The 137,573-nt window shown below is 38.1% G+C and overlaps 2 protein-coding genes and 4 pseudogenes across 2 annotated transcripts; 2 read left to right on the forward strand and 4 right to left on the reverse strand.

Annotated features, from left to right (window-relative positions):
* Window positions 1-38,887: 38,887 nt before the first annotated feature.
* Nr0b1 (nuclear receptor subfamily 0 group B member 1) lies at window positions 38,888-51,417 on the forward strand. The gene is made up of 4 exons (XM_021262609.2): window positions 38,888-42,639; window positions 44,429-44,584; window positions 46,305-47,642; window positions 51,027-51,417. The coding sequence occupies exons 3-4, from the start codon at window positions 46,463-46,465 to the stop codon at window positions 51,269-51,271; spliced, it is 1,425 nt and encodes a 474-aa protein (XP_021118268.1). The 5' UTR covers window positions 38,888-42,639; window positions 44,429-44,584; window positions 46,305-46,462; the 3' UTR covers window positions 51,272-51,417.
* On the reverse strand, window positions 39,185-39,346 carry LOC147824364 (U2 spliceosomal RNA; annotated as a pseudogene).
* Window positions 51,418-57,110: 5,693 nt separating the features above from the next.
* On the reverse strand, window positions 57,111-102,061 carry LOC147824365 (ras-related protein Rab-15 pseudogene; annotated as a pseudogene).
* A 2,243-nt stretch (window positions 102,062-104,304) lies between these two features.
* On the reverse strand, window positions 104,305-104,538 carry LOC101705701 (prefoldin subunit 4 pseudogene; annotated as a pseudogene).
* Window positions 104,539-107,319: 2,781 nt separating this feature from the next.
* On the reverse strand, window positions 107,320-121,505 carry LOC101705328 (melanoma-associated antigen B1). The gene is made up of 3 exons (XM_004875475.3): window positions 121,407-121,505; window positions 119,542-119,659; window positions 107,320-108,877 (listed from the first exon to the last, which is right to left on the reverse strand). Exon 3 carries the CDS (start codon window positions 108,814-108,816, stop codon window positions 107,824-107,826), a length of 993 nt encoding a protein of 330 aa, XP_004875532.1. The 5' UTR covers window positions 108,817-108,877; window positions 119,542-119,659; window positions 121,407-121,505; the 3' UTR covers window positions 107,320-107,823.
* Window positions 121,506-130,812: 9,307 nt separating this feature from the next.
* LOC101706527 (rho-related GTP-binding protein RhoQ-like) lies at window positions 130,813-131,519 on the forward strand (annotated as a pseudogene).
* Window positions 131,520-137,573: the final 6,054 nt, after the last annotated feature.

The following is a 137,573-nucleotide window of genomic DNA, read 5'->3' on the forward strand; positions in this document are numbered from 1 at the left end:
TGTGTGACTTACTGACATTAGGTGAATTAGCTATTGTTCACCTGCCCTGGGTTGAGTTTATTTTATGATTTTTATGGTTAAAAATATCTGTTATGAGTTTCTTTTCAGAGAAAAACTGAAAACAATTTGATAAAAATTATGATGTTGTTCCTCTGTCAGAGTTCCTGATGGTTTTCAAAAGTTTGAATAAGTTACTTTTTCCTGAGCTCAAGGAAAGTTTTATTTCTCACTTGGAAAAATATCCATCACTTTTTAGGCTTATAACATAAGAATCTGAATGAGTCATATTGGAGAACCAATGTTTTAAAAATTAGTTTTGTATCTTTTGATTTACTTTTACACTTATTTGCGTAGATCTCTTTGTTATATGAATTCTGTAATTTTGACTAAAAAAGTACAACAAATTACAGTCCTGTTCTTCACTGCAAGGACAAGACTCAACTGAACAGCTAACTCTTAAATAATTAAAGAGAAAAGTAGGTCAATGCCATGTATTAAATGACTAGCTCCAAAAGTAGCTATATCAGCTATTGTGATTTTAGAGATGCCTCTCAAAGATGTAGTTATTAAGCTGCCCCTCTCAAAGATGTAAGGTTATTAAGCTGCCTTCGGAGCTGGTCTTTTGCTTCATTTAAATGTAAGGAATTGACCTCAAAGATTATCCTCATATTGAATGAAATATTAACTTGGATCTGCTGCATCATTTAATACATGACATTTATATTTCAAGATAGAAAATAACTTTTATTGATTTAAAAACTCAAATTACAATAGAGTTCCCTAACAATGTGTCCTTGGAACATGGTAATTATCCAGACGCTCTTATCAACTATATGCTATATTACATTTGGACCCACTTAAAAGTCATCCAGTTAAAGTCATACCACTCTTAGTTCAAACCTCTTATGAAAGAGAAGAAGCATGAAAGAGTTATTCTCCACATAGTCATCTCCTACTTTCAGACTTATTCCCTCTACTTTGAAAGGTTTCTATCAAGGTCACTAATAACTGCATAATACCAAGCCCTATGTTCAATTTTCAGTCCCTACTTTCGTGACCTCTCAGCAACTTTAGGACGAGTTGATAATTCTCTCTCTGAAATCATTTTTTATTTGGGATTCCAGATTTTCCTGCTACCTCCCTGGTTGCTTCTTCTCAGTTTTCTTTGCTAACCTTCCTTTTCTTCTTGACTTAAATTATAGAGTGGCCCAGATCAATTTTTGTGTCTTTTTAAAAATGCATACTTTATCTCTTGGTGATCTCACAAGTCCTGGGACTTTTAAATACTATCTAGATGATGACAACTTCAAAATTTACATCTGCCCTGATTGAGTTCCTGAAGACGAGATTGATATGAAACCACTTAATAATACTTCTCAAATTAAAAACATAAATTTAAATTCCTCTTCCAAATCTGCTGATTCCTCAGTGTTCCCACTTTATTATGTACTGACTTGAATTATTCATTTACTTAAACTCAAAATCTGGGAGTCAGTTTTAATTCTATCCCTTCCCTTTCACCGGCTTTCCAATCTATTAGAAAGTCATGCCGCTTTTTTCAAAATATATCTACACACCTACCATTTCTGATTGCTTCTACTCCATTACTATACAGTGCTGGGCACAGAGCTTGGAAAATAGATCTTTTATCTCAGACTCTTTATCTCATTTTTCAGCAAATCCTGTCAACCTTATTTCACAATATATTCAGAATCTCATTGCTTCAAACAACGACACAGCTACCACGCTAGCTCAAGTCATTGTTATCTCCAGCCTGGAAAATAGTCGTAATTTCCTAATTGCATAGCTTCATTTTCATGTTTTCCTTCCTATAGTTCAGTGTTATATTTCAAGAATATGAATCAAATGAATTTCTTTTCTACTTAGAACTCTTCATTGGTTTTCTAATTCTATATATTAAATTAGATTTAAACACCATTTTATTTTTTTATTTTTTTTTTAGTTTATTTTTTTAATTTTTTTTTATTTTTTGTATTAAATTCTTTTATTGGTACATTGTAGGTATACAATACAATTACATTTCTCATTGGAAATTGTACCTTTACATAATGCATCTTGGTTCTTATTTTTTCCCCATACTAGCCCTCCCTTCACGCCCTCCACCCTTCCCTATTTACAAAGACTTTATTTCCATTTTTTCCATTTCTCATCATTTTTTCCTTTCCCTTCTTTCCTTTTCCCTGCCCCTCCCACTACCTCTACCCCTTTGGACCTTTTCTTCCTATTTTACATTATCGATTATTCATTCTAATCATTGGTACATTTTAGGTATACAATATAATGACATTCATCATTGGAAATTTGCACCTTTACATATTCTCTTTTGGTTCTTATTTTTCACCCTTGCCCAGCCCTCCCTTCAACCCCTCCAGTCCTCCCTATTTACAAAGATTTTGTTCCTATTTTTCCATTTTCTCATATTAATCCCATTCCCTTCTATCCTTTCCCCTAGCCCTCCCACTTCCTTCCCCTTTGCCCCTTTTCTTCCTATTTCACATTACCTATTATACATTTGGTCCTTATTTACACTTTCAGTTTCTCATACTAGAGAAACTATTCGGTATTTACACATGTGTGTCCTATTTATTTCACTTAAGAGTATTGCCTCAATGTGCATCCACTTAGCTATAAGTGTCTCTAATTTCTCATTTTTTATGGCTGAGTAGTACTCCATTTTATAAAAAAACCACATTTTCTTTATCCAGTCTCCAGTTGATGGGCATTTGGGCTGTTTCCAAGTTTTAGCTATTACAAACTGTGCTGCTATGAACATGGGCGCACATATATCACTGTGGTATGATTCTTTTAATTCTTTGAGGAAGATCCCCAGCAGTGGAATAGCAGGGTCAAATGGGACTTCCAGTCCTAGTTCTTTGAGGTATCTCCATACTGATTTCCACAGTGCTTGCACCAGTCTACACTCCCACCAGCAGTGGAGCAGGGTTCCTCTTTCCCCACAGCCCTGCCAGCATTTGTTATTGGTTGATTTCATGATAGCAGCCATTCTTTCTGGAGTGAAGTGGAATCTCAGCATTGTTTTCATTTGCATCTCTCGAATGACCAGTGATGTTGAACATTTTTTCATGTATTTATTTGCTATTTCTAGTTCTTTGTCTGAGAAATGTCTGCTCATTTCAGATGCCCATTTTTGGATTGGGTCTTTAAATTTGGGAGGTCTGATCTTTTGAAGTTCTTTATAGATTCGAGATAGTAGACCTTTGTCTGAGGAAGAGCAGGTGAAGATATTTTCCCACATTGTGGTTTGTCTCTTCACACTGCTCGTGGTTTCTCTTGCTGTGCAGAAGCTTTTTAATAAGAAGAGATCCCATTTGTTGATTGTTTGTGCTAGTTCACGGGCAACTGAGGTTTTGTTCATAAAATCTTTTCCTACACCGATGTCTTCAAAGGTTCTACCTAACCTCTGTTCCAACTGGTTCAGAGTTTCTATTTTAATATTTAGATCTTTAATCCATTTTGATTTTAGTTTAGTGCATGGTGAGAGATACAGGTCTAGTTTTAATCTTTGGCAAGTTGAAGCCCAATTTTTCCAGCACCATTTATTAAAGAGGCTATCTTTCCTCCAGTGAGGGTGTTTGGCTCCTTTGTCGAAGATGAGATGGCTGAGTGTGTCTGGCGTTGTTTCTGCATCTTCTAATCTATTCCACTGGTCCTCAGGTCTGTTTCTTTGCCAGTACCATGCTGTTTTTTATCACAGTAGCTTTGTAGTATAGTTGCAGGTTGGGAATTGTGATACCCCCTGCCATGTCTCTGTTACCTAGAATTGCTTTTGCTATTCTGGGTCTCTTCTTGTTCCAAATGAATTTTGGATTGTTTTCTTGAGGTCTATGAAGTGTGCTGCTGGGATCTCAATTGGAATTGCTTTAAATCTATATAGCAGTTTTGGAAGTATGGCCATTTTGACTATATTAATCCTTCCTACCCAGGAGCAGGGGATGTCTGTCCATTTTCTGATATCATCTTCAATCTCTCTTTTCAGAATGCCATAGTTTTCAGAGAAGAGGTCTTTGATTTCTTTCATTAGGATGATTCCTAGGTATTTCAGCTTTTTGGATGCTATGGTGAAAGGAATTATTTGCCCTATTTCTCTCTCAGTGAGTCTGTCATTGGTGTAGAGGAAAGCTATTGATTTTTGTGTGTTAACCTTGTAACCAGCTACTTGACTGAATTTGGTTATTAAGTCTAGAAGACTTTTGTTGGAGTTCTTGGAGTCTTCTATATAGAGTATCATGTCATCTGCAAATAATGACAATTTGACTTCTTCATTACCTATCTTTATTCCTTTTATTTCTTTCTCTTGTCTAATTGCTATAGCTAATGTTTCCAGAATTATATTATAGTGGACATCTTTGTCTTGTTCCTGATTTTAGTGTGAAGGATTTCATTTTTTGACCATTTAGTATGATATTGGCTGTTGGTTTTTCACAGATGGCTTTTATCAGTTTGAGGTGGAGACCATCTATTCCAATTTTTTGCAGGGTTTTTATCATAAATGCATGTTGGATTTTGTCAAATGCTTTTTCTGCACCTATGGAGATAATCATATGGTTTTTGTCCTTGGTTCTATTGATATAGTGTATTACATTGATTGATTTTCATATATTGAACCATCCCTGCATCCCTAGGATGAATCCCACTTGATCAGGGTATATGATCTTCTTGATGATCTTCTGCATTCTGTTTGCCAGTATGTTATTAAGGATTTTAGCATCTATGTTCATTAGTGAGATTGGCCTATAGTTCTCTTTTTCAGTTGGGTCTTTCTCTGCTTTGGGGATCAAGGTGATGCTTGCTTCCAGGAATGAATTTGGGAGTTGCTTCCCTTTCAATTTCATTGAAGAGTTTAAGCAGTAGTGGCAGCAGTTCCTCTCTAAATGTCTTGTAGAATTCAGCAGTGAAGCCATCAGGGCCCGGGCTTTTCTTAGTTGATAAGTTTTTAATTACATTTTCAATTTCATTGGTTGATATTGGGTTGTTCAGAGTTTGTAGGTCTTCGTTCAACTTTGGTGATTCATATGTATCTAGGAATCTGACCATTTCTTCCATGTTGTCCATCTTATTGGCGTATAGGTTCTGGAAGTAGGTATTGATGATCCTCTGGATTTCTGCTGGGTCTGTTGTAATTTCACCCTTTTCATTCCTAATTGCATGGATTTGGACCTTTTCTTTCCTTTTTCTGACAAGGTTGGCTAAAGGTTTGTCAATTTTGTTGATTCTTTTGAAGAACCAACTCTTGGCTTCATTGATTTTTTGTATCGTTCTCTTAGTCTCCACTGCATTGATTTCTCCTCTGATCTTTTTAATTTCCTCCCTTGTATGAGCTTTGGGGTTATCCTGCTCTCCTTTTTCTAGAAGCTTGAGGTTCAACATCAGGTTGTTTAATTGGGCTCCTTCTGTTTTCCTAATATGTGTATGCACTGCTATGAATTTCCCTCTCAAGACTGCTTTCATTGTGTCCCATAGATTCCGATATGTTGTATTGTCATTGTCATTTAATTGAAGGAACTGTCTGATTTCTTCTTTAATTTCCTCTGTGACCCATTGGTTATTCAGAAGTGTGTTGTTCAATTTCCACATGTTTATGAAGTTTTTTGAGTTTCTTTTGCTATGGATTTCCAATTTCATCCCACTACAGTCTGATAATATAGAAGGGATAACTTCAATTCCTTTGCACTTACTTAAACATGTTCTATGTGTGAGTATGTGTTCTATTTTGGAGAATGACCCCTGTGCAGCTGAGAAGAATGTGTATTCTGATTTAGTGGGGTGGAAGACTCTGTAAACATGTGTTAAGTTCATTTGTTCAAGAGTTCGATTGAGTTCTAGTATTTCATTACTTATTTTTAGTCTAGTTGATCTATCTATTTGTGACAGTGGGGTGTTGAGGTCCCCCACTACAATTGTATTAGTGCATATATGACTTTTCATGTCTGTTAGTATTTGTTTTATATAGTTGGGTGCACTAGTGTTTGGTGCATGGAAATTTATGATTGTCATCTCTTCCTCTTGGATTCTTCCCTTTACAAGGATGTAATGTCCTTCTTCATCTCTCTTAATCAGTGTTGGTTTGAAATCTACTTGATCTGCCAAGAGGATAGCTACTCCTGCTTTTTTTCGGGTTCCTGTTGCATGGAGTATTGTTTTCTACCCTTTAACTTTCAGTCTATGAGTTTCCTTTTGAATTAAGTATGTTTCTTGTATGCAGCATATTGTTGGATTTTGCTTCTTGACCCATTCTGCCAGTCTATTTCTTTTGATTGGTGAATTGAGACCATTAACATTGATGGTTATAACTGAAATGTATTGACTTGTCATTGCCATGACTTTTTCTTTTTGTTGGGTTCTCCCCCTTTACATTTAATTTCTTGTCTTGCCAGATGGGTACATTCTGCTTTGCTTCCTGGGGTTGTGATCCTCAATGTCTGTTCCTAGGATATTGTGTAAAATTCTTTGGAGTGCTGGTTTGGTATTCACAATGTTCCTAAGGTGCTCTTTGTCATGAAAGTATCTTATTTCTCCGTCCATTTTGAAAGATAGTTTTGCAGGGTACATCAATCTGGGTTGGAGGCTGTTTTCTTTTAGTTCTTTCAATATGTCAGTCCAAGCTCTTCTTGCCTTGATGGTTTGTGTTGAGAAGTCTGCTGTGATTCTGATGGGCTTTCCTTTGTATGTGATTTGTTTCTTTTCTCTGACTGCTTGGAGAACTTTGTTCTTCTGTTGTGTTTCTGGAATCTTAACAATTATATGCTTATGTGTAGATTTTTTTTGATCAAGGCTATTTGGAGTCCTATATGCCTCACTTATCTGTATGTCAAGCTCTTTTCCCCTGCTTGGGAAGTTTTCTGCCATTATTTCTGTGAAGAGTTTTTTTATGTCATCTCCACTCTCTCCTGTTTCTTCATTGAGCCCAATCAGTCTTATGTTATTCTTTTTTGCATTATCTAGCAGCTGCTGGATTGATTTCTCATGTTCCCTTATAATTTTGAAGCAATTTTTCTTTTCCTGGTCACTAATTGCAATCTTATCTTCTATATCTGAAATTCTGTCCTCACATTGGCTCATTGTGCTGTGTAGATTTTCAATGGAGTTTTTCATGTCCTGGAAATCTATTTGCATCTGTTTTATGGATTCCATTTGTTTCTTATGTTGGGATTCCATCATATTCCTCAGCTGCTCTCTAGATTTATTAATCATGTCTTGCAGTAGGGGCACAATTTCTCCTGTTATATGAGAAATTATTTCTGATTTCATTTTTTCCAGATCCCCTTTTGTTGCCAGTTCAGTGGGTCCAGGTGTAAACACCCTTTTATGATGTGAGAAGTCTGCATGTTCTGAGGATTCCTACTTCTCTGAGTGCTTATTGTGCCACTTTTCCTTTCATTTTTCTACCTCAGCCACACTATCCTCGCTGCACTGTGAACACACAAATCTGATCTTGCTTCAAATGCTGGATTTCATGTTTCCTGTACTCTTGTTACTGAAATTCATGATTCGCTTCCTCCTTTCATGTAGGTTGTAATATTAACTCCTCAGAGAGTTCCTCCCAGCCTAACCTATCTCAGAACTCATAGGCTTCACCACAAATGAGAGAGGTGATTTGATGCACACCCATCTAATGGAAGGCTGGAGAGCCTTATAGTTAAAGCTCAACCTTTGCGTCACGATAGCATAGATTCAACCCTTTGGACAATCATCCAGTAGTAAGGGTAAACCAAATGATTTACCCATAAATAGGGTAACCAAATGATTTAGCATCCAAATTCAGTTACTTTAAATTTTCTGCATTTTACTTTAAGTTTATTGTAAAAGTTCTTAAAAATAAGAGATGACAGGAAAGCATAAAGGAGATGATTAGAAAAGATGGACGTGATCATGGGAAGAGGAGAGTGAAATGGGGAGTGAAAATAACCAAAGTGTGTTATATGCATGTACAAATAGGCAAAAATGAAACCCACTATTTGTGTAACTAAGATACACTAATAAATTTGAAAAATAATAGGGGAAACCAATAAAAAGTTAAACTTTTTTTGGTAAAAAAGACTACGATTTTTAACTTAAGCATGTATTAATTTTTAACCTGTTCATAGATGTGTCTTACTAACATCACAAACAGTACAAAAAACACTCCTGTAACCCGTCCTGTGCTATGCCTTTATAGTCAGAATGTCCCCACGCCTACTCCTGGCAACTGCTGTTCTGTTCTCCATCACCGCTATTTTAATTTGTTTGGAATATCATGTACATGGAATCATATAGTATATAACCTTGATAATGACTTTTTACAATGTGGACAAATCCCTTGCCATACATTCAAGTTCTTGTGTCTATCATCACTTAGTTCTTCTATTGCTCAGTAATATACCATTGAATGAATATACCACAGGTTGTTTATCCATTTGCCTGTTGAAGGACATTTAGATTGTTTCCAGTGTCTAGCAATTATGAATAAAGCTGCTGTGAACAGCCATGTTCAAGCTTTTCTGTGCACATAAGCTTTCATTTTTTTAAAGCAAGGATCAGCAAACTACATAAAGTGCTCAGGCCAAATGTGGCCTTTCACCTGTTTTTATAGAGAATGTTTTGTTGCAGGGCTGGGGATTTAGCTCAGTGGTGCTGCCGCCTGCCTTGCAAGTGCAAGGTCCTGAGTTCAATTCCCAGTATCCCCCAAAAAGAATGTTTTATTGCAATACAGCCACACTTGTTCATTTACTTATTATCCATGGATGCTTTTGCTCTATAATAGTATAATTGAATAGTTGTGATAAAGACCATATGGCCCAGAAAAGTTAAAAATTTTTTAAGTTTATTGGTACATTTTAGGTATACAATACAGTTACATTCATCATTGGGATCTTGTACCTTTACATGATGTATCTTGGTTCTTATTTTTTCCCCATTCCTCTGCCCTCCCTTCACCCCCTCCACCCTTCCCTATTTACAAAGACTTTGTTTCCATTTATTCCTTTTCTCATGTTTTTTTTTCTTTTCCCCTACCCATCCCACTTCCCTTACTTCTTTAGATTTTTTCTTCCTATTTTAATTAAAAATTATACATTTCAATCTTTATTTACACTTTTAGTGGAAAACTTAAAATATTGACTATTGACCTCTTAAGAGAGAAATGATTGCCAATCACTGCTCTGGTGTAAATACTCAGGTATGGAATTTCTGGCTTGTATGATAAATGCACGTTTACTTTTAAAAATAATTTGTTAAATCATTTTCCATGCCCACTGGAAATGTATGAGAGTGCTCATTGCTTTATATCCTCACCACCACTTGATGTTGCCAGTATTTTTTATTTTGGTCATTCTAGTAGTTGTGCAGTCTCATTGTAGTTGTAATTTTCAAAAGATTAATGACATTGTACATTGTATCATAATAACAAAGCAACTTAAGGAAAGCTACTATATTCCTGTGAATAAAAGCCCACAAAACATCAAGGATGATCAATTCAAATTTGTATTGCACATGTGATTGGTGATGTTTGAATGAATAACAAAATAAATACATAAATCTTTCATAAGTCACTACATATTTATTTAAAAATGAGTTCCTTTCCTTTTATTTCAGTAAAATGAATAATTTTGTTATTATAGTTGAGATTTTCACTTAGTATATCTACTGATAGAAGTGATTAAATAAGTGCTGTCTAATAGAAATATGAGCCACCCTTATGAGTTCAAATGTTCTTGTAGCCACATTAAAAAGTAAACTGAAACAAATGGAACCAGTTTTAATAATCTATTTTATTTAAAAACTAATATATCAAAGAGAGCATTCTCAACATGCACTTAATAACACTATTAATGCATTATTCAATATTCTTTTTTGATATTGTGTTCAAAATCCAATGTGTATCTTACACCTACAGCACATTTCAATTTAGAATGACCACATGACGAGTGCTCAATACACTTGTATGGCTGGTGGCTACCACATTGGGAAGCATAGACCTAAGAGATTAATAAATATACTTATGCTTAAGATACTATTTTTGTATGTATTTTTATCAAAATATAAATAAAATAAATATGAAACCAAATTTTAAATAGTGTTTTACATGTTTTAAAAAAGTTTTTTTCTTCAACATATTCAGAATTATCTTTTAAGATCAAAAGATAAGCATAGGTTACAATTAGTGTCAACATTTTAAGTTAAACTTACTTAAATAAAACTGACATTTTATGTAGTTTTGGAAATTTCAATTAAATCTTATAAAATATCTTCATAAAAACAAAACTATTTCTACAATTTGAAACATGTTACATCTTTATCTACATATATAGAAATCTGGGAATAACATGAATTAATATTAAAAATAGTTCCTCTAGGGCTATGTACTAATTTGTACCACCAGATCCACAAATGGAATAAAAATAAAAGCGAGGGTTGGGGCTGTGGGAAAAAGTAATCCTTCTCCACTGTTGGTGGGAGTGTAGACTGGTCCAACCATTGTGGAAATCAGTATGGAGATTCCTCAAAAAAACTAAAACTAGAGGTTCCATTTGACTCAGCTGTCTCCCTTTGGGTATATTCCCAAAAGAATTTAAAACGTCATACCACAGTGATATATGTGGACCCATGTTTATAGTGGAACAGTTTGTAATAGCTAAATCTTGGAAACAGCCCAAAGGCTTATCAAGTGGTGATTGGATAAAGAAAATGTGGTCTTTTAAAAATATAAAACGGAGTACTACTCAACTATAAAGAAAGATAAACTAGAAACATTTATAGCTAAATAGATGCACTTTGAGGTCATATTCTTACGTGAAATAAATAGGACCCACATGTGTTAATACCAAATTGTTTCTCTGGTGTGAGAAATTGAAAGTGTAAATGAGGACCAAAATGCATAATAGATATTGTGAAATAGGAAGAAAATGTTGAAAGGGGAAAGGGAACTAGGGAGGTAGGGTGGGGGAAAGGAAAGAAGGGAAAGAAAAAACTGAAAAAAGGAAAATAAAAGTGAGGAGTAAAACAATAGGCACTAATGGGAAATGATATAACACAATAATATATTTCATGTTGAGAGAAAGGATAGAATAAGTTAATTACTTTTTCATGTCTAAGTTCTTGTATCTCTCCAGTTTTCTCTAATGTCTTAAGCAGCACACAACTCCATCTCCAATGGTAGCAGTTGGATAACCCATAATAGCATTCAGTGATCATAAAGCAAGTGATGTTGAGAGATATGTCTCAGTACTTGGATGATTTCAGTCATGAAAATAGAGATTTTTTAATACATGTTGAGGCCGTACCAGGACTATTGAGTACTTTATCTCCAGTGACCAGTGACAGAGGCCCATATATTCTTTAGCAGAGAAACAGAGACAGTGACAGAGAAAGACAGAGGCACAGTTCAAGATAAACAACCTCTGCTGCTTGAGTCTGAGAACAGAACACAGACTGATTATCAGGAAATTGGGTAACATACTTTAACATACCTCTTATCTTTGCCTTCATTCTCTGCCTCATTACCCCCTTCTCTAACTCTTGATTCTTGAGATTGCATATCTCAACAAATTATTAGCAATAAGCCTTTGCCCTAGGATTTATTTTCTACACAACCCAGACTGAGTTGTTACTCCTCAAAGGTAATTAGGAAGAGTTTCATGATCATGTTGGCAGATTTTTTTTTCAGCTCCCTGAGAAGAATTTATTTGGACCCAAAGACTAAAACAAATTTAAATGCCTACTCCCAGAGTTCATTTATTGAAAATCAAGCCAACTCTCATATTGTCACTGCCCAGTTCTTGTTGTCAGTGTCTCAGTTTTTCAATTAACATTTACTGAGGACTTACTATGTCATCATCAAAAGAACTTTGCTTGCATTATCTCCTTTAGTTCAGATAATAATTCTATGATATACATTATTATATTTATTTTATAGATGATGCTATTTAGGCTTTGCTAGATCAAGTAATTTGCCCCAGGGTGGTTGTATAAATTCATATAGTTGATAAGCAACAGAAGTGTGAATTGAGTTCCACTTGTGAATCCAGTCTGCATTCTTAATCACTGTGCCAAACTACTTCTCCGTGGCAGAACAATTTATCACTTGGAATAACTCCTTGTTCAAGATTGAATACTCAGTTTCCTACTCTCTTTTACCTTTATCCCATCCATGTACCTACCAAATGCATATTTTCCTTTATCACTGGGACCCAATCATATATGATAGAATGAGTTCTGCCTTTAAGTAGATCATAAATAAATAGGAAACCACATTTGGTTTTCATCCTAGTCTTCTGTTAATAGTTGTGACTCAGTGTGTTTCACAAAAACATGCAGATTAAAGGGAGTGGTTTTGTCATTACCCTTGGTTCAAAGTGTTTCGACTTACAAGGAAGTCTGAATAGAGATTCTATATCCCTTCATCATGTGTTATGCCAGTATTATTTCTTAACAAAATATCTTGAAACATAACTTTCTTTCCAAGGCACATCCTTGTTCTTTACTGTGGCAGCAGGAAGATTCTCTCAGTTGGTGGTACCCAAAAGTTAACTGCACCAGAAGAACAGAGAGGAATAACTATACATAAGGAGAAAGGAAGAAGGAGGAGAAGGAGAAGGAGAAAGGAAGAAGGAGAAGGAGAAGGAGAAGAAGAAGAAAGAAGAGGAGAATATTCAGAGAAGAATAACATGATATAGGAGAATAAAAAAGCCTGGAGGTCAAAAATATGCCATAAAGAAGGGATGTCAAGTGAATTTCTAACCAGGATACTATTAGAGAGCTTTTCTGAGAGATTCAGTGGAGTGGTAGAGGTGACAATGGCTTGGAAAGTTGTAGGTGAGTTTGAGATGTTTATGATTCATGCAGAAGAAGGTTGAAAATACAAGTCTAAAATTTAGATATATGATCTATGTGGGATTTAAAGGTCTTGGAATCAACAGTATGCAAAAATTACCTGATGGAGAATATATAAAAATGAAAAGAGTGCCAAGATTTTTACTGTAGTGAAAACTACAAGAATGGAGAAAGTTAAACCTATAATGGAGACAGATACACATCGTGTCAGGAGAAACAAGAATGATGTCAGTTCACATCATACTGGAGAAACAATTTCAAAGACAGAATAAGTGAATTCGTTACATGTTGTAGGGAGGACAAATTCAACAATTAGGAAAACATTTATTTAGTTTTAGCTACTGGAATTTCATTGGAGGTCTCTGCAATGACAATTTTAGGAGGAATTGTTATAAGCCAGACTGTAGTATGTTGAAGAAGGGAATTAATTGAGCATAAACTACTCTTTGAAGTCTTTGAAAAAGGTGAATGGAAAAATATAATGTTGTCATGAAGAAAATATAGGACTGATGGAGAGATTATTGTTTGCTTGCTTTAAAGATGGAGGATGCAATAACTTTTTAGATATCTTACTAATAGAAAGGGGAATTTGAATTAATGAAGCAAGATCACTAAGGAAGGGGACAACATGAAGTTTATAGTACAAGTGCTTAGAATAGAAACATCTCATACATTGAGACTGAGATTGGAGGGAAGAAGATAGAAGGCATATATATATGATATATATCATAAATACATATATCATAGAAGATATGGATATGTTTGTTGAGGAAGAAGGAGCAGAAAGGTGTGAGAGATTGTATATCTTTTGAGTGTGATATCTTCTGTGTTAGAACAGACTGGAAAAGAGAGCTTTCTTGTCAACTCAGTGATAATTCTTGGTAGCAAATGCTCCACAAATTTTAATTTCACAGTTCCAAAAATCTAAAGTAAAGCTTTACTTCACTATTTCAGAAAAGAGAAACATAATGGGTTCTTACAACATAATATGAAGAAATATACTAGTTTATGAAGAGAAACAAGTCTTACTTTAGCTTTGAACTTTGGAGGAATCGTAGCTACATTAGGTTTCATTAAAGAGTATTCCTTGGCTAGGGATTGAACGGAGTAGCACTGTGAGGAAGACAATCAGGCTGGCAAGCTATTGGGGTCAGAGATATCTGCCAACAAGGCTTTAACCTTGGGACTAAACTTCAGATATTGTTCAAGGCTGGAGAAAGTTGGCAAAAATAGAAGATCTGGGTGTTGGGGAAGTTACTATTGTCACATGATACAGTCACCACCATGGTTGAGTAAGAAAAATAATTGTTTCTGGGGAAAAGCAAAAACCCAGTTATCAAGAAAAAGCCAGATTTAACATTGGTGCATTGATGTTGAGTATTACGATGTAAGTTATTATATACTTTATGAATATAACACAATAGTCTAAATTATGACTATACATTGGGATCACTTGGGGAACTTTAAAACCACTAAAGCCTGGGTGCCAGTCTAGAGTCTCATTTAATTGTTTTGGGAAAGGCTCTGGACATTGGATATTTACAAGCTGTCTCAGGTGATTCTAGTGGGTAGCCAAAATTGAGATCCATGAATTAAACTAGAATCTGTCCCAGAGATGGAAATGAAATAGAGAAAATCAGGTAGATCTTAATGTCTCTGAATTCTGGACTTTGGATGAAATCTGATTTCATCATTTCTCTGAAAACTCCTCCCCAAGCTCCAAGGTCTCTGGCTTTCTAAGAATGTCCTAATTTGATCTTAGAATCAAAACATTTTGTTGTTTACTACTAACAGAAGTTTTCTAACTTCCTATTCTCAGACTTCTTCTTAACTCACTATCCCCCAAATTAAGATCTGACTTATTTTTTTGAAACCATTTCCAGAATGTCTTCCCCCCACTCTCATTGCGATCCACTATACTCATAATGCAAATATTTAAAAACACGATTGCATAAATTGTATAAATTGTCCCACATCTGGTCACCCTGATTTCTAGTGTTTATCCTTCAATATTTTCGAAGATACATTAGGAAGGTGGTGCCTTTCATGTATCTTCCTAATACTCCAGTCTTCATAATATTTCTCAGCTACTGTTGGAATTTCTCTTGAAAGAACTCCATCATCTACTGAAAAATTCTCAGCTTGACACAAAGGACTTTTGTAAAACACTCCATGCACTCTCATCCATGTGAGTTCACCTGATGTGCAGTTGTAGACAGTTTCCAGTCTGTTGTCAGATATTCATCTCAAGCATATGTTTCTCCACCTTCATCTGAGGGATTTCTCCAGCGGTCTCAGAGCTTTGCCAGAGTGCCTCAGTTCCAACCCAGAGATGTGGTGGGGTAGCAACCCTTATTCTGTAAGCCTCAACCAGTGGGGTTGTTCTTGACCAATAAACGCCTCAACATCTTCATCCTCTAACAGGAAAATTCTGCACTGTGTTGCATATGGGTTGCCAGAATTTATCCTAGAGATACTTCATATGAACTGGGTCCCAGTTGCTCATAGAGGTGACTTGCTCATTAAGGAACCCTCCTTACACACTTTTCTCCCCTCATTTTCTCATTCCCTCATTTACACTTCCTGAGATTAATTCCCAAGGAAACTACCTGCACCCAAGTCCTTATTTTAGGGTCAACTTTGAGGCAACCCCAAATTAAAATTAAGTTTGCTATATCTTACCTCTATTAATCTTAAAACCCACTCTGGGCTAAATGGAATGACTTGAAATTCCCAGAGGATTTTCTCTTCTCCCTCCATTATTCCTATCATCCTTTTCCTTAGGAAACCCTTTTTGCCTTTTAAAAGAATATCACCTTCCTCAGTATCCAGTTCATACGCAGCCTCCATTAAATCATATCTAGTGTCCCTTGACCGAGGAGATCTCTGAGTTGTTTGAATTCTCACAGCTCTCCTGTATACTTTTCTTAGCGGATATACAATTGGGAAACTGTCTAATATCATACCAGCAACACGCACGCACACATACACACACACACACACACACACACACACACAGGACACTCTCTTAAAAATATATATATATACATTCTTTTCAAATTTTAGATGCAAAGTTTTTCTCACTCTTTAAACAGGTTTAAAGACAAATAGAACTTTTTAAATAAAACAAAGCCAATACAAACTCTTATGTTATGTTCTGTATATCATAAAGCAGAAGAACGCAATGGTTATCATTATCACTAACAGATTTGGTTGTTTTCAAGCTTCTGCTTCAGGAAACTTACGTTTCTTTTTTACTGAATACTGTTTAATTAAATAGAGAAAAATGCTACAATCCAAACTTTCCCTTCAAAGTAAAATGTACATGCTTTCCTAGGCAGCCTCATCACTAGATCTAAACTACTTGAAGAAGGAAGGTTTTCAAGTTACCTATGATGAACTTCTATACTTACATGTCTATTTTGCTACTAGTGTAGTACTCATTTAGTATTTGGAAATACTAGAGTTAATCATGTGAATTTCAATTTTTTTCAGTATTGTCAAAACCATAATAACTTGACATTTTTTAATTAAATTTTTAAATGAGTACAAGTTTGCAGTACATAATGATCACATGCATCATGGGGACTTTGTACACATACACAACACATTTTAATTCCTTTATTGTTCCCTTCCTCTCTCCTCTCTCCAACCCTTCTTCCACTCCCCATTTGCAAAAGTTTTATTTCCAGTTTTTTTCTTCAATTCTTTAAATCCCTTTCCCTTCTTTCCTTACCTCCCACATCTCTTGCTCCCATTCTCATTTGAATAAGCTCTTCCTACTTCCTAATATCTAACCTCTATTTGAGTTTCCATTTTGTAGAACAAATTTGGAGAAATACAGTCAATAATGCATGATTCAATATAACAATTTGTGCCAAAAAGATGCAAATCAGGTATATTTCTTCCTTCAAATTAAACACAAACACATCCAATCTAGACTTAAGTATTTATCAACTTATTATTATATTTTTACTTTATGTTCTGGATTTTCCACTAACTAGAGACTGTTTTAATTGAAATGCAGTGGTGAAAGTAGAAGGTAATAGTCTTAAAATCAATTGTTATGCTATTATTAGTGATTCTATCTCAGACTAAGGAGAACCAAAAATTAATCAGAAGCAGAGTCCATGAAAGAGGATTGTTTGGGAGTATACTGGGATACCCCCATACTGGATAGGCACATGACCATCATTCAGCACTGCCCACAATATTGTTACAAATAAGCAAAGATTAAACCACCCCTTTGACCCAGTTTACAGAGTGAGGGCTTTGAGGGACTTTTATCACATTTTGCATGCACAAGATCAGGCTGCCATTGAATCTACTGTCAGAGTCAAGTAAAGGGTTGGATGAAAAATCTGCTTATATACTATATGAATACTGCCACAGAAGAGACTCACGTCTGGCCTTTTGTGTCTCCAAAAGCTAACACCAATACAGAGGTGACATTTCCTTTACCAGGGTACAAATGAGTTCCTTATTTTTCAAAACAAATTATCAACTGTGCAAGGAAATTCATGTTCCTATAATAAATACTAAGTTATAGGCTGAGTCTAAGTATTATAAATATAATTATTAACATTCTAAGTGATAATGATGACTAATGTGATTATAATTCTACAGCTTGGTAGATAATTTTGTGTTCAATAAATTTTGGGTAGATTGGTAGAAAAATAAGATATAGCTAAGATATAATTTAAAAGCCTTCAATAAATTCACTAACTTCATGTGGAAACTCACTTTTCTTTTGAAGCGAAGAACAGGGTTTTGTCTCTTGAGATTGATTATCCTCTAGCTGTTGGGAAAGCATTAAAATGACATATATACTTCCAGGTACAGTTAAGATCAACATTTTTCTCTTTCGTGTCTTAGAATATACTCAATCTTTTATATAGTTCTCTCAAAGTTCTTTTTCAAATAGGATTCTATTCAACAAATGTTTATCAAGACTCATGTATACAAGGCCTTGTGCCAAGCTGTGAGGGGTACAAATGTGAATAAAATAAGATCCTTGCCCTCAAGGAATTTGCAGATATCCCAGGCCAATTTATTTATCACCATTCTTTGCATTAAACTACCTCTTTAATAGTGTGAAGAATTTAAAAAATACATGGCAGAGCTTTTGGAGGCAAAGTTTGATTAACCTTAATGTTTTATGTCTCCTAAGAGTGATCATGACAGAGAAAAGGAAATCCTAGAAACTTTTACAACTTAGTCATTTTTTTTTTTTTTTTGGTACCGGAGATCGAACTCGGGACCTTGCGCTTGCGAGGCAGGCGCCGGAACCACTGAGCTAAATCCCCGGCCCAACATCTTAGTCATTTTTTAAAAGAGAATTTAAATTTTTAAAAAATATTATTTTATTGGTACATTTTAGGTTTACAATATAATGAGATTCATCATTGGAAATTTGCACCTTTACATAATCTCTCTAGGTTCTTATTCTTCCCCCTTCCCCTGCCCTCCCTTCAACCCCTCCACCCCTCCCTATTTAAAAAGACTTTGTTTCCATTTTTTCATTTTCTCATATTAATTCCATTCCCTTCTTTCTTTCCCCTACCCCTCCCACTTCCCCTTCCCCTTCGCCCCTTTTCTTCCTAGTTCACATTATCTATTATATCGTTTAGTCCTTATTTACACTTTCAGTTTCTCACACTAGAGAAACTATTTGGTATTTACATGTGTGTCCTATTTATTTCACTTAAGAGTGTTGCCTCAGTGTGGATCCATTTAGCAATAAATGTCTCTAATTTCTCATTTTTGATGGCTGAGTAATACTTCATTTTATAGAAAAAACCACATTTTTTTAATCCAGTCTCTAGTTGATGGGCATTTGGGCTGTTTCCAAGTTTTAGCTATTACAAATTGTGCTGCTATGAACATGGGTGCACATATATCACTGTGGTATGATTCTTTTAATTCTTTGGGGAAGATACCCAGCAGGGGAAGAGCTGGGTCAAATGGAACTTCCAGTCCTAGTTCTTTGAGGTATCTCCATACTGATTTCCACAGTGGTTGCACCAGTCTACACTCCCACCAGCAGTGGAGCAGGGTTCCTCTTTCCCCGTGAACTAGCACAAACAATCAACACGTGGGATCTCTTCTTATTAAAAAGCTTCTGGAGAGCAAAAGAAATCACCAGCAGTGTGAAGAGACAACCTACAATGTTGGAAAAAACTTCACCTGCTGTTCCTCAGTAAAGGTCTACTATCTAGAATCTATAAAGAACTTAAAAAAAATCAGACCTCCCAAATTTAAAGATCCAATCCAAAAATGGGCATCTGAAATGAACAGACATTTCTCAGACAAAGAAGTAGAAATAGCAAATAAACATATGAAAAACTGTTCAATATCACTGGTCATTCGTGAGATGCAAATGAAAACAACGCTGAGATTCCACCTCATTCCAGAAAGAATGGCTGCTATCATGAAATCAACCAATAACAAAGAGAATTTAAATTTAACTAAAAGAGTCAAAATTGCTTTGTGATTTCACGTTTATACTAAGGAATACTTTTGAAGATTTAATGCCATTTAAAACAACAAATAATTAATTATGTATGACATTCAACAGATGGCTAGAATATATACACTGAAATAGTACAAACCTGTGTGAGACTGGAAAAAATGTGTCTTGGACAGAACCAGAGCAAAGCAACTCTGTTGTTAATCATGCAGGGAGGACAGACAGACATTTTAATTGCAAAATTAAAACTATTGGTTCTTCCAAAGGTGTGTAGCAGTTTTTAAATGTCATAATAACCATCTTCCCCATTTCCTGTTCCAATTTGAGTGTTTACTGCTGGCTTATTAATGATGAAACAAGGTACACTTCATCAGTCTTAGCTATTATTGGGAGTACCCAATTGCTAAGCCACCCTTGCCTCATGACAATGGTCAACTGTTAATCCTTACCTAATCATTCCCGCATCTTCTGATCCCAACTCAGAAACACTAACAAGACTGAAATTGATCCCCAATTCCCCGAGACCCTGCAGAGAACTTTTCAGCAGGAACCCAAACCTTACAAAAGATGCTTTCATCCTTCTTCATGCTGACAGCAGCAAACCAGAGTCCTTCTGGGTTGTGCCTCTCTCACTTCTTTGAGAGAATAAGTATGATTCTGGCAGACTACAGGCTTGTGTCTGGTAAATCTTTGGCTCATTAGGCTTCAATAGCATATATGTCTGAATAGAATAACAAGTGCTTAAAGACTAATACCAACGACACACCTCAACACACTTCTCATAGTTGGCTGGGGCAGGTAAAACACTTATTTTAATTATTAGAAAACTTCATGTAATTTGGAAACTTCATGTAAGAAACTTTATGTAATTCAGAGATAATGGTTCTCTCCCTCCCTCTGCCTCCCTCCCTCCCTCCCTCCCTCCCTCCCTCCCTCCCTCCCTCCCTTCCTTCCTTCCTTCCTATAGGTTTTGGTGATAAATACATTGATGGAGGATCTAAAATTTAGAAATAACCAAATATTACTCAGAAACATTGATGTGCAATCCCCATTCCATCCTTGTAGATATTTGTTAGAACTTCTGGGTTTGTTACAGACAGAAAAATCTTGATGTACAGTTTTAAATATAATGGATCCATTAACCCTTCATATATACTGGTTACCGTTGTTTTGGTATAAGCATACAACAGATTGGTATAGAATTTCCCTCTGTTATAAAGTATTATATGTGTCCTGTGCACAGTTACCCATGTATTTTCCTATCTGCAAACATTTTCTCCTAATGTTCCAAATAGAAAATGACAATTTTAAATATTTACGTACTTTTACTTTATATGACATCTTTTCTTTAAAAAAAAAGTATCTGAGATGACTACTTTTAACTTAAACCATCCAGTCACCAAGACTGAGGTCAAAGGGATATTTTAAAACTCCTCTACACTTTCCTAACTATGCTATAGAAATCTTCTGTGTTCTATTCAAATCATACTTCCTCAAATTTTCAAGCTACTTAGAGTCAACAGAACCAAAAGTTGGTTCCTTTGAAAGATCGTAGTTTTTTTGAATCTGGTTGGATTGACCAAGAACAACAGGTAGAAGATTCAAATTACTAATTTAGTAGCAGTGGAGACATTACTATCAACCTTACAGAAATAAAAGTAATTATAAGAGAATACTATAAACAATTGTATAGCAACAAATTAGGTTACCTAGAAAAAATAGAAAAAATTCTAGAAGCACTCAAACCACGAAACCTGACTCAATAAAAATATAAGAGCTGAAGAATCCAATGATAAGCAAGAAGTTTGAATTTTTAATCAAATTCCAACAAATTTACCAGCACACATGGCTATGTGAAGTGAGGACATGTCTTTACAACTATGTTCTGTTCAATGATATGTAAAGAAAAAGATTCGTGTTACCCTGCTAGTTACCCTGTTTAAAGAGACATTTTGCCACTTAATTAGTGTGTCATTCCTCTCTCTGCTGGCTGCAATGCACATTTGACAGCTGGAGACAAAGCTGTTATCTTGACTGGAAAATGATTGGCTGGTAGTGATGATGCAGAAGGAAGATTGAAGGATATTCATTGTTTTAATCAGCTTTTCTGTTGCTGGGAGACAATACCTGACAGTCACAACTCTACATTGTTCATGGGAATGTAAACTAATTCAACTACTATGGAAATCAGTGTGGTGATTCCTCAAAAAACTTATCATAGAAATTCCATTTAACCCAGCTATGTCCTTCTAGGTATCTTTCTGAAAGAGTTAAAGATATCAAATTACAGTGGTACATGCATGCCCATGTTTATAAGCAGCACAATTCATAATAGCTAAATCTTAGAAATGACCTATATGTCCATCAACAGATGAATGGAAAAAGAAAATGTGGTTTTTGCCCACCATGGAACTCTATATAAATAAGGATAAACTTGAGTCATTTTTAGGAAAATGGATGTACCTTGACTGTATAATGTTAAATGAAATAAATCAGATACACAAGCTTAAAAATTATATGGTTTCTCTTATATGAGAAGCCCAAAGTGTAAATAAATCAAAGAGCAAAATAAAAGATAAACAATAGTAAATAGGGAGACAGGTTTTTGGCAAGTAGAAAGGAATGTGGAGGGAGAGGGGATGGGGAGGGTAAAGGGATGTGAAAAGAATTAAGATGTGTTATGTACATGTGCCAAATACAATGAATGTAGTCACGATGTACATGTACTAATAAATAATCTCAAATGATGCAAAGTGAGGTCCTAATTAGACATAATTTCTCCTCACAAGGGACCTGGTAAAATCTCTTAAATGAAAATAGATAATAAAATACACCTCGTGTAGGTCTGGCCTGGATTTGTCATCTTATATTACTTTATTTCTGTTGATGGTCTTCGTGTATATCCCCCTGTAATACCATTTGGAAGGTCATGTTGTCATAATGTCAGAACACTGATTACTTAGGCTTTGCTACCTTACTCAATGTTCAAGTTTCAAATAAACAAAATTTTCAAGCAAAAAAAGAAGAGAGGGTCAATTTAGCCATTTAATTCAGAGTTTCATAGCATTCAGTACATAGTTGGCAGATTGCAAGGCAAGAACATAATGGCAGAAGAGCATGATGGAGCGAAGATGCTTAGTTCATTGTGTTCAGGAAGCAGAGCAGGGGAACAGTGAGAGAGAAGAAGGGGCCAGGGACCAGATACAGTACCTAAGATCACACTTCCATGATTCACCCAGATACATACAGAAGTGTGCTTTACTTATCTACTAGGCAACTCCCAAGGCAATCACATTGGCACAATGAAGCCTAACCTTCACATCTAAAGATGTTCTGAATGTCTATGGAGATGTCTTGTGAGACCTGGAGTGTCCATCAAGGCTAATTATAGCTAAGATAGAAATGAGCTTCTATATTATTCAAGGTACCATTATTTTGGATTGAATGATTGATTGCCATGAACAAACTTAACCTTGTCTATATAGGGCTTTAACAAGAGACAAGGGAGGGAGATTGAAATGATCTAAACATTCCAAAAATTTTAAAAATGAAAAGAAATACATGTTTCAGAGAAGGTATACTTAAGGAAGTAACATTATACAAGGCTCTGATAGATATTCAGTGATTCCCATGGGAAGGAAGGGGAACATATTAAACATAAGACACTATTTGATTGCTTTGTTAAGCACACATTTTCAGTGAAGTTATTGAGAATTCCAAACTTTATCAAGCACCATTGTGATAGTAATAAATTCCAACAGACAGTGATTAGGTTTGTTGTCTTTCAAAATGTGTGTGGAAATATTTTCAAAATATAGAATATCTCAAACTACCATGATAGCAATATTAAGGTGAAGTATATGAAAAACAACACTCCATCTAAAATCATATGCCTAAAAACAGCCTCAGACTGATTGATAGAAATGTGAAAAATGTAGCTCATTCCATAATTCTATTCCGCGAGGTTGTTTATTTCAGAATATTCAACACTATATCTATATCTATATCTATATCTATATCTATGTATATATATATATATATATATATCTGTGTAGATAGGGAAGGGTGGAGGGGGTGAAGGGTGCACAGGTAATGGGAGAAAAAATAAAAACTAAGATGAATATATATATATATATATATATATATATATATACACAAACATAAAGGAAAAAGAGGTTAGAGATTTTTCGTTAAGTTTATTGGTACATTTTAGGTATACAAGACAGTTACAGTCATCATTGGGATCTTGTACCTTTACATGATGTATCTTGGTTCTTAGTTTTTCCCCATTCCCCTGCCCTCCCTTCACCCCCCCTCCACCCTTCCCTATTTACAAAGACTTTGTTTCCATTTTTTTCCTTGTCTCATATTTTTTCTTTTCCCTTCTTTTCTTTCCCCTACCCCTCCCACAGACCCTTCTCCTTTAGACCTTTTCTTCCTATTTCACAATGTCAATTATACACTTTGATTCTTATTTACACTTTTAGTTTTTCACACCAGAGAAACTATTTGGTATTTACACATGTGGGTCCTATTTATTTCACTTAAGAGTATGGCCTCAATGTGCATCCACTTAGCTATAAATGTCTCTAGTTTCTTGTTCTTTATGGCTGAGTAGTACTCCATTTTATAGAAAAACCACATCTTCTTTGTCCATTCTCCAGTTGATGGGCACCACCTACAATGTGGGAAAATTTTTTTTACCAGGGGTTAGATTTTTAAAAATAAATACAAACTGACACTCATAAATCAGATACAGAAAATGTGAATTAGCTCAACATCTTTATAAATGGTATTTTTAACTGTCTCCACTTGCCTCTCCCATTCATCACAGTGACATTTATCCCTTTTCAGTTCCTTGAACCTACCAAGATTTTTTTACCCTGCGGGCTTTGGCCCAGCTTACCTTCCATGGAAAAGGCTACCCTTGTCCCAGGTAAATCTCATGTACCTGTTATGGTATGATTTAAGAATGACTTTCAGTGGAAATGTTTCCTAAGATTCCTAAATTGAATGGAATAATCTGCAGAAAATGCTTAGCACAATTGCGGGAATATAGCACTTGCTCAAGTCTCATCCTTTTCTACCACCATTTCTGCTAATCCTATAAACTGAAGAGTATAAATGTGATGATCAGACAAAATATTTCCATTAATTAGTTGTCGTGGTTGTTTTCATTTGTAATTTTGGAGGATTTCTTTATCACAAGATTTAACTACTTCATATTATTATTACACAATAAAGATGATTCTGAGTTTTCTTTTCTTTCCTTTTTTTAATTAATACGTGTTTGCAGTATGTAATGATTATATGCCTTGTGGGAAGTTGGTACATGTGCATAACACACATTAATTCTTTTTTCATCCCCGTTTTTTCTACTCTTTCCCCCTTCCATCCATCTCTTGGTTCTTTTTCCTCTTTTCCTGTTATCTAAGTTTTATTTTGCTCTTTATTTAAGCTGTCTGTTTGATTTATTTCACTAGCATTAAAATCTTAAGGTGCATCCATTTTTCTACAAATGATTTGAGTTTGTCCTTCTTTATGACAGAGTAATATTCCTTTATGTTTAAATGCCACACTATCTTTATCCATTCATCTACTGATGGATATATATGCCACTTCTTAGATTTACCCATTATGAGTGGTAATGCTATAATGATGAGTATATATGTATCACTGTAATATAATGTCTAACTTCTTCAGCAAAATACCTAGAAGACAAATAGCTAGATTGAATGCAATTTCTATTTTTTATTATTTGAAGAATCTCCACACTAATTTATATACTGATTTCACTGGTGAACTTTCCGACCAACAATGTAGAAGGGCACCTTTTCTCCTGCAGCCTTGCCAACATTTTTTATTATATAATTTCTTGATGATGGCCATTCTTTCTGGAGAAAGATGAAGTTTAGTGTTGTTTTAATTTGCATTTCTCTAATGGTAAGAGATATTGAACTTTTTAATGTATTTATTAGTCATTTATACTTCTTCTGAGAAGTGTCTTCATTTCGGTTGTCCATTTTTGAATTGTGTCTTTTATTTTGAGTGTTCTAAGTTTTTTAGTTCTTTGTATATTCTAGATATTGGCTCTCTATCCAGGGGATAGTTGGTGAAAATTTTCCCTATTCTGTAGATTGACTCTTCACCATATTATTTCGTTTGCTGTGTAGAAGCTTTTTAATTTGATATGATTCCACTTGTTGATTCTCAATATTATTTCTTATGTAATTGGTGTTGGGTTCAGCTTGCTTACACTTATGACTTCAAGAGCTTTACCATTTTATCTTTCAGCAGATTAAGTGTTTCTGTTTTAACATTTAGATCATTGATCAGAGTTTAATACATAGTGAGAGATGTAAGTATAGATTCAATCTTCTGCATGTAGTTAGCCAGCTTTGTCAGCACCATTTGTTAAATAGGCTATCTTTCCTACAGTGGTTTTGGCCCCTTCATCAAAAATCAGCTGAATGTGCCTGGGGTTGTTTCTCCATCTTCTGATTTGTCTATTGACCCACATATGTGCTTTTGTTCCAGTACCATGCTGTTTTTATCACTGTAGCTTTGTAAAATAACTTGATCTGCAAGAATGTGATGCCTCCTGCTTTGTTCTTGTTGCCCATTGATTATTTGTATTGGTCTGTTAGTCTCCATTTCATTGATTTCTGCTCTCATCTTTATAATTTCTTTCCTTGAACTAGTTTTGGATTTGGATTCTTTTAATTTTTCTAGGATCTTGAGGTGCATCATTAGGATATTTCTTTGGACTCATTTCATTTTTCTGGCGTGACTATAGATAATGATAAACTTCCCTATTAGGACTTCTTTCATTGTGTCCTATAGGTTTTTTTTTCATTAAGTTTATTGGTACATTTTAGGTATACAAAACAGTTACAGTCATCATTGGGATTTTGTACCTTTACATGATGTATCTTGCTTCTTATTTTTTCCCCATTCCCCTGCCTTCCCTTAACCCTCTCCACCCTTCCCTATTTACAAAGACTTTGTTGCCATTTTTTCCTTTTCTCATATTTTTTCTTTTCCCTTCTTTTCCTTTCCCTACACCTCCCATTTCCCCTACCACTCCCAATTCCCCTACTCCTTTAGACCTTTTCTTCCTATTTCACAGTATCAAGTATACATTTTGATCCTTATTTACACTTTCAGTTTTGCACAGAGAAACTATTCGGTATTTACACTTGTGGGTCCTATTTATTTTACTTAAGAACATAACCTCAATGTGCATCCACTTAGCTAAAAATGTCTCCAGTTTCTCATTCTTTATGGCTGAGTAGTACTCCATTTTATAGAAAAACCACATCTTCTTTATCCATTCTCCACTTGATGGGCATTTGGGCTGTTTCCAAGTTTTAGCTATCACAAACTGTGCCGCTATAAACATGGGTGAGCATATGTCACTGTGGTATGATTCTTTTAATTCTTTTGGGAAGATACCCAGCAAGGGAATAGCTGGGTCTAATGGGATTTCTAATCCTAGTTGTTTGATTTATCTCCATATTGATTTTCAGTGGTTGCACCAGTCTGCACTCCCACCAACAGTGGAGAAGGGTTCCTTTCTCTCCACACCCCCGGCAGCATTTGTTATTGGTTAATTTCTTGATAGCAGCCATTCTTCCTGGGGTGAGGTGGAATCTCAGCGTTGTTTGCATCTGTATCTCTCCAATGACCAGTGATGTTGAAACTTTTTTGCATACGTTTATTTGCTGCTTTTATATTTTTGTCTGAGAAATGTCTGTTCATTTCAGATGCCTGTTTTTGAATTGGATATTTGAATTTGGGGGGGGTTCTGATTTTTTTTTTTAGTTCTTTATATATTCTAGATAGTAGACCTTTGTCTGAGGAACATTTGGTAAAAGATATTTTCCAACATTGTAGGTTGTCTCTTAGCTCTGTTGGTGATTTTTCTTGCAGTGCAGAAGCTTTTTAATAAGATGAAATCCCAGTTGTTGATTCTTTGTGCTAGTTCCCGTGATACTGAGGATTTGTTCATAAAGTCTTTTCCTATGCCAGTGTCTTCAAGAGTTATACCTAACTTATCTTCCAGCAAGTTTAGTGCTTCTGTTTTAATATTTAGATCTTTAATCCAGTTCGATTTTAGTTTAGTGCAGGGTGAAAGATAGGGGTCTAATTTTAATCTTTGGCAAGTTGAAATCCAGTTTTTCCAACACCATTTATTAAAGAGGCTACCTTTCCTCCAGTGAGGATTGTTGGCTCCTTTGTCAAAGATGAGGTAGCTGAATATGTCTGGAGTTGTTTCTGTATCTTCTATTCTATTCCACTGAACCTTGGGTCTGTTTTTTTGCCAGTACCATGATATTTTTAGCACAGTAGCTCTGTAGTATAGTTTCAAGTTGGGGATTGTGATACCCCCTGCCGTGTCTTTGTTGCCTAGAATTGCTTTTGCTATTCTAGGTCTCTTCTGGTTCCAAAAGAATTTTTGAATTGTTTTTTCTAGTTCTGTGAAATATATTGTTGGGATTTCTGTCTGGATTGCATTGAATCTTTATAGCAGCTTTGGAAGTATGGCCATTTTCACTATATTGATTCTTCCTACCCAGGAGCAGGAGATGTTTTTCCATTTTCTTATATCCTCTTTGATCTCTTTTTTCAGAGTGTTTTCATTCTCAATGTAGAGGTTTTTTGCTTCCTTCATTAGATTGATTGCTAGATATTTCATTTTTTGGATGCTATTGTGAAAGGGATTGTTTCCTTAATTTCTCTCTCAATAAGACTGTTATTTATATACAAGAAGGCTATTGATCCTTGAGTGTTTACCTTGTATCCAGCTACTGTACTGTATCTGTCAATTAAGTCTAGAAGTCCTTTGGTGGAGTTTTTTGGGTCTTCAATGTAGAGTATCATATCATCAGCAAATAATGACAGTTTAACTTCTTCCCTTCCAATCTTTATTTCTTTTATTTCTTTATCTTGCCTAATTGTTGTGACTAATATTTCCAAAACTATATTGAACAGGAGTGGTGATAGTGGACATTCTTGTCTTGTTCCTGATTTTAATGTGAAGGCTTTCAGTTTTTGACCATTTAGTATGATGTTGGCTGTTGGTTATTCATAGATAACCTTTTCAATTTGAGATAAAGACCTTCTATTCCATTTTTCTTCAGGGTTTTTAAAATCATGAATGGGTGTTGAATTTTATCAAATGCTTTTTCTGCATCTATTGAGATGATATATGGTTTTTGTCCTTGGCTTTATTGATATAGTGTATTACATTGATTGATTTGTATATGTTGAACCATCCCTGCATCCCTGGGATGAATCCCACTTGGTCAGAGTGTATGATTTTCTTGATGACCCTCTGTATTCTGTTTGCCAGTATCTTATTGAGGATTTTTGCATCTATGTACATTAAGGAGATTGGACTGTAGTTCTCTTTTTTGATTGGGTCTTTCCATGGTTTTGGAATCAAAGTAACACTTCCTTCCAGGAATGAATTTGAAAGTATTGTTTCCCTTTCAACTTCATTGAAAAGTTTAAAGAGTAGTGGCAATAGTTCTTCTCTAAATGTCTTGTAGAATTCAGCAGTGAAGCCATCAGGAACTGGGGTTTTATTTTTTGGTAAATTTTAAATTACATTTTCAATTTCATTGATTATAATTGGGGTGTTTAGAATTTTTATATCTTCTTTGTTCAACTTTGGTAATTCATATGTATCTAGAAATCTGTCCATTTCTTCTGTTTTCCATTGTATTAGAGTACAGGTTCTTGAAGTAGGTATTGATGGTCCTCTGGATTTCTGCTGGATCTGTTGTGACTTCACCTTTTTTATTCCTAATTGCATGGATTTGAGCCTTTTCTTTCCTTTTTTTGATAAGGTTGGCTAAGGATTTATCAATTTTATTTATTCTTTAAAAAAGCCAATTCTTTAATTTGTTGACTTTTTTTTGTATCGTTCTCTTAGTCTCCATTGCATTGATTTCTGCTCTGATCTTTATAATTTCCTCCCTTGTATGTGCTTTGTGTTTGTCTTACTCTTCTTTTTCTATGAGTTTAAGATTCAGCATTAGGTTGTTTATTTGACTTCATTCTGTTTTCCTAGTTTGGGCATTCACTGCCATGAATTTTCCTCCTAGAACTGCTTTCATTGTGTCCCATAGATTCCTGTGTGTTGTACTGGCATTATCATTTAATTCCAAAAACTGTCTAATTTCTTCTTTAATTTCCTATGTGACCCATTGGTTGTTCAGAAGAGTGTTATTCAATTTCCTTGTGTTTGTGAAGTTCTTGTGGTTTCTTATGCCATCGATCTCCAGTTTAATTAGACTATGGTCTGATAATATACACAGGATAACTTCAGTTCCTTTGCATTTACTTACACATGTTCTGTGAACTAGTATGTAGTCTATTTTAGAGAATGACCCATGTGCAGCTGAAAAGAATGTATATGCTGATTTTGTGGGGTGGAATACTCTGTAGACATCTATGAAGTCCATTTGTTCAAAAGCTTGGTTCAGTTCTAGTATTTCGCTGCTGATTTTTGTCTAGATGATCTGTCTATTTGTGACAGTGGCATATTGAGGTCCCCCACTACAATTTTATTAGTGCTTATTTGGTTTTTCATGTCCCTTAATATTTGTTTTGTATAGTTTGGGGCATTAGTATGGTGCATATATATTTATGGTAGTCATCTCTTCCTCTTGGATTGTTCCCTTTACAAGGATGTAGTGACCGTCTTTGTCTCTCTTAATTAGTTTTGGTTTGAAATTTACTTTGTAAATAAGATAGCTACCCCTGCTTATTTCAAGGTTCCTGTTGCATGCAAAACTGTTTTCCATCCTTTTACTTTCAGTCTATGAATTTCTTTTTTAACTAAGTGCGTTTCTTGTATACAGCATAATTTTGGATTTTGCTTCTTATCGATTCTGCCAGTCTGTTTCTTTTGATTGGTGAGTTGAGACCATTAACTTTGATGGTTATAACTGATATGTATTGACTCATTATTGTCACATTATTTTCCTGTTGTTGGCTCATTTTTATTTTTTCTCCCTCTCCTTTTAATTTCTTGTCTTGCCTGATGGATTTGCTCTGTTGGGCCTCATGGAGTTGTGACCTTCATTGTCTTTTTCTAGGATATTTTTTAGAGATGTTTGGAGTCCTGGTTTGGTATTCATGAAGTTTCTCAGGTGTTCTTTGTCATGGAAGTATCTTATTTCCCCATCAATTTTGAAAGATAGTTTTACAGGATACATCAGTCTAGGTTGGAGGTTTTCTTTTAGGCCTTGACCCAGACTTGCCTTGATTTGAGGGTTTGTGTTGTGTGTCCTATATGTTTTGATATGTTGCACTGATATTATTTGATTCTATAATCTGTTCTATTTCTTCCTCATTTTCTCCTGTGACCCATTGATTAGTCAAGGGTGTAATTCTCTTCAATGTGTTTGCATAATTTCTGTTGTTTCCTTTGTTATTGATTTCTAGTTTCATTGAACTATGATCTGCTAATAAACTTGAGATAATTTTAATTCTTTTACACTTACTGAAGCATGCTTTATGGGAAAGTATGTAGTCCATCTTGGAGAAAGTTGCATGTGTTGTTGAGAATGTGTTTTTTTGTTGTTGGGTTGAACTCATTGTTAATGTCTACTAAATGCATTTGTTCAAACGTTTGGTTCAACTCTGATATATTTGTCTAGTCAATTTGTCTATTTATGTGGGGTATCCCCTACTATAATTGTTTTTGTGTTTTTTCTGATATTGTATTCCAATGGTGTTTGTTTTATAAGGTTGGGTGCACTGGTGTTTGGTGCATATATGTTTGTAATTGTTATCTCTTCTTGTTAGATTGTTCCCTTAATTAATATTTGGTGATCTTTTTTTGACTATTCTGAATTTTTTTGGCTTGAAGTCCACTTTGTCTGAAAATAAGATAGCTACTACTACTTTTTTTCTTTCTGAGTTCCCACTGCATGGAATATTGTTTTCCATCAATTTTTTTCGTCTTTTGATTTCTTTTTGGGTGAATTGTGTTATAGACAGCATACCAGTGAATTTTGTTTCTTGATCAATTCTGTCAATCTTTATCTTTTGATTGGGGAATTGTGACCCATTTACATTGAGAGTTATTAATGAAAAGTATTGATTTATTCCTGTCATTGCATTATTTTCCTGTTGTTGATTCCTTTTTTGTTCCTTTGCCTCTCTGCTCACCCTGCCTGTTTTATTTATTCTATTAAACTTTTTGGCATTTTGGGCTTCAATGTCTCTTTTTAGGATATTCTTGAGAATTTTTCAGAATGCTGGTTTAATAGTCATGAATTTCCTAAGGTGCTCTTTGTCATGGAAATGTTATTTCTTCATTAATTTTGTTTTGTTTCCCATTAAGTTTATTGGTACATTTTAGGTATAAAATACAGATACATTCATCATTGGGATCTTGTACCATTACATGAGTATCTTGGTTCTTATTTTTTTTCCCCTTCCCTTGCCTTCCCTTCACCCCCTCCACCCTTCCCTATTTGCAAAGACTTTGTTTCCATTTTTTCCTTTTCTCATATTTTTCTTCTCCCTTTTTTCCTTTCTCCTACCCCTCCCACTTCCCCTGCTCCTTTAGACCTTTTCTTAGTGTTGCACAATATCAATTATACATTTTTTAAATTACAGTATCAAGATCTAGGATACATTACCACAGATTTTACAGAATTTAAAAGGATATAGAAAGCATATTACAAAAATCTGTTTTGAAATAAATTTGACAACTTCTAAGAAGTACTTTGGAAGACAAATTAATGAAACTAACTCTGGAGGAAATATAAAATTTGAATAGCACCTATTAAAGAAAGTATATTCCTAGCTTGAAAACCTACCTATATGACAACAGCAGGCTCATATACATTTTAATTGATAAATTATATCAAACAATTAAAGCAGTAAAAAGAAGGAACCCTTCTCCCCTCATTTTAGGAACTCAACATTGTGCTAATCCTAAAACTGGATAAAGATAATAGAAGAAAAAAGTATGAACATAGATAGAAATTTGTTTAACAAAACAAACTCTTAGAAGTCAGATCTGGCAGGATGTAGAAAGTGGTTTTGTTATAGGGATGGCAGTGTTGGTTCAGCACTGGAAGATCCACCCCCAAAAGTCATCATTTTAACAGAGGAAAGGAAAAAGCCATATGATCCTGTCACTAGTTGGAGAAAAAGTATTGGACCAAATTCTACAGCTGTTCATGGCAAAAGCTGTCAGGAGACTAGAAGTAGAACAGAACCTTCTCAATGGATTAAAGACATGTACTCCATACTTTCAGCGAGAACACCTTATATGAATGGAGAAGATACAATGCTTTCTCCTTAAGGTGGGGAACAAGGGCAGATATGCTTACTCTTTATCTGTCCATTAAACTTTGAAACCTAGGCCCCACCAAAATAGTCTGGCAATAAAATGACACAATTAGGATAGGATTTTCAAGGTAGAAGTAAAATCTATATATGTAGACAAAATGATCATCTACAGAGACAATACTAAGAAATCTCTAGGAGCCCCTAAAACTTGTATTTGAATTTAGCAGGATTAGAAAACACAAGGTAAATATAAAAATTCAGGTCTGTGTATACATGCTATAAATGAATTTGATATTGAAATTTAAGAGTTATGTAGGAGTACAAAGGACCTAGAAAAGTAAAAAAAAAAAGAAAGACAAAAAACAGTTTTGGAAGACATGTAGTACCTAATTTTAAGACTTCTTCTAAAGCTACAGTAATCACGGCAGTGTTGGTGTAAGGAAAGACATATAGATCATTTGAATAAAACAGAGAATCTAGAAATAGAACCACACATATATGGCCCACTGAATTTTGAAAGATTATTTAACATTAGCATTTTATAGAATATAAACTCAATTCAAGAGCCAAGGAAGAGATAGTGTTTTCAGTAAATGGCACTAGAACACCTGGTATCCATATATAAAAAATTAACCTCAACCCTTTATTTCCATACATGAAAATAACTTGAAGGGTCTGTAAACCTAAATAAGAAAGCCTGAATGTATAAAACTTTAAGAAGAAATTATAAGGGAAAATGTTTATGAATTCAGGGTAGGCAAGAACTACCTAGGATACAAAAGACATGATGTATAAAAGAAAAAATTGATAAATGAGATTCCATCAAAATTTAGAACTTTAAATGACATCATTAAAACAAAAAGTAGTCCTTAAACAGACCATATTTACAATGGATATAACTTATGACCAGAATATATAAAGAACTCTTACAGCTCATTAATAGACAACCCAATTAAAAAGTAGACATAAGAAGATGATAAATAGCCAGTACAGTACAAGGAAAGGTGTGCAATTCTAGAATCAGAAAAATACTAATCAGTACAATAACAAGATTGAATTACACACTCATTAGGGAGATGAAGTTAAAAGTTTTAAAAGCCTTGTCATGACTTTTTCTTTTTGTTGGATTCTCCCCCTTTGCATTTAGTTTGTCATGCCCAGTGGATTCATTCTGCTGGGTCTCCTGGGGTTGTGATCCTCATTGTCTTTTCCTAGGGTATTGTCTAAAATTTTTTGGAGTGCCGGTTTGGTATTCACGAAGTTCCTGAGGTGCTCTTTATCATGAAAGTATCTTATTTCTCCATCAATTTTGAAAGATAGTTTTGCAGGGTACATCAGTCTGGGTTGGAGGCTGTTTTCCTTTAGGGCTTGAAATACATCACGCCAAGCTCTTCTTGCCTTGAGGGTTTGCACTGAGAAGTCTGCTGTGATTCTGATGGGCTTTCCTTTGTAGGTGATTTGTTTCTCTTCTCTCACTGCTTGTAGAATTTTGTTCTTCTGTTGGATTTCTGGAATCCTAACTATTATATGCCTATGTGTACATTTTTTTTGATCAAGGCTATTTGGAGTCCTGTATGCCTCACTTATCTGTATGTCAAGTTCTTTTCCCCTCCTTGGGAAGTTTTCTGCCATCACTTCTGTGAACAGTTTTTTTTATGTCATCTGCACTCTCTCCTGTTTCTTCATTGACTCCAATCAGTCTTATGTTATTCTTCTTTGCATCGTCTAGTAGCTGCTGGATTGATTTCTCATGTTCCTTTTCAATTTTAAAGCAATTTTTCTTTTCCTGGTCACTAATTGCAATCTTTTCTTCTATATCTGAAATTCTATCCTCACATTGGTTCATTTTGCTGCACAGACTTTCGAAGGAGTTTTTATTCTCCTGGAAATCTGTTTGCATCTGTTTTATGGATTCCATTTGTTTCCTATGTTGGGATTCCATCATGTTCCTCAGATCCTCTATTTTTTTTTATCTTTGTCCTCTCTAGATTTATTAATCATGTCTTGCAGCATGAGCAAAATCTTTGCTGTTATCTGAGTAATTATTTCTGATTTCATTTTTCCCAGATCCTCTTTTGTTGCCAGTTCAAGAGAGTCCAGGTGGTTGAGTATCAGATTGTTCCATCTCGTTTCCCTTTGTGGTTGCTGTAGGTGATCCAGAAGTCTGTTTTTGAGGCCTGTTTATGTGTCTTCTCATTTCCACGGCGGGGAGGGGTGCTGCTGGCATCCACACAGCTCACCTTCTGTGCCCTAGGATCTTGGGATGGCAGTGGGGGAGCTTCCTTCTAGGTACTGGGACTGGCTCACCTTCTCTGCCCTAGGAGTTTGGGATGGCAGTGGGGGAGCTCTTTTCCATTAATTTTGAAAAATTGTTTTGCAGAACATATCAATCTTGGTTTGAAGTTGTTTTCTTTTAGGCTTTGATAACACTTCACTCTAAGCTTTCCTTGCCATGAAGGGCTATGTGAAGAAATCTGTTTTAATTCTAATGGCTTTGCCTTTTTAAGTGATTTGTTCCTTTTCTCTAACAGCTGTCATTATGTTGTGCTTCTGGTATTTTGGCTATGATGCATCTTGGGGAGTTTCTTTTCTGATTGTGGCTATTTGTGTGTTAAATTTTTCCCCATATTTGGAAAATTTTCTGCTACTGGTTGTTGACATCAGCCCTATAATATAGTTCTGGCACTCTGTCCTCATATTGGTCACTTGCTACCCATACTTGTAATAGAATTTTTAATCTCCTGGATTTCTATTGGTACCTTTTTATGGACTCTAAGTCTTTGCTAAACTGGTTATTCATTTTTAGCATCATTTAGTTTAGCTCAGTTCAGTTTATATTAGTGTATTCTGTAAACCTGTTGATCATTTTTTATTAAGTCCATTATCTTTATATCTTTTTTGAGCTCACCAAGCACCTTATTGATATGTTTTTTTAATCTCCTCTTTTATCATCTCACATTATTCATCTGTGTGGTTTTTGATTCCCTCCCTCTCAATGTCCTGTGGATCAGCTTTGGGGGTGTTGGGAGCTTTTGGAGGCAGTTTGTTTCCTGTCTTCTCTTCTCATATTTGTAGTCTGTGTGCTGAAGTTTGCACATTAATTATTGAGGAAAGATTTATTGCTAGGATGGAGACCTCTTAAGTTAGTATCTACTTATTTATAGTGATACACTCTGGGCATTGCTAACTATAGAGTTTTGCCTCTGTTCTACCATCCAATTAGGGTATAATCTTTACCCATGGAAAAGAGACCAATAATTATAGTATAAACATTAAGACAAATCACATTTTGACCTATAGTAAATATCTACAATATGCAACAACTATACTTCTACTGACAATAGAAAAGAATTCAACGGTAATAGCATAGTGTTAACTAATTATCTGAAGATTAATAAAGCTTACTGGTTGTATTTGTAAAGACAGAAGGATGAGGAATGGGAGAAAGAAAAATCTAAAATTGGAAAATTAACCAATGGAAGATTAGAAGGAGAAGAAAAAAATGAGATAACTATTAAGGAGTAAAAGGAAATTAATATCATTACATAAACATAACAGAAAAGAACAAACAAAAAGAAGAAAGAACAGAGAGCAAAATAAAGAAAAAAGTAAGATGAAAAGGAAAAAGAAAAGTGAAAAAGAAAAAAGAAAAATCCAGACCCCCAAAACCTAATTAAGAAAAGAAAAAAGTGAATTCAAAAAGTATGCCTCTGTATTTTTGAATGAGTGGTTTCTTTCCAAGAGCTGCAGTCTTGAAATACAGCAAGTCATGTTTTTTTTTTTTTTTTCATCTAGCTTTATAGCTTGAGTTTTTGTGAATTGCCGTCTCCCATTCCATAGGATTCCCTGTATGTGTATCTCAGGCCATGAGAAGTGTCAAAGCTAAGACATGCCTTTTCTTATGTTGGTAGATTGGAAAAGCAAGCAGACCACTGGTCTCTGTCCTGGGTGTAGGCAGTGGGATGAGGATTCAAACAGACCACTGGACTTAATGCCAGTACTTTCATATCTAGTTGCCTCTGAAAATCACACATGCTGGTCCTGGCTTACCAAGGGCCCCCTGCCCTTCCTGGCCTGAGTTTAAACTTCTCAGGTGGTTTATGTCTAGCTGCTCACACCCTCTCTATGATTGTCTCTTGTGGCTTTTTCTTACCCAGTCACTGTGATAAAGTAACACTGGGAACAGTGAAATGAAGTCATTCTGTGGTTCAATCTTAAAGAATTAACCCTTTCCCAAAATGGCTCCTGATTATACTTTCTCAAATATGGTGGGTGTTTTTCTGGATTTCTTTCTCAACTCTAGCATGTCATACTGAAGGAATCACTTTCAGATAAAATCCCACACTGTTTTTACAGTTTACAATAGCCATGGGCTTTTCTTGGGGCTAGCACTGCTGGCCCCGTTCATTAATTCTCTCTGGAGATGCTGACCCTCCAAGCTTACCTTCCCTCCTTGGGCATTGGCCTCATCCATGATCAGGTCAGTCAGTTAGTCAGTCAGCACCTCTGCTGCATTATGCCAAGTGGAAACAAAATGCAGAGAGGGCTCCGAGTTGGCTGGTGTAACCAACAAAGAGGCAGACTCAGACCTACTGAAGCAGTGTCCTCTTAGCTGGAGAGACACTAACCCAAATTCTCTTTGTATCTCTGTCACGTTGGTTTTACTTTCAATATCTATGATTCTTAAGCATAGCTTTTTATTAGAATTAACTGGGTAATTTATCAAATTCTCTATCCCCAGGTTATATCTCATACTAATTAAACCAGTGCCTCAGTAATTTTTAAAGTAATCAGATGAAACTAAAATGTAGCCATATTTGAGATGCAGAGATTTATAGAGTGATTCTCAAGATTTCATGGGAATGTTACACAAATACAGATTACAAGCCCACAGATGTGGCCTGAGACATCAGCTTCTGTATTCCTAACAAGTCCCAGGTAATGTTGCCGGTCATAGGACCAAACTGTGGGTAGCCAGGACTTAGTGCACTATTAGTATCTCTGTTATGAAACAATTTTAGTATATTTTGAATTGATCCATAATAATTGTGCATATTTATGAGATGAGTGTGATGTTTCTGTACATGTGTGCAATGTGTACTGATAATATCAGAATAATTAGCATTTTCACTTCTTAAACATTTATTATTTCTTTGTTTTGGGAACCTTGAAACTCCTTGCTTCTAGAATTTTATAAAATGTATAAGTTGTTGTCATTCTATCATTCCATTGAACATTAGAACTTAATACTTTTTTGTAACTGTACTTTGATTCCTGGTATCCAACCTCCCTCAATTCCTCCTCCTTGCTGCCCTTCCTAACCTCTAGTGATCACTAGTATAGTCTCTAGTTCTATGATGTCAACTTTTTTATAGCTTCTACATATAAGTGAGAACATGATGTATTTGCCTTTCTGTACCTCGCTTATTTCACTTTCCATAGTGTTCTTCATTTCAATCCATATCACCACAAAGGATGAAATCAATAGTATTCCATTGTTTATACAACTGGATATCTTGGTTGATTACATACATTACCTATTTTGAATACTACTTCAATAAACACCTGTGTAGGTATCTCTTTGATAGATTGATTTTATTTCTGTGGATAAATACCCACTACTGGTATTGTTGGAGCATTTGATAGGTCTATTTTTAATATTTTGAAAAATCTTGAATACTATTTCCCACAATGGCCATGCTAATTTACATTCTTACTAACATATAAAAGTTCCCCTTTCTCTGCAGGGTATATTTTAAATGAAATAATTTGTGACTGTCAAGGAATATTATGTTTGTGACTGTCAAGGAATATTACATTCTTTGCTTCCAGTGCTACATTAAGAATTCTGCCTAAGTATAAATCCATTGATTGACCATCCCTTTTACATTATAAGTAATTGATTTAGTGCTAATGAAAAGCCAAATATGCTTTACTTTAATAGAGTACAGCTGAGATTTTCACATAGAGAAACAATGCATTATACAATTTACCCTTTTAATAGGACTTAATGGCCTTGAAATGTGAAAGGCTATGCTCTACTAACCCTTAATAAAAGAACTTTAAAAGGGTGCCTAGAGAAATCAATGTGAAATCATAATAAAAATGCTCAATGAACTTTTAACGGATGCTAAACAAGGTAAACCCATTTAAAATGACCTTTTGTGTCTGAAAAGAAGGTATTTTTTAAGAGATTAAAGTTTAAATGCAGAATCAAAGGATTACAATAACACATGTTACTTCTTTCTCACGTGTAATTCTAGATGCACGATAAATACCAAACTGAACTTTATTTACATTGCTTTCAGCTTTGGTGGATTTTAACAGCTTTGTTGTGAAAAGTTTCATTTCTTATCTGTATGTGTCCTTTCTTGTATGTGGAATGCCCTCTTTGAATGCTGTTGAATGGCAATTGAATCAGCTTTAGGGTCTGGACCTAGTGATACCTTTTACTTCCATCCACCAGAATTTCAATTGTAAGGAAGTCACATACTGTAAGATTGTAATAACTGGAGGATAAAAAGCCATATTTTCCTAGGTATGATGGAAAGATATTGGAAGCTTTGTAATAGTGGACAATTACAGTCCCATTGAAGTATCACTCTTTGTGTGCAGATTTAGCTATAAGCAGAGAAAAAATGGAGAAGACCAAGAAGGACGTTATTTGAGATACTACACTCGATCTTAGCCAAAAGGCCGAGAAGCAATTAGAAGGAGGTTATTTTAGGAGTTGAGGTTACACAAGACAGTGATTTATTTGGTAAGGTTGTAGTAATGGTGGTAATGGTAAATTATTGGATTTGACATACATTTTGAAGGTAGAGTTGATAAAATTTGCTACTATTTTGGTTAGGTAACTTGCAGGATATGTATAAGGATAACTCACATTGCAATTAGAGGTCAGAAGGCTTTAAGAATCATGTCTTGGTAATGTAATTTGAGTACCGCCATGCCTAATGGCATTGGAGGCTTTTGTAAAGTTTTTGGTTTTGTGTAAACTCCTTTAAACAAATTGCAAAAATTTCAAAACCGGTGAATAATGGCAAAATGTTTAAAAAGGCACAAGTCATACAAGGAATGTCACAGATCTCATTTTTGTACAAGTCATGGCTACCTTGTGAAATTGCAGTATTTTTACTGGTAAACAGTGTGTTTTTTCTTTGTGGTCTGTAGGGCAGTGGCTAGTAATACTGCCTGGCTGAATAAAAAATCCATTAGGAAAAGTTATTTTCTAATGCTGGCTAAATGTTCTCACCTGCTTCCTCCACTCAGATCTTATTTATCTAAAGAATTGGACATCTTAGAATATAATGGTATAGTGCTTTTCAAAGACAATCAAGTTCAGCAAAGGAAACTTGAGGTGGTTATTGTGTCACTTCTATCAACTCTTCCATATCAAATGGATTGACCTCATGGCAGTAAGTTAAGGGTGATGGAACATGAGCTACTTTCTCAGATGGCTCTGATTTCCTGTCTCTTATCTACTCTCCAATACTTGACTCTTAGTACACATAGAATGGACAATTCCATCATGCAAGTGTGACTTTTTCATATTGATTACTTTGCAATATCACAAGCATCAGAGGAAACATGGTGAAAGCTTTTAACCTTGGGAGATGGAAAGTAATGGATAAATACTGCTGCTCCCTCTTTGGGGTGGACAATTCTTGGAGGCATTCTCTATATGTCTGGAGATCTTGGTAGAATTGACTCCTATTTCTTACAGAAGTGATTACAGTCATGCACCTTAATATTGGTTTTGCTCATTTCCAATTTCACTTTTCTTGCTCCTTCCCACTGCTTCCAGAATCAAGTAAGTGCACATAATCCTTACCTCATTCCTGGCTTCCATGAACTCAAGCTAAGGCAGCTTCTTTTTATAACCCAGACACACCTATCACGGCAAAAACATCAGTTTAGAAATAAAGGTTCTGATTTTCATCATCACCAGCATTTTGTTGTACTGAAAGGAAATTCATCTATGTCTATTTACAGATTTTACTCTTTACATGTTTGTCATTGTGCGCTGAGAGAAAGGAACTAGGTTGATGGCACTACTAATGATAAATGTGTTTAACACTAGACTGAATGGTTTACTGATTGTGGTGATCCTTATTTCAAATGTATTTGTCATGTATATGTACAGAGACTTTTGGGTGCGCAAATTTGATATAAGTGTGAAATATATCCCTTCACAAATCCTGATATTGCTGACTCAAAGAAACTGTGACCTAGCTCTAATAACTTTTGTGAAGAACCATTAATATTTTTTAAATGATATATAATGTCATTTAATACATTCAACAACTCTACTCACATGATAGAGATTATTAAACTAGAAATCAGAGTGCTCCAGACATGTAGTTAGTATTTGGCAGAAGGGAGAGCTGGCAAAATTGGTAAAGCCCACACAACTAGAGGAAAGCAGTGAAAGCTGAGCAACCTAGTGAAGATAAAAGAGAACTAAATGTGGAAGAAGTTTTTCACTGCTTCATAAGCAGGTGTTTGTTGAGTGCCTTCAATATGCTCTTCAATGTACACTGTAGCCACAATGACTGTGAGAAGTTAGCTGCTAAGAAAAGTTTGGAGGAAAAAGAAAACAATTTTCTAAGTAAGGAACTATTAAAATAGTCCCAGACCCCAATATGGCAGCTTCCATCATTAAAATTACCATTAACTTTAAGGGACAAGTTATGTGGGTCAATGGAATAACCATTTTCAAACTAACCAGTAAAATCAATGGGGCAATAATTTTTAAACCTGCCAGTCCATTGAAATTATTAATTAGACAATTCGATTAGCATCTGATATTACTATGGATTCAAAATTGGGAGATTCAGTAAGATAAGTTGGTTTGATGAACGTTTTTACTTCAATGGAGTGGTTTGATTTGGAAAGTTGATTTTGGAGTATTTCAGGATTATAATGAGTATGAGTCATAATTTCATAATTCCAGCTCAGCAGCTATATAAACCCTAAGGCAGCTGATTACCTTCTCTGTAGCTCATCTGAAGGAAATAATGATGATTTTATCTTCTTTAGGGATTTAATGAATCAGCAACTAAAACCTGTTGATTCTCCCATAAATATAGCTTTAAACATTCTGAGTCTTGGAAAGGGAAATCAGGGAGGCTATCTCCTAGGGTTTCTTCAGCTACTGTTCATCTACAACAGTGTTTACCCAACATTTACCTTGAAAAATAAGGAAAACACTGTTGTTACTCCCTGTTGCCTGTTGCTGAAGGAACTGAATACTAAGGCATTTCCGTTCTTTTAAGCTCAAATTGAAAATTCGTATCATGTTTCAAATCATCATGCCTTCACGTCATGCCTTCCCTGGTCAAAAGCATCGTACTGGCAAAGGTCATTTTTACAATTTTACCTAGCTTTATTCCCACCTGGACTTCACTCCTACATCTTTTAGTGAAAACTGCATTACTTTGAAGTTGAAGGTTGCATTCAGGCAGGCAGAGCGCCCTTACTCCCACCCTGAGTTGGAACAGATAATAGATTCTACAGAGCAGGTGTCCAGCTGGCCAAGGTCATCACATAATGAGTCAGTGTAAATATCCAAATTGCAGTAGTGGACAATCCCAGCAAATGACAGGTTCAGTTGATGAGTGTCCTTTTGTCTAGCTGTCACAGTGGTCTGAGAACATAGAACAAATCAGATGGAAAAGGCTGTGCCTGCCTTGGAAGGTTATGCCTTTGCTAATCCTACAGCACCTAGCAGGCTGCCATTACTTGGTGCAAATGTCTTGCACTGGTGTATTTGGATGATTTTGTTTTTCAGAAGCTATTTGTTGAGGAAAAAAAAAGAAAGTGGAAGGATGAAGTCAGTTTTCTCTTGACGTTTCCGAGGATGAATACTTGTGAAGGACAAGCAGGCGATCTCTCCTTAGAAACACTCAGTCCAAAGAGTCTAGAAAGTCCTTCAGAGTTGCAAATAGATCATATCACAACTTCAAGGAAAATAAGAAAATCAGAAGACCCTGCCACTGGTAAATAATAAGAAACAATAACCAATATATTATAAATTCAGGTTTCTTTATTTTTTTTCTTAAATTCTTTTATTGGTACATTTTAGGTATACAATACATTTACTTTTATCATTGGGTGCTTGTACCTGTACATGATGTATCTTGGTTCTTATTTTTTCCCCATTACCTGTGCGCCCTTCACCCATACAACCTTCCCTATTTACATATTTCGTTTCCATTTTTTTCTCATAATTTTTCCTTTCCATTCTTTCCTTTCCCCTTCATGTTTCTTAACACTGCAGTTAAGTTTCAATTTCAGACAATGCCTGAAGTTCAAAGGCATCAAATATGTATAAGGTGTGAATGATTAAAGTCACACAAAATGGGTTTAAGTTTCTAGGATATTTAAAAATATAGTTGAAGAGTTGAAAGCGTCTGACCAAAACCCTTGAAGGGTATAAGGCTAAAGTGCACATATTAAAACTAGTTCATAGTAGCGTTTTGCGATTTTATAGATGAAAAGGCAAATGTAATGTTAAATGCTACTTTGTTCAATGTTACATCATTAAGAAGTAAATGAATGTAAAGGTAAGTTACTTCATGTCTCAATGTAGTAGAAGGGGCAGAAAACATTTCTGTAAATGGTCATATTGAGAGAAAAATATAATAACTTTTTAGGTGCTTAGAACAAGGTATACATATTAATATTGGTTTATAGAATTTTGTCCCCATTTCACAAATAAGAAGACTGAAGTTAGATGACTTGTTTAATGTTACATATGTAGAGTGGAAGAGCCAAAATTCAAGGCCAGGTTCCTTGACACAGTTCTTTTGTTACATTGGTAAAGTGTGTATAGCATCCTGAGTATCAAAACTGTCCTCCAGAGAAGTCTAAATCTATAAGGCCTGCTAACTTTTTCCTCCCTCTAGAGTCAGTGCAGCAATAACTGCGTGGGAATTCATAGTCTCTGTGTTGAGTGTAAGATCTATCATCTAATCCTCTCTTCCAAATGGTACAGTTGGCCAACAAATACATTTTTGAGTATCTACTATGTCTCAAACAGTGCTGGATACAGATTTACAGATTTCTCACCCTTAAGAGACTTCTATGGCAGTGTGTGTGTGTGTGTGTGTGTGTGTGTGTGTGTGTGTGTGGATAACCAGCAAGCATCCTATAACTAAAGAAATCATCAGGCGTTGGAAGAAAATAAAATCCTAAATTAGCACTGGCAATTTAAGGTGGGGATTCAGGTAGACTGGTTCTTTCAGCTCAACTTGGTGAGTTCATTAAGCATGAAGATTATTAAGCAACAATAACAATGCCCCAAAGAGTAGCCTGAGAATTGGAAATGGCGAATAATGAAAGAGACAATGAGTTAATATCACTAGCTAATATATCTTATTATTGTGACCAGGTGACTCATTCAGTATTTTGAGTCTGGTTCAAGAAATGTGGACATGCAGAAAAAGTGGGACAAAAGGTGATGGGTGGAAGGTGAGGGCTAGCCTCCCTAGGAAAGGTGGAATTATAGTCGTGGTGGTGCAGTATCACCTCCTAACCCTAAGTTTAATCCATGTTTACTTTTAAAAAGTAAAAAAATAATAAGTATCATGTATCAAATATTCTAAACATTTTACATGAATAAATTCATATATTAGGATTACCTCACAGATACTTTTGCTTACTTTTATATATGGAGAAATTGAGGTATAGATGTCTTAAGTAACTTTTCTATGATAGGCTGAAGAGTGTTCCCCCCCGAAAGATGTCCATATCCTAATCATTAGACCCTGTGGATTTATTTTACAGAGTAAGAAGGACTTTGAAGATGTGATTAAGAATTTTGAGATGGTAATACAGGATTACCTGGATGGGCCTGATATGATAACAAAGATCCATAAAAGAGTCATAGAAGAAGATGGAAGCAGAAGTCAGAATGATATGGTCAGGAGCCAAGGAATGCAGGTAACTTCAAAATGTTACAAAAGGCAAGGAAATAAATTCTTCCCTACAACTTCCAGAAAGTAATATCATTTTGATTTTAGCCCAGTAAAACTATTTCAGATTTCTAGCCTCCAAAACTGTAAAGGAAAAATGTTCATGTTTTCCTAAGCCACTAAATTCCTGGTAAGCTTTTATAGCAGAAATAGGCCAGTAATACATTTCTTGAGGCCATGGAGCTACAAAATGAACAGTGCCAGGATTAAATCTGAGGCAACCTGGTGCCAGTAGGAGAGATTTAACTATCGTGTCATACAGCCTCTCAAAGACAGAATAAAACTTTAGGTTGAAAGTAAAATGAGGATCTTCCTGGTTTTCCTCTTTTGCTCATAATTCCAGATTTCAGAGAATCCAAAGAAAGCCAAAAATAAAAATAAAAAAAAGTTGACCATGGCACATGTCTGTAATCCCAGCACTGATGTAGGTGAATCACAAGTTTGAGTTCTGCCTAGGCAAACAAGTGAGAACTTGCCTCAAAATAAAAAATAGAAAAAGAGGGCCGGGGATTTAGCTCAGTGGTTCTACGACCTGCCTCGAAAGTGCAAGGACCCAAGTTCGATTCCCGGTACCAAAAACAAACAAACAAAACAAAACAAAACAAAAACAAAAAAAGGGCTGGGGATGCAGTGCAGCGGTAGAGTGCTCCTAGGTTTGACTCCAGCCTAGCAAAAATAAATAAAATAAGACTTAAAATAAAAAGGAAAGAGAGTCTAAACCAGCTGGATTATGTCAATCCCCTTCCCTGCTTCACATCCTCGGGCCTGGGCCTGGACACAAGACATTACTAACCATAATTATTTTGTTTTTGAGAGATGAGGCTCAAAGGGCTAAGGTATTGAAGTTATAGAGCTGCTTGGTGAAATAATCAGCTAGTTGCTGAGGGCGCACCTGGTGGTTTGGGGAGTCTCACTGATCTCCGTGCCGGTGTGGAAGGAGGCTGTGTAACAAACGAACATCAGGATTTATGCTCACCCCGTGCTTGTATTTATCATTGGCTTAGGAAGGACAAGATAGAAATGTTAATTACACACCTACCAGTGTAATTCTCTACAAGGATCAAAAGTTCTCTCATTTACAACCTTGTCATTATTAGAATCCCAAGTTTTAGTCACCTTTACATCCAGGCTGTTGTCCCCCAGCTCTTTAACACAGCATCTAGGATACAGGGGCTGCTTATAACTACTAATTGAATGAAACCGAACATTGATAGCATTCTTTGACCAGAGCTCTTCAAACATTAAGGCTATGCGACTCCCCTGGGAACTTCATTAGAATTCAGATTTGGAGTTAGAATGTCTGAGTGGGTTTTGAGATTGGACATTTTCACCAATTCCTAACAGCTGATATTGCTGGCATACAGTCTATTTTCAAGGTCTCAGAAAATAAGAACTCTTTATCGGTGTAAAAAAATATAACTAACACAATGTGATCATTTAATGAAAGTTTCCACAAATGGCACAGAACTAGATTTTTTTCCTCCTTTAGGCGCTTTGCCCTCTCAATAGAGGGACCAAATCCGACCTTGGAGCAGTACCCCAACTCCGTGCTCCAGGCACTCTGCTCAGTCCTTTCCGAGAGAGGCAGGGGAGAGGGGAAAGGAAAGGATGAAGCGCCCAGGACCTTCTATGCTGACATTCTTCCATTTTCAGCTTCTAAGGACTATTTGCCCCCTTGAACCTCCCAGGTCATGGCCGAACTCATTGAAGCACTCAGCCGCGCCCCCGCGCTGCGCCCTTGCCGGCGGAGGAGTAGGAGGAGGAGGAGGCGCCTGCGTGCGCGCTCAGCATAAATAAGTCCCAGGAGGCGGCCACTGGGCAGAACGGGCTGCGGACGCCACGGGCCATGGCTGGCGAGGACCACCAGTGGCAGGGCAGCATCCTCTATAATATGCTTATGAGCGCAAAGCAACCGCTCGCTGCTCCCGAGGCTCCTGAGGCGCCAGGTGCGCGGCTGGGAGTTCCGTGTTGGGGCTGCTCTTGCGGTGCTGAGCCCCCGGTGGGCAGAGAGGGACTGGTAGGAGGGCGAGCTGTGACGCTTCTATACCGCTGCTGCTTTTGCGGTGAAGACCACCCACGGCAGGGCAGCATCCTCTACAACATGCTCACGAATGCGAAGCTAATGCACGCGGCTCCTGAGGCGCCCAAGGCACGGCTCCGGGCTCCGTGCTGGGGCTGCTCATGCGGTGCTGAGCCCCGGGTGGGTGAAGAGGGGCCGTCGGGCGGGCGGGCTGTGGCGCTTCTGTACCGCTGTTGCTTTTGTGGCGAAGACCACCCTAGGCAGGGGAGCATCTTATACAGCTTGCTCACGAGTGCAAAGCAAACGCAAGTGGCTCCGGAAGCGTCCGAGGCACAGCCTGGAGGCTCCTGGTGGGAGCTCTCCTACTACGCACAGAGGCTCAGGGGTAGAGAGAGGCTGCCGAGCGGGCCGACCGTGGCGCTCCTGCACCGCAGCTACTTTTGCGGTGAAGACCACCCGCAGTGGGGCGGCATCCCCTACGGCACGACCGGGAGTGCAAACCAAACACACGCGGTTCCAGATGAACAGCTGGAGGCCCCCTGGTGGGCCACCTGGTGTGGCGCACAGCGGTCGGTAGCCCTCAAAAGCCCACAGGTGGTCTGTGAGGCAGCCTCGGCAGGCTTGTTGAAGACGTTGCGTTTCGTCAAGTATTTGCCTTGCTTCCAAGTGCTGCCTCTGGATCAGCAGCTGGTGCTGGTGCGCAGCTGTTGGGCGCCCCTGCTCCTGCTGGAGCTCGCCCAGGACCGCTTGCACTTGGAGACGGTGGAGACCTCAGAGCCAAGCATGCTGCAAAGGATCCTCACCACCAGGCGGCGGGAGACCAAGGGCCACCAGCCACAGCTCCGCTCTACCTTGCAGCCGGAATTGGCATCGCCGCCAGGGCCTGGGCAGTTTCCCTCGGCCGCCGCGGTTGAAGCCATCAAGAGCTTCCTTGCCAAGTGTTGGAGTCTGGAAATCAGTACCAAGGAGTACGCCTACCTCAAGGGGACCGTGCTCTTTAACCCGGGTAAGAGAGCCCTTGTGTTAGGCACTGCCTACCTCTAGGCGCAGGCACTAAGGAGTTTTCAGGGGTGGTAGGGGTGTTGGAGCACAAGCGGAGAATCGCGACTAACTCGGCAGATTTGGGGGTGCAGGCTCCAGAAACCACTCCTGATAGGTGAGCTGCTGCCCGAAGCTCAGCCCAGAGGAGAGGGGGTGGTTCTTGAGGTTTGTACTTGGCTCTCTACATATTTTTGTTACTACGGAAAAGTTCGTGCCTTCATGAGACATAGCTGTTTCTTTTCTTTCTTTCTTTTTTTTATCCCGTAGTGTAGCTTTAAAAAAATTTTTGCTCACTGCAAATCCTGTAACGTTTTCTGAAACCTCGTTCTTAAACTTGCTAGAACCTTTTAGCTAGCGGAATCTATTAAGTCTGGGCAGAAAGGAAACATGTGAAGGACCCCCATAGACTCTACCCTGGGGTCACTATCAGAGAGGAGAATGGACTAAGCATTTCACGGATCTGCCTCAGAATGGTCGTTTGTGTGGCCCCCAAGCATCTGGACCCTGCTTTGCTTCTTGTCTCTGTGAATATCAGGTTAGCAAAGGATCAGGAGAAAGATACAGTAGGGACAGAGTAGGGACACTGTGCTTTTAAAGCTTTAAGAGACCTCGGAGTCCTCCTAGTCACCCTTGCCGCCTTGCACCCTTCCCTCACCATCCAAGTCTCTAGTGAATTTACTCTCTAGGAAAAGGCTGATTTTGGCATCTAGATTTCCTGTCTTCTGAGCCCTAAGGATTGTCAACTGTACAGTAGTTTCCGGGTTTCTGTTGGGTGCTGGACGCTGCCCCACACAATGCAACCAAATCATTGGAGGACATGCGATACTTTGTTTGGGTTTGTCCTACTAGGAGAATCATCTTCAAGCAGCGCTTTTCCAAGCTGCCTCTGTAGGAAGTTTCCAGGCAACTTGAGTTGGGATAATTTTTTATACTGTTCCTTCTATGTCTTTACTCCTAGAGCAGTATTTGGTGGAATATTAATAATACACTCAGACTTTATATTTCACGACCTAGAGACCTCAGCTCATCCCAGTGACTAGTGGAGGTCAACCTTTTGCTTATGCCATTGTTTTCCCAACTTGCCTAGGCAAAAAAGGTGTGTGTGTGTGTGTGTGTGTGTGTGTGTGTGTGTGAGAGAGGGGGGGGGAGGGAGATGGGAGCAGGGAGTTTAAGTGTCTTTCAAGGCTTCTCCCCTAGGATTCTGATTCAGTAGCCTAAATCCAGCCTCTGAGCTCTGCATTCCTAGTAAGTGCCCAGGTGATTCTTGAGGTCATTTGGAAAACAGTTTTCTCACTCCTTTTGGGATACAGAGGTCAGAAGGGGGCTCAGCTTCATAAATTTACATTTCAAAATTTCCCCTTTCTTTGACTCTGTTTTACATACTTTTGTTTTACATAGTTTTTACATTTTTTTTTGTTTTACATATACACACACACATATATCCACCCCTATGTCCCTTATTCTTAAACGTTTTTCTGAATCTTCTCTTGACAAGAGTTTAACCAGCTAAACTGGATATGTATGAAGCACACCTACATTTGGGGGAAAGTAATGCCTATTAAGTGTATGAACTTTCTTTGCTGTTTATCCTTTTGTATTTCCTCATCTGTATGTTTTAATGTAATTTATATATAATTAAACATAGAAGTAGGTTTAAACACACATATGTATATAAACACACATATATGAGTTTAAACACAAGGAGATAAGTAACATATATTATATATAAGATATATATATTCATATATAAAACAGTGGCATCTACCTTTCCTCTTTTCTGACTACTTTGAAAACATTTGTTTTGTTTGTTTGGAAAAGCTATTTTGGATAAGGAATATGGGGGGCTGTGGTATGAAAATAGAAAAAAGTAATGTGGAGTTTACAAAATGAAGTTTTCAGTAGCCATGCATGTAGGCCTAGAGGTGCTTCTCAATGGCATCCATGCATAATAAAACAGGATGTAAACTGGGTATTGAGCTACAGGTAGTAGGGGATGATAATGTGTGGACTGAGGTAATCAGAATTGGAATATGGGTTAGAAGTGTGACTTTAGATTGTTCTTACTTCCTTCATCACATTTGATATTTGTCTATAATAGGAGTACCTCTTGTCTGTCAGCATTATTATTTTTTAAAGAACACTGATTCTGCTACTTGTGATGATTTCCACAATACTTAAAAATTATTTTTCTGGGACGGGGATTTAGCTCAGTGGTTTCATGGCCTGCTGCACAAGCACAAGGAACCGAGTTCGATCCCCAGTACCAAAAAAAAAAAAATTATTTGTCTGATGAATTTTGTAGAAAAAGTAAAGAAAACATTTGTGTTTATCAATGACATCATTTAAACAAAACAGGAAACTATAAATTACTTGAATATAAAGTACTTTGCAAGAATATTATTATAATGGAAGATCAAAAGATTTTTCATTAATACAAAAGATTATTTAAAGCAGCCTCCTCTTATCATGTTCCTTATAAAACTTATGTGCACTTAATCTTTTCTATGTTGCGTTTCATTCATTTTTACTTAAATATCACACTGCACCACAAGAATGTCATGCACTTTCTGTTTTTAAAAAGTTACTTTTGAATCATGTTGCTTGCAATCCATGGTGTTTTCATGTTTATATTTTTACCTTTTGATGGCTGTAAGAAAATCCTGTTAAAAACCTTTCCTTTTAATGTACTTTAGAGAGTCTTTTAGAACACTCATTAGAATCACAAAATTTAACTTGCCCCAATTCAGAAATCATGGTGCAATGTGTTAAGTGGTCAGCATTTGTTTTCAAATTATTATGGGCTTAGCATAATATTAACCTGCTGGCAAATAATTAAAATGAAACATGTGAGTCATATTTTGTTGCTGTGAAGTTCTCCACCATTGGCTGGACAATCGGTATAATGATGGGAAATTTCGGGGAAGAATGGCAAAATATTTATTGTCTGGCAAAACTTCTTGCCATGTTGCTCTGTTTCTCAGAGCGCTCTTTTCTTGAAATAGTGTTAATTTTTTTCATTGCATAAAAAGTTAATTGGAGCAGAGACTAAACTATATTCTCCTGCTAAATTAAGTGTGCCTTTGTTGGCTCACAGCCAGTGTTTTTTATCTGTGTGTATACAGACCCAGAGAATATTAAATAAAAATAATTACTTGATGTTGCATTTTTAGAATTGTTTCTGAAAATTTCCAACTAATTTGGCATTTTATCCTTGCTCTAGAAAACCCCTTAACCAGAATGCTTGAGCACTTACTTCATGGGGAAGTGACAGAAATTCATGTGTTCTAATTGATGTAGCAAAGATCTCTGTGGTGAGCTGTTTATAACAAAGAGATTTTTCTCCTTCCAGACCTGCCAGGCCTGCAGTGTGTGAAGTACATTCAGGGACTTCAGTGGGGAACGCAGCAGATCCTCAATGAACACATTAGGATGACGCACAGAGGTTACCAGACCAGATTTGCCGAACTGAACAGTGCCCTCTTCCTGCTGAGATTCATCAATGCCAATGTCATTGCTGAATTGTTCTTCAGGCCCATCATTGGCACAGTCAGTATGGATGATATGATGCTGGAAATGCTCTGTGCGAACTTATGAAGGCATGTGGGCTACTCAAGTGCAGTTTACCATAGAGGAAAGATAAAACGATGTTGGCAGAAGAGTATCAAATGTAAAAATAAACTTTCTTGTTATTTTCACATGCAGAGTGTTTTGTATTCAATTAAAGAAATACTTAAGCTACAGACAGTGTAAAAATCCTCTGTTCATACTGTTTCATTGTGAAGGAAAATGTTTTCCAACAGGTAACATACCTCAGAATATTTTCAAGGAAAGAGCAGGGTATTATGCTATAGCAGGGTACTAAGTTGTTTTCACAAATGGAGCCGCTCTCTCCATTGAACCTGTTCAAATCAAATTTGAAATATTAAATTTTAAAGTGTTAACCATTAAAATGTTTAAAAATTTTTCATCAGGGTTTACATAAGTGTTCAAAACCAATTAAAACCTAACCAACATAAGTAACAAGTATATTCATAAGTAATCTCATGACATTTAATGTTATAGTGTCCCACTGTAAATGAGAGATGACTATATCATCAGAGCCACTTCCATCATAGAAGACTGGAATAAAGAGGCAATTTGTAATCAGAAAGCTACCTGAAGGTGAAATAGATTTTCACATTTTTGTTTTGGGAGTTTTCTGTACACAATTATAGATTTGAACTAAAGTTCCACAAGAAACATATATTCTATAAAGAAGGGTTATAGTTTCACAAAGCTCAACATTATAAAATCCTAATTTTACCTCACCTTTCAGAAATGTGACTGTCACATTGAACAAGAATCATATGAAATTATAAAGTGACTTCACCGTTGAAACCTGCTGCTCTCCCCACCTTGTTTCTTGCTTTCTTTCTTCTTTTTTTTTTTTTTTTTGGTATTGGGGATTGAACTCAGGACCTTGCACTTGCAAGGCAGGCGTGCTGCCACTGAACTAAATCCCTGGCCCTCCACCTTGTTTCTTGTGGTGCTGGAGATTGAAGCTAGGACATTCGCACTGAGCTATAGCCCCCAGCCCTCTTTAAATTTTTATTTTGAGACAGGGCCTAGCTAAGTTTCTGAGGCTGGGCTTGAACTTGCAATTCTTCTGCCTCAGGCTCCCAGAGTACTGGGGTGACAGGTGTGTGCCACCACACCCAGCTTCCTGCTGTCTCTACTTTCTTTTGTGCAGATCTGTTTGGCAGTCTGGTGAATCCTGTGGACATCTCACGATGAGGTTCTCAGAGTAATGTAGCAAATAAAGTAGTTAGGATTATGTTAAAGAAAAACATGAAAGGAATTATGTTAAGGGAAAACATTAAATAATTGAAATATTTTATAGGTGGTATAATAATGTATGTGCTTCTTTATAATCACAAAACTTCAAGAGAGAAATTACCTGGTGGCAGATCTAATATTTACCTTAAGTTCAAAGCAGTGATAAATGTAGTTGAAATTTCCAGACATCTGCAACATCTACAGTGTGATAAGAAAATATCTGATATTTACAGTGGTGACTGTGTTGGAGAACCTCCAGATTACCATCCCATTTGGAGATGTTGTAGAACTCAGCATTCAGCATATAATTGTGTTCAGGGATAAGAAAGGAGTGATAGAGTGAGAGGATACGGCTGCATCATAAAGGGAAAGGACACATGCCGAGTCTGGAATAATCCATGTGCAAACCTCCTTAGGTCCTTTCCATCCCATAAGAGGGGTCATATAGGGCACACTTTTCTCCTAGCAATGAAAGCTCAGCAACATGCCATGTCTATAATACTCTCTGGGTATGTCTGCCCATATAAACTCTTTGAGATTCAGAGTTTATTGTTTTCATCAGGACTGCTCACTTTTTTCTAACCTGTACCTAGCATGTATCAAAATTCCAAGCACACAGAAAGTATGTGTTCATCCTGAACCACACTGTTTGCACAGTTTAGGGTCAGTGAGTTAAGGAACGATTAGAACGCTTCCTAAATCCAAGTCCTCAAATACCAGTTGAGAGGCAACCTTGTAAGAGGACTATTCAAAGGACAGTAGACTCAGACCTGCTTGTTAATTCTTTTCTGCACAATCTACACTTTGGGACCCTGGCCAATGTGTCTTTACAGGAGAATTATCAGTAGAGCCCACACAGGAAGGTGAGACCAACCAGCAGTATTGATCTGTTATTTAGGGGTCCTGAAACATATCCCATTAGCAATAAAAAACTACCTTAGGCAGCCAGGTGGCTGCCTTCCTGTTAATCTTTCCAGCAGAGCTTTGGCCAGTAAGTTAAAGATGGCCTAAGTATTTTCCAGGACTGGAGGCAGTTTTGTGATAGTCGGGGCAAATACAGGAGAAGTACAATCCCTGAGGGCTCCTTGTGCTTCCCTGGAGACCAAGAGCTGACAATGTTAGGGGCACCCTGAGCCGATTTGCTGTTTGTCAGTTGGACTCCGCTGTGACCTCCTAGTGTGATGATTCTCATGCCAGGGTGCTCAGTCCAGTGTAACTCAGTTCAGTTCATGGTTCTAGAGGGGCTCCCTGAGGCCCCAAGCCTCTGTGTGTGATACTAGTCCATCTGTCTGACTGGTATGGATGGCATCCAGAGGTGTCCTGAGAGACTTACAGGAGCTGGCCCAGAGTTGTGCTGTCTCAGAATTGTGCCATCACATGCCATTTAGGTTCAGTCATGGATCTTAATCCAAAAATGCTCAAAACAGCACCACAGAGTTTTTCTTCAGAAAAAGGAGAAAGCTTCCAGAAGTTCTTTTTCAAAGTCATTAATGCCCTACTCCCTCCTTTAAGCCTCCCTCTGGGTTGTTTTGTTTTCTTGATTGTTACAAGAATCAAGATTCTTGATTCTCATTCAATAATCCTAACTTTCCAATTTTTCCTAATAATTTCTCTTTATTGACCCAGACATTTCATCTGGAAGAATTGTTTGCAAAAGGGACAAAAGCATTTTTCACTGAATAACATTTGAATATAACAGAACCAGTAAGACACGCCATGGCCAAGAAATCTTCTTCGGGGTGAATTCCTGATTTGTTGATATTTTTTCGAAATGGATCTACACATCTTCTCTTCAGGCCTTTCATCCTGATCATTTATCCAGTGAGCAATTTAAGCAAGATTAATTCCTTTCTGGGGAAATCTGAATTTTATGATCAAGTTGCCTTACTACAGTGTGTGCAGCAGGAGAAAGACTCAGTCTGTTGTTGCAAACTGCAGTGGATCTGGAAAGTGGAACAACATGAGTTAATAGCAGTGAGACATCTTGTCCATGTATCAGGGGACACACTTCCTGTGATGTGCCCTGCTCCCAACTGCAGGTTTCACTAGAAATCACAAGTTAAGAATGTAATCGGCTCTTATATCAGGAATATAGAATTGATCAGCAGCTACATTTCAAACAGTCCTGTTAGAAAACAAGCCATTAGGGCATCCACAAGTGACCCAAATGGTCCAGCCAGCACCCACAATGCTTTATAGCTTAAAGACAGATGTGTCTTCAGTTTCTAAAAGTCCAAAGCTGGAGTCCAAAGCCTGTTTATTGAATCTGCACCTGCTTCTGGTTCAGGTTCAGCATAATTGGTCATTGAAATCGAACCAGTCCTTAGCAGTATAAAGTTTCATTTTAGGGACAGGTCCAGGAAATTAGGATCTATGAATTAACTGTTCCAAAAAAGCAAGGGATGTTTCTTCAGCAGCAGCAGAGCTGAGGCTGTAGGGGCAGACACCCATGTGCCAAATTCAAGTAACAAGCTAAATTTTCACAAGCAGTTTATCTTCTTGGGCCAGATTGTTCAAATTAGCCCTCATAAAAATATGCACATCTTACCAGAAAATCATTACCATATCTTACCAGAAAATCATTTCTGATTTTCAGAAGGGTCAGGAATCTGATGTCACAAGAGCTCATTAGCAAAAGCAAAACAAAAACAAAATAGCTCCAAAACCTCCACTTTTTCAAACTTCAAAAAGTGTTTCTCTATCTGGAGATTGGCTCCCTTTTTCTAGGGGCTCCAACAAATAAAATTATAGGAAAAAAATCACTAGTTATAGGGCCTCGTTTCCAATACTAACAGTTTCAATTCCAATCTGTCCACCTGTGGGAAGAAGCAAGGGAGCTCTCTCCCATGAACACATGTTTTTCTTTGTAGCTTTCCCTGATTGAGATGATCCATGTGGCATTTATGATACTATAAGCAGAAACATTTTACATTAAACCTTATCATTCACCCAGATGCAATAGCCATAAATGCAAAGCTGTGCTTTAAAATTCCCTTTCTTTTCTCATTACAAGTTTACTCAAATACCTAGTACTGCATTTGTCACTCACGAGGTTCACATCACAGCTGCCAGGAGAACCCAGCTGGAATGGAAGGATGGGGAAGTGGGGAGGTGCAGGAGGAGCTAGGCTGAAGAGATAGTGAGAGTGTTGTTTTTCCCCTGCTTCCTTTTTTGCTTCTGCTTTATCCAATGCTTTGCTCCAGGTCTGGAAACAAATTTAACCTTTGTTTTCCTACATGGAGAAAAGAGCGACTACAGATTAAGTTTTATAGCATTTGATACATCCAAAGCCCATTGTGAAGAATGTTTCAGTCCTTTGTCTTGTGGCTTTGAAGAGAGAGAGACAGCGAGAGAGAGAGAGAGAGAGAGAGAGAGAGAGAGAGAGAGAGAGAGAGAGAGAGAGAATCTTCACCTGGCTATGCTACTTTTCCCTCACTTCAGCAGAATCAACCACCTCTACATGGCCAAAAACATCTGGGGCAATCCAGAAATCCAACTCTTCTGGAGGTGGATCTATACTCTTCAAATTCCACAGGTAACTCCGACCACAAACAAGCTGTTATTTCATATTATGTTTAACTGCATAGCAGCCTACATACCAAGCTTTCCTCATCTCCTGCCCACCTTTCTGTCTTCCTCCCTCAAATACTGTAACTATATTTTAGTGAGTTGGGGTCATTTTAACAAACCTTGCTACTGCTACCATTGTGCCAGTTGTCCCCCAAATCACCCTCACATTCAGATATTTGCTTATAGGTTTTACAGCATTTCCCACATAGTTGTACTCATGGCTAAGATTTATTATAGAGATGTAGTAAGAATACATTGCTGGATCATATGGGAAAACCTGAAAGAATCCATGTGCACCCTCCTTACGCTTTCTGACTTGCAGGAAGGGTCACGAAGGGTACACACTTCTCCCAACAATGAAAGCTCAGCAACATTGTGTAATATTTCTGCCTGGAGAAGCCTTTTGAGATTTGGCATTTATTGATTTTTGTTGAAGCTGGTCACATAGGCATCTTCTGCCTAGCATGAATCAAAATTCCGCAAACACAGAAAGCAAGCAGGTGCTCAGTGTGAACCACTTTGTATGCCCAGTTTAGGCACAGTGAGTCATTCTCATGAATTAGGGAAGAGAGAGAAAATTTCTACACTAGAAATGCCCAGATGTCAGCTAAAGGCCAACCTTGCCATTAGGCCATTCTGGGGATGGCAGGCTCAGATCTGCTATGTTAACTCTTCTATGCACAGGTACTGTCAGTACCACTGTGTTTCATTACTTACATTCATAATTGAAGAAGATGCTATATTGCAGTTAAAGGCTAATGAATATAACTATGCAATTTTTTTTTGCCTTTTCAAGTTCTGAGTACACTGTGGAGTCACAGCAGGCCTGTGGCTGGGGAAACAGGCTGAAGGATGCCACTCCAGGGGAGAAGGGCCGGGGATAGAGGCTGCTCAGATATGACAGCAGAGCTGCTCTTGGGGCCAGGCAGAGGAGAGTACCAGTTACAGATTCAACAGGTCCTCAAAGGAGAGGGTGGCAGCAGCCAAAGCTCAGGCTCCCCTGTGTGCCCACAGGCCTCCGGAGTGAAGGGGGTTTGTGTGGGGTACCTCATGCAGGTCCCTCAGCACAGCAGGTTTTACAAGAGTTTGCTGGGACCTCAACTTTGCTTTCCTCGTCTTTCAGCTCTGCCAAGGCCAGCTCAAGGCTGCCACGTACCTGGAGTCCATCCAGCTCCTTCCTGTGGGCCTGCAGCACCAGCTTGGTTGAACATGTGAAAGACTCCTTAATGTTGAGGTTGGTGCAGGCACTTGTTTCACAGAAGTCCAAGGTACTCCTTAGCCAGCTGCTGCCCTTGTTCTCTTCCCACTGGCCATTTCCACTTTTTGTCAGTCAGCTTTATTCCCTGTAAGGATCTTCTGGACACCATCAGTGACCCACTTCATGCTGTGTCCTTAAGAGCACTAGCTGCTGATGTAGACTAAAAATATTCCCTGGGCCTGGTGACAGGTCTAAAAAGTCCCCTCCATTCTCTACCTCTCATGTAGAATGTACATAACTTCTCTCAGCCTGGGCTCCTGAATTAAGATAGGTACCAAGGCCTGAGGATACAGAGGGGAAAAGAGAGCCCTGGGGCCGTTGACATTATCAATCCAACTACACACTGAAGAAAGAGGAGGGCTTGGAAGTGAAAGACTAGCTCCTAGATGTCAGCCAGACCAAGGGACAGCATTTTGCAAAGCAGAGGGGATGTGGCAGCAGCAAGGCCTCCTGCTCCCCACTTCCTTGGTTGTGTAAGAATTTTTCCCCAGAATCCCTGGCAGAGGTAAGAGGTGACATAACCACATCACTCTTTTACTGAACCCAGTCTTCAGCAATCAAGGTTTTCCTGGGGCCCAGCATTTGTGGGAGAAGGGCAAAGACTTCACGGAAAGAGAGAGAGATGGCCCTGGTGCTGTCCTCTTCAGCCTGAAGACAAGTGCTTACCTTGCCCTCCTGCTCCTTGTAGGCTTGCCTGCCAACTGCACTGTGGCTATCAGGGCAGGGAGGAGGACTCCTTCCTTCTGAGTTTTATGTTCAGGAAGTTTCTTTAATCCCTGAAGCCCAAGAGGAGCATGAAGGAGTCTTTCTAAAGGCTCATGTCAGTTACCAGCCCTGCTTGGGTTCCTCCTCACCTTCCCAAGGTGGGAAAAGCCTGGAGAAGAGGATCATTCTTCAGCTGCACTGCATGGCTGGGTCTGGAGCCAAAGCAAAGAGCTAGGCACTGAGCATTCCCCACCCAAGGACCCACATCAGGGCGCCACTCCCTTATTCCTCCTAAGAAAGGAGTTAAGATAAAATCACTGGATATTTCCTCCTGGCTCTTACCAAACCAGAGGAGAGCTGGCAAGAAAAGATGGCTCAGGATTTAGGATGGGGAATAGGTGAGCATGGTAGAAGAAAAAGAGCAGGAATAGAAATAAATCTTTGGCCAATGAGAGACTTAGAGAGGATACATTAGGATGAAGCCATGAGTGGCTGCGGCTGCTTCCCTGAGGACTGACTTGTGCAGCCTTGTGCTGGAGGTGAGCAGGGTGGTGATGCCAATCCTCAGTCTACCTCAGCTGGGAGCTTGAGAAAGGAAAAGTTATATTAGGCACTGGCTCCTACTTGTGGCCCAGTGTCCTCGCTTTCCCTGGAGATCAGGCAGAGCACCGCTGTCTTTCTCTCTTAGCCCACTCAGGAAAGAAAGACTCTATTTTTATTGTACCCTAAGAGTTCTGGAAGGGAAAACATGGACCAATGAGCTCTCTCCATGAGGGCCACAGCTAGCAACAGGTATAGGAGCAAAAAGAGGGCTAGGATTTTAGGGTGCAGCTTCATTCACCAGGAACCAGAGTTGACCTCTCACCTCTACTCTCCAGTCCCGGAACTGGCCTGGGCTGTGACATTAGGCTTAGACTGTTAACCAGGCTTTCCAGGCCCATTTTCTTGTCCCAGCCTCTTCCCCACTCAGCACAGCCCCCGGACACCACCTGCTCCTGAGCCCCACCGTCTCCCTGTGACAGGTGAACTTTGTGTACTGTGTCTTCGGTCCGTTATATGAATCGTGAGCAGGGGTCATCTATTTTAAACCCAAAAGTTTAGAAAATAAAGAATACTTCAAACCAAAGAAAAATCATGTAAATTTCATGGTTCCTGCATTGCGATTTTGAACCTCACTTGGCATCTTGTTTTCTTTTTGCCTCAGCAGACACTTGCAATGGAATCCTATTGTGACACCAGGTTACTAGTGTAAGTTGTTTCTAAATATTTAACCTAAGATCAGCATGTGAATCTAATGCAAATGAGGGTCTTTATTATATATGTATATATGAAGCCATTTAAAAGTTAAGCATTATCACACTAGTCAATAAGTTATGTATGCGAATTAAAGAAGCTGTCATTTACTGTTTAAGTAATATCTGAGAATTAGGAAGATGTTTATTCATTTCATTTATAGACATCTTATATATCAATAATACCAAATTAGACTCAAAAAGAATCTAGTCAAGAGCTTCTTTATAAGTGGTGAGAAATAACCCAAAAGGTGATGGTTTAGGTCAAAAATTTTCTCATCAAATCATGTGCTCAATTTTAGAACACAAGACAAAAGTTCTGACAGATATATGACACTTTATAGTGATTAGAGAAAGATACAATGTTGCCTAGAGAAAACAAAATATAAAATTAAATAAAACAGAAAAAAAGGGAGCAAATAATGGAGTGAGAGGACAAAACAAGCAGAAGAAGCTGGACATGGTTGTGCATTCCTATAATACCAGCACTCTGGGGGGCCTGAGGCAAGAAAATAGCAAATTCAAGCACAGTTTGGGTAACTTAGTGAATTAGTCAGACCCTTTCTCAAAGTAAAACATAAAAAAACTGGCTGGGGATATAGTTCAGTACAAAGCCCCTCACCCGCACTGTTACAACAAAAAAAGCAGGAAAAATAAAACGTTTTTATTTTTTGTTGTAACATAAAATAAATATCAAATTTATCTAGTCCTTTTTGCTATCTTTTTGTGTCATTTCTACTACTTAGATACAGGAAACTGTAGTGTGTTTCAAGCAAAAAATATATCAAGGCTCAGCAACTGGGTATTTCCCAAGACTGTCATGACTCCATCAGTAGCATGAGGCATGTCTAGAATTTCAGAGAACAGTAGTCAAGTAAGATAACTGTCTCTGAGTTCCTATGATAGCACAGTATCTTTCTTTTTTTTTCCATTAAGTTTATAGGTACATTTTAGGTATAAAATACAGTTACATTCATCATTGGGATCTTGTACCATTACATGAGTATCTTGGTTCTTATTTTTTTCCCTTCCCTTGCCCTCCCTTCACCCCCTCCACCCTTCCCTATTTGCAAAGACTTTGTTTCCATTTTTTTCCTTTTCTCATATTTTTTCTTTTCCCTTTTTTCCTTTCCCCTACCCCTCCCAATTCCCATGCTCCTTTAGACCTTTTCTTCCTGTTACACAATACCAATTATACATTTTTAAAATTACAATATCAAGATCTAGGAGACATCACCACAGATTTTACAGAATTTAAAAGGATATAGAAAGCATATTACAAAAATCTTTTTTGAAATAAATTTGACAACTTTTAAGAAGTACCTTGGAAAACAAATAAATGAAACTAACTCTGGAGGAAATATAAAGTTTGAATAGTACCTATTAAAGAAAATATAGTCCTAGCTTGAAAACTTACCTATATGACAACAGCAGGCTCATATACATTTTAATTGATAAATTATATCAAACAATTAAAGCAGTAAAAAGAAGGAACACTTCTCCCCTCCTTTTAGGAACTCAACATTGTGCTAATCCTAAAACTGGATAAAGATAATAGAAGAAAAAAGTATGAACATAGATAGAAATTTGTTTAACAAAACAAACTCTTAGAAGTCAGATCTGGCAGGATGTAGAAAGTGGTTTTGTTATAGGGATGGCAGTGTTGGTTCAGCACTGGAAGATCCACCCCCCAAAGTCATCATTTTAACAGAGGAAAGGAAAAAGCCATATGATCCTGTCACTAGTTGGAGAAAAAGTATTGGACTAAATTCTACAGCTGTTCATGGTAAAAGTTATCAGGGGATGAGAAGTAGAACAGAACCTTCTCAACAGATTAAAGACATGTACTCCATACTTCCAGCAAGAATGCCTTATATGAATGGAGAAGATACAATGCTTCCTCGTTAAGGTGGGGAACAAGGGCAGATATGCTTACTCTTTATCTGTCCATTAAACTTTGAAACCTAGGCCCCACCAAAATAATCTGGCAATAAAATGACACAATTAGGATAGGATTGGCAAGGCAGAAACAAAATCTTTATATGTAGATGAAATGATCATCTACAGAGAAAATACTAAGAAATCTCTAGGAGCCCCTAGAACTTGTATTTGAATTTAGCAGGATTAGAAAACACAAGATATATAAAAATTCAGGTCTGTGTATACTTGCTATAAATGAAGATTTGGATATTGAAATTTAAAAGTTATGTAGGAGTACAAAGGACCGAGAAAAGTAAAAAAAAAGACAAAAAACAGTGTTGGAAGACATTTATTACCTAATTTTAAGACTTCTTCTAAAGCTACAGTAAACAAGGCAGTGTTGGTGTAAGGAAAGACAAATAGATCATTTGAATAAAACAGAGAATCTGGAAATAGAACCACACATATATGGCCCACTGAGTTTTGAAAGATTATTTAACATTAGCATTTTATAGAATATAAACTCAATTCAAGAGCTGAGGCACAGATAGTGTTTTCAGCAAACGCCACTAGAACACCTGGTATCTGTATATAAAAAATTAACCTCAGCCCTTAATTTCCATACATGAAAATAACTTGAAGGGATCTATGAACCTAAATATGAAAGCCTAAAAGTATAAAACTTTAAGAAGAAATTATAAGGGAAAATGTTTATGAATTCAGGGTAGGCAAGAACTGTCTAGGATACAAAAAACATGATGTATAAAAGAAAAAAATTGATAAATGAGATTCCATCAAAATTTAGAACTTTAAAGGACATCATTAAAACGAAAAGAAGTCCTTAAACAGACCATATTTACAATGGATATAACTTATGACCAGAATGTATAAAGAACTCTTACAGCTCATTAATAGACAACCCATTTAAAAAGTAGACATAAGAAGATGATAAATAGCCAATACAGCACAAGGAAAGGTGTGCAACTCTAGAATCAGAAAAATACTAATCAGTACAATAACAAGATTGAATTATACACTCATTAGGGAGATGAAGTTAAAAGTTTTAAAAGCCTTGTCATGACTTTTTCTTTTTGTTGGATTCTCCCCCTTTGCATTTAATTTGTCATACCCAGTGGATTCATTCTGCTGGGTCTCCTGGGGTTGTGATCCTCATTGTCTTTTCCTAGGTATTGTCTAAAATTTTTTGGAGTGCCGGTTTGATATTCATGAAGTTCCTGAGGTGCTCTTTATCATGAAAGTATCTTATTTCTCCATCAATTTTGAAAGATAGTTTTGTAGGGTACATCAGTCTGGGTTGGAGGCTGTTTTCCTTTAGGGCTTGAAATACATCACTCCAAGCTCTTCTTGCCTTGAGGGTTTGCATTGAGAAGTCTGCTGTGATTCTGATGGGCTTTCCTTTGTATGCAATTTGTTTCTTTTCTCTCACTGCTTGTAGAATTTTGTTCTTCTGTTGGATTTCTGGAATCCTAACTATTATATGCCTATGTGTACATTTTTTTTGATCAAGGCTATTTGGAGTCCTATATGCCTCACTTATCTGTATGTTAAGATCTTTTCCCCTCCTTGGGAAGTTTTCTGCCATCACTTCTGTGAACAGTTTTTTTGTGTCATCTGCACTCTCTCCTCTTTCTTCATTGACTCCAATCAGTCTTATGTTATTCTTCTTTGCATCATCTAGCAGCTGCTGGATTGATTTCTCATGTTCCTTTTCAATTTTAAAGCAATTTTTCTTTTCCTGGTCACTAATTGCAATCTTTTCTTCTATATCTGAAATTCTATCCTCACATTGGTTCATTCTGCTGTGCAGACTTTTGATGGAGTTTTTAATCTCCTGGAAATCTGTTTTCATCTGTTTTATGGATTCCATTTGTTTCCTATGTTGGGATTCCATCATGTTCCTCAGATCCTCTATTTTTTTTTATCTGTGTCCTCTCTAGATTTATTAATCATGTCTTGCACCATGAACAAAATCTTTGCTGTTATCTGAGTAGTTATTTCCGATTTCATTTTTCCCAGATCCTCTTTTGTTGCCAGTTCAAGAGAGTCCAGGTGGTTGAGTATCAGATTGTTCCATCTTGTTTCCCTTTGGGGTTGCTGTAGGTGATCCAGAAGTCTGTTTTTGAGGCTTGTTTACGTGTCTTCTCATTTCCAACGGGGGAGGGTGCTTCTGGCACCCACACGGTTCACCTTCTCTGCCCTAGGAGCTTGGGATGGCGGCGGGGGAGCTTCCTTCCGGGTTCTGGGACTGCCTCAGCTTCTCTGCCCTAGGAGCGTGTGATGGCAGAGGGGGAACTTCCTTCCGGGTGCTAGGACTGGCTCAGCTTCTCTACCACAGTGTCTTTCAATTGAGCTAAAAGGAGGAAATATATTTGTTATAGTTTATAGCATACATCAAACACACCTCCTTTTAAAATAAAACTACCTAAAACTACTTTTTGTTTTTGAGTATGGGTAAATCTGACATTGCTGCTGCAAAGTCGAAACAAACATATTGTTCCAATCAGAAATTGTAAAGATTTCCAAGAGAGTTTAATATTTGTACCTGTGATATATGAAAAATCTTACAAATAAATAAATAAAATGCTTTTAATTATGTTTTCCAAATCACTTCGATTGAAAAGAAAAACCTCAAAGTTAAATAGGTCCTATTAGAAGATACGGTTGTGGAAAATATTTTTCTATCTTCAAAAGCCAAATATTTTTGTTGCTTTCAGGTCTAGCCTTTATCCTTACTAATTTAGTCACAATACTTGTTTACCTAAAGGCGTTGAAGCCATTTCATGCTTCAGTGCATACAGGTAATTTATGTTCAGAGTGTGACATTTAAAAACACGCAGATGATTTACTTATATTAATGTAATTACAGTGCTTTAAATAGTTCTTTCTTACATCCATAGAGCAATTGTAACAGAGTCTGATGCTACTATTATCATTGCTGTTTAAATTACAAAGGAATTGACAAAGTGGGGACTGTATCCGAATTCAAATTAGGCATAACATCTAGAATATTAAAATACAAGGCACCCTGCTTCTTTTCTTTCCAATACAAAATGAAAATGATTACTTTCAATTAACCTAAAACCTACTCACACATATATCTGGTTAAATACTGTGAATTCTTTATTTGTGAGTCTTACAGGACTCAGTGCTTAAACAGTGAATGACAAAAGCCTTCCAATCTATTGCTGAGTGATGGAATCTGTGGTTCTATAATTGACAGGAGAATGGAAGTTCTCACTGGCCATATGAAAAAACATAATCAAACGAAATCTTCTGGCTATAGCCAGGTTTATTGTTTCATTTCTAGAACTGTTAACACAGTGTTATGGGGGTCTCCATGCATTAGTTGCAAACTAAGTCCCTTTATAGCCTAAAAATGTGTATTGGATTTCTTTTAGAAGGCAAGATGTGTTTTCTCCACTCATAGTTCCAACCTCTCTTATTATCTTATATCTAATCTACTTTACTCATTTAAAGTAATCTGGTTTCCAAGGTGATTAGAGTTTATTGTTCTTGATTTAGAGAATGTAAGATAACATATAAATATGTTGACCGTTATATTAAATAATCTTGGATATCTGTTACACTGATCATATATGCGAGGGTACCAGTTATTCATTTTCAACTCTCAGTCCCATATCTTCCCTTATTTGCTTTTCTTTGTGAACAAGAAGCACTCCGTACACATTCTGTTTTTCCAGTTGGCATATTGACTTCAACCAAAGATAGAACTGAGAGACCATACAAGTCATGGGCAGCAGGAAGGTATGCGGCCTCCTTTCTTTTTTTTTTTTTGTATTAAATTCTTTTATTGGTACATTGTAGGTATACAATACAATTACATTTTTCATTGGGAACTGTACCTTTATATAATGCATCTTGGTTCTTATTTTTTCCCCATTCCTAGCCCTCCCTTCAAGCCCTCCACCCTTCCCTATTTACAAAGACTTTATTTCCATTTTTTCCATTTCTCATCATTTTTTCCTTTCCTTTCTTTCCTTTCCCCTGTGCCTCCCACTACCCCTACCCATTTGGACCTTTTATTCCTATTTTACATTATTGATTATTCATTCTAATCATTGGTACATTTTAGGTATACAATATAATGACATTCATCATTGGAAATTTGCACCTTTACATATTCTCTTTTGGTTCTTGTTTTTCACCCTTGCCCAGCCCTCCCTTCAACCCCTCCAGCCCTCCCTCTTTACAAAAATTTTGTTCCTATTTTTCCATTTTCTCATATTAATCCCATTCCCTTCTATGCTTTCCCTTAGCCCTCCCACTTCCTTCCCCTTTGCCCCTTTTCTTCCTATTTCACATGACCTATTATACATTTAGTCCTTATTTACACTTTCAGTTTCTCACACCAGAGAAACTATTCGGTATTTACACATGTGTGTCCTATTTATTTCACTTAAGAATATCGCCTCAATGTGCATCCACTTAGCTATAAATGTCTCTAATTTCTCATTTTTTATGGCTGAGTAGTAATCCATTTTATAAAAACACCACATTTTCTTTATCCAGTCTCCAGTTGATGGGCATTTGGGCTGTTTCCAAGTTTTAGCTATTACAAACTGTGCTGCTATGAACATGGGTGCACATATATCACTGTGGTATGATTCTTTTAATTCTTTGGGGAAGATAAAATTTTGAGACATTTTGTCACACTTACTACATTACCTTTATTTCTTCTTTAACAACCTACCAGTTTAAAGACTGTTTTGACTTACCATCTGCCATTGGGACTTATGACCCATATTTTTGTACAGTTCTGTATATCTTGTTTATAGTGCCGCAATCTTTTTTTTTTGTATAGTGCACCTTGTTTATACAGTATTGTAATTTTTGTTGATTGTACAGTACAGTACTATGGTTTTATGTTCTGTGATACATTACAGTACTGCACATAAGAGTTATGCAAATAAAAGCAAAGTCATCAAATTGGAGTTTCTTTTAACTATTTCTTTGGTCTGAATATTATAATGTATATACGCTACACAATTCCTCATTTAGCGACCAAATCAATTAACGACCTAGTCACATGCACATAACTTAGTCACTAAACAAGGAATGTTTGTAGAGGTAGTTGATTTTCATCTTGTGGGTTTATGTTATGATGTCGTCCTAAGTCAACTTAGTTTATTTATTGTTTTTTATTCATTTAAGCCCTTACCTCTCTTGAAGAAACTTCATTCATAAAGAACTTGAGTCATATACAGGAAAGCACACTGGTATTCACATTTCTTTATAATAAAGTACATCAATAAGTGAATCCGTTTCCAAATTTTCAGTTGATATTTTTTCTCACCTGAAAATGTTTTAAAGGAAATTGCCTTTTCACAGTACTGCCAATTCTCTAACTAATAGTATAAATTTTATATGGAAACAAATTGCTCTGTATTGACATTCAGAGATTATTTAGCTGACAATATCCCTGACTATAGCTAGTGTTTTTTATTGTAAGCAATATTTTTTAAAAGGGAGAGTTGATGTTTTTATCATTTAGTTTGTTGATGCCTGAGCTTTAGAACTATTCCAAGGCACTGTTAGTAAGCTCTCTTTGAGATGTACAAAATATTTTCAATTGCTGAGGGGTTTTTTTCTGTGAAGTTGTTAAAAAAATATGCACATTATATAATTAAAGTCGACATACTTGATGCTTAATCTTGTTACATTGTCTGACAGACCACGGACCAGGTAATATGGGCCTAAAATACTTGAGATACAAGTAGAGGGAGATTGTGTCGGCTGGGCTTTTGTTTCCCCAGGGAATGTTGCACTGGTGATACCTATATTACCTTTTATTTTTCTTCCTTTGCTTAAAATTTTTGTAGCCAACCATATTTCTTCCAAATTTCAAATTGTATGTCAGTATATTGTTGTTTTGCTCTCCTGGAAAATGTGTCTTTTTAACATGCTTTCTAAATATTAGTGCTTAAAGGACAACCTTATCTATGTGACAGGTATGAATCTGAACCTAAAATGGAGTTGTTCAAGGAATATTCAGTTATTTATTTCTTTAAATCAAATCAAAACTGACATCCAAGTGTTAAACCCACAGAGTCAATGAAATATTCAACCTTAATCATTCTTTTCATCTTCCCATTTCCAAACTCTTAGATCTAATGGTGACAGTTCAGGGTCCTGACGGCCTCTCCTTGCTTCTTTGTCATGCTTCAAACAGGAATGAATCTTCAAGTATGGAAATTATGTAGCTCAATTCCAGCTTTTCCTGAGTTCTGACCAAATCCCTGGAAAATTGCTGCCAAATGATGTGCTGATTCTGGTTGTCTTAAGATCTACCAGGCTGTTTGCTTCATAGTTTCAGTCCCTCCAACACCCCTCTGTTTTTCTGTTCTGCTGTGAGTCATACAGCCTTATCTCTTCAATACACCAAAGCATTTCAAAGTACAGACAAATAAAATGATGAAAGCCAATGGCTTCAGGTAGGCTCTGCAAAATTTGAGACCTTAAACTAAAGAGGAAATTATTATAATTAAATTCTTTTTATCAACTACCCTCCTGATTAAGTGAAGCCCTGTATTTCCTCTGTTAAGCAGTCAACCTGACTCCTAGCATAGATTGAATATGCCTGTCTGAGAGTTATATCTAGAATGTCTTGCCTTTCATCATTCAGAGTTACATGTTTATAAGAATCTACTGCAGGGGTGGGGATTTAGCTCAGTGGTTCCGGTGCCTGCCGCGCAAACGCAAGGTCCCGAATTTGATCCCTGGTACCAAAAAAAGAGATTGAGAAGAATCTACTGCATTAAGTAGCAAATGTATTTAAGCTTACTTTTGCCATTGTAATTTTATACTTTAGGTAAGTATGTATATGAACTATATATAAATTGTTGTTTCTATTAAAATTAAATATTTTTAAAATACAAAAGGTGAGTTACTGAAACATAAATTGCTATTAAATTAAGTATGAAGAAGGGAATCACAGAACTTTTAAAAAATCATAAAAACATAAAGGAATTCTGTACTTCGGTTGCTCTCCAAAAATCTGCAATTTCTCTTGACTTTTTGTACAGACAAAAACTGGCTATTTGTAAATTGAGCATGACAGATGTGTATTTTTGCAAGAAAATTTATAGGAAAATTCACTAGCAGACCTAAATTAGGGAACTTTTCCTAGATATTCAGGGTCAATCAAGAAATATCTTACCCCAGTAGGATTTTATAAGTGCTGTAGATCAATTACTTCTAAGTGTCTTACATACTTCTCTGTTCTGAATGAAATTTTTAATGGCATTTATCCTGTTCCTGATTTATCATTGCATATCCAATGGATGCATGGATTTGTGGAGAAGAATACATATCACCTTGAAATCCTATATGTTCAGTTGGATGCAGTGACTGCAGTGGACTTATGTTGTCTTGTTGAGGAGAAGGTAAATGTATTCCTTATGTTGGAAAAAGCACAAAAGCAACTATTCAGTGATAAGAAAGAAAAACTCTGGAAGAAGCTGGCAATCTCTTAAAAGTTGGGGTCTTTTTTCTGAGCACACAACTAGGATATACCACTGAGTATCATTTCCTACCTTGCAGGAAGCATAGAAGAGAGTTCTAGACATGGACACGCAAATAGAAACGATGCCTCCTTTCAAGTTGAAACATACAAACTCTACATGACAAGTTCTATGTTTGATGCAGATGAACACAGTAGTCTGGGCAGCCACTTGTGGAAGACAGGGATTATAATTGGTCCTGTATGCAGATCCATGCATACATTCTCAGCAGTTTCAGATTTGCCAGTATGTGTTGCAGGTAGAAATTTTACTGGGCAAGCTCAGATATACAAGGAATATTCATTTGTTCTTTTATTTAAATGAAATTAAACCTGAATCCAAATTCAAGTGCAAGTCCACCACGTGAAAACACCTGTGCTTCTCTAAACCTATCACAAGCCATTGCTTTGAGTGCTAACACTTCCCTGGAGGGCTGTCTGTAAATTGTGTATAGATCTTTGGTCTCACTAGAACCCTTAACACCAGATAAACCTTAGCACCAAATTGTAATCACTTTATTTCCTTCCCACTCCGTTTTAAGATCCCCCCCCCCATTTGAACTGTGGGACAGGAAAAATATAACTTAATGGGCTGAAGTTTCACAAAGAGAAAGGAAAGAAAATGATTTTAGCCATCCTATCTCTGTGTGTCCTATAGTAATCCATGAGGCAAGGTGAACATGATGCCACAGGACTGTAATCCCAGTATTCTGTGAGTTTGAGGCAGATTACAAGTTTAACCCCAGCCTGGGCAATTTGGCAACTTACTGAGACCCTGTCTCAAAAAAAAAAAATTAGAAAGGTCTGAGGATTTTGCTCTGGGCAAAGGTCCTGGGTTCAGCCCCAAGTGTTTACCCCCAAAGACCCCAAAACAAAAAACAAAAACAAATAAAAAACTATGAGGTGGAAGGACAAAGCCTGAGAAACTATTTGAAATGATGGAAGAGAAAAAAAATTGCAGAAAATGTTGCTGTCTCAAATGAATCTTCTTGGTACAGGTGTGTAAAACACCCTGGAGCCTCTGCTCAAGGTGTGCTTGGGGTGCTTTGCAGGGTTAAACCCCAGCCAATGTTTCATTAAGTGATTATGTAAAATAGTCACCACTAATTTATAAATATTTTTATTAACCAGGATGGTGACTACTGGTATGAATTTGATGAAATTTTGGGTGTAAGTCAAACAATTTATATATGTTCTTGGATGTTTACCTAGAGGTTGACAAGTTTTAAGTGTAATAATGACAGAACTTGGAGTAAAAACTCTGAGAAGCCTATAGAAACAAAATTTGAATGACATATGAAATGAGAAATCTAACAAGCTATGAGCTCAAAATAAACTCTGTGAAAACAGAGATGGGTAAAGAGCACTAAAGAAAAAAAAAAACAGTAGGAATTAGAAAAATCGAGAGGGAAATATCCAACAAATACCAACTGAACCATAACCAGTACACAAAAGTATATTGTGAGTGCACTGAAATACTGAATAATGAAGACAAGAGTTAAATGTGAACAGAAAATACTCAGAATGTAATGGTGGAAAAGATTCAGTTTCATTCAGCCCCTGAGATATTTGCTCTGTAATGAGAGCTGCTACCTGAGAGACACAAGAAATAAAACTCCACAAAGAAGAAAAATGTTTGTAAAATTTAGTAATGGTGCTTGTGTCAATGAGCCCCTAGATCAAATTTCTGCTTGGAAATGGTCCCTAGCTATTTGAAAACTCAGAGTAAAATGTGTTCTTGTTGTATTAATAATTCTTTAAACATGCTAACATAATGCATGTTGAGGAAGAATACCTAGGCTTTCATATGTCTAAATTTTTAGGAAATATGTTAGTCTCACTCCAATCCACTCTCATGCACTGGTGATATGTGAAACTGAAAAGAAGATAATTCATGCATCTCTAGTTTTCTAGGAGACATTGTGTTATTTATTAATATTTTTATTTAATTATAATTCAGGAATTATTCAATAATTGGTAACTATAAAAACTATCAAACCAGTAACTATTGGAGTAGGATATGTATGTTATGAGAAGTAGGTTTATCAAGGATGTGTTACAGAAAAATAGATCTTGGTGATTGTCCTGAAGATTCTGTTGAATATGAGGAAGAAAGTAGACTATAACAGAATCCCAGCAATCATTTTAAGTGTGATATAAATTTGAGATTCTGGGCACAGCATTTGTAAACTTGTAAATTTTAATCATTACTGAAAAGAAGAGTTTTCTGGAGCACACACAAGACATCTCTTAATCCTCGTGCATGTTAATAATAATATTTAATTTTTTCTTTTATGAAAAAATAAAACAAAATGTAACAAAACAATAAAAGAATAACAACAGCTAATGCACTGTATCATTATCTTCAAAGTATTTACTCAGAATACAAGACATTGAATAAAAACATTCTCTTTTACAAAGAAGAAACAGATATTAGCATAAAACTTTCCAATGAACTAAGAGAAACTCATAAATGAAACAAATTAGCATATATTAACACATTTTCGAAACAATGGAATAGGTAATTTGGAGAACCACTGGAACCTCTCCCCACTTCCAATTTACCTATCTTCCATTTTACTTCTCATTTGCATATATATACATATATATATTCTTTGAATTTCTCATATAAGAGAAACCATGCCATATTTAAGCTCGCATATCTGACTTATTATCACTTAACATTATGTTCTCAAGTTTAATTCATTTACCTACAAATTCCTCAAGTTTGTCTTTGTTTATGGAAGACTAGTACTCTGTTGTATATAAATACCACATTTTCCTTATTCATTCATCTGTTGGTGGACATATATGCTGTTTCCAAGATCTACCTATTATAAATTGCGCTGCTATAAGCATGGGTAAACATGTTTCCCTCTAATATGATAATTCTTTTGGGAAAATAACTAGAAGGATAGCTGGGTCAAATGAAATTGCTATTTTCACTCTTTTGAAGAATCTCCACATTGATTTCCACAGTGGTTGTACTAGTTTACATTCCCATCAACAATATAGAAGAGTTTCTTTTTTCCACATATTCTCACAAACATTTATTATTATTAGATTTTTTTGATGATAGATGTTATGGCTTATATCTAGATGTCTTTCCAAGGTGCCAATACTCTTTTGGGTGTGGATTTTGGGAGCTGCATGGATCATGAGTGTGTGATGCTGGATTAGGATGTATGATACTAGGATTAAGATTTTGTGATAACTAAATTGGTTTAGTATAGTTCTGGGAATGGAAAATGGGAACGCCCACCCTGGGTGTGGGTGGTACCACCCAAAAGGCTTGGAGTCTGGATGGGATAAAAGGGAAAGGAAGGCCTGTTGCTGGCTGCTTCCTCCCTTCTCTGCTATGGACTCCTCTATGATGCCCCTCTGCTCTGTCACCCTGCCTTAGAGTAAGCTGATTATGGACTGAAACCTCTAAAAACTGTGAGTTGAAATAAATCTTTCCTCTTGTAATCATGGGTGTTGGGTATTTTGTCTCAGCAATGAGAAAAGTAACTAAGAAAACAGCCATTTTTCCTGAGGTAAGATAGTATCTCAATTTGTTTTTCAAATTAGTTTTAATCTGCATTTCTCTAATGCCCAGTGATCATAAACAGGTTTTAATTTATTTATTGGCCATTTAAAAGTTTATTTTAGGGCCGGGGATTTAGTTCAGTGGTTCTGCTGCCTTCCTCGCAAGCACAAGGTCCAGAGTTCGATCCCCGATACCAAAAAAAAGAAAAGTTTATTTTATTGGCTATCTTCTTCTGGGAAGTTTCTATTTATTTTGGTTGCCCATTTTTTGATTGGGTCTTTTATTTTGGGAAGTCTAATTTTTTGAGTTTTTATATAGTCTAGATGTTAGTCCTCTGTCTGAAGAATAGTTGGTAAAAAAAAATCCCATTCTGTAGGTTGTCTCTTCACTCTTTATTGAGTTGTTTCTTTTGCTGTGCAGTAACTTTTTAATTTGATATGATCCCATCTGTTGAGTCTTGGTATTATTTCTTGTGCCTTTGGGGCTCTATTCTCAAAGTCCTTGCCAACACCTATGTCTTCAAGAATGGTACTTATTTTATCTTCCAGCTGATTGTTTCTGTTTTGACATTTAAATATTTGATCTATTTTGATTTTCGTTTAGAACACGGTGAGATATATGGGTGTAGTTTCAATCTTCTGCATGTGGATATCCATTTATCCTAGTATCATTTATTAAAGAGTTTTTCTTTCTTCCAGCGTATGTTTTTGGCCACTTTGTCAAAGATCAAATAGCTATATGTGCCTTAAGTCGTTTCTGCTCTTCCTATTCTGTACCATTGATCCATATGCCCGTTTTTGCACAAGTATCAGGCTGTTTGTTTGTTTTTTTTCTTTTGGTACTGGAGATCGAGCTCAGGACCTTGCGCTTGCAAGGCAGGTGCAGTGCCACTGAACTAAATCCCCAGACCATCATGCTGTTTTAATCACCATAGCTTTATAGTACAACGTCAAGTCTGGGATTGTGATGCCACCTGCTCTGCTTTTGTTACCCCATATTGCTTTTGCTATGCTTAGTCCCTTCTTGTTCCATATGAATTTTAGAATTATTTTCTCTAGTTCTGTGAGAAATACCAGTGGTATTTTTATTGGTATTGCATTAAATCTGTATAGTAGTTTTGTAAGTATGGCCATTTTGATAATATTAGATTTGCCTATCCAGGGGATATCTTCCCATTTTCTGATGTTCTCCTTAATTTCCTTTGTCAGAGTAATATGATTTTCATTGTCGAGCTCTTTCACATCCTTGGTTAGGTTAATTCCTAAGTATTTACTTTTTTGATGCTATTGTGAATGGTATTGTTTTCCTAATTTCTTTTTCAGTGAGTTCATTATTACTGTATAGGAATGGTATTGATTTTTGGGTGTTTATTTTGTATCCTTATACACTGCTGAATTTGGCTATCAATTCTAGAAGTCTTTTGGTGGGTTTTTTGGGTCTTGTAAGTAAAAAAAGTACCATGTCATCTGCAAATAATGACACTTTGAAGTCATCCTTTTCTGTACGTACCTTTTATTTCTTTCTCTTACCTGATTGCTCTGGCTAATGTTTCAGGGATTATATTGAATAAAAGTGGTGATAATAAACATCCTTGTCTTGTCTCTAATTTTAGAGGGAAAGCTTTAAATCTTTCCTCATTTAATACGATGGGCAATAGATTGGTCATAAATAAATGGCTGGTCCTTCTATTCCTATTTTCTTCAGGGTTTTTTTTTTTTTTATCATGAATGGGTGTTGGATTTTGTGAAAGGCTCTTTTTGTAATTACTGAAATTACATGATTTTTGTCCTTGCTTCTATTTATGTGCTGAATTACCTTAATTGATTTGTGTATGTTGAAACATCCTTGTTCCTGGGATGAAGCCTGCTTGATCAAGCAAGGTGTATGATTATTTGGATAATTTGTTTCATTCTGTTTGACAGTGTCATTTCAGAGATTTTTACATCTATGCTCATTAGAGAGATTGGTTTATGATTCTCATTTTAGGGTGGATCTTTGTCTGGTTTAGAGATCAGGATAATGTGAGCTTCTGAGAATGATTTTATGAGTACGTCTTCCCTCAAGATTATATTACCCTGGTTTTCTTAAAGCCACACAGGAAAGGATGTTGTAATGTTCTTTCCAGAACTCTTTAAGTGTTAAATCTGTATCTGAGACCATCTGGAAGCACAAGCAGCTGTCATTTGTGTCGCAACTCAAAACTTTGTTCATAAGTTAAAACAAGAATTCTGGTTGTAACCCAAGTTGTTTGTATGTCAGGCCAGTTATAACTCTAGGGTCCACTGTACAGTAAACTTCTCCATTTAGGACAGAAAAGCTCAGATTAAGATAATAACTACTGCCTGTGCTCTGGTCATCAAAGTCCTTGAGAAAATATTGAGAGACAGAGAAAAGCAGAAATACATTAAACATAGTGGAAATATCACTTTTGATTACTAAAAAATTACCAACATTACCAAAAAATGCACTACTGATCTTTAGCCACTAAGTTGTCTGGGACCATTAAAAAGGCCCTAGGGACTGTCCGTTCACTTCAAGAAAGGATTATTTGAGTATATCAGCAATTAATTAGTACTGGAAATTTTTGTTCCCTGGAACAAATTTTTGTTCTCAGGAAATTTTTGTTCAATACATCTGCCTCGGGATAAAAACAAACATTAGCTCAAGCTTAATATTGAATTTATGTACATTTTGAAATACTTGTTAATCATAAATAATAAAGCATATTTTATCTAGTGGGTCTTTGAGGTAATGGATAATACCTCAAGTATGTAAAACATCAGAAAGTGAAAGTGATGGGGGAAAAGTTGGCACAAGAGGAAATGAAATAATTGTACTAATTGGACAGAAAATTATACATTAGCCCACTAGGACCACATTTACCATTTTTATACACTAATAGAAACTGGATATGAAACAAATATTCACAAAACAAATTTATTTCAAAATATTTGAAGAAACGTGTATCATCACTGTTTTGAAGACCTACTTCCCTAATTAATAATTATGAGAGGAGGGTGAAGGGAGGGCAGGGGAATGGGGAAAAAATAAGACCCAAGATACATCATGTACAGGTACAAGATCCCAATGATGAATGTAACTGTATTTTATACCTAAAATGTACCAATAAACTTAACGAAAAAAATTATGAGAAAATGAGTGGGACTTCATAGTTATTGAATGTGGATATGGTTTCAGAATTAGACCTAGAAAATTGCAAATATAATTTTAATTTTATGTAACACATATGATTTATACTGATGACAACCAACCAAATCATCTAACACTTATTTACATTCAAATATATTTGAGTGCATATAAAAAACCTGTAGGATCCTAGAAATATTAGAAAGGAAATTTATTTATAATTTACTTTTTATTCCCATCTAATGTTAAGAATTGTTTTTACTGTGTCACTCGTGGATGGTAGACATCTTCTGCTTAAGCCAGTAATGTATCTCACTGTTTCTCTAAGAATCTGCTTTGTATAGCTGAGATATATGAGAAACATTATCTTCTGATTAACTAGAATTTACCTTCTTGGAAGTTTTATTTTTTGATCTAAGTTTTGGTCTCTGAAGATTCAAAGAACTAGTTGAATTGAAATTTGTATGAATAAATGACCACTTCATTAACAATTTTAACGTAAATATTAAATAAAAATTTTCTTGTCTGAATAGTTCTTATGTGAGAACAGATCCTCTATATAGGATTTTTTGGGAAATTAGGAGAAAATAGTCTGTCTTTTAGCTGACCTTGTTGAATCTCAAGGATGTATAAATAGTAAGAAGGACAAAGGAGAGAAAATATTAGTGAAGATTTCTTTGGAAGAATTTGAGGGGGTGGTGGGCATTCTACTATTTCCATTGCTATTTCTCCTTTTGCATATGCACAATTCAAGCCAAGGAGGAGGAGAGATTGTTAGAGATCTCTCAGAATAGCATGAAATGTGTTCCTTGGAGTTAGAACATTTAATAAGGCAAGAAACTAAAGGTATCTGTTCTTAGTTGGGGAGACAGAGCTCAAATGAGTAAAGGTATACTTCACTGAAGGTGATGAAAAAATGAAAGTGTCTCAAGGACCAGAAGGAATGTACAAAAGGGAGCTGATCTTGCAATATTCCAAGGTGTGTCTGCCATGGCTGAATGAAACCCAAATAGTTCAGGTTTGGTACTAGTAAAAACAAGAGCTAAGGAGACAGCAGTAGGTGCCCAGCTGGAAGGGACATCTCTCATGTTAAGATAAGACATATTGTGGAGGGATTTGGAGGAATTGTCTTCAAAAAAGCAGTAAACATACTTGTAGTAGATTGATTGTAATAAGGTCCCCAATCCAATACATTTGCAACATGACACTGAAGCAATAGAAAAGCATTTCTTTCTCCAATTTTTGAATACAGGCTGGTCTTGTCACTTGCCTTGACCTGTGCCAGTTCCCAATTTAAGCTTTGAGACAATTTGCATGCCGTTGGTGATTCCTCTTCTTTCTCTTTTAACTTCTTAAATTTTCTCCTTTTTCTCCCTTAAGCCTAACCTAGAGACCAAGATGAATCTATAAATTGTGGAAGGAATTCAGATTTTGATTTAGGTTGGAATGGATTTTTAATGCCTGAAATTTAGACTGTTCTCAACTAAGAGTGACTGAAAAAAAGAGCCATGAACAATGTTCATGTGGGAAAAGCTCTTAAATCCAAGAAAGACAGATATGAGCTAGGATATGTGAAAGACACTGATACAGGGAAAATGAAGTTATTTTAAAAATTTCAATCCACTGAATTCAATTTATTCAAGAAGCTACTGATATGTATTTTTAGTTTTAAATATCTGTCTTTAATAATATGATATTTTAATATGTTCTCATGGTTCTTATTATTTATACTTTTAAATGGATACATAAAAACATAAAATTGTATATCTTAATGAAGTATAATGTGATACCTTGATACATGTATCCATTTTGTAATGTGTAAATGAGGATAAACATATCTTTTTTCCTCAAATATTTATCATTTCTTTATGGTGGAAACATTCAAAATTCTATCTTCTGACTTTTAAAAACATTTAGTACACTATTGTTATTTTATTGTCTATATATGTGGTTACAGCATGATGATATGATACACTTATAAATAGTAAAATGGTTACTGTAGTAAAGTAGATTAATGTATCTATTCACATAGTTTTTTATGATAAATGTCTAAGGTGTAGTTATTTACTAAAAATTCCTACTAAAATACAGGTCTTAGCCCTCATATGGTGCACTAGATCTCTAAACTTGCTTATTCCACATATCTGCTATTTTGTATTCTTTGTCCTACATCTTGCAAAATATGAAACTCCATCTTGAAGTTTCTTACTAGAAATATAGTATTATTTCAAAACATAGAAGTTACCGTAGGGCTATCATTTTGTCATATTTAGTACTTTTTTTGTATATTAATTTATTTCTGATAAACAGATTGTTCAACCATATCCCCACAGAACAGCTAAATAAACTCTTTCAGTAGAAAAACCACAGTACCATAGTTCACCCTCTTCCTTTTTATTCTTCTTAAAAACACAAAAGAATGATAGAAAGAGTATCCTATAATCTTCATTTATGACTGTGCTACTTATGTAAACTTCAGTAACTGATTAAAGCTCTAAATCTCAGTTTTTCCCATCTGTAAGGTGTAGTGCCTATTTCAAAAGTTTTTGTGGAAATTAAGCACAGTTTTATGTCTCTGGGTGCGTATACACACACACACACACACACATATGCTTATGACAGCCCTTGGAAATAGTAAGCAATCAATGCATTTATTATTATTATCATGTGTTAAAATTGATGCTTCATTTAGCACTTCTCTTCAAGTTTTAAATTCTCTTTTCCTTTAAATCATACATGTTTATGTAGAACTTTAATGTTCCTAAAGCCTATTTATATATAATGGTTAATTTGAACCTTTTAGTAACGCTTTTACAAAAGCTATTGACTAACTTTATGAATAAAAATATAGGATTACAAGAAGTCAAGTAAATTCTCTAGATTCACTCAGTGTAAGCAGTACCATCAGGGCATCATAGACTAGTGCCAATTTAGCCCCTTCCTGTTGTTTATTTCTTCTTTTCCTCTGTGTGTGACTTATGTCTCCATCTCTATTGGGATAAGAATTTTTGGTATCAAAATCATCTACAAAACATCACTATGAACAAATTGTCTTTAACTTTTACAGTGTAGTTAGAGGTCTCACCCATAAATTTCCAGAGTAATCTCTGCCTCCTGCACTTTAGGCAAATTATATGAATACATGGAAAACATAAATATGTTTTTGTAATGCCTTAAATACTAGAAGAATGGAGAGTATTTTTCTTTTCTTTTGTTTTTTTTTTTTTTTGGTACCCGGGATTGAACTCGGGACCTTGCACTTGCTAGGCAGGCGGCAGAACCACTGAGCCAAATCTCAGGCCACGAATGGAGAGTATTTTACCCGTGATTGATTTTTGTTGGGATGATTCTTTTTTTTTTCTTTTTTTTCCCCACATTAAGTTTATTGGTACATTTTAGGTATAAAATACAGTTACATTCGTCATTGGGATTGTACTATTACATGAGTCTCTTGGTTATTTTTTTCCCCTTCCCTTGCCTTCCCTTCACCCCTCCACCCTTCCCTATTTGCAAAGACTTTGTTTCCATTTTTTTCCTCTTCTCATATGTTTTCTTTTACCTTTTTTCTTTTCCCCTACCCCTCCCACTTCCCCTGCACCTTTAGACCTTTTCTTCGCATTACACACTATCAATTATACATTTTTAAAATTACAGTATCAAGATCTAGGATACATTACCACAGATTTTACAGAATTTAAAAGGATATAGAAAGCATATTACAAAAGTCTGTTTTGAAATAAATGTGACAACTTCTAAGAAGTACCTTGGAAGACAAATTAATGAAAGTAACTCTGGAGGAAATACAAAATTTGAATAGCATGTATTAAGGAAAGTATATTCCTAGCTTGAAAACCTACCTATATGACAACAGCAGGCTCATATACATTTTAATTGATAAATTATATCAAACAATTAAAGCAGTAAAAAGAAGGAACACTTCCCTCCTTTTAGGAACTCAACATTGTGCTAATCCTAAAACTGGATAAAGATAATAGAAGAAAGAAGTATGAACATAGATAGAAATTTGTTTAACAAAAAAAACTCTTAGAAGTCAGATCTGGCAGGATGTAGAAAGTGGTTTTGTTATAGGGATGGCAGTGTTGGTTCAGCACTGGAAGATCCACCCCCAAAAGTCATCATTTTAACAGAGGAAAGGAAAAAGCCATATGATCCTGTCACTAGTTGGAGAAAAAGTATTGGACTAAATTCTACAGCTGTTCATGGCAAAAGCTGTCAGGAGACTAGAAGTAGAACAGAACCTTCTCAATGGATTAAAGACATGTACTCCATACTTTCAGCGAGAACACCTTATATGAATGGAGAAGATACAATGCTTTCTCCTTAAGTTGGGGAACAAGGGCAGATATGCTTACTCTTTATCTGTCCATTAAACTTTGAAACCTAGGCCCCACCAAAATAATCTGGCAATAAAATGACACAATTAGGATAGGATTGGCAAGGCAGAAACAAAATCTTTATATGTAGATGAAATGATCATCTACAGAGAAAATACTAAGAAATCTCTAGGAGCCCCTAAAACTTGTATTTGAATTTAGCAGGATTAGAAAACACAAGATATATATAAAAATTCAGGTCTGTGTATACTTGCTATAAATGAAGATTTGGATATTGAAATTTAAAAGTTATGTAGGAGTACAAAGGACCGAGAAAAGTAAAAAAAAAAGACAAAAAACAGTGTTGGAAGACATTTAGTACCTAATTTTAAGACTTCTTCTAAAGCTACAGTAATCAAGGCAGTGTTGGTGTAAGGAAAGACATATAGATCATTTGAATAAAACAGAGAATCTGGAAATAGAACCACACATATATGGCCCACTGAGTTTTGAAAGATTATTTAACATTAGCATTTTATAGAATATAAACTCAATTCAAGAGCTGAGGAAGAGATAGTGTTTTCAGCAAATGGTACTAGAACACTTGGTATCTGTATATAAAACATTAACCTCAACCCTTTATTTCCATGCATGAAAATAACTTGAAGGGATCTATGAACCTAAATAAGAAAACCTGAATGTATAAACTTTAAGAAGAAATTATAAGGGAAAATGTTTATGAATTCAGGGTAGGCAAGAACTGCCTAGGATACAAAAGACATGATGTATAAAAGAAAAAAATTGATAAATGAGATTCCATCAAAATTTAGAACTTTAAATGACATCATTAAAACAAAAAGTAGTCCTTAAACAGACCATATTTACAATGGATATAACCTATGACCAGAATATATAAAGAATTCTTAGATCTCATTAATAGACAACCCATTTAAAAAGTAGACATAAGATGATAAATAGCCAGTACAGCACAAGGAAAGGTGTGCAACTCTAGAATCAGAAAAATATTAATCAGTACAATAACAAGATTGAATTATACACTCATTAGGGAGATGAAGTTAAAAGTTTTAAAAGCTTTGTCATGACTTTTTCTTTTTGTTGGATTCTCCCCCTTTGCGTTTAATTTGTCACGCCCAATAGATTCATTCTGCTGGGTCTCCTGGGGTTGTGATCCTCATTGTCTTTTCCTAGGGTATTGTCTAAAATTTTTTAGAGTGCCAGTTTGGTATTCATGAAGTTCCTGAGGTGCTCTTTATCATGAAAGTATCTTATTTCTCCATCAATTTTGAAAGATAGTTTTGCAGGGTACATCAGTCTGGGTTGGAGGCTGTTTTCCTTTAGGGCTTGAAATACATCACTCCAAGCTCTTCTTGCCTTGAGGGTTTGCACTGAGGAGTCTGCTGTGATTCTGATGGGCTTTCCTTTGTATGCAATTTGTTTTTTTTCTCTCACTGCTTGTAGAATTTTGTTCTTCTGTTGGATTTCTGGAATCCTAATTATTATATGCCTATGTGTACATTTTTTTTGATCAAGGCTATTTGGAGTCCTGTGTGCCTCACTTATCTGTATGTCAAGCTCTTTTCCCCTCCTTGGGAAGTTTTCTGCCATCACTTCTGTGAACAGTGTTTTTATGTCATCTGCACTCTCTCCTCTTTCTTCATTGACTCCAATCAGTCTTATGTTATTCTTCTTTGCATCATCTAGCAGCTGCTGGATTGATTTCTCATGTTCCTTTTCAATTTTAAAACAATTTTTCTTTTCTTGGTCACTAATTGCAATCTTTTCTTCTATATCTGAAATTCTATCCTCACATTGGTTCATTCTGCTGCGCAGACTTTTGATGGAGTTTTTAATCTCCTGGAAATCTGTTTGCATCTGTTTTATGGATTCCATTTGTTTCCTATGTTGGAATTCCATCATGTTCCTCAGATCCTCTATTTTTTTTATCTGTGTCCTCTCTAGATTTATTAATCATGTCTTGCAGCATGAGCAAAATCTTTGCTGTTCTCTGAGTAATTATTTCTGATTTCATTTTTCCCAGATCCTCTTTTGTTGCCAGTTCAGAGAGTCCAGGTGGTTGAGTATCAGATTGTTCCATCTCGTTTCCCTTTGTGGTTGCTGTAGGTGATCCAGAAGTCTGTTTTTGAGGCTTGTTTATGTGTCTTCTCATTTCCACAGGCAGAAGGGTTACTGCTGGCGCCTGCGTGGTTCACCTTCTCCACCCTAGGAGCTTGGCATGGCGGTGTGGGAGCTTCCTTCTAGGTGCTGGGACTGGCTCACCTCTCTGTTGGGTTGATTCTTGACGATTGTATTATGTGCTTTATAGTTAGGATATTGGAAAAATGAGAGAAATCAGATTATCTTTATGTCTTTGTTTTGGTTTTAAGAAAAAAAATCTTTTCACCTCCTGTCCTCTCCTAAAATATTGTGTTCTAAGCTCAGAAAAATTTCCAATGTGCCTCCCAGTCACAACATAAATAGTAAAGAAATTAAAGGAATAAAAGCATTATTTTGTATTACTGGACTCAAGCACGTCTCTACTCTGAATCAGTCATTTCATACGTGTAGTGAACTGCCCTGGACAGTTCTGCATGCTCAGGTGATATGTATGTCTAAATAAAGCTTGAATCTTTTTGAGGGCAAGACAATGTTTGTCATAGTTCTATCCTTCATGGGATATAATGTAATTCTGAAGGAATCAATTTAATTATTATTGATGTTGCTGTTGATTTTCTCTACTTGCTGATTCCTCAGAGAAAAGTTGAATTAGACTCTGCTCATGTTTCAAGTGTCAAAGCCAGGGAATTTGATTTCTGTCTTTTTTCCCTTCCTTTTACCAAATGTTTGACTCTGTCCACTTGCTTTAGCATCTTTGCACTGCACTATAATGACAGCACCACCTACCTCTGATCTTGTGTTTACTCTCCCACCTAGGAGAGTGAGAATAAGAGGGGTAGAATTCTATTCGGATTTGTGTCACATCAGAGAAAGAAGCCATTAGGAAATACTTCCAGAATCTTGCCACATAGATAGATAGCTGTTTCCTTCATGCCTAATGCTAACTCTTCCTGTGAGAATGAACTTCTTGTTTTTTCATAAGAAGTGGATACTGTTTTGCACTTATTTATTTCTGAGAGTTCACCTGATCAAAAATGTGCTAATGTTATCTGTGGAGTTGATTATTTGCCCAATAACATGTGCATGATATTTTACACTCTGCCCGAGTTAAATTAAAGAGGATTTTTTCAGTTGCAGCCTAGGCATCGAGGCCTGGCAGCTCCCATTGGCATCACTAATGAAAAGCACTTGCCTTTACATGCTGTTAGTATTTACATTCAAATCCAACATTTCATATCTTAGATCTTTAAGTTCATCATCTGTGGAAAAGTAAGAGTGACAACTTTCTGCTGAAGACAGGACTTATTTTTATGGGGATTAGGTAAGATGCTGTGTGTAACACAGAGTACATCCTCCACCTTTGATGATAGGTATCAGACTGGCCCTGCAAATGTTTTGTAAAATAATTCTCTCTCTAATGCTGCCTTTCAACCCTAGGTCTATGAGGACATGAAACAGAATTAGATGGAAAAAATGTAACATTTCCAGTTTTAAAGATCTTGTGTCCATAAGATACAGCACCTGTCTAAATAATGGATTTCTTTACAATCCCAGGAGCAATCATGCATATTACAGTTGGTTCCGCTTCACTACCCAGCTATTTTGTACCTTTCCAGGTTGTTAGTCAAATTACTGCACTGACTAGCAAGTTCTGATTTATCTGGATTTCACTAATTACCCTGCGGTCACATGGATTGGCCTAAACTGCTTTTTGCATTCTTTTCCTGTGGGTTTCACATCAGTTTTCATGTCTGTTGCAAAGACACTATTGCTTCCGTTGATGAGTCTCCCATGGGAAGAACAGCCAGGAACTATATTGTAATTATTGTTCATATAATTTTTCTTTCAGGCAAATATTTTTCCTTCATGGTAAGAGAGGTGTGTTTAAGAAAAAAAAAGATGCTAGCAACAAATAATCAGACCTGTGTGGCATCTCCAGTGACATGACTGGGGAGAAACAGGTGCAGGCAGATTGGATTCAGTAAATTAAAATAAGTGCTAATGGTCAATCTCTTACCCCAGTTCCAAGCCTACAAACTTCTGATGACTAGCTTCCAAGAAGCAACACTGCCACCTGGCTGTGTAAGATTGAGAAACAATGGATGCTTTCTCTTACCAAAACCTGATAACATACTCCTTGATTTTCATATTCTTCAAGCAGAATCCTGGAATTCGGGAAGATTTCTATGGTATTCCCAGGAACACAATGGTACAAAGTCAAACTGAGATAACTGGAAAAAATCTCAAGGCCTATCCGAGCGACTGTCTAGAGTTCATGATGATGACACTCAAAACTGAACCACAAAAGTAAAGTTATAATGTAGGTCTCTGATATGCTGATTCATTATAATTCCAGTATTTTGTGAATTGTCACCAAAATCCAAGTCCATAGTTGTGACTATTATATATATAATATATATATAAAATTCAATATATTGAGAACGTATTTTCTCTATATATTGAATATATATATTCTCTCTTTTTTTTTTGTGACAAAGCTACTAAGGAAATATGAGTGTAGCTGGTAATTTTTTAACTATCTAAAATTGTCTTGTGCAGAAAAACTGTCATGTTTCTCACTGCCTTAAAATAGTTAAATCCTAAAATGTCAATTGCCATAAACACACCTTTTATGATTGGCTCACTAAAAATTGTCCAATGTATCTTTATAATGGCACAGTTTTGTGCTGGAATTATGCAGATCTTTTCTATGCAATTTGTAAGGGTTCTCAAGCCAAAATTCGGCAATTAGAGGTGGATTTAAAAAGAATGTAGTCTCATACCTTGTAGAGATTTCTTCAAAACCTACTGTAGTGGTTTTGTAATGCATGGTCAACTTAGCTAAGGTGGGTTACATATTTTGCAGAATTCCATTCCTTGTGTGTTTTCAGTTAGCATTGACTACAAGTCTGATTTGCTTGAGAATAAGGAGGCTGAAGTGAAAGTGTCCAGTTTCTACCTTCTTTCTCTGAAAATAAGACCTATCCAGAACATAATCAGCTTTGGAAATGAGAGATCAAAACTGCCAGCCTCAATCAGCCTATTTTGCCTTTCCTGCCATCACTATACTCTTGCTGGGTGGCTGGCAGTTTTGACAAAGGCAGGTTGGGCTGGCAGTTTCTATAAAGTTTTTTTTTCCATGCTGAGGATTGAACTCAGGACCTTGTGCTTGTGAGGCAGACATGGTGCCACTGAGCTAAATCCCCAGCAGGCAGTTTTGATCTCTAGTTTTAATTTTTAAAAATTATTTTCTGGCTAGGTCTTATTTTCAGGGAAACACGGTATGTAAGTTGAACCCTGTTGCAGCGTATTCATGTTTGTGTAGATGTTCTGTGCTTTTTGCTTTTATAGGCAGGATCTGTACCCTCATCTTCTTCAGCTCTCATTGGAACTCTTCTTCCACTTCTCCAGTCTCTGAAGCAAGGGGAACATCAATGACCAGAGCACCAGATTCTCATTAAGATTACCTCACAGTGAGGACACAAGGAAAAATTCCAATGTGTTGCTATTTTTACTTGACAGCTGTCTCCCCTTTAGACCCTTGCACTGTGACTCCAAGCTTAGCACTGAACGCAGTAGAAACAGTTGCACTAGGCCTGACAATTAAATATGTCAAGTCCCAATAATAAGTCCTTTACTACACCTCATCATCAATCCTTCTGTTTTGGTCATTGAACCCTAGCTGAAACACTCCTCATGTTCATGGTATTAATTAACCTAATGAATGTACAGGTGACATTAAAACCCTGTGAAATTTTATTTATTAAAAATTTTAACTAATGATGTTACATTGGCATTTGTATAACTTAGAATGTTTCCCCATATTCATGGAAGAAGAAAGATATTACTCTGAACAACTTTTCAGATGGACTAATTAACTTGTAGGGCCACATGTAAAATTTTAGGTCTATTGATTCTATCATTCATTTCTTCATTCAACAAATACTGAGAACATACTCTGGATTAGATATTGCATTTGATGTTGTTGGATCTAGTAGTGAATATGTCAAGCACAATCCCTGGCCCCATGGATGGAATTTTTAAACAAGTAATAATAAATGTCATGACTAAAATAAAGGCAAAAACAATTGGAAAAATTGCTATAGTGGAAAAGGATGGGATTTTTTGAAAGCATATAGAAGGAGGAGCTAAATTAGTCAACAGATAAAGGGACTATAAGAAAGGTTTCCTGAGATCATATCAGTTCAGTCGAGAACAAAAGACTCAAACAGAATCAAGGAAAGAAAAGGGGAAAGTGCTTTCTAGAAAGAGGAAATGGTAAGTTTGGTGAACTTAAAAGTTACAAAGGACTTGTGTGGGAGAAACATAAAGAGTGTATCTAGAGCAGAGAGAGACAAACTCACCCATAGGACAGATTTCAACCATAAAGTTTATTGGACCACATCCTCACTCATTCATTTCCATGTTGTACATGGCTACAGTATTGCATATCTGCAATGGCAAAGGTGAATTCTTGGTCAGAGGAAATGGGTCACTGTGGTGTGATCTGGAAGACTTTGTTCTTGTTTAAAGGGTTTATCACTGGCTTCTCCCTTCTCTCTCTCCATCCTGAGCAGTATTTCTCTGCCATGCCTTTCTACCGCACTGTTTCTGCCTGGGAGCCAATCAACTATGGGCCAAATCTTCTGCAAACACCGACCCAAAATAAACTTCTCCTCTCTTAAGTTGCAGGTGTTGGATATTTCATCCCAGTAAATGGAAATTTACTAATACAGAAATTGCTACTAGGAGTGGAGTCAATCCCTTGACTTTACCTGAAAGGAAACATCTGTAAAGTTGGAGCCTGCAAAGTTGGGGCAAAAGAAGGCATAGTTGCTGAGATTAGTTTTTAAAATAAGCCTAGTGCTTTGCATCAGGACAATAGAAAAGACACCTTAAGGGCATTTAAGGAATTTGCCACCCGTTATAGGCTCAAGAGTGTAGAGGAATAAACTCTTTGAAAGATCTTGATTTTACAAGAGAATAAATATCAGGGTGCCCTGTTGAAGAAGGGCTGCCTAGGGAATTGGGTCCCTAAGTTTAATTTCACCATGCTTGGACATCCAGGTACTCAGAGGCTGTTGAAGCCATGGTCCAAGGAGGCCCAGATAGTGTTTGAGCTGGTGATAGACCATAGCATCAACTATTTGCTACTGTTTTTTCAGGCATGCAGAATAGAAGCATTAAAGTGTCAGAGAGGCTTTCGCCCAGATATCAGAAGAAGGCTTAGGAGGCTAGGCAGTGTGCCCTTGAAAAGGCAATGAGTGAAGCTGTGAGTGAAGCCAAAGGTTCAGTGGCTATCTCAGGAAGTTGGAGACATCAGAAACGTAAAACATGTGCTGAGGAAAATTGCAGGCACTGAGCAGAACCAGTCCAAGAGAAAGCCCATACAGGCTACAACTGGCACACCATTAAGGACAGGGCCACCCAAGCCCTTTGCAACTCACATATTTCCACAACCTGCCGTGGGTGCTGGATATGAAGCTACAGAATTTAATGTTTGCTCTGCTGGATTTTGGCCTTGCTTTGGTCCAAATCCTTTCTATTCCTCTATTTCTCCCTTTTGAAATGAGAACATATACCCTGTGCTACTGTTTGTCATCAGTGTTTAATTTTGTTTTTGAGTTTTTTACAGAGGTGCCCAGCTAAGAGTTCACCTGGTTTCTCAGAGGAGACTTTGGAATTGGGCTTTTTGGCAATATTAAAACTGTTAAGACTTTGGTAACTTTAGAGGTGGACTCAATGCATTTAACATAATGAGATGGACACAACCCTTTGGGGGACCAGGGACTGAATTTCATGGTTTATACCTAAAGTCTTCCAAAAGTCTCATGTTCAGAGGTGCAGCTTGGGTGAAGGACAGTTTCTTGGCCATGACCTAGAAGGGTATATTCTTGTCCTGGGCCCTCTTTTTTCTTGAATCTGGTTCCTGGCTGTCATGAGGTGAGAAGCTTTCCTTTGCTATGCCCTTCTGCTATGCCATTTCTGCCTTGAAACCAACCAACAATGAACTGAATTCTCTGAAAACCATGAGCCAAAACAAATCTCTCCACTTTTAATTTTCTGGAGCTGGGTATATTTTCCCAGTGACTGAAAAGTGACTAATACAGTAGGGTTTATATAATTTAATATATTTCCACATATTCATGGAAAAATACATTCCCACACCAGTTGGAATGTAGTTAATACTTAATTTTTGTGGAATAAAGGATTGGAAGAGTGCATAGGAATAAGTACAGGTAAATCAGTAGTTAGAAAGCAAATGAAAGAAAGAAAAGAGTAGTGTTAAGGACAGTTTAGTGGAAATAGAGAAGAAAATATTTTTATTATCACTTAGCAATAGAATCAACAGACTTTGACTCTTAATTATAGTTTAGGAGAGTAACAAGTAAGACAGATAATGGCTAAGTTTTTGACATAAGTAACAAGGGTGATAGTAGAGCCATTTACTGAAATGAGGTCTGAAGGAAACCCAGGTTTAAGGGACAGTTCATAAACTGTTTTGAAATGTAAATTTAAAATGCCGGTAATGATTGAAAGATTATTTGACAGTTCTGCATGGAAGTTCCTAAAAGGAGCACTTTATGAGTCCTTAAAGTCAATAAATCAAAGAACTGGTACTTTGAAAGAATAAACAAAATAGATAAATGCTTAGCAAAACCTACCAAAAGAAAGAGAGAAAAGACTTACATCAATGCAATTAGAAATGAAAAATACAAAATCACAATAGATACCACCAAAATTCAGAAGATCATCAGTAACTACTATGAAAAATTGTACTCCAACAAGTTGGAAAATCTTGAAGAAATGGACAGATTCCTAGATATGTATGAATTACCAAAAGAACCAAGAAAACTTGAAAATTCTGAACAATCCAATAACAATTAATGAAATCGAGGAAGTAATTTAAAAAACACCACGAAAAGCCCAAGACCTGATGAATTCATTGCTGAATTTGACAAGGCCTTCAAGGAAGTTATAACTCCAACACTCTTCAATGAAATTGAAAGAGAGGATATGCTCACAAGCTCACTGTTGGAACGCAGCATCCCTCTGATCCTAAAAGGAGACAAAAACTCAGTTATAAAAGAAAACTACAGGCCAATTTCCTTAATGAACATAGATGTGAAAATCCTCAATAAGATATTAGTAAATATAATACAAAAAATTATCAAAAGAATCATAGAGCATGACCAAGTAGTTTGCATTCCAGAAATGCAAGGATGGTTCAACATATGCAAATCAATAAATGTAATACATGATGCAAACAGAAGCAAGGACAAAAACAACATGATCATATCAACAGTTGCAGTAAAAGCTTTTGACAAAATCTAGCACCAATTCATCACAAAACAATGAAAAATTAGATAAAGAAGGACCTTACCATAATCCAATAAAAACCATTCAGGACAAACCAATGGCCAACATTATATAAAATGAGGATAAGGTGAAAGCTTTCTTCTAAATCAGGAACAGGACAAAGATGTTCAATATCACCACTCCTGTTCAACATAGTAGTTAAAACATTAGAGCAATTAGGCAAGGAAAACATAAAAGGGATATATATGGAAGAAATAAAATTATCATTATTTACAGATAACATGATGCTTTACAAAGACAACCCAAAAGATTCCACCAAAAGGATTCTAGAAGTAATAGCCAAATTCAACATAGCAGGATTCAAATTCAACAGAAAAAAATCAATCACATTTCTGTACATCAATAATGCACTCACAAAAAAAGAAATTACACAACTAATATCATTCTCAATAGCATCCAGAAAAATTAAGTACTTAGCAATTAACCTAATCAAAGAAGTAACATACTTCTACAATAAAACTATAAAACTTTGAAAAAGAATATCAAAGAGATAACAGAAGATGGAAAGTTATACCCTGTTCTTGGATAGGCAGAATAAATATTGTCAAAATGGCCTTATTTCCAACAATGATATACAGATTAAATGCAATCTTGGGTTACAAGAGAAAAATAGAAAGCATCACACTACCTGATTTGAAATTATATTACAAAGTTACAGTGTTTAAAAACAGCATAGCGTTGGTACAAAAACAGGCATGTGGATTAATTAAACAGAATAGAGAATGCAGAAAGAAACCCAATCCTATTCATTTACTTTGTTTTACAAAGATGCCAAAAACATATGCTGGTGGAAAGATAGCCTCTTTAGAAAATGGTTCTGGGAAAACTAGCTATTCACATGCAGAAGTTTGAATCTAGACCCATATCTCTTACCATGTACTAAACTAAAATAAAAATGGACCAAAGATCTAAATATTAAAATAGAAACACTTAACTTGATGGAAGATAAAATAAATAAAATTCTTGAAGGCATAGGTAGAGGCAAGGGCTTTCTGAACAGAACACCAACTGGACAAGACATAACAGCAAGAGTCAATAAATAGTTTTACACCAAATTAAAAATTTGCATAGCCAAGGAAGCAATAAACAGAGTGATGAGACACCAAGTAGAATGGGAAAAATTTTTGCCAGTGATTCCTCAGACAGAGGACTACCATCTATAATATATAAAGAACTCAAAAGAATGAGACACTCCCAAAATAAAAGACCCAATAAAAATGCACAGAAACTGTCATGTCTCAGAAGTACAAATGATCAATAAATATATGAAAAAATGTTCAACATTGTTGGCCATTATAGAAATGCAAATTAAAGCAACACTGAGATTTTTAGTCTAGAAAGATGGTAATCATTAGAAAAATCAAATAATAACAAATTCTAGCAAGGCTGTGGTGAAAAGGAACTGTTCTATATTGCTGGTTCAAATGTAAACTAGTGCAAACATATAGAAATCACTATAGAGAATCTTCAAAAAACTAAAAATAAAAATTCCATTGGACTCAGCTATTCCTCTAGTAGGCATCTTCTTGAAAGAGTTAAATACATCATATTATAGTGACACATGTATGCCAATATATACAGTAGCATAATTCATAAGAGTTACATATTGGAAGCAGCCTATATGTCCATCAACTGATGAATGAATAAAGAAAATGTAGTATCTATATGTAATAAAATATTACTCAGCTATAAAGATAGATAAACTCGAGACATTTGTAGGAAATGGATGCAACTTCTAACATAATGGTAAGCGAAATAAAGCAAATACAAAAGTTTACTGTCTTAGTTACTTTTCATGTTGCTGAGACAAAATACCTGACACCCAAAGTTAAAGGAGGAAAGATTTACTTGGCTCACAGTTTGTAGAGGTTTCAGTCCATAGTTGGCTGGCTCCAAGGCAGGGTGGCGCGGCAGAGGGGATTCAAAGAGGAGAGACAGTCCGTGACATACAGATGACAGAAAGCAGAAGGCACCAAACTACAAGCGACAATAGTAGCTTCTTTCTGTCCCTCCATATTCTATCTAGGCTGCTTGCCTTTAGAGTAGGTAGCACTTACACCCAGAACTATGCCAAACCAATAAGTGGACTAATTTAGTAATCACACACCATTAATCCCAGTATCACACACTCTAGATCCAGCCACCTCTGAAAAAGCCCCACCTATGATTTCATGAGGCTTTAGGAGGGACATCTACACATAAACCATAACATTTACATACCATATTTTTTCTCTCATTTGAGAAATCTAAAGTATAAATTCATAGCAAAATAAAAGACAGATGAAAGGAAACAATGAGATAGATCTTCTGCAAATGGGAAGGGGACCAAGATGTGGAGGGTGGGAGGAGAGGAAGGGGAAGGGTATATAAAACATTAAGACGTGTCATTTACCTCTGTTAACCACCTACAATGAATGTAACCATTATGTGTCACAAACAAGAACTAAAAAAAAATGAAAATTAGGGAAGGGGATTTAGATGGAACAAGGAGGGAAAGAGGGGGAGAGAATAAAAAGAATTATTTAAAGTTTATTACCTTGTCAAAGGTTTTACAAAAAATCTCTCATATTTATTTATCAAATTTTTTCTTTCTTTTTTTTCTTTTGGTACCAGGGATTGAGCTCAGGTCCTTATGCCTGCAAGGCAGGTGGCCGAACCACTGAGCTAAATCCCAGGCCCCTTTATTTATCAATTTAATCAAATAAAATGATTATGACAATGAAAAAAAAAGAATCAAGATATGTTAAATACTTGTATCTACTATCAACTTTGACTATAAACATGATGTACCCCAAACATGTGCTAATAAAAAGGTATATTAGTGCCAAATAGATATAGCAATGAAACATTCTCTAATGCGCATAAAATTTTTGATTGTGATGGAGAATTGATTGCTGTCATACAATTATATAAGGAAGGAACAACTCATGATACACACCAATCACTGATATTAGAAGAATATTTAACACACCATATTATGTTTACAAAATATTATTTTTAAAAGAGAAAATTTTGTTGCATATAACTTTATTATAATATGTAATATATTTTTTCAGAAATGTATTTTAAAAGACATGTATACAATTTTTAAAAATTATTAATTTGAAGGACTGAAAATGTTTAACTATTACATTTGAGTGATAAGAATATGGGTGATAGTTTACATAATAAGTATAAAAGGAATTTCAAATGTATTATAGTGGATGTATACACTTTTGTTAAAAAGTAAACATTGCATTTTTTGGGGGGACAGGGTTGGTACCGAGGATTGAACTCATGACCTTGAGCTCACGAGGCAGGTGTGGTGCCACTGAGCTAAATCCCTGACCCAACATAGTATTTTTTAAAATGTCCTTTGGATTTGTGACCCATGAGACCCCGATGATAGTGATGTAGTTTGAGTGGAGAGATAGGAAAGATGGAAACACTGAAATGGGTTGATGAGTGGTAAAATGAGGGAAATTGATAGATCAGTGTTAGTGATTTAATGTGTCTTGACTATGTGGTTAAAAATAAAGTTAAAAAATTTGTTAGAGTCATCAAAAATAAATGAAATAATGCCCCATTTATTGCAAGATTCTAACTGCAACCTCACAGTATAAGAGGTAATTAAATAAGGCCTTTTGAGCAGCCAATGTTCCTCTGTCAAAACAAATGCTCTCTATTCATAGGATAATCATCCAGGTCATCCACAAAAATAAAAGGAGTTTAATTTGACATATTCTAAAATATTTGGTTGTTTATATTCATCCGCAGAAAACTTAATAGCAGGCAAACATGAAATAATTGCTAGAACTGTGAGAAGCATTAAGTTACTTCAAAAGTAAGTGTGATGGATAAAGTTTGATTGTCAACTTGTTTGGCACATGAGCCATATAGGAGATTACAAAGCACATTTCTGGGTGTACCTAGATGGGTCACATGTGGCATGACCTTGACGACTACATCTGATTCATGGCTCCTTCCTCTCTGGCTTTTTGTTCTCGTTATTCTTCATGGATGGCAGGAGGTAAGGGGCTTTCCTCAACCACACTCTCCTACTATGAAGTTTACACCTTGGAGTAAGGCAACCACGGACTGAAACCGTGAGCCAAAATAAACCTCCTGTTTTCTAAATAGTTTATGTTGGATATTTTGTCCCAGAAATGGGAAGGTAAAGAACATAGTGAGGGGATCAAAATCTATGAATTGTAGAAAACAAAAGGAAAACTAATTTCAAAATATGGATGCTAGTCACTATCAGAATTTTAAACTCAGTTAATCAGAATGGAAACAAGACCTGAATAAGAGAAATTGGGGCTAGTTAAGTCTGAAATTCATAAGTCAAACATCCAGTTTGGAAAATCCAATTAACTGTTGCTGTTACTGTTTCAGGTCTGAAATCTGTAGGTCTAGGCAGGTAAACTGGAAGCTCCGGCAGGTTTCTGATGTTGTTCACTTCAGGCTGAATTTTTTTGACAGAAACCCGAGTCTTTGCTCTTTGGTACTTTCAACTGATTGAATGAGGCTACCTACACTAGTGGAGGGTAATGTGCTTTACACAAGATCTAGTGATTTAAATGAAAATCACATCTTAACCCCTCACCACCTCACAACATCTTGACTGATGTTAAATCCAATGACTGTGTACCATATCCTTAGGTTGAAATATAAAATTAACAGTTGGAAATGATAGGAAGAAATCTAGGATTGGATACATGATGCCTCTAACTGAGAAAATAAATAAAGGAAGAAGAGATAGTAGATTTGGGGAAAATTATTAGTTTTTTTTTAACACTGAGTTTGAAAGACCCATTAACCAGTCATGATTGATTTGGGTTTTGAGTTTTGTGGGTAGATCAGGATTTGGGATAATAGTTCTTGATGTTAGAATCATGTAATTCATAGTTGGACTACAGGAGAAGATAAAGTTACCTGGGTATAGTTGTGGAGAGAAAAGATTAGTGAACTGGATATGGTAATTTACAGAACACAAGTACTTAAGAGATGAAATGAGGAGAAGTCTATTGAGGAGGTGGAGAAGAAAGTTGGATGAATAGAAAAACCAGGACAAGATAGTATCTTGAAAACTACAGCAGAGAACATGTTTACTCACTAAATCCATCTTCATATTGTATCTCTTAGGCACATGGAAAACTCCATTTCTTATACCTCCTCCACTTAAACATGGACATATTATTAGTTCTAGCCAACGAAATGAGAAGTTCCAGATAGTGGGCAAGTTGTCAACCTGAATTCCAGAGTGATGATATAGGATATATCCTTAATACCCCTCTATCTCTGATATATATTGAATAGGTAATGCCACTGAAAAACCTTTATTGTGTTAAGATGCTGATATCTTGGGATTAGTTTCTCAACCTAGCATAATGCATAGTATTCTTGACTAAAGCTAAGGCAGTGGCATATTTAGTAAAAGGGAGAATAGTCACAACTGTGTCATATATACAACAGGTACCGAAAAAAGACCTTTCAGGAGATATTCAGATGTGGACTTATTGAACTGGCATGCCCATACATGTTAGGGGTTTTCAATTATAACAGTTTGATGGAGAATCTGTATTGTCCGTTGGGTTAAAGTACAGATTGTGCTCATCAGATTAATAGAACAGAGTTAACTTGAACTGGAAATTGACACCATAATATATTTACACAATATAATATGTTATCCTTATAGTTTGAGTTCAAATCTTAATGTGAAGGTATAAATGTTGATTGAATTATGATGTTTTAATTTCCCATTTCCCTTTAGCATGAAAAGACTGGTCTTAGTATTTTCCCTTTAGTACAATCGGATCTCAGTTTACACATAATTTTTATTTTGTACCTAATTATGTAGCTGGTTGTTTAAAATTCTGAGTACCATTCATTGTTGGAAAGAAATAATAAAGGATGTTTAGATTCCCTAAAGTATATTTAAACTCACAACTTGTTTGAACTAGAAAATATATCTTATCTCGGTATATAATTGAGACTTATGTCATTGATTCTAACCAATGAGAGGCAGAATATATGTCCTTATACGTAGGACATAACAATAGAGTCAAGCAGGAAAACGTGCCAAATATATATGTAGTGTATTTGAAAAACTAAAAGGTTAAATTCCTAAAACTGTCTAGATACAAAATAAACGAAGTAGAATTTGACAAAAATGCTCATACCTAATCATAAGTTTAAAATATTTGTACAAATTAAAGTGAAGTGTTTTATGAGTCTAGTAATTTTGATAAAAATTCCAGGTTGGAAAAATTAACTTAAAATAAATCACTTAAAAATTAAAATATAAATAAAAAGTGTTTGATTATTTAGCACTTCCAATATATTATTATCCTTGTTCCACACTATCCTCAAAAGAGATAATCAGAATATTGTGATATAAGTATTAATTAGAATACATTAGGAGATATTGTTGGAAACCAATGTGTCTTTCAATCTTACTGGGTCCCAGATGTGGCCCAAGGTGAGTATCTTTGTTCTTCATTGATTACCTATTTACTATCAACACAAAGTAAACTGTCTTTTTACTGAAGAACTTCATTTATTTTATGCAAATGGGAAATAAGGAAGTAATTTTGATATCTAAGACTAAACTTAAACATTATACCTTTCTTCAATTAATATTAATTAAAATGGCTCTATAGTGTTTTAAGGGCTATTCTCTGTGAGAACGTTATTATTACTTTATTAGCGCCTGTTTGTAATAGAGAATAGTGATGTTCATTTTAGGAATTGCTATGTTAATGAAACATATCTTGCTCATTTTCAGTTTTTACCCTTCACTTCTTTTCTTCTCCCAGCACCTGATCCTCTTAACAATACCCATGAGTCTACCTACTAGTTTCCTTTTGACTTCTCTTTCTTATACTCATTAATTTGTTTATATCTTAGGTTTCTTATATAAGAGAAAGATTGTATAAGATTATTTTTTATGACTTAATTTTCAAAAGGTTAACTTTCTCTGCAGGACTTATATTTTTTCTGTATTAAAGGTTAATTCCTCAACATCCAAAACAAAGAGAACAAAACGGTGTGATAATAAAATAGTGGTTAATATCTTCATAATGCTTATAAATTCATGGGAAACTTCCTGAATGCCTTATATTTAATTCTCAAAATAACTGATATGTAGAGATTATCATTGTTTCAATATTATAGGTGAAAAAAGTGAAATTGAGAAGTTAAGTGATTTACCAAATGTTACTTGGCTAGGAAATGGTACAATCTAGAAACGGCCAGTTAGTACCCCATTTATCTTTCTAGACAGTGTGGAATAAACATGCTTCATGAAGTATATAGACATGATGAACTTGCAAGGATTTACACACTGCAATACTTTTTATGGTAACATGTATCTTAGACTTTTTATTTTATTTTCACTAAAAACACAATACTATAGACTAGGTAATAGTAAAGCAAGAGATTTATTTCAGCTTATGCTTCAGACTGAATTTCTAGAGGTCACATCAGGTAAGGTCCTTCTAGCTGGCAGAGTCCTGAAGTAGCACAGAGAATCCAATGGCCAGAGACATAGACCATGCATGTTTATTTATGTATACTCTGCTTCTCCTCCACTTCTTTTTCCCATTAAATTTATTGGTACATTTTAGGTATACAATGCAGTTACATTCATCATTGGGATCTTGTACCTTTACATTACGTATGTAAGCTTCTGGACTGCAAGAGAAACCACCAACAGAGCTAAGAGACAATCTCTTTTTTTTTTTTTTTATAAAGCTACCAGAATTCAGTCATGGAGACTTCATCCCTATGTCTTTATATAATCATGCTCAACTACCAAAAGTCTCACCTTTAAACATCATAATTGGATTAAGTTTTCACCCTGATAATACTACACAAAGGGGATTAAACTTCAACATGGTGATTGGAAGGGAGGATTCATTCAACCTATATAACATATATAACATATGCTAACATGAAACATGTAATTTTTCTACATTTTATTAGTAAAAGAAGACATTATTAAACTATTATTTGTAAATTATATCTTATTTTCCCATTTTACAGATTCCACAATATAGATAATTGGAATGTCTCATGGCTTTTAACATTTACTTTTCTTAACCTTTAATAATATTTGTAAGAATGATTATGCTTCCTGTGTAAAACAAACTAGCATAAAAGGTTAAGATATGATTTTCTTGTAATTACTATTAGATATTAATGCACTTATTAGATATCGCTTGTTTCACAGTGAACAGCCACAAAACTCAGAATCTTCACACCAAACCTTTGTTGTCACTATCTATAGAATGGCTATGGAGGCTCTGCTTCACACAGTAGGTCAACTCAGGCTACAAGGCTACTTGGAACTTTTTCTAATGGTATTGACAGAAATTCAAGCACAACTCTATGTACAATCACACCGCAAACCTTTGCTTGAGTAATACCTGGCCAAAGGCAAGGCACAGCACCGAGTCCAAAGATAATAAATGGGGAAGTACAATCTGCTCGTGATGTGACTATGACAAGAACAGAGATGCAGGGAAGGGTGAAGGACTTCTGCTCATGATGTGACTATGACAAGAACAGAGATGCAGGGAAGGGTGAAGGACTTGAGTTAATAATTCAATCTAAACTTAGTGTATTTCATTCACTAAAAATAAAATCCGTGTGTTGACCTGTGTTAATTTATGAACGTCTTTTACATATGCTGTCTAAATTTTCCCTGATATCACCACCTTATGTCAAGAAATGGACCAGTAGCTACATTTGTGTCTAGATTAAAGTGATAGTTATTTTTCTTGGCCAAGCAGGAATCATGGCACTTTTAATGTGTCTCCTAGTTATTTCTGTTATCAAAGGAATGATCTACATAGCTTCAGAGATGTGCCGGTCAGCAGCAGGAACTTACCTATCATAATTCTACCCTTGGCCTTGGCTTTGATTTATGCTTGGCCAGCATAAGCACCCTCATATCTAAAACTTTTTGTGCATCTTTTGTTATTACCTTTGGTAAAATTTCTAGCAGAAGAGTTGCCTGAAAAACTGTTAAGGATGGATAGTTTATAAAAGATCTTTGCATATAGTGACAATCTCATTTCGTGCTATCACTAATGTTATATATTAGTGTTTACAAATCTTTTATATTTTACATGCTGGAAATCCTATTCATTTCACTTGTTTATTGGTATATTTGTACTTTAAAAAATACTTATTGTCAATTTAAAAATCCTCTACTCCCTTCCTTCCTTCTTTCCTTTCTTCCTTCTTGGCTTCATTCACTAATTTATTAACACATAGTAAATTGTCTATCCCTTGGACCTTTACTATTTAGGGGATCATGTGAAGAATTAGACCATATAGATTTAGAGCAAGAGGGGCCTGAGTAATCATCTAGCCTCCTGTATTTCTGTATTAAAGAGCCTGACTTTAAAAAATTGCTTAGTACTAACTCACTGTTTATTAGTACTAGAAATATCTTGATAATTATAAGTGACATTGAAACCATTATTGTATTCTTGTTAATTGGGGAAAAATTCCCTGAATTTCTGAGTAGAAAAGATTAATATCATCATCTTCCAAGAGAAATTTAGTGTGAGCTATACTTATAGTCTTAAATTTTCCACCAGCCACATTAAAAAAGTAACAGTTGAAAAGAATTTTAATCATATATCTTATTTATGAGGTCTTTTAGATGTCTTATCTTTTTGTATTATGCATTTGAAATACAAAATATACTTTATATTTGCAGAACACTTCAGTTAAAAAATGCTACACTTCAAGAGCTTAATGACTGTCACTTTTGGCCACAGTATGATAGGTCTAGAGTTAGGCCATATTCTCAAAATCTGAGGAAGTCTGAGTTAAAAAAAATGCAATGCATCATTTAAAATTTGTACTTTTGAGAATTCATAGCTTATAGAGTCACAGAAAAAGCATACCATTAGTACTAAATATAAATTTCTTGAGTAAACAACCCTCAGTGGGGAATTAATTGGGGTAAAAACTATAATACATATTTTTTCTTATATGACATTATGAAATGTGCCATTTGCTTAGTAACTTTTAAAAACTATTCAAGAAGTACATCAAAAATTCTCAAGAGAGATTATAAAAATTCCATTCCATCTTCCACATTTGAATAGCTTGGTAATCTTGTAAGAAAACCTAGAAAGAACAACATAGACAACCAAATTTAAAAAGAAATAATTTTATAACTGTATAGTATAGTATAGTATAAAAACTCATCTGCCACAGTATATTAGTATCTTAGACATTACAGCACAGAGTTTTGGTAGAGACCTGAGGTGAGTTAGTATATTTTATATTATTTTACATTTAACTCAAAGACTTGACCTACAGTGTAACCAGATAGGATATGAGATGAAGAGTGACAGATTGAAAGAACAGTAAACATAATTGTTTTCTTCTATTATTCAAAGATGGAGAACATTTTACAGATTGACAAATGGACCAATAGGTAAGGCCATTAGGACAGGAAGTAAGTATGGTAGGCCACTAAGCTCTGATTTGTTGAGTATCTTCCAATTCATATGGAGGGAAGCATAGGTAGCTAAGACAATGTCTGTTTCATATCCAGTCTTAAATTTAGTGATGTTGGTTTTCTTACTGTTTGTCAACAATTGTAATAGATTTGATCGATCAGGCCACACTAAAATATGAAAACTAGGAGGAAATTATTGCAATAGTTCAAATAGCAAGGGTCTCAAAGAGTTTTTTAAATTCATTATTTTTTAAGAACTTGTCCGCAGTGCATAATATTTACATTACTTGTGTGGAGTTGGTACATGCACACAACACACACGCACAAAGATGAAAAATGAGAAAGAAAGGGATTGCACAGAATTAATCTGGAAGCACTTCTGCTTCCAGCCTAGATGAAGTAAGAGGGACTAGCTTTTGTGTCACAGAAGAAACAACAGCAGTAGCAAAAACAGTAAAGTACATGGAACAAAGTGTTTAAGACATTGGACATCCAGCAGGGGATCAGAGTCATCTCTGGGATACAGGAAAAAACGAAAGTGGACTTATGTTCATCCCAAGTCGAATGAAAACCTAACAGCACAGATCCAAGATGCTGAAAAAGCTCTCAAGGAAAAAAAAACCATGAAAAAAACTACAAGACAACTTGTAATCAAACTGCTTAGTCTGTGAGACAGAGAAACTCTTAAAAGTAAATAGGGATACAAGACATCAGAAGAACAGAGGTTAGGATGGCAGTAGATTTCTCTTCAACAACAATGCATGCTAAAATACCATGTTAATGCCTTTAAATTATTTAAGGTAAAAAGATTAACCGAGAATTCTATAGGCAGAGAAGTAGAGTTCTTTCAAATATATAAAACCTGAGAGGATTTATTACCAGCAGATGTTCAACATAGCAAAGTTTAGAGAGCTGGGGGCAGCTTGACAGACAGAGGAAAGATTATGAAGTTTAAGGCTAGCCTAGGCAGTTTAGCCAGACTCTATCTCAAAAGGTAAAAAATTAAAAAAAAAGAAAAGAAATAAAAATTGATGGAGATATAGCTTCCTAGATTCACTCCCCAAAACCACAAAAATATTTTCAAAGAACATATGTTTAAGTACAATGTGGGATAATACCTCAAGTGATGAGAGGAAACAGATGGAAGTACACTATTATTTCTTGTATGTGTGGGCTTCTTGTATGTGTATTCTGGGCTCCAATATGTATGGCCAGATTTTTTCTTATTACTGAGGACCTGGACATCAGGTGAGCTCACACATACTAGACATTAAAAGACAACGCTCATTTCAAAAGTGAACACAGAATGAGTGCAGCTAGCAGTGTGAACCCAAGTCACAGATTACTAGTCACCGTTTTCAAAGCAAGAACTCCTATCAGAACATCTCGAGCATCTTATTAAAAGGAATAAAGCTACATATCTTTGATGCATTTGGTTGAGATTGAGCAAAGTGACTGCGAGATCGAAGAGGACTGTATGGCACTTGGGGGAGCAGAGGCAATGGGTGAAAGTATCGCATGCCAAGCCCCATACTTTTATGTTGAGGAGTTGGACACATAGACAAGAACTAAGATTTCCGAAAGAAGGAAGCACAGGTGACAAGGCCCATAAATCCAAGTCCACATAAATCCATGGATGCTCAAAGGCTACCGGGTTCACAGAGTGGGGGTGGTCTGTATCTAACGAGAGAGTTTGAAACAGAGATAGAATGGGGACAGAGACAGGGATTTGGGTCAGGTCAGTGAGAATGAAAAGATTTGAGCATACTAATGAGTGTGGTGAGGTGCAGAGAGGGTGGCCAGACCTTGCTGATAACAAAGAGTAGGAAGGTGGGTGGGAGGACCGTGTGGCTCTGTGTATCTCCAAGTGTGAGTGGGATTGACAGTGATGAGTGAGGGTGGGAAACAAAAGACTGGATGGCAAGGCTCACGGTGACACAGGGGTGGGGTCACATCTGCATAAAACTGGAAAGCCAGACAGCAGAGTGGCAGTACAGTGAGTCGGGAAGAATGGAGACTACACACATTCGTGCCTGTGGAGAAAACGACTGGGTTTGGGGAAGAGGAGATGCGGCCTAACGAATATGATCACTGTACGCACAGCACTTGCTCTGACCTCAAGCCACATCCGCACAGGACCCCTCTGACAAAGCTAAACCTTTCTTGCGACCTAGACGCCTCTGTGAACGCAAGCTCACCTTTTCTGCTTTCCAATGTTCACGTCCAACTGGACAGCCAACGGCGACTTGTCATCTAGGTCTTCACAGACATCATTCCCCACGCTCTTCCTCATCTCTGCCCCTTACTAATCGCCACCAACTCTTCCCCCTCGTTTCTTTTCAGTCAAAGTTAAGGCAAAAATCTACTCCCCAGCCAGGTAGCCTTCAGAACTCAGTCACTACTGACTTTCCCACACCTTTCCACAGTCCTCAAATTCCCAGAACTCAAACTTTTCTTTCCATAGTCCTTGAACTCCAGCCTGAATCAGTGCCTGACCATCCCTTCTCTTACGTGTTCTTAGGCTTTGCCTCAGAATATGATCTATAAATGTCTGGTGAACGGAAGAAGGGGTGGATCGGGTACTGGAATGTCGAGCTTGTCCTCTGGTAGAAGCCCCTGCCTCCATGGAAGAATCTCAAAATGCGGCAACTGCTCAACTAACCAGGATCCTTATGGAAAAGTCACTTAGAGTATGACTGTGAACAGTTCCGTTTTAGGGCCTAAAACGCTCCTCTTGAATTGGAAGATTCTGGCAGCAGCACGCTATGCGGCACATCCTTAATCGGACCCCTGATGTTTGCCTTGTCGCCATCATTTTAACAAGGTTATGTGCCGTCTCCGTCAGGTCACCTCATCCCTATGGATGCCCGTGCCTTGCTTCAATGCCCTACCACAGGAAGTACCCGGTGGCAACACAGGCAGGAACACACAAGGCAAGGGTACCAGAACTCGGGAACTGCGGGAGAAAGTCGGAGCTGAGGAAATCATCTGGATTGTTTAGGAAGACCTAGTCTATCAATCATTCTTCCGTCATGTTACTGAAGTAGTGAGCTCCAGTCTTTCTCCTGGCAGCGGCACACTTCCCTGCACTGCTCCTGGCCAGCCTCAAATTTCATCACATCATCTGTGATGGCCTTTCATTCGTGAATAACTTTATCCATTCTCTTAGTCCCAAACTCAGTGGAGAGCATCAATGTACCCAGAAAAGATGTCCATCTCAAGCAGACATCAAGACAGCTTTCTGCTCTGGTACCTAGACCTTCAGATGTGCCAAGACATGGGCGCCTCCAGAATCCATCAGTAATACAACTGGATGACACAAGTGAGCTATGTATATTCTGCCTGACAGCGGGGAGGGGAAATTCTAAAAGAGGACGGGTGTCTGGCTCCCATCAGTTCCATTCATCTGATGGGTCTTCTTACTCAGATCGCCCTGTAACTTAGGGTGGTCGTAATCGTCCAGAGACTTCTAAACTCATGTAGCTTGTCCAGGCCTTCCACCAGATTCTCTGCTCTCTCTCCTGCTGGTTCCTTCTTTACCTTACGCTGGAACTTAGGTGCAGAAAGCTGTTAGCTGCCCCCGCTCTGTGGACCTGTTCAGCAGGCCACCTCTTTTGTGGACACTCAGAATTGGTGTAGACTCATTTTGTCCTGATGCGCCTCAGTCACTGATCATGTCCTGTCTGGAATCACTTTATTCTAAATCCTGACCTCTCAAAATAAACAAGTATGGTTTATTGATACTTCACAATATCAAGGAATGTCCAGAGGAACTCTGCTACTCACTATAGCACTGTAGAAATTTCGCTTTATATGGGTGAAAGGTTAAGTAAATTTTCTACTCAAACTAATGAGAAAGCAAACAAAGATATACAGATTAAGATAAGCGTGAGAAAAACTTTTACCCCAATATTAATGTAAGACTTGAAAGATTAATAATATAACATGCCCAAGAGGGTATAGGGTATAGATATTTTAGGTTGTCCTAACAATATTCTATAAATTGAATTTTGTAATGAAATTTTAACAAAATTTAAGAAAATTGCTAATTATCACACCTTTCTTTTATTTTACTTATTTTTCTTTTTAGTAAATGACAAAGTTTAGTTGTGAAATATGCAGAGTGGAGAGGTGCAGGATTGTACATTTTTGTAGGGCTTTCACCATCCTTAGACAGAAACCAGAATCAGACAGACAAACAATACGACACAACTGTTAACTTTTCTATAAATGAAAACTGCAACAAGTATTCTAAATAATATAGAAACACAGAAGATTGTTAACTGATTTTAATAACATGACATGAAGCCCCTAGAATTGATATAATCATTATGCAAAATACATAGATGAATACTGTCTTCTTTGAAAAAATACAAAATAAATAAGAAAGACATGTGAAAATAGGCATTTCCACTAAATAAATGAAAACTTTAAAAAGAGAAAGTTTTCCTTTCCATGTCATTTGAAGAAGGGAAACTATCCTCTTAAACAATATTTAAATTCATTAAACAAATTTAAAAAGGTATTATAAAATGTTTAACTTTCATCAGCTTCAAGGTTTATAGTGCTGCCGAACTTTGCATATAACTGAACTTTCAAATCTGCTACCACCTGCCGAATTGATTCTCTTCTGGATTCTAAGGCATCAATTTCTTCTTGCAGTTTTTTCTTTGCTTCTTCTAACATGTCTTGCATTTCTTCTTGAGAATGGCTGATGAAAACGTCGCCAATCTGGTAAGGTATCATTAAGCTGTCATCATCTGCGAGCATGATATCCTCACAAGCATCTTCTAAATTCTGGAGTTGTTTCTTTTTTACTTCTATTTCTTCCTTTAGCTCTGTGTTTCTATTCGTATTCCACGCAAATTTATTTATCTTTTGTTGATCTTCGAAAGAACACTGACATCTTCGGCAGCAATTTCATGTATCACCTAAAAATATGTATTAAGAAGATGCGCTGAGTTTGATCCCCAGCTGAGCTTCTAATCAGCTGAGTCACAACAGCACTAGCAATGGCTGTGTCCAAGTTTCTCCATCTGTAGAATGGGGGAACAGGGTGCTCTCAAAGGGCCTGGGAGGATCACAGAGAAGCCGGCGTCCGCTGGGCCCTAACCGATCTCACCCTCCATGGACGCACTTGCACTGAGGACGCAGGAGCTGAGGACCAACCAGGGGTCCGGTGCACACGGGGCGGCGGCCCAACCTCCGACTGCGAGGGACGCGGGGCCTGCGCGCCCTGGCCTCAGGCTCCTCCAGCAGAGGCTGCCCGAGCCACTGAGAGTCCCGGCCCGGCGCCCGGCCCCACGGGAGGCCCACGGAGACGCTGGGACGCCGGGCCTCACCACGGAGCCGCCCGCAGGGTCCCGGCCTCGGACGGGCCCCAACCCAGGCCTCGGGACCTCGCGCCCCCTGGCCCCGCTCCGGATCCCCGCAGCCCAGCCCAGCTGCGGCCCGCACCCTCCACGCCTCTATTTCAAACTTATTTAATCTTTGCCATGTCTTTCATATGAGGAACAATGTTATTTACCCATAAATTCACGTGTAAAGGCATTTGCTTTTTTTTAAGGAATCGCAATAGCAAAATGGAACAAAATGTGTGTCCCTCAACAGGAAATTGTTTAATAATGGACTACGTACACATTTGAATTCAACAATGAAGCCAAAAGAATCTATGTCTTCTGCGGCCAATCTGAAATGAAACACTCCATTCAAATTCTCCTGCAAATATCAAGGTGGTTTAAAAAATTCTTTCTAGTCTTGCGGTTATAAATCCAGGACCAGTAGATTCTATGCCAAATAAACTGCTCAACTAAAGATCTGAAAATAATTAGGAGGAGTAGTGTAAGCACCCAGAGGGATGAAGACATTTCTAAGCTTCACTATTCTGAAGAGAACAATCCCATGGAAGGGGTTGTCGATGTCACAAAGGAGTCCATGGTGAGGGACAGGGTATCCAGAGAGTTGGAACCCTCAGGGGCGGGGGCCAGACAGGGGAGTCTGGGCTGTTCATTCCTTGGGAGCCACTGTGGGCTCTAGAGAAGGCTGTGAAGAACTGGCCAGGACTTCAGGTCCAGGGTGGATAGGAAGGCTCACTGATGAAGACGGGAAGGGCACTGTAATGGGGAATGTGCTGAGGCTGGACACAGAAGCTGAGTCCAGGACAGAGTCAGCTCTCCAGGAACCGCAGTGCGAGGGGCAGGAGGACTGCAGGCAACTGAACCCTATGGGCAGTTCCCAGTCAGCTTGGATTCTCCCTTGCACTTTCCTTCTTTAGGCCTGCTTCTAGCACTTCGGACACAGGGTATATTTTATTTTTCTAGAGACATTTTGGTGTCATAGGAAAGAATAAGGGACATAACAGTGGCCTCGGTTTGGGTGAAAATAAAACAGTGCGCTTCAGACTCGCTGTGTGTGGTCCTAGCTCTGCCATTTACCAGCCATGTGAACATAAATATTTGAGTTCTTCATATTCCAAGTGTGTCTGATAAACCTCATCCTGTAGTACTATCGGAATACATGTAATGTAAAAAAAAAAATTAAGAAAGGGGGCAAATATTGGGTCTTTAAAGAACGGCAGTTGTGACTATGATCATATCCATACTAGAAGAGACCATTTACATCTCTGGGAAGCTTTGGTCATCAAAAAGGTAGAGAACATGCAGTGCTCCAGGACAAAAAGGATCAAATTCATCATAATGCTGATAAGCAAACAGCAAAAAGTAAATTTCCTGCAGGGGAGAATACGTTATTTAATATGGGAGCATGGAATTCAGCAAGATTTTTCTGAAAACCTATAGACTTTATGACAAAGACCAATAATTCCTCTCCTTCTTTGCTGTCCCCCAGGAAAATATCTCGATTTTTGTTTTATTACAACAGCATCTAGACATAATTTAAAGTTTTGGCAAATTCCACAAGATAATCTAATTTATGTAAAAGTTTCAGGTAAAGAGTATCACTCAACGGAATCTTGGGCTCTCACTTTAGGAAAAACGTCCTTTATTCCTCAAAAACACTCTAAACCTGTACAAAATACTAGTTTGTGCACTGTGTTCAAATGCACTCGGACAGGAGCGCCATTCTTTTTCTATTCTACCCCACAATTATTTTCTGCTTTATAATTTCAGAGTAATCACTAAGGGCAATTTGTCATTCTAGACTTAATTCATTAATGCTAAGCCTCACTTTCTGAGGGCTTGGCCAAAGCACACAAATGTCAGAGCCTTATCAATCCCAGGATGCGGCTAACTAAATATGAGCTCCCAGAAAGTGACTGTAATGTCCCCAAACTCTAAGTTCTTTGACTGCTCTCATCTAGATCTCCCCTCCTCCAGCCTGGCTCTTTTTTATTTGTTCCGATTCAAGGTTCTGTTTCAATCTTCATTCTATAAAAATTTCTCTGAAGACTCCACAAATCTAAGGTCAGAGGATGGGTCATTTTGATCTTAGCATCATTACTACAAGCATAGAACTTTCCAAAGAGCAGATACTCAATTAATGATGAGAATAAATGAGCCACTGAGCAAGAATATAGTTTACTGTTCTTTATTCGTATTCTTGAATCAGTTAAAGGCAACAAGGTACATCTCTTTGAACTTTACAAAAAAAGAGGCAAACCAGTATTTTGAGTATGTTTCACTTCGCTATTACTGCTTTAAGACCCCAGCTATATTTTGGGGGGCTCTTTCGCACATTGCCAAGAAATACCTCCATTCCAAAGCCACGCATTTACTCTTAACACAAAGAAGTAAACGAAGATTTCTAAATGTGTTAAAGAAAGCTAAAATTAATACGCATAATTTTGTGGCAACAATATATGTGTGAGCTGGTTAATTCATAACCATGCATTCTGAAGTTAAACCAATACTCTACCAAAAGGGAAAAAAAAAAAACATTTGAAAGATACAAGAGTTTAACAGGAATATAGGAATGTATAATGATCTCCATGTCAACCCCCAACTACCTGTAAGGAAGGAAACCCTCCTCAAAAATACAGCAAAACGTGACTCTTACAACTCACTGAGGGGTATAGTGGCTGGAGTTCCCCCTAGGACTTCAAGTAAATAGAGAAGTATGGCCATGCTTGGCTGTAGCTTTGGTGTCAGCCCTCTCTTCCTCCTGTCTCAAAGCCTCTGCATACTGGAAACGGAAGACACTAGGGATGGTTTCATTAATCTTGGCCAAAAACTCAAGGACCTTCATCTTGCTGGTCTCAATGTGTGCCCTTCGGCCCCACAGGAATTCACAGCGTGGAGGATCACTATGAGGCACCTGGCGGTATACCAGATACCCTAACTTTACCAGATCTTTGGTGATGAGCTTTCGTGGCTCACCAAAGATTAAGTGTTCCTCCCCATCATAAACCTTCAAAATACTCAGAAATTTCCAGATTTCTTCTTCAGAGGCAGAGTTACCATTTAAGAAGATCAGCCCAAGGAGAGGCATCAGAAGCCCATTTGTGGGGAAGTCCAAGCCACCCATTGGACTGCCACTGTTGCGGTCATCTAATTTGCTGATAAGGGTGTAGGAGCCACTCCCAGGCTTGACTTCCTTCAGCTCAAGACCAAAGAGCAGGTCGACCTGATCAGCAGCCATCTTGAGGATCTCAGGGAATTGCTGCCGGAACCTTTTGTGGATAATCTTCAGCATTCCACCCTTCCTCACAGGCTCTTGTAATTGATACCTGTACAGCAGGTAGTGCATCAACATTTCTGCCTTATTCATTAAGAGATCTTTTTCTGAGCTCGCAGGAGAGCGTGTGGCCGTAGAGGAAGTTGCCCTTTCAGGCCTCTTGCCCTTAGCACCTTTACCAGATTTTTTGTGTGAAGGCGCACCTGCAATAGCGGGAGTGGGTGGAGCTCCTTGGGACTTCGGAGGAAGCCCAGCAGCAGAGGAGCATGGAGCAGCATCTCCAGAGAGAGAAGAGCAGGAAGGGGTCTCTCCTTCCTGTGCCCTGAGAGCCTGAGCTTCCTGGAGACACTGGGTCTCACTTCGGGCTTGGCGGCGTTTCTCACGAGCACGGAGCTTGCTCTTCTGTCCCCGGGGCATGATGGCTGAGGTCAGCGACAGCAGGCAAGTCTGTGCGCTGGAGAGCAGGTGTTGCAGGAACCTGGAGGAGAAAGAATGAGATCCCCTGAGTACTTTCAGCAAGAAGATTCCACTGTGCCTCTGGGCAGCGCCTCCTCACTGCTCTAGCTACACTGTGTCCTTTTTCTTCTCCTGGCCCCCAGGACCCTGTGGAGGGAGTTGTCTTGTGTCTTAGGCTGTACCCCTCTCTAGGGCTGCCTTGGAGACCGCACTATCTGACCATGCATTCTCCACTTACGTGCAAGTGTGCTCTCAGTTTGCACAGAGAATCATCATAGGTATTCTTGGTAGGGCCTGTCACCGCGTTCTTGGGCTACTCTGAATTTCAAGCTTAATGCACCCTGGTATGATGAAACTAAAAATGAGGGAATTCATCTTTCCATTACTCCCGTGAGGAAGCAATGCTGACAGTTCTGTGGAGCTGTCTCTATCCTGTGATCATTGGTCCTCAATCCTCACACAGTCTGCTCTCTACTCCTTCAGACTTGACACAAAGAAATGACAAGAAGTCTCAACTGATAACAGTGCTTCGGTTTTCCAAGGAGAAGAGCCCAGCCAGAGCCACACTCTTTGTTGTTTCCTTTGGCTTTAAGGGGGTGGTAATTTCAGCTTTCACCCATGGTTAGTACTTTGACTTTAAGTAGCGCTTAGAGTTCCCCACTCTCTATGTGAAGATGTGCAGAAATAGGAGAGTAAAGCCCACACCTATTCCTCCCTGACTCTTACTGGAGGACATGAGGGTGGCTGTGTCTGACCACATTGCTACATTATCAGAGGCTCAAAGCTGTGGCTAGCAGGTTGTGGCCTTATGATACGTGGTCTTATTTATGGTTCTTACTCAAAGTCTCCAGTTCGACCTCCAAATACTGTCCTTGCTGAAAGATCATACTAAGTCCTGAACTTCTCTGCTGTTCCAGGAAAGGAATCACAGAACACTTCTTCCTGACAACTATGCCTGGGATTGCCCAGGCATGACAGAGAAAGGTCTCTGTTGGACCCTCGGGGATGGTATTGTTTGGGAGTTGTTTGAATTTCTCAAGGCTATCTCTGTGATTTCTGGTACATACTAGTAATCATTTCTCTAATGACCAGATGCCCTTTATATCAGATTAAGATTCAAGCCTACCTCAGAATCCAAAGACCAAGCAAAATATGAGGCACGTCTAGTTCTCACTGCATCTATGGAACCTCATTGTGTTGGGTATGTTGCACTCCTCACTTGGACGGATTTTGAGCTTCACCATCAGGCTGTCCGAGGATTCCAGACTGATACCAAGGCCTTTTCCTCCAGGAGTCCCAGGGATGGATGCAAAGGGGAGATGCCTTTGGTTACTTCTACGTGGGGTTCCTCAAAAGTGAGAGGCAATGGGATTTTGTGGAAGCTCATTTTCTGATTAAGAGCTCAACTAACTTCGCCCTTGGTGCACCCTATCTTAGCACTTATCCAGTATTATTAATGATTACAACTCTCTGAGATTTTTAACTATGGTGTGATCATCTGCTCTTTTGGCCTCCCCATACCTGCCTGTAGTCTCCCGAGGCTGAAAACTGAGGAGGAATTCTCTGTTGCCTTCAGTGTTCTGTGGTGGGTGGTTCCTTCAGCTCTCAGGGTCCTCACCTTGACACCTGGCACTAACTGGAATCCCGAACCTGCTTATCTGAGACGTCCCACTATGACAACATGGCACATCGCCCTCAGAGCTTCATGGGAGGAGAAAATGAGATTTATACCACCATTCCCTGCTCCTGCAGTTCTCAGGCAAAGGCCTCTATACGGGTCACTGCTTCCTTGGACCTGTCTGCACATATCCATAGTGACCCACTCAACTCCTCTTGAAACAAAGTTTCATTTCAAAGGGGTTACCACATTAATCTGACCATAGTCTCTTTCCCTTTCCCTGATCAGCCTGTCCTCTGAAAACCCAGTGGACATATTAAATTGTGCCCTGGGCTACTGATAGAAGAGCTAGCAGCTCTCATTCTTGCAGCTTCGCCCTTCTTCTCTGGGATGGAAAGTGAACCCTGGTCACATTATAGACCATTAAGTCACGTGTTAGCTGTGCCTGCGCCCCTTCCCATGTGCTGCAGTAACTCTCACGCCTCCAAACAATGTCCTCCATTCCTGGCAGGACCTTAGAGATATGTAAGTCACTTCAGTCTATCACCCTGGACAGGGGGCACTAGGTCGAAGAGCTCCGTGGAGGGTTCGTGCACATGGGCACACTGAGCTCCTCAGTCCTAACTCATGGTCCTTCCTGTGGGGGCAGATATCACCGGGTTGAAGAGCCATGCTAATCTGATGGCCCTCACCACATTAACGAAGGCCATAGAAAACTATGGTTTCCTCATACATGTGACCCCCCACTGCTGGCTTCCTTAGGGGTACAGTGGTGAGCAGCTCTCCATCCTTTCTCTACTTTTGACAGGAGCATAGTTCCACTGGTCCTCCTAAGGATGAGCACCTGGACTCCTCAAGGGTCTGGGTTCCCTTTCTGCACACCTGGCTCATACAATGTTTTCAACCATCCTGTGACTGCCCAGGAGAAAAGGGGGCGGCACAGACACAGACTGACAGATTGGATGGCATTTCCAAGGCCCGGAGGAGTGCGAATATGGATAGGAACCCCTATTTTGGAGTTGGTGCTTCCCCTTAGTTCCAGCCACGCTGCTGACCTTGCCACTGCATATGGCTGGGGAGATCTCTCTAGACTAACCTCATTCTGCCAGCCTCACAACAGGGCCCCATACAGGGAACACAGCCCCTGCACATGAGTATCCTTGCCTGGAGCTTCACAGGAAGGAGCTCAGGAGTATTGCTTTGTGTTCTTACCTATTGTGGGGAATGATCATCTCACTAGCACTTAGAGCCTTAAACATGACCCTCCTTAGGACCTAGGTTGCCTCTAACCTCCTGAATCTTGGCTACTTATTTGTGCCAAAGGTCTCTCTTTCCTGATGTTGTTGTGGCAAAACTCAGGTTGAAACCTGGGTTTTGGCCTCACAGCATCACCCCAAGCTGTAATGAATGGAGAACGATACCCTAAGTACAAACTCTGGGACCTAACAATAGCACTGGTCCTGGGAATTCACCATCTTCAACAGCACACAGTGCCTTCCAGATGCAGGCCTCAGCCCTGCCCATGGAAATGAGCTCAGTAACCACACCCATACAACCAATGCCCAAGGTCTCCCGGGGCTAAAGCCAGGAGCAGATTTCTATGTGACCACCCTGTTTTCTAATCAAAGCTCTCTAGACACCCACCGGCATATTTACTAGAGCCAGGGATTCCTCCTTCTACTACTGCTGAGAGTCAGACAACCACCAAAACAAAATATCACCAGCTACTTCCCTGCAGGGGAAATATGGACATGACCCCTATGGTGCCCTCTGCTTGCCAGCCCTGACAGCTGGGCTGTGCCCTGTGAACACTGCCATTGTGGGATGCAGTCTCTCAGCAGCACTCAGGATCTTCCCCATGACTCTGGTATTGTGCAGGACTCTTCCCTCCATGACACGAACTCTACAGAAGTCGAGGGCCTTCCCTTCCTGAGATTGCCCTCCTGGAAGATCACCAAGGGAGTCCCACTGAGCTATGAGAGTTCATAAAACTGCACGTTGAAATTTTAAAAGAATTGTTAGAATAAGACATGTTGCCTTTACTCTCCCAGCAAAATACTCCCCCTCGTTTCAAACACACTTATTCCATCCTTTTTGTTACTATCTGAAGCAGTTCTAAAAATCCCATTTCCTGCTATTATGAGATACAAACAAATACAATGACCCCAGACTGCTCATTGCCTTCCAGTGTGAAAATAGAGGAGTGAACACATTAGGACCTGTCAGTTTACACCCTCTACGAAGGATCTGGAGGTTTGAGGCACATTCCAGTGTCAAAATGACCACTGAAAGAATTTTTGTTAATTCAGTCAGTGGATCCAGCATCCATGAGGCACAACGAAAGAGTGTCCTTTTAATAATTAGGTAACTGTGTTTGAAGCCAGCAGCAGTATTTTCAGGGAGATTAATGACAATGTGTCTTGCAGTGTAAATTTTTTAATTATTTAAGCACACACTTTTTCCGTTGATCATCGCTTGTATATATATTGGGGCTGTTGAGTCGGCAATTAATGAGACCCCGTCTGCTATGTGAAAAATCCAATTAACAATATTTGCAGTTTCAAATCGGAAATCTGCAGGGCTGAACAGGCAAGTTGGAAAATCAGGCTGGGTTCCCACACTGCCCACTTCAGGCTGAATTCCTTCTGCTCAAAACCTCAGGAGTTGCTCTTTGCTACACACAACTGATTGCAGGAGGCCACCTGTACTGATGGAGGACAATGTGCTTTACTCAGATGAGTCCAGTAGTTTAATGGCAATCACAGCTGAAGCACTCCTCAGCCGATCCACTGCAGAACAACAGCATCTCTGATGTTTAACTCAACTACTGGGTACCACAGTCTTAAGGGACACAGGAAGTGATAACATAGAAATAGTAGCGATGATAGAGAGGAATCTAGACATAGAAACCTGAGCTTGTCACTAACTGGGACGAAAAATAGTGAAGAAATGATAATAGATCTGGGGGAAAATCTCTTTGTGTTTTTTTTCACACTGAGGTTGAAATAATTATTAGTGAATTATGCATGAAATGGCTTTGAGGTTTTACGTGTAGATGAGAACTTGAGATACTATATCTCGAAGTTAGACTCAAATAATCCTTGCAAGTGCAGGACTATGTGAAGTTGTCTGGGGCTAGAAGTGGAGAGGAAAGGTTAGGCCCTTGAATATGGGAATTGGCAGAACACAGATTCGTTAATGGCTGAGCTGAGAAAGAGAAGCCTAGTGAGGACATGGAGAAAAGACAGTCTGGTGAATAAAAGAAGAACTGGGGCAGGGTAGTGTCTTCAGAACTATGGCAGAGACCATGCAATGCTAATTCACCTTCATATTGCACCTCACTGGCACATGGAAAACTCCGTATTTTACAACAACCCTTGTCCCTAGACAGATACATATGATTAGTTCTAGCCAGCAATATGGGAAGTGTGAGATGCTGGAGCATCTGGCAACCTGAATTCCACAGTGAAAAAGTGCAAAAAAAATCCTTAAATCCTCTCCATCACTGGTACATACTGAACAGCTAACGTCATGGAGTAAATAAGCCCTTGTTGTGTTAGAATGCTGATATTAAATTTTCACCCTAGTGTAACTGTTCTATCCTTGACTAACACTAAATCTAAGGCAGTAGGATGTTTATCACAGCAGTGCCACATATACCACATGTCCGGAAAGGGACCCTGCAGGAGAGTCTCACATGTGGAATACTTGAGCCAACAGTTCCAAATATTTTAGGAGTCTTCAACTCTGCCAATTTGCTGGAGAATCTGCACTGTTCCTTGGATTAAGCTAGAAAACGTACTTATCAGATCAATACAATTAAGAGTTCACTTGAATTGGAAATTGCTATCCTAACACATATAAAAATGCAGTATTTGTCTTACAGTTTGACTTGAAACACTGAAGATAGAAATGTTGATTAAATTACCTTACCTTAAGACATTGAGAATTTAGGCAATTTACCAAACTTTTCTTGCCTAGAAAATAGTGGAGTCTGATACAAAGAGCAAGTATCTGCTGCTGGAATCTCCTGTTTTTAAATATTTCCTTTGTTTTTCTAGCATGTCTAGAATAAACAAGTCCCGTGCACTGCACAAAAAAAAAGGTGAACTCTCAGGATTTTATAGACTGGAATACTTTTGTTTGTTGACACAGCTCTTAGACTATTTACTGTTGCTAATACACCATAGTATAAAACGGGGAATCTGTCGACCCAAGAGGTTTATTTTGGCTCATAGCTTAAATGAAAGTCTGTGGGACATATTTGGTGAGGGCATTCTTGCTTCTAGAGTTCTGAGGCAGCACAGGGCACCACATGGCCGGAGACCTGGAGCATAGAGGTGAATGTGTATGTATTTTCTGGCTTATCTCTTTCTTTGTCCTTACAAAGCCACCGCACTGCAATCATGGAGGCTTCATCATGATGACTTTATCAAATCTTATTCACCTAAATTTTCATACTCGTAATATCACAGAAGGGGGAAAATCTTCAGCATGAGAACCTAAAAGGACCAGTCATTGAAACCATTACATGTGCCAATGTGAGAGTGGCAGTGGCTTAATATTTAAATTTCTACATTTCATTGGTGAAATAAAACATCATTAACTGCATTTTGTAAATTACTTCTAATTTTTCCCATTTTATGATGTCCATGGCATCTACAATTGGGATGTCCCGAAGCTTTTAACATTTGTTTTTCCTAACATTTAAATATATTTAAAAATGATATTTGCTTCCCATGAAAGACAAACAAGAGCATAATAAAACTAAGACATGAACAGTGTGTAAGCACTGCTAGACCTTAATGCTTTTACTAGCTCACTTCTCCTGACTAATGGAACAGCCACAAACTCAGCAAGTTAACACAACAACCATTTGTGGGCAGTGTCCGTGCACCAGCCGTTGTGGCTCTGGATCACACTATAGATGGGCTCAGATCAGATGACTGCTTGGAACTTTATCTAATGGTAGTGGCAAATGTTTTCAAGCACAGCTCAATGTAGAAGAAAACTGTAAACCTTTGGTTCAGTCATGATTGGCCAAAGCCAAGCCTCATCACTGAACCCAAAGGTTGTAAGTGTGGAAGGACAATCTGCTCATGACATGGCTCTGAGATTCAGAACTGAGGTACAGAGAAGGGTGAAGGGCTTGGGTTCATAATTCTACCTATCATTGTATATTTCAGTCACTAAAATAACATCTACCTGCATATCGACATATGATTTGGTTGAAGAACATCTTTTACACATGAAGTCTAAAGTTTCCCTGATATCACCACCTTATCCCAAGGAGTGGACTAAGAACTACGTCTGCATCCAGATTAAGGTGATAGTTATCTTTCTTGGCCAGGCAGGAATCATGGCACTTTCAGTGTGTCCCCTAGTTATTTCTGTTAACAAGGAATGATCTACATAGCTCTACAGATGTGCCTGTCAGCAGCAGGCCCCTACCTGCCATAGATTCCCAGAGCCCTTGGCTGTGGTTAATGCTTGGTCAGCACAATTTTCCTCATATACTAATCTTTGTTTGCACCTCTTGCTATTTTCTTAGTCTAAATTTCCAAAAGGAGAGTGACCTGAAAAACTCTGAAGGATACTCTTCAAAACCTCTCTGTATATAGTGAGGAGCTCAATTTAGCCTTTCCCTAGTCATAGATATCATTATTTAAAAAATCTTTCACATTTTTGATGAAAGAATGATATTTATTCCTACATTTATTAGTGTGGAGGAACTTTTAAAAATATTTGTACATTAAAACCTCCTTCCTTCTTTCCATCTTTCTTTCATTAACTAATTCAGAACACAGTAAATTTTCCATCTCTTGGAACTTTGCAATTTGGAGGAATATTTGAATAATTGCATCATAAAGATTTAGAGCCCGAGGGGAATCCCTCCGTGCTGATGAGGATGATGGAGAAAGAATGAACTCTGCTATGAATTAATATTTACCAGTGCTAGAAATGTCTTGATAATATAAATGGCACTGAAAACATTATTGACTCATTGTTCTTTGAGAAAATTTAGCCAACAGTTTGGGGGACAAATAAATTCTAGACCACAGACTTCCAGGAAAAATATAGTGTGAGCTACACTTATAATCATAAACTATCTACTAGCTACATTAAAAAAAGAGAAACGTGAAAATAACTTTAATCATACATGTTACTTATGAGATATTTTAGACACCTATCCTTTTTATTAGGTATTTGACACGGGAAATGTACCTCATACTTATAAAATATTTCAGGTCTGAATAACTACAAGTGTTTCATAAGGCCCTCATTTGTGGTATTGGTACTGGATACCCTAAGCTCTAGACCACATTGTGAACATCTGAAGGAGTCTCAATAAAAAAGGCAATGCACCTATTAAAATTTTGTGCTTTTACAGAATGAATAGTCTATAGAGTCATAGAGAAGACACACAGGGGGTACTGGCTATAAATTTTTTGAATGAACAATCCTCATTTGGAAAGTCATTAGGACAATGAACAACATAACATATATTTTCTTTTATATAACACTATGAGGTATGCCATTTGCTTAGTACTTTTTGAACACCATTCAGAGGAAGATCATCAAAAATTTTCAAGACAGATTATCCAAGTTCCATGCCATCCTCCACATTTGACTAACTTGTTAATTTTCTTAGAAATCTTGGACATAAAGGACACACGCCACTAAATTTAAAAAGACAGAATTTCCTAGCTGTATAGCATAGTATGGTATCAGAACTTGTTTCCCACAGTATCTTAGTATGTAGGACATCACTGCACAAATAAATTTGCTAGGAAGCTGGAGTGAGACAGTACATTTATATTATTTTACTATTATCTCAAGGGCTTGACCCAGTGTTCCACGTGACAAAATATGAAGAGTGGCAGAATGCAAACAATGCTAGACCTAATTATTTCCTTCTACCTCTAAAGGGTGACATATTTCACCGATTGAGAAATGGACTGATGTTGAATTCATCTGGACAGGCAGTAATTATGGTGGGGCATTCCGCTTAGACTTGACAAATATCTTTCATATCCACACCTACAGAGCTTTAAGTAGCTGAGTTAATGTCTGTTTCATATCCAGTCTCCACTCTAGTGATGTCAGCCTTCCTGCTATTTGCCATCTGTTGTAATAGATTAAATGGAGTCTCACATTCTGAAAACGTGAAAACCAGGAGTCAAATATTGCAGGAGATAAGCCAGCAAGGGCCTGAACCACTGAGATGGCACAAGAATTTTAAAAAGGGCAATTTACAAACAATAACTTTTAAGAGCTGCTAATTCTTTTGAACACTGTTATGTCCTTAGTATACACACTGTGAGCAAAACATAAACTAAACTTCACATAAGCATAAAGTCTTAAAATGTACTTTAATCCCAAAGTCTTAATGTAGAAGAACTTCTGCTTCCAGCCTAGATAGAGTGACAGGAACCAGTTTACCTATTACATCAGAACCAACACCAGTACTAAAAACAGGTTAAACACAAAAAACAAAGTGTTTAAGTCATCTGGCATTCAGAAAGGAAGGACAGTGATCTCTGGAATATGGGGAAAAAAGGGATTAGACATAAGCTCATCCCAAATTCAATGAGAACTATAAATTCATTGATCCAAGATGCTAAAAGAGCCCTCCAAAAAGAAATGTAAAGAAAACTGTAAGACACTTTGAAGTCAAATTGCTTAGAAGACGTGAGATAGATGGAGATGACAGGAGACTGTCTTTCCAAAACAATACAAGATAAAAGACCATGTTAATACCTATAAATTTTGAAACAGAAGAAAGCTTAATGTAGCATACTATATCCAGTGAATACATCTTCAGAAACTAAGAGTAAGAAAAGCTTCTCCCAAAATAAAAAAAAACCTGCAAGGATTCACTACCAAAGGTTCACTGTAGTAAATGTTCTATAGCTGGGAGCAGCTTGTGAGGCTGAGGCAGGAGGAATTTAAGTTCACGGCCAAACTGGGCAACTTAGCCAAACTCGATCCCAAAATTAAAAAAAAAAAAAAATTGAAAAGCTTCGTGGATGTAGCTTCCTGAATTCCATCTCAATACCACAAAAGTGTTAAAGAATATATGTTGATTAAATGTTGGATAAAACCCCCAAGAATGAGAGGGAAGAAATGGAAGTACACTCTTGTTTCTTATGTGCCTGACTATTCTGTTTCAAAAGCTATGGTCGGATTTTTTCTCAAGGCCTGAGCCCCTGGTAACCAGATGAGCTCACACACACCAGGCTCAAACAAACATTATCTAATGTGCGAACACAGTGACTGCAAACCCCAGAAACAAATTATTCCCTGTTTTTCAAAGCAACAGCTAGGGCTGGAGATATAGCCCAGTGGTGCCACTGCCTGCCTCACAAGCGCAAGGTCCCCAGGTCCATCCCCGCTACAAAAAAAAAAAAAAGAAAAAAAATTCAAAGCAACAACTCCTATCAGGAAACCTTGAGTGTGTCATATTTAAGGGAATGACGCTATACATCTTCAGTAGATTTGGCTGAGATTGAGCAAAGGGAGACGCACGACTGAAGAGCATCGCAGGGCATGTTGCTGAGCAGAGGCCACAGATCAAAGCGGAGCTAGCCAGGCTGCTTACATTTGCTGAAGGATTGTACACAACCATATGAGCCAAGAATTTCAAAAGAATGAAACATGGATAACAAAAAACAGAAATCCCCCAAGTTCTCCCATACGAAGGCGGTCCCGGGGAGAAGGTGTTGGGAAGTCTCCACCTCACAGGACACCTGGACACAGGGCTAAAAGGGGAGAGAGGCAGGGACTGGAGTCAGCAAGAAGAAAAAGCATGTGAGAACTGCAGATGAGGATCCTGTGCTGAGGAGAGGGCAGCCACGCCCATGCTGCAGATGGAGAGGACATGAGTGTGCGGGAGGGCAGTGTGGGCCTCTGCATGTCCACATGCGGCTAGGGTGAGCAGAGAGAGAGTGGAAAGCAAAAGACATAGTGCGAGGTCCACTGGGGATGCGGGGAGAGCACCCCATTACTACAATGGTAAAAAGCCTGTGAGGAAGTGGCCCGAGCATCTCTGAGAACCTGAGTCTCACCTTGGGCCCGGCGGCGTTGCTGACCCGCACGGAGCTTACTCTCCTTTCCCAGGTTAAAACAGCTACGGTCAGGAACAGTAGGCAGGGATGAGGACACGATGACAGGAGACTGGGATGCCTGCAGCCAGGAGAATGAGATACTGTGAGCACCCACGGAAGGGACAGACCACAGTGACTTTTTTAAATGTGGCTCCCCTACTGATTTCCATGAGGGTGGTGTGGTAGGAATGCACAACACGGGGATCTGTTCTCTTGGTCATCCTGTTCTCTAAGGTCCCACAGACGATCCTATTAAATCCTGAGCATGGAACTTAGTCTGCACCTTTTCAGTCCTGCCTCGTTCTACGTAGGGTGACAGGAGGCACTGGCAGTGTGGCAGCGAGGACTCCTGTCTTTTGTTGCCTGAGATCCTCTATGTTTTCCAGATTCTCACAGTCGATCCTTCCAGGCCCTGGGCCACTCCCTGTTGCTACTCTGAAACTGACAACTCAAAGCTGCTTGCTAGCCAGAGAAGAAACTGAAAGGGATCTTCAGTCTCCTACTCTGCTAAGAATGCAGAAGATAGAATCCTTTCTGATTTGGGCTCTATCCTCCTGAAGCCCTTCACTCTGGCTCCACAGAAGTCTTGGAACCAAACCTTGTACTGTGGTCGCTGCACCCTTACACTAAAAGGCTCACCTCCTTTAGGACAAAATAATGAAGCGAGGTTGAAGCAAGAGGATGGCAAGTTCTAGTTTAACAGAGTCACGAAGGAATGAGGTGAAATCTTGCTTCAAAACAGAAAACAAAAAAATGGCCTAGAGATTTATTTCCTTGTGATCCCTCTGGGTAAAATCTCCTAGCCAGCAAACAAACAAACAAACAAACAAACAAACCAACAAACAAAAAACCAAATTAAATAAGCGGGTACAAACACAGACACACACACACAGAAATAACGGAGAAGGCTAAGCTGGTGGCCCTTTCCTGTGCTCTATAAGGCTGGAAATGTTCCTGCCACGGGGACTGCCTCAGCATGTCAACGTGTCTGAGACTTGCAGTAATGGTGGTGTTCAAACACATCCTCTTCTTTCGGATGCACGTCCTCTCATCCCTAAGAATCTAACCACTCCTCTTGCTATGGCCCAGCTACCTCAGACAGGGACCTCCTCTGTCTCGGACCAATGTCGGTGGTCAGGAGAGGTCATCTCAGGTTGCAGACACTAGCATGGTCCCCCTTTTCTTAACAAACTACGAGGGCCTCGGGTGTAGGCCTCAACTCCTTTAGACCGCTGCAATTTCCAGCCCAGCCTCGACAACTTAAAAGACTGGGGAAGACCTTGTCTCAAAACACAAACTATAAAGTCTGAGGATGGAATCCAGGGGGATGGCCTTGGATTGAATCTCCATTTGGAAATAAAAGAAAAGAGAAAAAAAAAGCAGAAAAGATAAGGCCCAGGTCTCCCCTCCATGTACACTCAGGTTGCTTCCTAAGCACAAGGCCGCTCTTCCCCGGAGCCTTTCTAGGAAAACCTCCATACCATTCCTTTACCCGGCAAGAGCGGCCGCTCCACCCGCTCCACGGGCGGGCGGAACGCACTCCCCTCCCCCACCCACTTCTTTCCCCACGCAGCGGGACTGAACACGGAGTTTCGGCACTCAGCTTCCTCCACGGCCCTTCTTATTTTATATTTGCCTCGCGAAGCCCATAAATTCCCGGGCTGACGTCAAAATTGTCACCCTCCTGCCTCTGCCTCCGAGTTTCCCGGATTAGACTTGAGCTACACCAAACCCAACCCGCAGCCCCTTTGATTAAGAGAGGAAGAATCGCTTCAGTCCACATTTAGGAACCCTAAAGTGACCTCAGACCAACCCTAGGAATTCACCTGGAGCTGCAGAAAGCCAGCCGCCCAGCCGCTCCGGGCCGCTCTGCGCCGCTCACGAAGCGGCTCGGCAGATGCCTGTGCAAGTGCAGGAAGTGAGGGTGGTCCACATCCGGCCACACGTGCATGGGGTCTCCAGGGCTGTCATCAGGGGTGAATCCTTAAAGGGACCTCACTGTTTCGGAGTGATTCAGAACTCCCCAGATCTCGCCTTGATAGCCAGCAAAGCCTGGAATTCCTCATTCTACACTCCTGAGGCACACAGCCTCCAATCTAACCGCACGCTTCCCTCAGTCACTGAAGAAGAAATCCCTGCATACCCACAGGCTCCCGCGACCACAGCATCACTAGACTCAGAGCAGGAACAGGACTTGAGGAGCCTGCACATCCGGGCACAGGTCCTCTCAGTAGTAGGCCGGTTCTTCCCCGTGACCCACGTTTTACTCAAAGCCCTTCTTCTGCTTGACTAGGGAACTAACTGCCCACCACAGCTGGACTCTGCTTCCTGAGACCTCCACGTAGAAATAGGCTCTTTAGCCTGCCAGCTCTGACAGGAGCCTCAAAGTGAGAAGTCTTTTCTGGGAGGATCTTTCTGCTAGCTGGCATCCTCTCATAAAATTTGGATTCCTTGCTTTGAACTCGGGGCCTTGCACTTGCCAGGTAGGCTTTGTGCCATTGAACTATAGCCCTGGCCCTGGATTCCTCTTTCTTCTTTTTTTTTTTTTTCCCCTTAAATTCTTTTATTGGTACATTGTAGGTATACAACACAATTACATTTCTCATTGGGAACTTGTACCCTTACATGATGCATCTTGGTTCTTATTTTTTCCCCATTCCTAGCCCTCCCTTCACCCCCTCCACCCTTCCCTATTTACAAAGACTTTATTTCCATTTTTTCCATTTCTCATCCTGGATTCCTCTTTTTGACCCCTGTTCAATTCTAGGTCTGCTGCTTATGCAAACTGACGCTAACTGCTAACCCCATTAGCCTGAGGTCCTGAGGGCCATGAGTCTTTTCAGGTAGAAATCACACTTGATCTTAACCAAAAAGCCGAGGAGCGATGTGCAGGTAGAAATCAGACTAACTGCGCTTCCTGGGGCTTCCTAGGGCAGAGAGAATAGGAGCAATTCTTGAGGCATCATTTGGGGGTTTCTTGTATGAGCGTAGGCTACATGTAGTCCACATTCAGCTGCTCACCCGGAGAGATAAATAAACTTTTCTTTTTGGTACCAGGAATCGAGCTCAGGACCTTGTGCTTGCCAGGCAGGCAGGGAGCCACTGAGCTAAATCTCTGGCCCGAGATGACTTATCTTATACCTCCGGATGCTGTTTATCTGAACGTGCTCCTGTCACATGGAGTTCTTGCCTCCCTGAGAATTGCATGTTTGAACTCAGGAGGCCCTTCCTGTGACCACAGTCTTTTCAGTACCTTCAAGAATAAGCGGCTGCAGCTGGACACTATAGGACGTGGTGTTCCGGCTTGGTCTTCCATCATTCTCATTTCTGATCCTCACATTCACATCTCTCACAGGTGTTAGCCTTCCCTCTACTGAAGTGAGGTCTCTTTCTCTAAGGCTCTGGGTGACTCCCGCCTTTGCAGTGGTTGTGTCCTGCATAATTCAAGGGAATGCTCACCTTACCCTCTCTGTCTTCATTTAAGGATCTGGACAGATTCCTAGTCCTTGCACAAAGCTGACCATTTTCTGCCCTCAAGCTCTGCAGAAAAGCGCCCTCTGTCACAGGTGTGATTTGATGTTGAGAAAGCACAACAGAACCAAGGGGTAGGTGCTAAATTGGTAAATCTACCACCTCGTTCCAAATTTACTTCGGAGTGATGGTCAATGAGAGCTTAAAGACATTCATATAATTTATAACCAAGAGTTAAAACCAAGCATCTCTTTAGAAATAGAATAACCATAATTCATACTGAGAAAAATATGAATGAAAGAATGCAGTAGTGTTTGTAAGGATGAATTTATTTTCCCTTTCTTTTATTGTCATTTATATAGATAGAAAGATACAGGTAGATATTTCCACCCAGTTTTCTTTTTGCTATATGGCAGTGTCACTCAAATCATATTTTCAAATATTTTTTTACAACTGCTATCGTTATATATTTATGAAAGAGAAGAGAAAGGTTAATTATAAAGCAAGGAAATGTGTTCATACATTAAAATGTGTCACCACCATGCTCTGGATAAATCAGTGTTCTGTGAGTTGATTTTTCTAATAATATAAATTTTTGTTAAATGACTATTTGTTTCCAGTCCATTTGAATTTCCTTCTAGTTGATATTGTACAATGAGATTTTTCTTCTTTACCAGCACAGTTTTTGCTTCATATTTTTCTGAGTACTTGTGCTTTAAGAAAAGTTCTAAGAAGGAGAAAAAGTGCAGAGTAAACGCAAGTGGAAAAAATTAAAACATATGATGTACTAGTCCCGACTCCTCAGGATGAATGTAGTATTTATGTATGCACAAATACACTAATGAAAATTCAAACCTTTTTTTTTTTCTTAAATTCTCTTATTGGTACACTTTAGGTATACAAAACAATTACATTTCTCATGGGGACCTTGTACCCTTACATGATGCATCTTGGCTCTTATTTTTTCCCCATTCCTAGCCCTCCCTTCAGCCCCTCCACCCTTCCCTATTTACAAAGACCCTATTTCCATTTTTTCCATTTCTCATCATTTTTCCTTTCCCTTCTTTCCTTTCCCCTGCCCCTCCCACTACCCCTACCCCTTTGGACCTTTTCTTCCTATTTGGCATTATTGATTATTCATTCTAAACCTTGGTACATTTTAGGTATACAATATAATGACATTCATTGTTGGAAATTTGCACCTTTACATAATCTCTCTGGGTTCTTATTTTTCACCCTTGCCCAGCCCTCCCTTCGACCCCTCCATTCCTCCCTATTTACAAAGATTTTGTTCCTATTTTTCCATTTTCTCATACTAATTCCATACCCTTCTTTCCTTTCCCCCAGCCCTCCCACTTCCTTCCACTTTGCCCCTTTTCTTCCTATTTCACATTACCTATTATACATTTTAGTCCTTATTTACACTTTCAGTTTCTCACACCAGAGAAACTATTCGGTATTTACACATGTGTGTCCTATTTATTTCACTTAAGAGTATCGCCTCAATGTGCATCCACTTAGCTATAAATGTCTCTAATTTCTCATTTTTTATGGCTGAGTAGTACTCCATTTTATAAAAAAAAACCCACATTTTCTTTATGCAGTCTCCAGTTGATGGGCATTTGGGCGGTTTCCAAGTTGTAGCTATCACAAACTGTGCTGCTATGAACATGGGTGCACATATATCACTGTGGTATGATTCTTTTAATTCTTTGGGGAAGATCCCCAGAAGGGAAATAGCAGGTCAAATGGGACTTCCAGTCCTAGTTCTTTGAGGTATCTCCATACTGATTTCCACAGTGCTTGCACCAGTCTACATACCCACCAGCGGTGGAGCAGGGTTCCTCTTTCCTCACAGCACCGCCGGCATTTGTTATTGGTAGATTTCATGATAGCGGCCATTCTTTCTGGAGTGAGGTGGAATCTCAGCGTTGTTTTCGTTTGCATCTCTCGGATGACCAGTGATGTGGAACATTTTTTCATGTATTTATTTGCTATTTCTACTTCTTTGTCTGAGAAATGTCTGTTCATTTCAGATGCCCATTTTCAGAGTGGGTTTTTAAATTTGGGAGGTCTGATCTTTTGAAGTTCTTTATAGATTCGAGACAGTAGAACTTGGTCTGAGGAAAAGCAGGTGAAGATGTTTTCCCACATTGTGGGTTGTCTCTTCACACTGCTGGTGGTTTCTCTTGCTCTGCAGAAGCCTTTTAATAAGAAGAGATCCCACTTGTTGATTGTTTGTGCTAGTTCCCGGGCAACTGAGGTTTTGTTCATAAAACCTTTTCCTACACCAATGTCTTCAAGAGTTCTACCTAACCTCTATTCCAACTGGTTCAGCATTTCTATTTTAATATTTAGATCTTTAAACCATTTCGATTTTAGTTTAGTGCATGGTGAGAGATATAGGTCTAGTTTCAATCCTTGGCAAGTTGAAAGCCAATTTTTCCAGCACCATTTATTAAAGAGGCTATCTTTCCTCCAGTGAGGGTGTTTGGCTCCTTTATCGAAGATAAGATGTCTGAGTGTGTCTGGAGTAGTTTCTGCATCTTCTAATCTGTTCCACTGGTCCTCAGGTCTGTTTCTTTGCCAGTACCATGCTGTTTTTATCACAGTAGCTTTGTAGTAGAGTTGCAGGTTGGGGATTGTGATACCCCCTGCCATGTCTCTGTTACCTAGAATTGCTTTTGCTATTCTAGGTCTCTTCGTGTTCCAAATGAATTTTTGGATTGTTTTCTCAAGGTCCGTGAAGTATGCTGCTGGGATCTCAATTGGAATTGCCTTGAGTCTATATAGCAGTTTTGGAAGTATGGTCATTTTCACTATATTAATCCTCCCTACCCAGGAGCAGGGGATGTCTGTCCATTTTCTGATATCATCTTCAATCTCTCTTTTCAGAGTGCTATAGATTTCAGAGAAGAGTTTTTGGATTTTTTTCATTAGGTTGATTCCTAGGTATTTCGGCTTTTTGGATGCTATTGTGAAGGAACTGTTTGCCCTATTTCTCTCTCAGTGAGTCTGTCATTGGTGTAGAGGAAAGCTATTGATTTTTGTGTGTTGACCTTGTAACCAGCTACTTGACTGAATTTGGTTATTAAGTCTAGAAGACTTTTGGAGGAGTTCTTGGGGTCTTCTTTCTATATACAGTATCATGTCATCTGCAAATAATGACAATTTGACTTCTTCATTTCCTATCTTTATTCCTTTTATTTCTTTCTCTTGTCTAATTGCCATGGCTAATGTTTCCAGAACTATATTGAACAAGAGTGGTGATAGTGGACATCCTTGTCTTGTTCCTGATTTTAGTGTGAAGGATTTCAGTTTTTGACCCTTTAGTATGATGTTGGCTGTTGGTTTTTCATAGATGGCTTTTATCGGTTTGAGGTAGAGACCATCTATTCCAACTTTTGGTAGGGTTTTCATCATAAATGCATGTTGGATTTTGTCAAATGCTTTTTCTGCGTCTATAGAGATAATCATATGGTTTTTGTCCTTGGCTCTATTGATATAGTGTACTACATTGATTGATCTGCGTTTGTTGAACCATCCCTGCATCCCTGGGATGAATCCCACTTGATCAGGGTGTATGATCTTCTTGATGATCTTCTGCATTCTATTTGCCAGTATCTTGTTAAGGATTTTTGCATCTATGTTCATTAGTGAGATTGGCCTATAGTTCTCCTTTTCTGTTAGATCTTTCTCTGCTTTGGGGATCAAGGTGATGCTTGCTTCCGGGAATGAATTTGGGAGTATTGCTTCCCTTTCAATTTCATTGAAGAGTTTAAACAGTAGTGGCTGTAGTTCCTCTCTAACTGTCTTGTAGAATTCAGCGGTGAAGCCATCAGGGCCCGGTCTTTTCTTAGTTGTTAAATTTGAATTACGTTTTCAATTTAATTGGTTGACATTGGGTTGTTTTGAATTTTTAGGTCTTCTTCATTCAACTTTGCTAATTCGTACGTATCTAGGAATCTCTCCATTTCTTCTGTGTTGTCCATCTTTTTGACGTATAGGTTCTGGAAGTAGGTATTGATGATCCTCTGGATTTCTGCTGGGTCTGTTGTAATTTCACCCTTTTCATTCCGAATTGCATGGATTTGGGCCTTTTCTTTCATTTTTCTCTTAAGGTTGGCTAAGGGTTTGTCAATTTTGTTGATTCTTTCAAGGAACCAACTCTTGGCTTCATGGATTTTTTTGTATTGTTCTCTTAGTCTCCATTGCATCGATTTCTCCTCTGATCTTTCTAATTTCCTCCCTTGCATGAGCTTTGGGGTTGTCCTGCTCTTCTTTTTCTAGAAGCTTGAGGTTCAGCATCAGGTTGTTTATTTGGGCTCGTTCTGTTTTCCTAATATGAGTATTCACTGCTATGAATTTCCCTTGTAAGACTGCTTTCATTGTGTCCCATAGATTCCGATATGTTGTATTGTCATTGTCATTTAATTGAAGGAACTGTCTGATTTCTTCTTTAATTTCCTCTGTGACCCATTGGTTATTCAGAAGTGTGTTGTTCAATTTCCACATGTTTATGAATTTTTTTGAGTTTCTTTTGCTTTGGATCTCCAATTTCATCGCACTGCGGTCTGATAATATACAGGGGATGACTTCAATTCCTTTGCACTTACTTAGACATGTTCTATATGTGAGCATGTGGTCTATTTTGGAGAATGACCCATGTGCAGGTGAGAAGAATGTGTATTCTGATTTTGTGGGGTGCAAGACTCTGTAAATTTCTGCTAAGTTCATTTGTTCAAGAGTTCGATTGAGTTCTAGTATTTCATTACTTATTTTTTGTCTAGTTGATCTATCTATTTGTGACAGTGGGGTGTTGAGGTCCCCCACTACAATTGTATTAGTGCCTATATGACTTTTCATGTCCGTTAGTATTTGTTTCATATAGTTGGGCACACTAGTGATTGGTGCGTACATATTTATGATTGTCATCTCTTCGTCTTGGATTGCTCCCCTTACAAGGATGTAGTGTCCTTCTTCGTCTCTCTTAATCAGTGTTGGTTGGAAATCTACTTGATCTGCAAAGAGGATAGTTACTCCTGCTTTTTGGGGGGTTCCTGTCTCATGGAGTATTGTTTTTTACCCTTTAACTTTCAGTCTATGAGTTTCATATTGAATTAAGTGTGTTTCTTGTATGCAGCATATTGTTTGATTTTGCTTCTTGACCCGTTCTGCCAGTCTGTTTCTTTTGATTGGTGAATTGAGACCATTAACATTGATGGTTATAACTGAAATGTATTGACTTATCATTGCCATGACTTTTTCATTTTGTTGGGTTCTCCCTCTTCACATTTAATTTCTTGTTGTGCTAGATGGATTCATTCTGCTTTGCTTCCTGGGGTTGTGATCCTCAATGTCTGTTCCTAGGATATTGTGTAAAACTTTTTGGAGTGCTGGTTTGGTATTCACCAAGTTCCTAAGGTTCTCTTTGTCGTGAAAGTATCTTATTTCTCCATCCATTTTGAAAGATAGTTTTGCAGGGTCCATCAATCTGGGTTGGAGGCTGTTTTCTTTTAGGGCTTGGAATATGTCACTCCAAGCTCTTCTTGCCTTCATGGTTTGTGTGCAGAAGGCTGCTGTGATTCTGATGGGCTTTCCTTTGTATGTGATGTGTTTCTTTTCTCTAGCTGCTTGTAGAACTTTCTTCTTCTGTTGAGTTCGTGGAATCTTAACAATTATATGCCTATGTGTAGATTTTTTTTTTGATGAAGGCTATTTGGAGTCCTATATGCCTCACTTATCTGTATGTCAAGCTCTTTTCCCCTGCCTGGGAAGTTTTCTGCCATTACTTCTGCAAAGAGTTTTTTTTTATGTCATCTGCACTCTCCCCTGTTCCTTCATTGACTCCGATCAGTCTTATGTTTTTCTTCTTTGCATCGTCTAGCAGCTGCTGCATTGATTTCACGTGTTTCCTTATAATTTTGAAACAGTTTTTTCTTTTCCTGGTCATTAATTGCAATCTTACCTTCTATATCTGAAATTCTGTCCTCACATTGGCTCATTCTGTTGTGTAGACTTTCAGTGGAGATTTTCATCTCCTGGAAATCTATTTGCATCTGTTTTATGGATTCCATTTGTTTCCTATGTTGGGATTCCATCATGTTCCTTAGCGCCTGTCTAGATTTATTAATCATGTCTTGCACTAGGAGCACAATTTCTCCTGTTATCTGAGAAATTATTTCTGATTTCATTTTTTCCAGATCCCCTTTTGTTGCCAGTTCAGTGGGTCCAGGTGGTTGAGTATCAGAGTGTTCCTTCTCATTTCCCTTTGGGGTTGCTATAGGTGATCTGGAAGTCTGGTTTTGAGACTTATTTACGTGTATTCTCATTTTGACTGGGGGGGGACAGGGTGGGTGCTGTTGGTGTCCGCGTGGCTCACCTCCTCTGAGCTGTGATAGGTGGGCCAAGGGCTGGGAGTGGCGGTAGGGATGGTGGCCCGAAAGCCCCTTCCTCTGGGCCGGAAGCGGTGGGGTGTTTGGAGGCCCGGAAGGCCCTTCTTCTGTACCAAGAGCAGTAGGACGGCGGCTCAGAAGTCCCTACATCTAGGGCAGGAGCTCTTTAAATGTTGAGAACTTGATTAGCTCCAGTACAGTGATCTGGGGGTCTGGTGTCCTCTGCCTCTTTGTAGTGTGAAACCAGGTGGCTGTCTGCAGAGGGCCGATTCGGTGTTTTCAGCGTGACTGGTGACCTTGGGGCCACATCTGCAGACCTGCCTGTCTTCAGCCTCAAACCTTTTTTTTTGAAGAAAAATGTAGTTTACTTTCCCGGTGTAAAAAGAAAGAGGGATAGATGCTGTTTTGCCAGTGGAACAGCACACAGTTCAATTCTTTTTTGCAAAGCAGAGGAAGAGACTACTTCTCACAGTTTTTATTGCTGTGAGGTCTCCTCCGCTCTGCAGTGGAGGAACTCCTTGATGTGTCCCTTCAGGGTTGTCACCTCAACACTTGGCAGGGCCTGGGCCCCCTCCCATTGGTGCTCTGAGGTTAACGCTCTAAAACGCCCTAAGGACTCAGGCCAGGGAAGTAGTGTGCTGCCTCAGTGGAGCAGCTGTGCCAGTGAGCATTCATTCCCATAGCTCAGTGGAGTCCTTTGTCAGCGGCTCCTCCAGCCCTGGGTCCTTACGCATGTCCTCACCTGGCCTCCATGCTGGCTGGCGTTGTCCCCCTCCTCCTGACTGACTACTGAATCTTCCGACTAGTGATGTCATCTCCCGTACCCCTCATGGAAAATGTTATAGGCATCCATGAAAGAAAGGTTTCCCAGTGAGACTTTAGCATTTTAAAACTTTTATTGGATGAAGCTGTTTTCAAGAGAATGAGAAGATACTCCATAGAGAGGGAGAGAATGTTTTCAAAGGAAATATTTTGTAAAGAGGTGTGATCCTCATATGGAAACAACAGCCCTCCCCGTGGCCGCCCTCCCGGAAGTTGCCATCTCCCCCAGGGCCGGCTGGTCTTAATGATCCAGGGGAGCCTTCCGGCTTGGGGCTGGCTGACAGCCCACGTGGACTTGGGGATTGGAGCCGGTGCTCAGGCCTTGGCGGCAGTAACAGAGGCGGCAATGACCCAGGAGGCTCAGGCGGCTGTGCCCTGGGCCCACCGCCCCTGCCCTCCCCTCCTGCAGCAGGCGCCGCTGTATGGGGCCTGGGGGTGTGTGTGTATGTGCTGTGACTTCGCCCCCCCAAGGCGCACAGGGGCTGAGCCCTGCAGGGGAAAAGGGGCGTGCTGGTTCCATGCCAGGAGGCTGGCTGGCCTCAGCATGGCTCAGGGGCCCGGAGTGCTGATGCTCAAGTGCGGAGTGGTGGGCGATGGGGCGGTGGGCCAGACGTGCCTGCTCGTGAGCTACACCAAGGACGCCTTCCCCAGAAATCCATGCCCACCGTCTTTCAGCACTACACAGTCAGTATCACTGTAATGGGCAAGCAGTACCTCCTGGGACTCTAGGACATGGTCGGACAGTGCCTGCCTCAGTATCCCTGAGAATCTGGCTTGGCACTCAGGCTTTGGAGGAAGAAAAGGAGTTGGATGTCTTGGAGAAGGAAGACTATGATCGTCTGAGGCCTTTATCTTATTCAGTGACTCAGGTCTTCCGCATATGCTCCTCGGTGGGTGATCAATCCAGCCTCTTTTCAAAATGGGAAACAAGAGTGGGTACCAAAACTTAAGGAATGTGCACCAAATGTACCCTTTTTATGACTAGGAACCCAGATTGATCTCTGAGATGACCCCAAAACTTTAGCAAGACTGAAGGATATGAAAGAAAAACCTGTATGTGTGGAACAAGGACGGAAACAAGCAAAAGAGATAGCAGCATAGCGCTCTGCGCAATGTTCAGCTTTAACCCAGAAGGGACTGAAGCCTGATTTTGATGAGGCTGTAATAGCCATTTTAACTCCAAAGAACCATTTTAAAAAGTTAAAAAAAACAATAGGGTCAAAATACATAAACTGTTGTTTGATTACATGAAAAACCTCTTCAGTGGCCAAGAAAACTATCAGTTACTCTCAGAAAGAATGTGAAACGCAACAGCGATACCCACACCTCTGCTAACGAAGCAGTTTCATACTTCAAAGAAAACAAAAACAAAAACCTGTCCTCAGAATGCTATAAAGTTCACTAAGAATGATCCTTAAAGGTATGAGGATCAGTAAGTAGAATCCAAAGCCACAATCTATTATAAATACTTCATTTCAACTAGAAGGTACAATCTCTCGGGGTTTTCATAGTTTAAAAAGCTACAATCACATCATGTTGAAACTACATTAAAAACAAAACAAAACGCAGTGCTGTACATGGAACTGCATGGCTTTGACCATATACATTTCCACGCAGGCCTCATGGAACCTGCACAAAGAAATATCTTCTCCCTTTGCTCCAGTTCATTTTTCGTGTACGGAAGTTGCTTTCTATTCCCGTATATCCAGAGTGGTGAAATAGCAAGGCCAGCCACGTAGCCAAAGGTTGCTCCAAGTGTATGAGAAAGAATGTATGAGATCAACAGTGAACAAATGTTTATTATTACCTGAGCACAAGCTAAATGTAAACTAAATATTTCTATATTAAACTTAATATGCTTTCTTGAAGAATGCCAAAAGTGTACTGAGGTCATAACTGCATTTATCATCAACACTGACATTGTACACATTTTAGTTAATGTGCTTTAAACTGTAACAAGGCTTCTGACAATTGCAGATTAAGTCTGATGCTCCCCAAATTGCATGAGATACATGCTAAATTACAAATTAAAATTTGGGGTCGGGCTTTGGCACAATCATTTTCTCAACTTAGCTCTCTGAACTAGCTGGTAATTTTTTTACTTCCCACATTGGCTGTGTACATCAAATGAAATGAGAAGTGTGTATGCTGACCAAAACACAAGAGAACTTTGACTTACGTTAAAGAGCCAAGACCTAGAATCTAAGCATGTTATATGGAATTTAAAACAGAGCAGCTGCTTCTGTAATAAAACTGTTGTCACCGTTAAGATACAGATATTGCAAGTATAGCAGAAGTTATAGAACCATAATTTATATACACACTCAGAATGTAAGTTAAACAGAATATTACTGGCTTTCAAATATCTATTCTCTCCAGTTGTATTACGTTTCATCATATTCCATTAAGCAAGAAATAAATAATATGGATTTAATTAATCCTGGGGCAGTACATATTTGTCCCGAGGTGAAAGGGTCCACTTAAAAAAAACAAAAAGACAAGACATTCAATGAGGATGTGAAGAAAAGAGAATCCTTTTGCACAGTTGGTGGAAACATAAATTTCTATAGTCATCCTTGAGTACAGTCTGGCAGTTCAACAAAAATTTTAAACAACAGTACCATGTAGCCTATCGATGCCTTTTATGCAAAAACACCAAAAGGAAATGAAACATCTCCCTCATGGAGAGACATACTCTGGCATGTTTGTGGCAGCATCATTTACAAGAACCAACATATCCAATCCATCAAAGTGTCCGTGAGTGGGTGAACTGATAAATCTCGCAAGAGTAAAATTTATGGCATGCAGATTGGAGCTTTTTGATGGGTGGTTTGACACATTGTGAGAGCAAAGCATCCCAAACATAACCCTGTTGTAGCCCCTACATTCCTCCTGTCTTTGCTCTCTGGCACCTGCCCTAACGTCATCATCTTCCTTCCCTGGCACTTTGGTGTCCAAAATGATGGCCAACGTATGCTATCATTTCTACCTGCACTCTCTGAGACCTGTCAATGGGGAGCATTCTGGGTATCTATCACGGACATGAGGTGTGCTGCCTATGTTCTTCAGTGTCCTCCACCCGCCTCCTGTATGTAAGGCATATGTTGTAATTCTAAGTTCCCGAATCCCTTAAGCAGAGGTAACAATTTCCCCATGTGGGAACAACCGCTTGAGCTCTGACTTGGCCAATGGTAGTAGAAGGAATCTGTGTTGTCCCCGCTCTTGTGGAGGGCTGTTCCACTCAGCAATCTCTGGCATGACCTGGAAATCCTCCTTCTCCTGCCCTCGAAGCACCCACATTGTCCAGTATACTCTATCCCATGTTCTAGCAGAGAGTGATTATGGTGGATCAGGTCACCGTGCCCAGCCGCCCCGCCACCTTGTTTTATAACTTTTATCCCTAACCGTGGTGGGGACTCTTTACTTTCCTGATCTGAAGATGGTGCCCTGAGGTCCCAAAGATTTTGCACAAGTCTGACGAGTATGAGGGGATACTGAGATCGGTTTCTGCCTCTTGGAACTTGGGCATCTGAAAGTGGACTTCACTAGTCTTCCTGTGACAGTTCCCATATTCTCTGCTGTTGGTCTCCTTACTCATCCTATAAAGATATTGAGGTCCACATTTTTATTTTGCTTCCCACAGGGATAGATACGTTCAAAAGTTGCCTGTGCATGTAACGTATTTCCTTATTTCCCCCTCTGCAAACGTTGTAGAGAATTAGCGCCTTCCTCAGATGTCTTTCGAGATGAGGAAGCTGTGCATACTGGGAAGGGAGCCTGGATATGTAGGTGGTCAGAGACAAACAATGTCATATAGTCCTTGCCTTTATCATCCAGACTAAGATTTCTGAATAACTTCTATTACAGAGAAGAATTGATTTCATTTCCTTTCTACGTTGGTTCCTTTCACTGATTTCCACTTCTACATTGATTTCCATTCTACAAGGAAGAATTTGATTCTTTCTTGCGTTTCCCGTGGTTAAACTCAGGGCCTCATGCAAACTAGGCAAGTGTTCTACACTGAGCTACTGAATGTATAGCCCAACAGGGTGAATTTGAATACTCTTGCTTTTGGAGGGCTGTGTAACATTGCAAATATAAATAAACCTTCAATATTTAAATATTTCAATCATTCTTTTTCTTGTTTGCTCAAATTATTTATTCCCATGTAGTAGTTCGGGTGCAAGCTCATGCTTTCCATAAAATGAGATATTTGAGGGACAGTGAGAAGAACATTAAATGAGAGACAAAGTACGTCTCAGCATAGGAGGAGTCGAGATGTGTGGGGTGCAAACAAAGGTTCCAGCCATAACCTTATTACTTTCTCACCCTGCTATTTTGGGCACATTAACAAACTGAATGAAACTTGCTCTGTCTAATGAGAAGTGAATATGATAACCCTGGCTGGTAGGACTTTAGGAAGATATGGAGCATAAACAAAGCATTTGTGGCCCTACCTGCCTTGTAAGGAGACTTACTGCAGTGGCAATTTTTAACTATGATGATTTTGACATGAGAAATCATCATTCACCTAGCTCTGATAATTTACTCTTCTTCAAGATGATGTCATAGATTATGCAGACTTTGGGATAATGACAAACAAGGAAAACAAAAATCAGGGGGATGCTGCAAAAAAGTGCTGCTCACCAATGAAATCTAAGAAAAATTTTTTCTGTATCCCTGGTTTTCCCTGTTTATTACTTCCTCATGAATGTGAGTGAATCTCATCTTGGTCCGTAAAGATAGCTTATCCCAGAACCTACCATTGCATAGGCAGGAGCTGAGTCCCCTTGGGCTACAAAGTCCTAATAAAAATATAAAATTGTCACAAAATCAGATGCTCAACTAATATTTGGTAAAATACAAGTCATGCAGAGACGTGTGAATATTTATGATATAATTTCTTGCACATTTTTGAGTAATTTAAGCAAATTTAGGTAGGTACTCTTTAAATGTATAGAAAGAACCTGAATGGAATAATGAAAACTGAGCGACATTTACTCTTTTGCTTCGATGAGCTAATCCCTACTATTGGCTGTGTATCTTTCCATTTCCAGGATACCTCATTTCCATGTCATCTTGGTGTAGAGCACCAACGTGTTTTCAGGAATTCCAATTTGTAAGTAAAACTAATCAATGACTTAGTAAAAACAGATAAATAATGATGAATGTGTAATAGCATAGTATTTATCAAATTATATTCTGAACCTAAATGCACATTCTGATAAAGAAGCCCAGTTGAGAGATACAAGAAAATAAGTTGGCAACAAGTTGTTCATGCATAAGAACAAAGATTCACAGACCATTTCGACCACAAAGTGAAGGATCTGCATCACATCTCACTGGAGGTGAACTGTGTGAAAGGAACCCTGGGAAGAGGGGCTAGCCTGAGCATCAGGGACATGGCTAGTTGCAACTGTGGCCTGGGCTTTTTCTTCTGCATGTGTCAAAACCTCATGTTAATGGGATGGGAAGTCGGTGGCCATAGTACAACTGACCTCAGCCAAATACTCCAGGACTTCCATCTCGATGATTTCAGCATGGGCGGTGGAACCCCATAGGAATTCATAGCATAGAGTATGGCACAGCACTTCCAAGCCCCTGGTGCTGTCCCGTACAATTTCCCTGCACCCGTAGATTGCTCAGTTTTCTCTGTAGTTCTCATTCAGTCAGGGCCAGAGCTCTATCATCAGCTTTTCTGATTCTTAGAGATTGATACAAAGTGCGTCATCTCCCTGATTCGTAGAGGTGAAACTGAAGTGGTGATACATCTGCGTACCTCAGGCTGTGGATTCCCAAGGCTGACTGGGGATGCAACTTTCAGGATCCACCTTCCGATTCGGTGCTCAGCTAAGTCCCCTCTCGGTGATTTTCCCATATTAATGCCTACTCATTCATATTAATAAACATAATACACTGAGATTTATTTTAGGACAGAGTAAAATTTTCTTATCTAGCCACATCACAGCAACCTCCAGCCTCTCAAGGTGGACAATTGGGAAGGAATTCAGTGTTGTCCTCACAGATTTGGGATGGGTGGTTCCCTCAACTCTCAGGATTTTCTCCTTGATTCTTATCACTAACTGGAATCCCTTATATTCCAGTCCAAGGTTGCCTACTATGACCATGAGCCTCACTTCCTTAGGTGTTCCAGGAAGAAGTGAAAGACATTTGTTATGCCCTCCTGCTCACGTCTTCAAGCTCTCATATTATTCACACCACCCTATGTGTGTCTATTCATTCTTTTAAAACTGTCCCCACTTTCACCTCCCTGTTGTCACCTCCACTCCGATTAGGAATGAGGACTCTTATTGATGTAGATGTCTCATTTAATACAGGTATTTTCTGTCTGAGATCACCCTGGAGAGAGAAAGGGGGCAGCTCAACCTGACAGCTCACACCTCGACTTCCCATGACTGAGCACAGAGACAACATTTGTTTGTTTATGTACTAGGGTTTTTTTTTGGGGGGGGGTGCCAGAGTTCGAACCCAGGTCCTCAGCTTGCAAGGCCGGCAGTGAACCACTAAGCTAAATCCCCGGCCCTATGTACTAGGTTTTAGTGAGACAAGTGTCAGGATTCTCTTAGGCAGTGAGGACTGTGACCCCCAAAATGGAGTCATCCAGCCCAAAATAGAGTTTCCTGAGTCATGATTCTCCAGGGATCTTACAAAAACATCTGCCAGGTGTCTTTTGGCTTTCTGCGGGCTCCCTGGAGCATGACAAGGTAGGCCACGGGTCAAGTGTACATGGGCCCTGCATGGAAACTACATACACACTGCAGAGATTAGATAGTAAAAAACATATGTGATCTCCTGTAAGTTAGAGATTGTATTGCTGACACAATGGCTCGAGCTCCCTTCAAAATCTCTTAAATCTCCTTAGACAAAGAGCCCTGTTGCGTGTCCTGCTGAGACACCATCCCAGATAGCGGGAGCTTTACTTTTTTGCCTTTATATTTTTGAAATAGATTTCCTTGCACCCTACCTCCTCTGTCTCACAGTTTTACTCTCTCTCACTGTAGGACACAGCCCTGGCATTTCAGTAACATATTTGGGAGCTCTTCCAAGATTCCAAGACAAGATGAAAAAAACTCTACACTTTCCTACACTCTTTGCTTTTACTTTGCCGCTCTCTGCCCAAAACAATATTGGCAAACCAACAAGCAATTAATATTGATTAGCACGGTCACCTATCTTAAAGTTTGAAGGACAGGTTTCACTGATGTGTGCTGAGCTGATCTCCCTCTAACATGAGTGGAGGCAAGGTTGGCCCAGTTTCACCACAGTTTTCCTTTCTGATTTGAT

Source organism: Heterocephalus glaber, unplaced genomic scaffold (assembly GCF_053883595.1).
Source record: "Heterocephalus glaber isolate CG9 unplaced genomic scaffold, H.glaber_assembly_v1.0 deba00001547, whole genome shotgun sequence".
NCBI classification, from domain to species: domain Eukaryota; kingdom Metazoa; phylum Chordata; class Mammalia; order Rodentia; family Bathyergidae; genus Heterocephalus; species Heterocephalus glaber.

Bases quoted from the DNA above. Each gene is read 5' to 3' on its own strand.
- Nr0b1 (XM_021262609.2), top strand. From the start codon at position 46,463: ATGGCTGGCGAGGACCACCAGTGGCAGGGCAGCATCCTCTATAATATG. The intron at 47,643-51,026 runs GTAAGAGAGCCC...TTCTCCTTCCAG, and splicing joins GACCGTGCTCTTTAACCCGG to ACCTGCCAGGCCTGCAGTGT.
- LOC101705328 (XM_004875475.3), bottom strand. From the start codon at position 108,816: ATGCCCCGGGGACAGAAGAGCAAGCTCCGTGCTCGTGAGAAACGCCGC.